This window comes from Cricetulus griseus, unplaced genomic scaffold (genome assembly GCF_003668045.3).
Source record: "Cricetulus griseus strain 17A/GY unplaced genomic scaffold, alternate assembly CriGri-PICRH-1.0 unplaced_scaffold_5, whole genome shotgun sequence".
NCBI lineage: Eukaryota > Metazoa > Chordata > Mammalia > Rodentia > Cricetidae > Cricetulus > Cricetulus griseus.
The window spans coordinates 413602-557780 of record NW_023277252.1 but is presented as its reverse complement, the minus strand read 5'-3'; the positions used below and the strand labels follow the sequence as shown (position 1 = coordinate 557780).

Sequence of the window (144179 nt, the reverse complement as noted above, 5' to 3'; positions counted from 1 at the left end):
TATGCATAAACTCAAGGATTGTGAGGAAAAACTTGAACTTTGGAAAGATTAAAAATTTGCACCAAATACAGTTTTTTGCTCTATTGCCATAGAGGATATTAACAATATTGGGCAATTGAAATAAAAGACAGTATTCAAAGCATCATCCCTGATCTATTCAGAGAAACCTTAACTAAGGAAATTCAAGGACATAAAGGAAAAAAATGATCAACACCAACAATTACACCTTAAAACGAACAAACATCACACAAACAGAGCATAGTTCTCTAAGGTACATAATATGTTATAATCCTTATTTTGGAGTGTGGAGTTTGCAGGGCATGAGAATTATGTAATCAATCCCAACTGCACTGAGGAGAAAAATCATCTAGTTATAAAACTAAAAATAAACCTGGAACAGGGTCAAACCATTTTTTGTTGTATATCCATGCATACAGCCATTATTCTGTGTGGGAGGGGAGAACTCTAGGAAGGCAAGTTTATTTATGGCCTAGTATCTTTCCAGCAATATTCCTTGAAATATTGGGAACATGTTTATTGCTAAGATTTTTGGCAAAATAGTGCAATTTGATTGCAGTAAAATGGATATTAGAAGAGGGAATAAGGTATTGCTGAATTAGAGAACAATATTGTGACACTAGAGTATGAGTACACACTGCCTAGTGGAGACACACATGGCAAGACTGAAGATTGTTCCTGGACTACTTAGAGAGCAGATGTCACACTTGGTAGAAATCAGAAAGTGATGAAGAGACCTGTGTTTCCTCACCTACACATGATGGTTCACAACTGTCTATAGCTACATTACCAGGGTATCTGATGCACTCTTCTGCCTTTGTGGGCATTGCGCCTTGGCACTCATATGGTGAACATATATACATTCTGGCAAAATATACACACAGCACCTACATATAAATAACTTACAAAAAAACCTGTGCATAGGTTCAAAATTCATTAATCTCAGTATTTTGGAGGTGAAGGCAGAGGAAATAATGTGAGTTTGAGACCTATCTGGTCTATATAATGTGTTTCAGGAATGCCAGGCCTACTCACAAAACTAAAATCATATAATTAAAATAATGATAATGCAATAATGATGATAATGATAACAATGCAAATAATGCATAACAATTGATGAGCACTGTATTGTCAGTAGATTAAAATCCCATCTCTGAGAAATGGGCAAAGCAAGAGAGTTTGATGTAGGAGTCTTTGAATCAAACTTGGATTATTATAGATCAATTGTAACAAACTACATGTGATAACTAAGTTTGCAGATTGAGGCCACAGGAATGTCAACCAAGGACTCATTACTGGAGAACAAAGGATACAAATTATGGAAAAATTGAATGCTACACTTTATTTATAGGGACTTTGTTACAATTGTTGACGGGAGTTGGAGAAGGGAAAGAGACTGACATCTGTGGCATAATGCAAGGATGGAAAGCATGTTGTTAGTGAAAGTTTACTAAGAAACTTTCTCAAAAAACCAGGGATTTGATATGTCTATCAGAAATGAGAGTTGGTTGTCTGCTGAGCAGCATGGTCATTGGTGATAACTGGCCTGGAAGGTTAGGCTGTATATTTACCTTGTCTTGGATAATAAAAAATGAGGAGGAGGGAAGAAAAGGAGAAGATGAAGGGTTGAGTGAACTAGGAGGAGGGAGAAAGAAGGAAAGAAAGAAAGAATGAGGAAGAATGGGGGAGGGATCTATTTGAGGTTGAGATTTGTTGCAAATGGCTGCATCCTCTATTCTCTTTCCACTGTAGAAGTTAGTGAGAAGATGTGAGGTTCCAGGCATATTTGCCATCAGAGGGAGAAGAAGTATCAATAAAACAAATTACCCGATGTATTATCAAATATTACCTTCAATATAACATGTAATTTCATCAAATGACCTTATTATGAAAAAATTTTTCAATCTTTACAAAGTAATTCAAGAAGTACTTGTTAAGTACCAAAATAAGTCACAGCATGTTAACCGACATTTAACAGGTGTTGCAAACCTCATTGAAAAAGTCCCAAATCTATTTGCCAAATTTCTTGCAGTTTGAGAGGATCAAATATAATTATCAATACTCCATATTAAGGACATTGTAGATACATCTAATAGTGTTAAATAAACCATGGTCAAACTATAAAATGATTACAATTATTAATCTTCTTTTCCTGAGAAACAGTATACATTTTGATTTTATAAATAATTCCCCAGTTACTCAATGACTAGAAAAGTTTCACAAAAATTCTATCTTCTGGGTTTTTAATTTTCAATAGTGATCTTTGTATATTGGCAATGTAATATAGAAAAGAATCCCTGTTTTCTGTTGTAGTTTAGACTGTAAACTACAGGAGTCAGTTCAACTTGCTTATTATATTGCTACTTATAATTATCATTTGTAGTTATAATTTGTCTTCTAGTGATATAGGAGAAGTAAAATCCTGTATTTACTGACTTTCAGATTTTGTCTCTGTATTTGCACTGTAGTTTATAATTCATCCAAATATTTGTATTTTTATAAACCTACTTGCGTTTTTGTGCACTTGTGGGTAGGTACAGGTTTATTTGTATGTGTACACATATATAGGCCTGAAGTCAACCTCAGGTGTAGTTCCTGAAGAGCTGTCCACTTTGTGTTTTGTGACTTTCAAAAAGAACTGGGACACATGGAGCAATCTAGGCCGTCTATAACTCAAGAAATAGAAACTTTCCTGTTTCTGTCTCCCCAGGGCTGGGATAAAACTTGTTTTCCACCATCCCAATGATGTTATATGTATTTTGGGGAATGAACTTTATGCACAGAGCTGTCTATGCAGTCTATTAAAAATTTCTGAATTATACAATAATTCTTTATTTGTTATTTAACAGTAAAATTGTTCTTTCCTCTTTGTGTGTATTTGAGCTTTGATTTCTTTATTGGCATCTGAGCATATCAAGCTGCGTTTTTTATCTTTAAATTTCTGTTCTCCTTCATTTTTTTAATTATTTATAAATTCCAGACTTCTTTGTACTTGCCAAATTTGGGTGATCCAGTGGGAAGAATTACTGTTTGTGATGTTTTCCCTGACAAAGAGATGTGTATTTTACCTTTAGCGATATTTGTAAGTGTTTTAAATAATAAGATGAAACCTATGTCCTTTAAATTGTATGAGGTGTATGTTCTCAATGTGGTCTTTTTCTTTTATTGCTATATAATATGTTTATTTTATCTCTATTTTGTTTTGTCTCCATTATTCCCAACATACACACACACACACACACACACACACACACACACACACACACACACAATTGACTTTGCAAGTTTAGCATGTAGCTTTTTATTTGTGTCATTGTACATAGAAAATATTCTGTTTTCAATAATATCATTTACATTTTACATTGTTGCCCTTAAATGCATGACAAGAAGCCAAAGAAAGATATGGAGATTTGGGAAATTCTCAGATATATGGAGTACTGTGTCAGAGAAAGCATGATAGCAGGAGCAGATACCATGTATATAGTCATATCACATTTGCAATCAGGATGCAGAGAGACATAAATGATATTTTCACCTGACATTATTTTCTCTTACTACTTTCATGTGTATATCTGCTTTTTTTAATTTCAGTTCCGGTGTTAGATGCTCAATAATGATACACTTAGTGTGTAGATGCATGAACACACTAATTACCAAAATTAATTCATTTTTTATATAGGCTCATTACTTGATGAGTAAGGCTGGAATTGGGAATTAAAGAAAATTCCACAGAGAAAATTATAACTTTCCAGGTGTCCACAGTAAGCTGTTTGTTCTGTTTCTTGTTGCATGGAAGCACTGCAATTATGGTTGTTTGTTAGTGTGGCTGCCATTTTTGTGTCCAATGTGGTTTTTTGTGTGTGCATTTTTATGTCTCTTGTATGTCTTTGTTCATTGAAACAATTATTCACCCACAGAATTTCTCCCCATCTTCACACCTGTGTTCCAGTGGCTCTAGCAATAAGAGGATGAAGGAAAGATTATTTTATTTTCAGCAAAATTAAATTATTAAGACAGAGGCACAAGAATGATATTGTCTCCATTCTGGAAATATGAATGTTGGAGAATAGGATACGTTTAAATACTCATCCATCACTGGATACCTTACTATCCCAAGAAAATTGCCCTATACAACCTTTTATGACAGTGTACTTGGAAATTGATTTTCCTAACCAGGACTTGGCTAAATACCTGAAAGTTGGATTGCTGCTCTTAGAATTAACCAATTGAAGATTACCTATTATCAGGGAAGATAATCTGTGGAAAACCTGTTCAAAGACCTTTGTTGATGAATGTCCATCTTTCCTAAGAAGTAAATCTGTGGTTAAGAAATTAAAAGGACTCAGAATTATACAACAGATGGTGAGGTTTCCAGTGTTAGCTTCTTTCAGCAAGGTTTTAATCCATTTATTAGTCTAGAATGAGGGATAATTGGACAAGATTCTATTTCCAATGCTGGCGATGTGATAGTAGTTGGGGTGGCAGGGGAAGAGGGGAAGGAGAGGGAACTGGGATTGACATGTAAAAGAAAGCTTGTTTCTAATTTAAATAAAAATATCACACCGAAGAAACCAGGCGTCTACTAGGCTCATCCTTTTAGAGAGAAAAGCATTATTTATGGTGGGTTATTTTTTTCAGAATAAATGTGTTAGGATAGTTTTTGAAATTTTGAAAAATCATCATATATGTTTTTAAAGCTGCTGGAACAGTCTGTTGTAGAACATCCTAAAGCTATTAACCTGCCAGTGAATCTTGTTCTTTTATTTAAATGAGGAGCAGCAGGAGCTCCAAGGCATTTTGAGAAGTATAAGGCAGAATTTAACTCTTTTTTTCTCCGTTGTTTTATTTAAATCACATATGAGATTGTTTTACATGTCAATCCCAGTTCCCTCTACCTCCCCTCCTTCCCTGTCCCCCACTAATACCCTATGTATCCCATAGCATATCTGCTCCTCAGGGAGAGTGAGAACTTTCATGGGCATTCTTCAGTGTCGGTCATATCCTTAGGGATAGGACTTAAGCCCTCCCCTGTGTGTCTAGACTGAGGGAGTATTACTCTATAGGAAATGGGATCCCAATTTCCATTCCTATGCTAGGGATAAGTACAAGAGGACCAATAGATTTCTTAGGCCTCCTCACTGTCACCCACATTCATTGGGTCTGCATCAGTTCCATGCCGGTGTCCCAGTGATCAGTCTGGGGCTCAAGAGCTCCAACTTATTTAGGTCAGCTGTTTCTGTGGGTTTCCCCAGCCTGGTCTTGTTCACTTTGTTCATCACTCCTCCTTCTCTGCAACTGGATTCCAGTTCATTTTAGTGTTTAGGTGTTGGTGTCTGCTATTACTTCCATCAGCTGCTGGATGAAGGCTCAAGGATGGCATATATCTTAGTCATCAATCTTGTTATCAGGGGAGGGCATTTAAAGTAGCCTCTCCACTGTTGCTTGGATGGTTACTTGGTGAAATCTTTGTAGATATATGGACATTTCCCAAGTGACTGATTTCACTTTAAACCTATAGTATCTCCTCTCTGATGGTATCTTTTATTTTTCTCTCCTCTATTCTTCCCCGTAAATAAAATTCCTGCTCATTTATGTCTTCCTCACTCCTTGTCTTCTCTCCAGAATTTAACTCTTTAGCTCCTGTTAGCAACAAAATCCATTCTGACCAGACAGGGATCCAAAATTTGAGAGCATGGCAAATATTTTTGACACTATTTTATGTTTTAGGCAGTCTCATTGATTGATTAGTTAGATGCAACAAGCATCACCAATTAGGATTATGGTGTGCATTGATGTTTCTTAGACCATGAATGAAATAGCACCTTTGTTCCTTTAAGGGATAAAAGTGTGACTTCAGCTTCTGATTTTCATCCATGTTGTCTCTTGAGCTATTAATTGGAGCAATAGGCTGTTGTAATGGAGATTTAATTTGACTTTTAATAAGAAGGAGAATTAGATACACAAAGAACTTAAAGAGTTTTGAGGCAGGAAAAATTTTTTCATCCTTAACAAAGCATGTGTATCCTTGTAATTCTGGTTTGTTGATACATAGAATTTTAATTGTTACTTCTGTAATAAATGACAAAGTCTACCAGCACATACGAAGAATGCACTCACTCTCCTCCAGCCTCCTCCCTACTCTTAGTAAACCACATTTGTCAAGAGTTTACACTGCAAGATTCAGAGTCTGTGGCTTCCAAGGAACTTCAGACTTGATTGTGGGATATCAGGTCAACCCTAACCTGTGGAGTTTCTCATGTCTCTTTAACTGTGTCCAAGAATGTTTAATCATATAGCATATGTTATAGTTTCCATTCTTAAGTACTGAGAAAAACTTGAAACAGATATAAGTTTCACAGGGAATAAGAGTGGGGGTACAGACACAAGAATTTATAAACATGTTGGTTATGTCCGGTTTGCAGAGCCCACAGACTAACACAAGGAGTCCACACTCTGAAGCAGAAGCAAAAAGTTTCTTTTTATATTAAGCTGGCCAGCTAGGATCTCACTGCATGGCAGGCAAATGAGATGCCAACCAGCCCAACAGAGAAGCTTGTAAAGGGGCAGACCGTTATCGTTGAAGGCCACAAATTTCAGAGTTTCCATGTTTACTAAAGGTCATACAAACTACAGTGTAAAACTATATATATATATATATATATATATATATATATATATATATATGATACTTTAGTAAGATAAGACAATGTCACAGGGACTGTCAGTTATACCCTGGGCTGGGGATTCTTTGTTCTTTATGACCAGAAATCAGCAAAGGAATGTGAAAGGAATGGTAGAGAGTTACCGCCCTTTCTCTAAGAGCAGGGGATCAGGCACCAACAATGGCATTATTGATTTAATGAGTTAAATTTAACTTTACCTTTAGAAGTCCCACTTTCAGGGCCTAATTCATAACTTTGTATTAATTTTAATTTTCATTATTTCCCCTTTTCTTATAGGTAACCCTATCTTAGGTTATCAATGGACAATTTAAAAAAAAAACTCAGGAAGATTGGGGTACAGGTTACTACATGGTATCTATGCTCATAGTTTACATTATGTATGGGGATTTCCTTTTGATTTAGCAACTCAATCAGGGAAAAGTTTGTATTAAATACTGTCAATTTGTTATATTTTAATATATTTCTTATCAATCTCATTCTGTTGTGTGATTACTGTTACTTTTGTGAGAAATATGTTTTTGACTTTCAAATTTTTTTCTCTCTTTCATTATAATGTTTTATTTTTTTCAAGATAGGTCTTACTTGATGTTTTTAGTCTAAAAATGTATCCCCATTATCAGGTACCTAAAGATGAGGCTTCTCAACCTTTTTTTTTGTCTATTTTTTGGTAAATCTTACATTTAACCTACTGGAATTTTATGATTCTGTATGATACATTGGGGATTGGAGCCTTAGATAGCTATTTGTCTGTATCTAAGTTAAAGGGATCTAACGACAAACACAATCTCAATGTATGGATTAGTTCTTACAATAACTCTTTTAAAAATTGGACTTTTTATCATAGCACTATTTAATTCCACAGGAGGATATAGGGACATTCCATAGACAATAATATGTGTGCCATCTTGATTTCAATGAACTTCAGGTGGTGGCCACACCCTATGTGTATGGCTTCAGGTATCAAGTTGTGATGGCTTATAAGTTAGAGGTTTTCACTTACTAATTCTGTTTGAGGTTAGAGCATCTGAAGTGCAGAGTCAGCATCTTCTAGAATAGAAAGTGCTCAGATTTTATTTATGTAAGTGCTTCCCTAATAAAAAACTAATTATCATTTACCTTTTTTCTGATAGACTCATTGAAACACCACCTTCAATCAGAACCCCGGTGTGTTAATTCCCACAATCAATTTGTGTGGCTAGCCTTTCCTGGCATTCCACTACACAGATCCTAACTTGCCAGTCTCCTTCTGTTCATTGTGTCAGAAGGGCCAATCCCTTTCTGAAATCCTGTCTTCTACTTCTGTAGTTTTATGCTGGTGTCTGCTAATTACCTGCATATATTTAGGGAAAGATAGGTCAAGGTTCACTTTGTGAAAAGTTCCAATATTCCATAAGAGACTGTTGAATAGACAATACTAAATAGAAGCACCACATTGCCAGCTTGAATAATTTCTTGCAAATTGCAACTTTGGAAATGTATTCGTGTGGGTATATTGGCGCTAACAAAACCTATTTCTACTTTTCCTCCTTAAGAGCTCTTTTGGTATTCATTTAAAAAGGCAAGCATGGTTCTAAAGTAAAAAAGTAAACAAAGAAATCTTATTAAGTATGGCTCTCATAAAATAAGAAAATTGTGTGTGTGTGTGTGTGTGTGTGTGTGTGTGTGTGTGTGTATCCATTTTAGTATTTACACTCTGATTTTATCAGGCAAGTTGATAGAGGCCTGTGATGCTTGCTAGCATTGAAGCGATGGGGCACTGAATTGTGATCAGGAGTCAAGGGACATCCTGAATCGCAGGAGAACATCTCTCAGTAAAATTGAACAATGATTATCAAATAAATAATGATGTTATGACTATTGTATTTAACTTTATGATATTATGGCTATATATTTTGAATCATGATCTCAGATACAACTGGGTGACCCAGAATTAAGTTTATACCTAAGTATATCCTTCACATATTTGTACATTTTATTCTACTGTTTCCATAAAGATCTCAACATCCAAATACAGCTATGGCAGTGCTGAAGATTCAGCCTAAGACAGCTGGTATTGTAGTCTATTTGTCAATTAGTTGATCATAATTCTGTTACTAGGTATGATTAAGAGCTTGTCCTGCTTCACACAGATATAATTCTACAATAATAAGTTCCTAAAACAACCAGAAATATCATAATTCAGATTGTCCATAAGAATTATGGTATGTGGCTGGGCATTGGTGGTGCTTGCCTTTAATCCCAGCACTAGGAAGGCAGAGGCAGGCAGATCTATCTGAGATAGAGGCAAGCTTGATATCCAGAGCAAGTGCCAGGATAGGCTACACAGAGAAAACCTGTCTCAAAAAACAAACAAAATCAAACAATTGTGGAATGTGTCCTACAGTTGCTTTTACTAAGAGCAAAGATTGGATTCATTTGAAATTCTAAATACACACTACAAAGCATTTGGAAATTCTTTCAATCAATTGAAAATCAAATTGTAAACTTTTGAAAAAATTCCTCGTATACTTCTATCATCATCCTTAATTGACACACATCATTTTTGACCTGTTTTTGAGAAGTGGGTGTTTACATATGAATTGCCTGTTTCACTCTGGAAATGCTTTTTCTAAATAAATTGATCCGCTCTCCACAAGCAAATCTGAAGACCTAGCCTAAAGGTACTATCTCCTATCACCTGAGATAATTGTTGATGTATAATATTTTTTCTCTGTAACTTGGAGGACAAGATAGCTACTGGCATATAGGGTCAGAAAGATATTGTACATTAGGGGATTATAGTTCACAATGTATGAGAAGTACATAGGTAGAAAGAGAGGTAGGAAAAAGAATGATGAAGATGGAGGCTTATGTCCCATATGATTCCAATGACAATTTGTCAAAAAACAAACACACAGATGTTATATTAATTATTAATCTATGGCCCAATGGTTAGAGCTTCTTATTGGTTACCTCTGTTTGAATTATTAATCCTTTTCCATTAATCTATATATTGTTTCAAGACTATGGCTTACACATTTTCTGTCAAGTTTCTTCTTCAGCAGTAGAGCATCTCTTCTCATCCTCTATCTCCTGTCTCCCTGGCCTTCTCCTGTTCTGGTAGCATTGCCTTTATTACTATGTAGCTACTTGATCATCAGAGTTATGTTCATCAACCACAAAGAGAAACATATATACTGAAGGACATACCTCCACCATCTCTTCTTAACTGTATAAAAAAGTTTTTTTCATTTCTTTTAATTATTAATAGTTTTATTTAAATTGAATATCATAATTTTTGCATACCAATGCCATTCCTTCTCCCTTCCTTATTTACATGACCCCACAAAACTGCCCATCCCATCCCCAGCCCACTCTACAGAGAAGGTGATGCCTTTCATGAGGAATTTTCAGTGTTTCACATCATTTGGGGCAAGGACTAGGCACTTCCCAGACTGTCTTGAATGACAGAGTAGCCCTCCATAGGGAATAGACTCCCAAAGTCCATTCAAGTGCAAGGAATAAATACTGATTACACTGCCAAGGGACATAGAGTTCCCAAGTTTCACAACTGGCACCTACATTAAGAAGGGCTTAATTGGTACTATGATGGTTCCCCATTTGTTGGAATAGAGTGGGTGAGATCCCACTTTGTGAGGTCAGCTGTTTCTCTGGGTTTGTCCAGCCTGGTATTGCCCCATTTTCTCATCATTCTGTCCTTCATGACACTTATTTTCAGGATTTCAGGTCATTCTTTATCTTTATCTCTAAGTCTAATATCCTTATGTGAGTGAGTACATAACACATTTGTCTTTTGGTATGTGTGTTGCTTCATTCAGTATGGTTTCTTCTAGTTCCATTTGTTTTTTTCATTGTTTTCTTTTCCAATTAGTAGTATTCCATTGATTAATGGTATCACATTTTCTTTATCCACTCTTTAGTCGAGGGTCATATTGGCTGTTTCCAGGTTTTTGCTATTACAAATACTGCTCTTATGAACTTCTTTGTAGAGATGTCCATGTTGTATGAAGGTACACCATTTGGGTATGTGCAAAGAGTGGATTTGCTAGAAGGTGAAGTAGAGTGACACCAAATATTCAGAGAACCTTCCATACTGAGTGGCAAAAAGTTTGTACAATTTTTCATTTCCAGAAACAACAGAGAAGCATTCACCATACTCCACATCCTCTGGAGCATAAAATATCCATGGTATTTTTTTCTGTAGCCATTTTTGCAGGTGTAAGTTGAATATTTATAGTTATTAGGAGTTTCATTTCCCTGATGAATATGGATGTTTAGTGTCTTTTTGGTATTTTAGATTACTGTATTAACCAAACTAAAGTTTGAATGGAACAAAGAGTTCAATATAAATCCAGCAACACTGAACCACTTAGAAAAGTATTTGGGAGGTAGTATTGAATTTTCACAGCAAACCACTTCCTGAACATAACAGTAATACAGACAATTAGATTGATATTTCAGTATTGGGGCCTCCTGAATCTGAGAGGATTCCGTAAGGCAAATGTTAGTCCACAAGATAAGACAGCAGCCCATAGAATGGAAAAAGTTCTTCACCAACCCCACATCAAGCAAAGGGCAGATTTCTAAAATATACAAAGCACTGAAATATGAATCACCACAACAAATAATCCAATTAAAAATTGGTATACAGAAATAAATAGGGAATACACAATAGGGTTTCACATCACATGGATTTGAATATCCAGTAATAAAAGAATTGCAACAAGTCCTTCACAGATTATATTTAGTGATATTAGGTGTGCTCATGTTGATTAACATTTCCACTTGCTTGGAAATTCCCAAACTTGTTGTCATAGACTTATTTATAGAAACAACTCCATTGTATGGTGACATTAAATTTTTTACAATTGTACATACCTCAGGAAATTAAAATCTCCAACGCCTCCTCAGTGACACCCTGTAGGGGAAGTCTACTTTGGGGCTGGCTATAGGTGTTCCTGACCATGCTTGCGAGGACGTGGACAGGGTGATGAAGAGTGACTGTGTTTTCTTTTTCAGTTTCACTTTGGTACTTGCTGGACAGACTGCGGCCACACCGGCTGGCTAGGTCGCTCTGTATTTAAGGATTTTCCCTATTAAATACCATTATATTTCGACTTGGCTCCATGTTGGTAATTTCCCAAAATATCTGGTGTCAGAAGTGGGATATTGGAAATCTACACCCCATTTGGGACAGGCTGTGGTTTCCACCGGGCCTGTGGCCTAGGCCTGGAAAGTGCCCTCTCTCCAAAGGTGCTCCCTGCTAGCAGCCGACCCCCTGCATCTGAGCTGCTCAGAAGCATCCACCCAGCTCGGAGACAGTTTCTAGCCTAGACTGAAAGGGCAGAAAGGGATACTGAAATCATATGTGGCAGATACAGCTAGAAATCTCTGGGGTCGTGATCTCTTACAACAATGGAATACTCAGATTAATATTCCTCCAATGTCATATACAAATTATGTAAAATCTTTAGATAGTAGAAAAGATCTGGTAAGATGCTATGGAAAATGGTTACCAACCATCCATGCTGTACAGAAAGTAGGTATAAATGATGGACCTACAGAGGAGCCAAAGGCTCTGCCATTGAAGTGGCTTACAGATGAACCAGTTAGGGTAGGACAATGGCCTATGACCTCTGAGAATCTAGAGGCTTTAGAAAAGTACGTACAGGAACAGCTAGATGCAGGACATATAGATGAATCTCCAGTCATTGGAATTCTCCTGTATTTGCTATCAAAATGAAGTCAGGAAATTGGAGAATGCTGACAGACCTGAGAGCCATAAACAAGGTAATTCAAGCAATGGGATCTCTGCAACCTGGAATGCCATTAACTTCCTTAATACCTAAAGGATGTCCTATCATAGTGATTGATCTAAAAGACTGTTTCTTCACAATACCGTTACAGGAAAATAATAGAGAAAAATTTGCATTTACTGTACTAACACTTAGTAATTCACACCCAGTTTGGAGATATCAGTGGAGGATTTTGCCACAAAGAATGCTAAATAGCCCTACTTTGTGTCAACACTTTGTACAGCAACCTTTGGAAATAATTCATAAGAAATTTTCACAATCGCTTGTTTATAATTACATGGATGACATTCTTTTATCAGATTCTAATAAGGAAACTTTGGAACATATGTTTGAAATGGTGAAGGAAGTTCTGCCTCGTTGGGGATTACATATTGCCCAAGAAAAGATACAAAGAGGATATTCTATTCACTATTTAATTTACAAGATAGACTTACAAAGAATCAGACCTCAAAAGGTACAAATTAGGAGAGATCGTTATCAAACTCTTAATTGTCTTCAGAAATTATTAGGGGAAATTTCTCAATTACATACGATTACTGGTGTACAAGGACATGACTTAAAGCTTTTAAAAATAGCCCTTAAATGTGATAAGGACCTAAACAGTCTGAGAATATTACCTGCTGAGGCAGAAAAGGAGTTACAATGGGTAGAAAACAGAATATTGGATGCACACATAGATCAGGTAAAACTTGATTTAGACTGTATTCTGGTTATCTTGCCATCCAGAGAATACGCTTCTGGAATTCTGATGCAAAGGGAAGACACTATATTTGAATGGATATTTCTGCCACGGAAACAGAATAAAAAGTTAAAGACATATACAGAAATATTTCTGATTTGATTTTAAAGGGAAAATTAAGACTTTGTCATCTGTCTGGAAAAGATCCAACAGAAATTATAGTACCTTTAACTAATGAAGAAATTTCCTCCTTGTGGAAAGATAATGAATATTGGCAAAGAGCTCTTACTGACATTTTGGGAACAATTATCCCAAAACTGACAGAATTAAATTCATAAAAAGATAGTCTGGATTCTTCCACGTATTGTAAGACAAACACCCATTTCTGGAGTTCTTACCTTCTACAGTGATGCCAACAAATCAAGTAAGGCTGGTCATAAAGCAGGTGAGGTAAGTAAAGTAGTTCAAAGTCCATACACTTCTGTATAGAAGGCAGAATTATATTCAATTCTCATGGTACTTATGGATTTTACAGAACCTCTTAATATAGTTACTGATTCACAATATGCAGAGTCGTGTTACATATTGAGGCTGCAGAATTCGTTCCTGATAATACGGAATTAACTTCTATGTTTTTACAATTACAGGAAACTGTCAGAAACAAAAGTAATCTTATATACATTATACATATCAGATACCATATGTATCTGCCAGACCCACTAGCACAAGGCAATGATGAGATTGATCGTTTATTAATTGGAAGTGTGCTAGAAGCCTCAGAATTTCATAAGAAACATCATGTAAATAGCAAAGGTTTGATAAAGGATTTCTCCATCACTTGGCAACAAGCCAAGGAGATAGTGAAAACCTTTCCTACTTGTTCCTTTTATAATCAAACTTCATTGCAAGCAGGTTGTAATCCTAAGGGCATTCAGAGAAATGGGGTTTGGCAGACGGATGTCTTTCACTTTGTAAAGTTTAAAAGTTAAAATATGTGGATCATAGTATACACACATTCTCAGGTTTCCAATGGGCTACTGCTCTTAATTCTGAAAAAGCTGATTCTGTTATTACACACCTGCTTGAGGTGTTGGCAGTTATGGTTATACCTGCACAAATAAAAACTGAAAATGCTCCAGCATATGTCTCTACAAAATTGGAACAATTTTTCAAATATTATAACATAAAGCAAGTTACCGGTATACCACACAATCCTACAGGACAAGCAGTGGTTGAGAGATCTAATAGAACATTTAAGGAGATGCTCAACAAACAAGCTTGGAAGACTAAACCCCCCATACATAGGTTGCATAATGTTTTATTAACATTAAACTTTCTTAGAGCCAATGTAAAAGGACAAAAAGCTGCAGTAAAGCACTGAACTACAGAAAAAACTTTTTAACTGAATCAGCCGGTATACTTCAAAGATGTACTAACTTCTGAGTGGAAACCAGGACATGTGTTACGTTGGGGTCGGGGTTTTGCATTGGTTTCCACAGGAGAAGAAATACTTTGGATACCATCAAAGTTGATCAAGATTCGAGTTGAAAAGGAAAAACATTTCAACGAGGACAAATGACAAGTATTCTACTAAGGTATATCTCATAAACTAAATAGAAACCTCCTAAAGGAAAGGGAAGTGTTTTGCTTTTATCTTCACAGAAAAACTCATCTTCAGAAGGCAAAGGACACTACATGTGTAGATACTTAAGAAGAAAAGGTAGCTATAACCATCAAACAAAAGGAAAGTGCCATATGGTAAACTTTACAGCTGTCTCTCTAAAAACTCTACTTCTCTTTATTTCCTAGTCCCTATTCAATTAAATCAATGCTGGATTTAGAGGTGGATTTGGCTTTCCCCCTCTAAAATCCAAGCACGTTATTTAACTAAACTTTAGTGTTTCTATGTTTTACCAAGAAGCCAATTGATGTAATACAGAATAAAAGAAGAATTTAGGGACTGTCTTTGTCTTTTCTGGGATCTTTCTCTCAAGGTGTACACCCTCTCATAATTGTTATGCTTTCATGGTTACATTCCCCAGCATGTGCACATATAAGCAAACATTTCTCTGCTAACTGTTTATGTTTGAGTCCCACACAGCCAATGAAGACCTGCCTGTCAACAATCCCTGGAAACCCTGGAAGGAAAATGGGCCACACCTCCTCGTCTGCACTGGATCCAACTTGTTCCATTTCAACTGACACTCCGGCCAGAGGTTCGGGTACTGACTTCAATCAAGTTGAGGATTTCAAGCTAGATCTTTAATCAAGTGAATCCCATCTAACATGGACTAGATACTAACATTTTCTTCCTACAGGACCCCACATGACTATCATCATCCTATTTCAGCAGGAAGTAACTCGGAGGACGCTAGTCCGCTTTCCCCATTGTTGTTACTTAGGATATACCTTAGTGTATATACCTAGCTAGGGAGAGCTTCCTATTGTTTTTGTTTAGGATTGGAACGAGGTGTTTAGACTTGGATACCTCTGTCAGATGACTTTAGGGCTTAATTAAAATAGATACTTAGGATATGACATAAGCAGGTTGTTGTAACTTCTTATATTTTACTTCTTATGATTGTTAATTTTGTATAGTTTAAACTATTAAGTTTTAATCCTCTTTTATACTAAAAGGGGAATTGTAGGGGAAGCTGTAGCCATGCCTACTTAGGCACTGGCTACAGGTATGCCAGACCACGCTTGTGAGGGCGTGGTCAGAGTGACGTAGTGTGACTGCGTTTGCGCTTTTGGTTTCACTTTGGTGCTTGCTGTACAGACTGCTGCCACGCCAGCTGGCTAGGTCGCTCTGTAAGTAAGGCTTTTCCCTATTAAATACCCTTATATTTCTACCTGACTCCGTATTGGTAATTTCCCACTATAACCCAGGAACTAGGTGAGTGTCTCTCTGCCCTTACCCAACTCCCGCCCAAAACAACACTCACCCCAAACACCTGTGCCCCCCACTTCCTGCACCTGCCGGCTTGGCGTAGACACACCCATGCAGGGAGGAACTCCCTGCTCCCTGAATCTGGTAGTACCCCACGCTTCCATCCCTTTCAGCCGACAGACCCAGGAACTAGGTGAGTGAGTCACTGCCCATACCCAACTCCCACCCAAAACATCACTCACCCCTACTACCTGCACCCCCGACCTGCACCTGCAGGCTTCGGGTAGACACACACAGGCAGGGAGGAGCTCCCTGCTCCAGAATCTGGTAGCATTCCACTCTCCCATGCCTTTCCACCAAATGCCCCAGGAACGAGGTGAGTGAGCCTCTGTCCTAACCCAACCCCCACTCAAAATATCACTCACCCCAACCACCCCAGGCCTGCTCCCGCCTGCTTTGGGTAGACAGGCACCGACAAGGAGGAGCTCCCTGAATCTGGAAACACCCCACTCTTCCATCTCTTTCTGCCAACCCATCCACAATGAGTGAGGAGACTACCAGGAGTGGCAAGACAATCCAGAGATTTTGACATTGAATTCTTGTCCCCCTCACACCACTGGGTCACAAGAGGAGATAGAGAGACCCCACCTGCACCCACTAAAAGAAGATAAGGGAAGAAGACAGAATAAGATTTCACTCAACAACAGAAAGACCAATATGACACCACCAGAATCTAGGGACTCCACTCCAGCAAGACCTGAAAAGCCCAACACAGAGCATGAAGATGAGATGGACCTCAAAAATTATCTCAGCAAGATGATAGAAACATTTAAAGAGGAAGCAAGAAAATCCCTTAAAGAAATAGAAAAAAAGCAATAAAAATTACACAAAATAGAGGAAAAGACAAACAAAAAATCCAAGAAATAAACAAATCTCTTAAAGAATCTAAAGAAACCGAAGAAAAAACATCCAAACAAGTGAAGGAAGTTCTTCAAACAGTTCAAAGCATGAAAGCTGAAATAGACACAATAAAGAAAACACTGAATGAGGCGATGCTGGAAATGGAAAGGCTGGATAAACGATCAGGAAGTAAAGATATGAGTATAACCAATAGAATTCAAGAGATAGAAGAGAGAATCTCAGGAATTGAAGACTCGTTAGAGGATATATGTTCATCATCCAAAGAAAACCTCAAGTCCAAAAAATCCCTAACACAAAATATACAGGAAATATGGGACACTGTATAAAGACCAAACTTAAGAATAATAGGTGTAGTAGAAGATGAAGAAACACTGCTCAAAGGTACAGAAAACATATTCAACAAAATAATAGAAGAAATCTTCTCCAACCTACGTAAGGATATGCCTATGAAAGTACAAGAAGCTTACAGGACACCAAACAGACTGGACCGCAAAAAGAAGTCTCCCCGACAAATAATAATCAAAACACCAAATCTACAGAATAAAGAAAAAATATTAAGAGCAGCAAAGGAAAAGGCCAAGTAACATATAAAGGCAAACCAATCAGAATCACAACCGAATTTCATTGGAAACTCTGAAAGCCGGAAGGTCTTGGATAGATACTCTAAAAGCACTAAGGGAGCATGGATGGCAACCCAGACTACTATACCCAGCAAAACTTTCAATCACTGTAAATGGAGAAAACAAGATATTCCATGACAAAAACAGATTTAAACAATACATATCCACAAATCCAGCATTACAGAAGGTTCTGGAAGGAAAACTCCAACCCAACGAATATAATTACACTTACAAAAACACTGGCAATAGATAATCTAATTTTACCAAACACAAAAAGAAACACGAGGGCGAAATCCACACATAATGACACCACCAACAATAAATCCAAAACAAAGAAGAACAAATTAAGAATAGACATTAACATCCCTAAATGTCAATGGTCTTAATTTACCCATAAAATGATATAGGCTAACAGAATGTATATGAAGATAGAATCCATCCCTCTGCTGTTTACCAGAAACACACCTCAATTTGAAACACATGCAATAGCTTTGAGTAAAAGGATGGGAAAAAGTTTTCCAATCAAATGGGCTCAAGAAATAAGCTGGTGTAGCAATCCTAATATCTAACAAATTAGACTTTAAACTAAAATTAATCAAAAGAGATGAAGAAGTGCATTTCATACTCATCACAGGAAAAGTCCATCAAGATGAAGTTTCAATCCTGAACATCTATGCCCCAAATACAAAAGAACCCACACTTGTAAAAGAAACATTACTAAAGCTCAAAGGACACATAAAACTGCACACATTTATTGTAGGAGACTTCAACACCACTTAGACCACTAGTCGGGGCCACCAGACAGAAACTTAACAAATAAACAAAGGATCTGACAGAAGTTATGACCCAACTGGTATTAACATATATCTATAGAACATTTCATCCAAACACAAAAGAATATACCTTCTTCTTAGTGCCACATGGCACCTTCTCAAAAATTGACCACATAGTTGGCAGCAAAGCAAATCTCCACAGTTACAAAAGAATTGAAATAACCCCATGTATCTTATCAGTCCACCATGCATTAAAGCTAGAATTCAACAGCAATACGAACTGCAGAAAACCTACATTTTCATGGAAAATGAATAGCACGCAATTGCATCATTCCTGGATCGAGGAAGAAATAAAACAGAAATTAAAGACTTCCTAGAATTTAATGAGAATTTAGACACATCATTCACAAACTTTTGGGATACTCTGAAAGCAATGCTAACCGGGAAGTTCATAGCACTAAGTGGCCAAATCAAGAAACTGGAGGAAAGTCACATTAGAGAATTGACAGAACAACTGCAAGATTTAGAGCAAAAAGAAGCAAAAACACCAAGGAGGAGTAGATGCCAGGAATCAATCAACTGGAGAGCCGAAATCAAAAAAGTAGAAACTAGGAAAACATTACAAAGAATCAATGAAACAAAGAGTTGGCTAGACAAACCTCTAGCCAAACCAACCAAAAGGCAGAGAGAGCGTGATAATTAAGAAAATCAGAAATGAAAAGGGGGGTATAACAATGGACACTGAGGAAATCCAGAGAATCTTCAGGTCATACTTTGAAAACCTGTACTCCACAAAATGGAAAATCTAAAGGAAATGGACAACTTTTGGGATAAATATCACTTACCAAAATTATATCAAGATCAGATAAACAGTTTAAATCGACCTATAACCCCTAATGAAATAGAAGCAGACATCAAAACCTCCCAACCAAAAAAAGCCCATGGCCAGATTGCTTCCCTGCAGAATTCTACAAGAAATTCAAACAAGAGGTAATTCCAGTACTCCTCAAACTGTTCTGCACAATAGAAGCAGATGGGATATTGCCAAACTCTTCCTACCAGGCTAGAACCTCTTTGATACCCAAGCCACACAAAGATAGGACTAAGAAAGAGAACTACAGACTGATATCCCTCATGAACATTGATACTAAATACTCAATAAAATATAAAATATAAAATATTGGTGAACCGAATCCAAGAACATATCAGAAAATCATCCAACATAATCAAGTAGGCTTCATGCCAGGGATGCAAGGCTGGTTCAACATACGAAAATCCATCAATGTAATCCACCATATAAACAAACTGAAAAAGAAAAACCAAATGTTCATCTCACTATACTCTGACAAAGCATTTGACAAAATCCATCATCCCTTCATGATAAAGATCTTGGAGAGAACAGGAATAACTGGAACGTATCTAAACATGATAAATGCAATATACACCAAACCAATAGCCAACATCAAACTATATGGAGAGAAACTCAAATCCTGTCCTCTAAAATCAGGAACAAGACAAGGCTGTCTACTCTCTCCTTATCTCTTCAATATTGTACTTGAAGTTCTGGCTAGAGCAATAAGAGAAGAAAAGAAGAGCAAAATGATACAAATTGGAAAGGATGAAGTCAAACTTTCACTATTTGCAGACAACATGATAGTCTACATTAGTGACCCAAAAAGCTCTACCAGGGAACTCCTACGGCTGATAAACACCTTCATCAAAGTGGCAGGATAGAAGATTAGCTCTACTATAGAGCCGTAGTTCTGAAAACAGCTTGGTATTGGCACAAAAATAGACTGATAGACCAATGGAATCAAATTGAAAACCCTGATGGATACCTTATTTTTGACAAAGGTGCTAAATCTATACAATGGAAAAAAGATAGCATCTTCAACAAATGTTGCAGGTACAGTTGGATTTGGACATGCAGAAAATTGCAGGTAGGTCCATACGTGTCACCATGCACAAAACTTTAGTGCAAATAAATCAAAGATCTCAGCATCAATTTAGCCACACTGAACCTTCTAGAAGAGAAAGTGGGAATTACCCTTGAAGAAATTGTCACAGCAGACTGCTTCCTGAACATTACGCCAGTAGCACAGACATGAGGTCTTTAATTAATAAATAGAACCTCCTGAAACTGAGAAGCTTCTGCAAGGCAAAGGAAAGTAGGACAAAACAACCACCCAGAGAATGGGAAAAGATCTTCACCAATCCTACATCTGACAGAGGACTGATTTCCAAAATATATAAGGAGCTCAAGAAGCTAGCCACCAAAACACCAAACAATGAAATTAAAAATGGGGTGCAGAACTACATAGAGAATTCTCAACAGAGGAATCTGAAATGGCTGAAACGCACTTAAGAATGTGCTCAAAATCTTTGGCCATCAAAGAAATGCAACTCAAAACGATTCCAAGATACTACCTCAAACTTGTCAAAATGGCTAAAATCAAAAATACCAATGACAATCTATGCTGGAGAGCATGTGGAGAAAAAGGAACACTCCTCTATTTCTGGTTGGAGTGCAAACTTGTAAGACCACTCTGGAAATCAGTATGGAAGTTGCTCAGAAAAATGGGAATCAGTCTAGCTCAAGATCTAGACTTTACTTTCTTGGGTATATACCCAAATAATGCATGTTCATACAGCAAAGACATATGTTCAACCATGTTCATAGCAGCATTGTTTGTAATAGCCATAAACTGGAAGCAACCTAGATGCCCCTCAACTGAAGAATGGATTGAGAAAATGGGGTATATTTATACAATGAGTACTACTCACTAGAAAAAAATCAATGGAATCTTGAAATTCACAGGCAAATGTACGGAACTAGAAGAAACCATCCTGAGGGAGGTAACCCAGTTACAAAAACACAAACATGGTATGTACTCACCGACATATGAATTTTAGACATAGAGCAAAGTATTACCAGCCTATAATCCTCTTCAACAAAGAAAGTAGGAAACATGAAGGACTCTAAGGGATAAATTGTCCCCAGGAATGGAAGTGGCATGAACTCCTGAACTAATTGGGAGCATGAGGGTAGGTGGGAGGGAGCTGCTACAATAAGAGCAAGAGAAGAGGAATACAGGAGAGGAAATGGGGAGGCAGAAATACTGAATTGGGTGAAGAATAGAGGAGAGAGTGCAGGATGAGAGACACCATATCAGAGGGAGCCACTATAGGTCCGAGAAGAGATCTGGAACCAGGGAGATCTCCAGAGACCTACAAGGATGACACGATCTGACAATCCAGGCAATGGTGGAGAGGATAACCTAAAAGCCCTTCCCCTAAAATGAGATTGATGACTTCTCTTTATGCCATCATAGAGCCCTCATCCACTGGCTGATGGAAGCAGAGACAGACATCTACAGATATACACTGAGCTGAAATTGGGAATTTAGTTGAAGAGAGGGAGGAATGAAGAGCGAATGTGTCTGTGCCAGGTTTGAGAAACCCACAGGAACAGTTGGCCTGACCAAGGGCGAGCATATTGACCCCAGATGCTGTCAGGGAGGCCAGTACAAGACTGATCCAGACCCCTGAACATGGATGTCAATAAGGAGGCCTCTGCACTCCAGGGAGCCTCTGCTGGTGGATTAATATTTTTCCCTGGTGCAAGAAGGGACTTTTAGAGCCCATCCCATGTGAAAGGTTACACTCTGGCCCTGGACACATGGGGAAGGGCCCAGGACCAGCACAGGAAGATTTGGTGGACTTTGCAGAGCCCCCGTTCAGGGCCCTACCCTGCCTGGGGAGTGGTGGGTGGATGGGGTGAGGGGTGGGCTGGGTGGAGGAGGGATTGTGGTGAGGGGAGGGAAAGAGAGAAGGGACTTACATGTGAAACAAGCTTGTTCCCTAACTGGAACTAATTAATAAATTAAAAAAAGACATGAATCATGAAAAAAATCTGTCAGTGTAATCCACCATATAAACAAGCTGAAAGAGCAAAACCCAATGATCATCTAATTCAAGGTTGGAATAGCCTTTCATGCATAAAACTTAAAAAAAGCAATATACAACAAACCAACAGCCTACTTCAAATTAAATGGAGAGAAAAATCAATCTGATTTCTCTAGAATCAGGAACAAGACAAGACTGTTCACTCTATACATATCTATCCAATATCCTAATTGAACTTCTAGCTACAGGAAACGTATAAAAAAGCAGATCAAGTGGATATAAAAATGAATGGAACAAAATAAAACTTTTGGTATTTGCAGACAATTGATAGTATATATAAGGGAGAGAAAATTTTACCAGACATTTCATATGATCCTAAACACTTTCAATAATCAGGAAGGAATGATGATTAACACAAAAAGAGTAGCACTCCTAAATATAGATAAATAAAAGTTAGAGAAACATCACACATCACAATAGCCACAAACAATATAAAATATCCTGAGATAATCCTAAAAAACAAATGAAAGTCATGTAAGACAAGGAAGTAAATCTTGAAATAAGAAATTAAATATATCAGAAAATGGAAACATCCACTATGCTCTTGTAAAGGTAGGATCAATTAAATTATATGATAATCCTACTAAAATAAATCTACACATTCAATGCAATCGCCATGAAAATACTACCAAAACAATTCACAGACTTTACAAGGCTATTGCTCAACATTATATATAAAAAAGCATAATGACCAGGCATCCAATAAAACACTGTACAATAAATGAGCTTCAACAATCATCACTATCAGATATTTTACCTTTAATGAAGAGTCAGCATACTAAAACATTCTTGGTATTTGCACAAAAATGAAGCATGGAACCTTGAATTCAAATTGAAGTTGCTGATGTTGATCTACAAAACTAGGACCACCTGATTTTGATAATGAAACGAAGGTTATGAAATATAAACAGAAAGCATTTTCAAAAATTGGTGCTCTCACAACACCAGTAGCACATTCACTGAAAACAACATGCAATAAATGTGAACTCCCAAAACGAAGAAGCTTCTGAAAGGCAATGGACATGGTCAATCCAACAAAAAGTTAGGCTACAGAATTGGGAAAGTCATTGACACCCCCAATGGGATGCAGTGTCTTAGTCCTGCAAGTGCAGGGTCTTCTGCCCAAATTCCCTGTAAGAATCCCCTGAAAAGTGGACCCCTGACTTGTCTTGCCACCAAAAACACCAGAGCGAAAAGGAGACAGAAAAAAACATCAGGAATCTGCTGCCATTGCAGTTTCAATTCAGCACCCACCAGGAATACTGAGTGCCTGTCCTTCTCCTGCCAACCTCCCTCTCCTGTTGTAGTACTCTGTCCTGCACTCCCCATTACCGTCACAACACCGAATGCCCCAGACAGACATGAAGGCAGATCAAATCATACAGCGTATGCTGCAATTTGAGTCTTGGATAGATCTTTCTAAACCTGGAGAAATCCTTAGTCTGTAACCATCAAGAAAGTGAGAGACCTCACTTGCACCCAGTGGAAGAAGGGATGAAATGACGACAGCATAAGATCACTTTCAAATATAAAAGTCTACCATGCAACCACCAGAATATAGTGATTGTACAACAGCAATACCTGAATATCCCAACCTAGATGAAACAGAAGAGAAAAACTACTTAATTAAGAAGATAGAAGTACTGAAATAGAAAATAAGAAAATCGCTTAGAGAAAGTGAAGAAAAATATTTTAAAAAATGAAGAAATCAAGGAAAATACGAACAAAAATATGCAAGTAATCTCTTAAAGAAAGCAAGTAAACAACTAAGAAAGAGAACTACAGACCAATATCTCTCATGAACATTGATGCAAAAATTCTCAATAAAATCCTAGTAAATCAAATACAAGATCATATCAGAGAAATCATCCACAATGATCAAGTAGGCTTCATCCCACGGATGTAAGGATGGTTCAACATGAAAAAATCTATCAATGTAATCCTCCATATAAACAGACTGAGAAAAAAAACATGATCATCTCACTAGATATCTAAAAAGGCTTGACAAATTCCAACACCCCTTCATGATAAAGGTCTTGGAGAAATCAGGGATAACAGGAACATACATCAACATAATAAAAGCAATATACAGTAAGGCAACAGCCAACATCAAATTAAATGGAGAGAAACTCGATCCAATTCCTCTGAAATCGGGGACAAAACAAGGCTTTCCACTCTCTCCATACCTCTTCAATATTGTCCTTGAAGTCCTAGCTAGAGCAATAAGACAACAAAAGGAGATCAAGGAATACAAATTGGAAAGGAAGGAGTCAAACTCTCACTATTTGCAGATGATATGATAGTCTACATTAATGACCCAAAAAAACTCTACCAGGGAACTCCTACAACTGAAAAACACCTTCAGCAAAGTGGCAGGATACAAGATTAACTCAAAAAAATCTGTAGCCCTACTATACACAAATGACACATTGGCAGAGAAAGAAATCAGAGAAACATCACCCTTTACAATTGCCACAAACAACAAAAAGTACCTTGGGGTACCACTAACCAAAAATGTGTAAGACCTGTAGAGTAAGAACTTTGAGTCTCTAAGGAAAGAAATTAAAGAAGATATCAGAAAATGGAAAGGTCTACCATGCTCTGGATAGGTAGGATCAAAACAGTAAAAATGGCAATCTTGCCAAAAGCAAACTACATATTCAATGCAATCCCCATCAAAATCCCAAGGCAATTCTTCACAGACCTTGAAAGAACAATTCCCAACTTTATATGGAGAAACAAAAGACCCAGGATAGCCAAAACATTCCTATAAAATAAAGGAACTTCTGGAGGCATAACCATCCCTGACTTGGAGCTCTATTACAGAGCTATAGTCCTGAAAACAGCTTGGTATTGGCACAAAAATAGACAGGTAAACCAATGGAATAGAATTGAAAACCCTGATGATATTACCCCACACAACTATGAACACCTGATATTTGACAAACAATAAAATTTATATGATGGAACAAAGAGAACATCTTCAACAAATGGTGCTGGAATAACCGGTTGCAGACATGTAGAAAACTGCACTTATCACCAAGCCTATTGCTTTGCACAAAACTTAAGTCAAAATGGATCAAAGATCTCAACATAAATCCAGCTACACTAAACCTATTTGAAAACAAAGTGGGAAATACCCTTGAATTAATCGGTACAGGAGACTGCTTCCTGAACATTACACCAGTAGCACAGACATTGTGGTCAACAATTGATAAATGGGACCTCCTGAAACTGAGAAGCTTCTGTAAAGCAAAGGAGACAATCAGCAAGACAAAACGGCAGCCCACAGACTGGGAAAACATAATCACCAACCCAACATCTGACAGAGGGATGATCTCCAAAATATACAAAGAACTCAAGAAGCTAGTCACCCCAAAACCAAACAATCCAATTAAAATTTGGGGCACAGAACTAAATAGACAATTCTCAACAGAGTAATATAAAATGGCTGAAAGACACATGAGAAAGTGTTCAACATCCTTAGTCATCACAGAAATGCAAATCAAAACAATTCTGAGATACCATCTTACTCCTGTCAGAATGGCTAAAATCAAAAATACCAATGACAGTTCATGTTGGAGAGGATGCAGAGAAAGAACACTCGTCCACTGCTGGTGTGTGTGCCAACTTGTGCAGCCACTTTGGAAATCAGTATGGAGACTCCTCAAGAAAACAGGAATGTGTCTACCACAATATCCAGCAATTCAACTCCTAGGCATATACCCAAAAGAAGCACATTCATATAACAAGGACATATGTTCAACTATGTTCATAGCAGCATTATTTATGATAGCCAAAAACTGGAAGCAGCCTAGATGCCCCTCAACTGAAGAATGATTAGAGAAATTTTGGTACATTTACACAATGAAGTACTACTCAGGAGAAAAAAAAATGGAATCTTGAAATTGGCAGGAAAATGGATGGAACTCGAAGAAACCATTCTGAGCGAGGTAACCCAAAGACAAAAAGACAAACATTATATGTCCTCACTCATACGTGGACCTGTTTATGATACATAATAGTGACCATGCTTTATTAGAAATGTTTTTAATGATATTGCTTAGAATGGATTCCTCCCAGATGATGACTGAGAAGCTAATTAATTTTTTTTTTTAAAAAATGGTGCCAAGTACAACAAGAATAACAGAACTGGGCTGTTTTTTGGGATTTTGTTTTTTACATTTTTGTTGTTGTGGTAATTTTTTGTTTATTTTGTTTTTTTGTTTTTTGCTTTTTAAATGGAGTGTGTTGGATGTCTCTACAATTTTGTTAAAATGACTGCAGAACCTGTAAAAGCTGTTGCTGTTATTGATGCATAACATATTGCCATTATTGCTCTCTCTCTCTCTCTCTCTCTCTATCTATCTATCTATCTCTCTCTCTCTCTCTCTATATATATATATATATATATATATATATATGCTAATTGAAAACAAAATCGATGTATCCAAGGTGTTTCAGAGAGTGCTCACCTATGCATGCAAATTTGATTTCATCTTTAGTAAATAGTAAAATTATATGCTTGCCAAAAAAAAATAAGTGACTCACTGGAAGACGAATGTCACACAATTTCAATTTTATGTGTAACCTAGAAATCATGAAATTACGGGAAATAAAGCAGAATTGTGGTTATTAGGCTTCAATGTGGGTTTTTAACAATGAGGAAACGATTGGTTTAAGGATATAAAACTGAAGTTGGACAAGAGGCATGGATTCTGTGAAGTCTTGAGGTTTACTGAGAGCATGATAAATATAGTTGATAACAATATGCTATATTTTAAAAGTTGTGAGATAGTATACTTTAAGTGTTCTCAAAACAAAAATGGTGAATATGTGTGATATAACATGTTAATTGGTTTAATTTAGTGAACATACTGTATTGTGTATCATAATTGTGCATTACTTTATTTATGAGCTATATAAATGAATGAAAAAAAGAAGGGACTTTGAGCGACCATCCCACATGAAGGGATGCTCTCATCCGGGCCACATGGGGGAGGTCGTAAGCCTGGCCCAGGATGATGTCGTGGAATTTGGGGTGCCCCCGTGGAGGGCCCTACCCTCTATGGGGAGTTTAGGGGGCAAGGGGATGGTGGGGGATTGCGGGGAGGGGGGAGAGGGAGAAGGGATTGACATGTGAAATTATAATTTGTAAAAATTAAAAAAAACATAAAAAAGAAAGCAAGTAAGCTTTTGTTGAAGATGCTAACATTTTTCCATTATATAGATTTAGCGCCTTTGTCAAAAATAATGTGTTCATAGGTGCGTGGGTTACTATCAGGGTTATCAATTTCATTCCATTCGTCTGTCTATTTTTGTGCCAATACCAAGCTGTTTTGAGAACTATGGCTATATAGTAGAGCTTGAAGTCAGTGATGGTGATGCCTCCTTTATTGTAAAGAGTTTTTTTGTCTATCCTGGGCTTTTTATTTTTCCATATAAAGTTGTATATTGTTCTTTCAATGTCTGTGAAAAACTTGTTGGGATTTTGATGGGGATTGCATTGAATCTGTAGATTGCATTTGGCAGGATCGCCATTTTTACTATATTAATTCTACCTATCCAAGAGCATGGGAGATCTTTCCACTTCCTGGTATCTTCTTTAATTTCTTTCTTTAAAGTCTCAAAGTTCTTATTTTACAGGTCTTTCCCTTTTTTGTTAATGGTACCCCAAGATATTTTATGTTGTTGAGGATATTGTGAAAGGTGATGTTTCCCTGATTTCTTTCTCATTGGATTTATCATCTGTATATAGTAAGGCTACTGATTTTTTGAGTTAATTTTTTATCCTGCTACCTTGCTGAAGGTGTTTATCAGCTGTAGGAGTTCCCTGGTAGTTTTTCGGGTCAATAATGTAGACTTATCATTTAATCTGCAAATATTGATTGGATTCTTCTTTTCCAATTTATATCCCTTTGATCCCATTTTCTTGTCTTATTGCTCTAGCTAGAACTAACTTCAAGTACAATATTGAAGAGATATGGAGAGAGTGGACAGCCTTGTCTTGTTCCTGATTTTAGAGAAAAGCTTTGAACTTCTCTCCATTTCGTTTGATGTTGGCTATTGGTTTGGTGTATATTGTGTTTACCATGTTTACATATGTTCCTTTTATTCCTGTTCTCTCCAAGAAATTTATCATGAAGGGATGTTACATGTTGTTAAAGGCCTTTTCAGCGTCTTGTGAGATGATCATGTGGCTTTTCTTTTTCAATTTGTTTATATGGTGGATTAAATTGATGAATTTCCGTATGTTGAACCATCCTTGCATCCCTGGGAGGAAGCCTACTTGATCATGGTAGATGATTTTTATGATGTGTTCTTGGATTCAATTCACCAATATTTTATTGAGTGTTTTAGTATCTATGTTCATGAGAGATATTGGTCTGTAGTTCTCTTTTTTAGTCATATGTTTATGTGGCTTGGATATCAAAGTGGTTCTAGCCTCATAGAAAGAGTTTGGCAATATCCCATCTGCTTCTATTTTGTGGAACAGTTTGAGGAGTACTGGAATTAGCTCTTGTTTGAATTTTTGATAGAATTCTGCAGTGTAGCCATCTGCCCCTGCGCTTTTTTGATTTGGAGGTCAATATAATTGACATCCCTGAAGATGGATATCAATTGGGAGGCCTCTGAACTCTAAGGAGCATCTGGAATTGGATTAGAATTTTTCCTGGTGTAAGAAGGGACTTTGAGATCCCATACCACCTGAAGGGATACACTCTGCCCCTGGACACATGGGGAAGTGCCAAGGCCCAGCCCAGGAAGATTTGGTGGACTTTTCAGAGACCCCTTTGAGGGCCCTACCCTGCCTGGGTAGTGGTGGGTGGATGGGGTTGGAGGTAGTTTAGGGGTGGGAGAGGAGGGATGGGGTGTGGGGAGGGAAAGGAAGAAGGGACTTACATGTGAAACAAGCTTGTTCCCTAACTTGAACTAATAAAAAATAAATAAATAAATAAATAAATAAATAAATAAATAAATAAGCAAGTAAAGTCACGAAAAACAGAAACAAGGAGAAAATTCAAAGACTTCAATACCAGAAAATAGAAATAGAGTCAATAAAGAAAACACAAACTAAGGGAATGCCAGAAATAAAAAATCTGGTTAAATGAACAGGAAATACAGATACCAGCATAACATAGAAAATATAAGAGATAAAAGAGAGAATCTCCGTTTCAGTAGATAAACAAGAGTAAATATAATCTTTGACCAATGAAAATCTTATACCCAATATACCCTTAACACAACATATATAGAAAACACCATGAAGACACCAAACCTAATAATAGTGGGTACAGAAGAATTTGCAGAAGCTAATCTCAATAGCGAAGAAAACATATTCAATAAAATCAAAGAAGAAAATTTCCCAAGCTAAATAAGGACATGCCTTTGAATGTGCAAGAAGCCTACAAAACACCAAATATTCTGTACCAAAAAGCCTATGATCCATGTAATAATAAAAAACAGCCAGAATAAAGAATATTAAGAGCAGCAATGTAAAAAGGCCAAGACACATAGAAAGTCAGACTGATCAGAATTACACCTGACTACTCAGTGAATTATCTGAATGACAGATGGTCCTGGATATATATTTTACAAATATTAAGAGACCATTGATGCCACCTGAGACTACTTTTCCCAATAAAGCTTTGAATTACTATAGATGGAAAACAAGATATTCCATAAACAAAACTAGATTTAAACAAAATACATCAACAAATCCAGCCATGCAGAAAGTACTGGAAGGAAAACTCCAACCCAAGGAAGTTAACTACACTCACAAAACGAAAGGCAATATATAATAGCACATTAATAAAAGCCAGAAAATGGGAATACACACACAATTCCACCAACAAACACAAATCAAAATAAACAAAAATGAGCAATCAATGACCACTAATATCTGTCAATGTCAATGGTCTTAACTGGACTATAAAAAGTCACAGGCTAACAGAATTCATACAAGGAAAGAATCCATCCTTCCTCTTCATACAAGAAACACATCTCAATTCCAAAGACAAACATTACCTCAGATTAAAGGGTTGGGAAAATTGTCCAATAAATTGGACCTAAGAAACAAGATGGTGTAGCTATATCAATATCTAAAAGATTGGTCTGTTAATTAAAATTAGTCAAAATAGATGAAGAAAATCATTTCATATTCATCATAGGAAAAATCAATCAAGGTGAAGTCTCAATTCTGGACACCTATGTACCAAATACAGAGGCATCCACATTTATAAAAGAAGCATTATTAAAATTCAAACCGCACATAAAACCTCAAACACTTATAGTGGTAGACTTCAACGCTACGTTCTCACCATTGGAAAGGACTGCAAGACAGAAACTTGCTGGTGTAGAATCCCTAGACTCTGGTGGTTTCATATTAGTCTTCTTATGGTTTTATATGTTCTTATACTGTCATCTTCTCATCACTTTTTCCAGTCAGTACAGGTGTGTTCTCTCCCTGTCTTGCGGGTCATGGGTTCAAGGTCTATCTGGTATGTGTAGGTGGCTTCAATCTTCCAATGATATTAGATGGCTCTCTGGGTGATTACTTGGTTAGATATGACTGGGAGTTGCAGTTAAGTGACTTAAACAGGGAAAGGTGGGCAGAAAAAAGACAGGCATTCACCTCTTCCTGTTGCTACCAGTCCAAGATAAGAATGGTGGCAGATGTTGGATGGCTCAGTCTGCATCCAACCAAGCTTTTGCTTTTGGGAAACCAACAAGTGTGCTAAGCATGACATGGGGGTCTGTTATTAGATATGAATGCTTGTCCTCACATTTTGTTTATTTCTGCCTAGCATTGTTTCTTTAGACAAATTTATACATTTCTCTTTACCTATGGTTTGCCTCTGGGATTTTTATCTTTTCTTTCTGTAAGGTCTACACTGTTTCTTTTCCTGTTTATGCCTGGATAGCACCAGGTGTCCCCCTCTTTTTCGCCCCCATTCTATTGTTTGGATAAATCTTTCTGCCAAAACTCACCAAAACCTACCAACATGTGTGCGCTTTACGCCAGCCGCCTGAGTTCTTCCCGCTGTGTGGATGGACAAAAAAAATACACAGAATTATATTACATACAATGCTGCTCCACCAAAGACTAGGATTCTCATCTGATAGCTCAGTCTTAAGTATCATAAATCTATATATTTTATAAGACTTATCTTATAGAGGATGCCTTCCCCTGGTCACCTCTCTTGCTGGTGACTCTCACGGAACCGCTGGAGGAAGAGCAGAGGGGAAAAAGGATGGACTTCCTGTTTTGCCTTGCTTAAATATGAGTTTTCTTTGATAAGTCACTTCCTGCCTGGAGCCCCACTTCTCTACTACATTTCCCAGAATGCTCTTTGACTCTTAGTCCTGCCTAACTTGCTGCCTCTTTGGCCAAACAGTAATTTATTTATAATCCAGTAAGACAAACACATAAACAGAAGGACTTCCCCCTGTGCTTTTTCTGATAATAATGGAAGCTTTAGACATCCAGATGTCAAATTCCCATTTCCTATTTGTATTGGATGTTAGGCCTCCCTCAGCTGTTAAGGCATTGGTGATTGGTGAGAAGTGGTAGGTAACTGGATTTCTGGCCTGAGCAATAGTCCTCACAATGTGTTCTATTTAGGCTTCCCTGTGCAGTGGCTACCTGTTGAGTTCTGGATTTCATAAGGAGGATGATCTATGATCCTTTTTTAGTGAAACAGAAGATGTCAGGTCTTACACCTGAGAATGTCCAATATACATGTATCAAAAGTGTTTTCTGTCCTTGTTTGAACTGCAATAGGTAAAACGAGTCAGGGGACACAGCAGTATAGGTCCACATCTCCCTCAGAAAATTAGGCTTCTGTCAGAAACCCTCCCTCATATGTGGATGGTGCTAAGACCCCTGCAGTAGAGCTTAAATTAAACTGGGCCTCTTATGAAAATTCAGGAATATCTGTAGTCATATATGTCCCCATTGTTATATCAGTGTCCTATTCATCACAAGTGTTTGGTGTTAGGACTCCCTTAGCTCTTATGATAGGACAGGGAGTTTGTGCGTTGCATTTTTGCAACTCTAGGGCATTGTGTTCTGGTTTGAACTATTGATGCTTCTCTGTACTGTGGTTTCCAGTTTCAATCTGCTTCTCCTAGATGGGGAAAGCCAGATGTAGATGTTAATAAAGCCCCTGAAACAGATTTTGAAGCTTTCAAAATCTGTTGAGTATATGGGGAAATTTTCAGGGACTTTTGATTACATGGGGAATTTACCAGTCCATGTTGATCAGAGGAAGAGTATCTACTTGATTCTGCATAAGTTCCTGTGGGCTTGGCTTTGGCATACCTAGCCCCATGTAAAGAAGTCCTTTCAGGGTGCACGAAGACATATTTAAAGGACCCCTTTAAAAGACATACCAAAACCCACTCATGCTCTCTCCCTCTTTCTCTCATTTCTCTCTCTCTCTCTCTCTCTCTCTCTCTCTCTCTCTCTCTCTCTCTCTCTCTCAATTACCATCACCTTCCTATCAGCTTTTTGACCTCTGCTCTTCCACTTACCCTCTTCTTCTCTTTCCCTGTCATCCCCACTCTCCCTCTCCCACCCTGTCAGAAACTCTACTGTTAAAGGAGTCTCTATGGTTAGTGTTCCATTACTAAGGGTTCCATCTCCATAGTGAGATTTCCCCTTCCACATAAACAAAAGACCAACCCTGGAGCCATGAAAATCAAGGAGGATTTCTCTGTGGACTCTATCCCCTCCAATGCTTGGGTGAGCAGGAAAACTCAGAGAACTTTTTAACAGACCAAAAGCCATTGAAACACACCTGCACATTGGTATGTATCCCAAGGATGAGGTCCACCACAACTTTCACTGAGTCAATCGTGTGTTTCAGGTTTAAGCCTTCGTAACTTTCTTACCACTGCTTTTAGGATGCCTGTGTCACCTTGACTGGACATTTTTTGTTCCTGACCTTAGCCATGAGTGCAGGCTGACTCCGAGTTATGAGATTTTGGGTACTGACATCCTTCTGCTGAGTCAATGGGAAATACATCTCATGTTTAAGGGATACTTCTGAAACTGTTCCCATGGAAAAATTGTCTTAAAGTCTTTTGTAGATGAATGTCAGATTCCATAAGAAGTACAACAATGGACTAAGGAATGAAAAGACTCACATTTCCAAACAACAGGTGAGTTTTACATTGTTAGCTTCCTCCAGGAAAATTTAAATTCCATTTATTTGAGGGGTCATTGGACTGCAGATACTTGGTTGCACCACTTGATCTAAGTAGCATGAGAGAGTTCATTAAGCAGAGAGGGCAATCTCCATGAGTATGGTGGGAGCCAACTGCTGTAGGGGGTCTGAACGGTGTCAGCCTACAAAGCCTTGATCTGTTTGTGTGGCTATCTGTTTGTCTTTTTGGTTTCTCACTGTTTCTCTATCACTCACTATCTCTGTCTCTGTGTATCTCTGTCTCTCACTGTCTCTATCTCTGTGACTATGTCTCTGCAGCCTGGATGGGAGTCTACAACTCTACCTGAATTGCACTGGGCCTGGCTGGTATACTGAGCCTTAGTCTCTCTCACACTCTCTCTGTCTCTCTTTCTATCTCTCTCACTCTGTCTGTCTCTCTGTCTCTATCTCTCTGTATCTAAATGTCTCTGTGTCTCTCTGCATGTGATGCTCCAGTACTACTATGGGACTCCATTAAGCTATAGTCTGCCTGTCTCTGGCTCTGTCTATGTCTATATCTCATTGTCATTCACTGTCTCTCAATCTCTCGGTCCCTCTGTCTTTGCCTCAGGAGCCTGGATGAAAAGCTGCAGCTGTACCTGCTCTGGACTTCTCCCCACCTAAACTGAGACTTTTTCTGTCTGCTTGTATGTCTCTCTCTCTGTGTGTCTGTATCTCTGTCAGAATAATGTACAACATGCTAAACCACTCCACCATGGCAAAATTTAGGTGCTTTTTTTTGTCCTAAAGATATGCTTTGTTTTCCAAAATGAATGCTTTCAGCCAAGTAGCTTCTATCACAAAGAGGCCACTAATGTGTATCAAATTTATATTTTTCACAAACGCTAAGGATTTGGTAATTCCAGGGAGCTGAATTGGACCCATGCAAACAGATACTAAGATTCACACCAGATAAGTAATCCTCAGCATTTCCATGGTCCCATATTCCCTTACTCCTTATTTGTGACCTCTCTCTAAGGAATACCTCCCTCATCTGACTATCCTCCCCTCTGATACCAGGACTTCAGAAACATTTTTTTTCTATACTTGACCTCATCTCCTATACGCCTGATAGTTGGCAAGGTTTATGAGGACACCCAAGCCTAGCCTGGGTCAGAGCAACCAGATACTGGCACCCAAACATTTTTGTGTCAACCAAAAATGTTCAATGCCCCCATACATCAGCAGGAAGCAATCATGAGAAATTGACTTCCTTATTAACTAACCTGCCGAGTTTAACAACCCAATTTTTAATAATCAGTGAAAGTGGCAATGAAAGTTCCTGGCATCAGGCTGGCCTTCCCTGATGACCTGGAAGGATATACTCAGGCCGTACTATACGTCAGCCCAGGGTTCTGTGAGTACTGAGTCTGCCGGCAGATTTCAAGGACTCCTTTAAAAGATACACCCTGCCCAACTCGTGCTCTCTCTCTCCTTCTCTCTCTGTTACCATCACCTTCCTCTTTGCTTTCTTATCTCTGCTATTCATCTTACCCTCTTTGTCTCTTCTCCTGTCTTCCCCACTCTCCCTCTCCCACACTGTCAGAAACTCTACTGTTAATGTACTCTCTATGGTTAGGGTTCCATTGCTGAGGGTTCCATCTCAATAGCGAGGTTTCCCCTTCCACATAAATGAAAGACCAACCCTGGAGCCATGAAAGACAAACAGAACATGTACTCCATTAGATTCAAAAGCCAAATACGTGGATGTTATAGTAGTAGAAAAAAAAGAATAGGGGCCACCAGAAGCCAAGAAATTCAACAGGAAGTATTGCTACTGAGAGTGGATAATAGGTACCAAAATATAGCTCAATGGGAAGAATAAATTCTAACAATCTATAGCAATATAGGGTCACTAAAATAATCACATTTTACAATATAGTAGCAAAGATTTAGAACAAAGGATTTTGAATGTTACAAAGAAATATATATTTTTGATATGAAGGAGATGCTAATTACCTTGATTTGATCATTGTACATTATTCATAGTCATCAGAATATCTTTTTGTACCCCCAAAATATGTGCACCTGTGTCAAAATATCTGAAGTAACTAGTTTCTTGTTGTCTATCCATATAAATAAAACAAACAATCTGGAAGATCAGATGACAAAAATTCTGCCACTGGGCTGGGCTATAGCTTACTATTATAGCCCATACCTCTCCTGCATGTTACTTTCAATTAAATTCCCAGTACTGCTTTCCGAGATGCAATTACATATGAAAAGGAGTGCAACTTACATTTCTCCCTTACCTCTCTAGCTTCTCGTGCTCCAGCTTGGACTGCTCCTTCCATGTAGCCACTCCACTGTGTTTCTGTCTCTGTACCTGCAAATTAAATCCTGCCTACTGGCTGGTGAAATATCCTTAAAAGAAATAAAAATGACACAGGAGTTAAATGGGAAGTTGCTGAGGAGAAATGAACCAATCACTTACTGCCTTCATCTTGTCCAGCGAAAATTGGGAAATCAATGAAGGAGAAAACACATATGAGTCTCAGCCCAAAGTCTCTGTTGTTTCATTTATCTGTGCACACGGATCTAAACTATTAAGCCTGGGAGAAGCAGACTCTAAGTTTATTCATCAATAAAGTTGATCATGACTATTTTCAGCCAGCCAATCAGCCTGGGGTACAGTTCTCCTATGTAGTATCTCTTGAAACTGAGCCAGTGACCCTGAACCCTATGCCTACAGGGCAAAGAAGCAGTGTACATGAAACAAGGTAGTTCTAAGGAAAGGTAGACTCCCAGGACCTGCAGATCTCATACACTGAGGCCTTTTCCCTTGGAAGAATATCTGATGCTCCTCTGTTGACAAGACAGAAGTGTTGGATAAATACATACATTGTCCTGTGAGTGGGTAGCCCTGTGAAAATAAATGTTGAAGAGAGCTCAAAAGACTTCCCAAAAGATAATGTAGATGTCTTCATCTCACAAGTGCTGCTGACATGTTTAATTCTTCCTACCACAGCTCTGTGTTAACATCCACTTCTCTGGGGGCATCCACTAAGTTATATGCTGGCAATTTATCTGGGGTTTACGAATAAGAATACAGCCTATTTCTAAAATTCTTAGTGAATACAGCTTGTATGAATATGTGCAAGCCCTGTATAAGTTAGTGCAGTGATTAGGTAGTACCTTTCATATTGGATCATGATGCAGGAGAGAAGTAGACTGTGTAGCAGCCCCCAGAGTACTGCGCTTAACACCAATTCTTCTTTTCATAATGGACTGGTTGACGTTCATTGGGGAGAAAATTACAAAAGAGAAAAATAGTGGAACTATTACTGGTCAACAGTGAAGGCTCTTATGTAGCTTACATTAATAAATGTTTATATTTAAAGCATAAATAGGGGATGGAACACAGTGGTATGAATGTGCCAGACCCTGAGTTTGAGTCTGAGCACAAGAAAATTAAGAAAATTAGGAAGAAAGGAAAAAGGGAGAAGCAGGAGAGGAGGGAGAGAAAAAAATCAGTCTGAAGCTGAGTGGTAGAACACTTTCCTAGCATGCACAAGACACCAAGTTTAATTCCCTGAATTGCCAGAAAAAAGAGTACATTGTAAAAGGGACACTAATTTTCTTAACCTCTTGCCTAAGGGAGTCAAGATATAGCATAAAACTTGGTAGAGAAGACACTCTCATTCATGCAGGTTCTAAAGATCAGCGCTGAGTCTTCAGGAAATCCTACCAACAATCAGTTTTTGGAAAGGTCTCCATGTTCAAGTGTCTAACACAATGGATTTTCCTTTACACTCTAGCCAGGTATCGCTGAGAATGGCAGGTTGTGAGGGAGCAAATAGAAGACAGAGCACAATGCGTTTTCCCTTCCCTAAGTTTTAAAATTTCATGACAAAAATACTGCTCAAAGGAGACAATCAAGATGAAAATTCTCCTTGGGGAATATGAGAGAGCCTTCCCTGACTTCTCTATCATATTCCAAGTTTTTATTATTTACACATGTTAAACAATAATCCACAGAAAAAGTCCTCAGCTATTGTTGCACTCCTCAGAAACCATTTCCTTCTCACTGCTTTCAAAAGCAATATATAAAACCCTGTGAGTGCCAAATGAAGTATGAAGTAAGTCTCCCTGTGGAGAAATGAATTAGCATGTCTTTGATCTGGGAAAATATTAAGTCTGCTGTGATAAATATATATCACAGTGCCTTTAGGCAACATATGATGACATACCTGGGGTTTTGTTTTACAGCAAGTTACTTGACAATGATAGAAGCACAGGATCTCTGTTCTTCACTAATTATCAATGTCACTAATCTGTGAGATAATAATTAGGGCTCCAAGTCTCTTACTACAATTGAATGCCTACTATGCAGTGAACACTTAAAAAGCCCAAAGTGATTCCAATATGACAAATTCAATGTACCTGACATTAGTTTTTAATGCCTTTGGATTTATGAAATTAATTCTCTAAATTAAACATATCCACCTCAATTCTCTGTTAAGATGTACAAGAAACCAGAACTTGCTTTAATTTACAACCTTGAACCAACAGAGCAAAGTCTGTTAGAGACTGGGGTTTCTTACATATAAAGCTTCTTGAGATCCCAGAACTTTGACATACAGTTCATAGATATTCTTCTTCCTATAGAGAAGAGCAAAGGTATGATAAATAAGTCATAACTGATGGGTATAGAATAAACACATTAAGTTCTAGGGTACTCTATAGTGACTTCCTTGAAAAAAAATTAAGCTTAATAGTCTTCTGTAGCTACAAAACCAATCATCAATTAATCCCTGAACTCAGTTTATATGCCTCAGAGGATTTTATTTATTAGCAAGAAAATTATTCTACATGTCAATCCCAGGTCCCTCTCCCACCCCTCCTGCACTGCCCCCCCAAATAACGCCCTACCCATCCCATACCCTTTCTGCTCCCCAGGAAGGGTGAAGCCTTCCATATGGGGTCTTCAAAGTCTGTCATATTCTTTGGGCTAGGGCCTAGGCCAACCCCCTTGTGTCTAAGATCAGGGAGTATCCCTCCATGTGGGATGGGATCCTAAAGTCCATTCCTATGGTAGCCTTAAGAATTGATCCACTACAAGAGGCCCCATAGATTTCCAAGGTCTCCACACTGACACCTACATTCAGGGGGTCTGGACGCCTTTGCTCTTCAGTCCTCCTTCTCTGCATCTGGATTTCAGTTCAGTACAAAGTTTATCTGTGGGTGTCTCCTCAGAGGGTTTCTGTGTGCTGATTAACATCATATGCCTCAACAAAATAAGTTTCCTTTTTTTTAAAGACAAGGACTCACTATGTGGAGGCTGTAACTTACTATGCAGACGAGGGTGGTTTCAAACTTGCTATGATCCCTTGTCTCAGCCTCCTGAGCATTGACATTATGGGTGTATTCTACCATGCCTTGGTAAACATTCCTTGAAAGAAGATACAATTTAAACTCACAACTATTCGTAGTCAGTTTTTTTTTAAAAAAAAAAACAACCTAATTTCCTAAATTTACTCATCTTCTAAATTAATAGCTCTGTCTCAAATATTAACTATATACTATTTACATTTACTCTTTTCAGATTTTACATAGTTGAAACATGGAGAAATGCCTCAAAAATATTTGTTAAAGGCTAATAAACAATCAGAAAATATTTTTTTATGAAAATGAGTAAAAAGATGCAATTCAAATCCATAAAACAAGTACTAACACCAGATGAGAGAAATGATTAAAAATGTATACGTTTGAGTGCACACAAATACAAAGAGTCAATCTTACTAGTAATAAAGAAAACAAATATAAAAATATACAAGTGTATATTGCCAATACCATTAGAAAATATTTTTAAAACATAAAATCAATTTCTTTAAATAGTGTGGAACAAAATGTAAGCTTATTACTCCTGATATCATTATTTTTACACCATTGATATAACTCTTAGAACGCCTATCATATAAATATAGAAAGTTAAATTGGAAAAAGGAGGTTGAATTATAAATGTACTTATTACTATACTGTTTCCATGCAAGGTTTTAAAGGAGACAATGTCACTCATGAATGATGTCACATAATGTAAAATGGATATGTTAATTCTAGGACAGTTAGAAAATGCTTGATTAAAAGCCCTAACACACAGGAAGAAGTCTTAAGACTACTGCTTACTTGATTTCTCTGTCTAGTCTATAGTCTCCATTCAAGGGGTGAAGCTGAAGTTCAGTGAGCTGCAGATTACTTCCCTACCATTCAGTTAAGTAATGGGATGGTAAACCTTTACTATTCCAAGCATTCTGCCAATAGTAGGTGCTCAGTATGTGTTGAGCCAAATTCTATTCTCAGTCAAGTATGGCATTCTCTTTTCTATGCCACAAAGAGATAGCAGGCTCTCACTTTATGAGAGATCATAAGCAGTAATTCAGACATTCAGAGTCAATTAAGAATAATGCCAAGTCAAGTAGGAATATTGCCAGTCAGTACTACAAAAGGCTTGATGTTTTTAACTTATTTTCTTGACATATAATAAAATCTTTAGTAGAATAGAGCTAAACTTAAAAATACACCTTCATTGTAATTAACTTTTAATCAAATAAAAACATGATAAAATATCATGTACTAATTTCATATTATCAAATGAGTCAAAGACAAGTTTGTACAAACACACCAAAGAATTACTTTTCCCATTCCTTTCCCTCATTAAAATGAAAACTTTTAAGAAGACATATGAAAGACAATGATGTTATACCAAAATTTTTATGCAAATGTGACAAGGATGGAACCCTGAGATTCACACACATAAAACATGCTTTATCACTGAGCTACATTCTCCACTGAGACTAATGCACTCAGATAAGTTTGCCTTAAAAATTAGTAGAATATATTTTTAATTGTACCCAAACAAGGTCACCATGAAAATCATTTTATAGTTGTATCTATCTACCAGCTTATAAATCTGTCTCCTTATCATAATCACTTGTGCAAGTGGTCAGAAATACAAATTCTCAGCCTCTATTTCAAACCTACTGGATCCTATTCTACAAGCCTCAAGAAATTAAACTTTCTAAATACCTTTTGGGAGAGTTAGACAAAGTAGGTTTGGAAAACCTCTGCTCTCATCACTGACATTTTTAGTAAAGGTTTTTGTTTTTCAAGAACTTCAGAGTTCAGCCAGAATGTGGAATCATAACCAAATGTCTACCTCCAGCCTTGTATTTATTTTATTATTAAAAGAAAGGAAATGAAGGAAATCCAAAAGAAATATTTAACCTTTGTGTGGTGCAATGAAAAAAATTTTGATATATTATCTGCTAATCTTGGCTTTCTCACATGTCTGGGGATATCATTTGAATTTATGTGACCCCCTCCCCAAGAATTCCATTTTTAGGGCTGGTAGGAAAGTTCAGTGGGTATAAATGCTTAATATATCATCCTCATGACTTATGCTAAATCCCTGGAACCCATTTCAAGATAGAAGAAGACAGATGCCAAAAAAGTGTTCTCTGTTTGCCACTCATGCATTATGGCATGTATGAGGCTACACACACACACACACACACACACACACACACACACACACACACACGTACATTAGTGTGGACACACACACACACACATACACATAATATGTCAAGATATTTTGTCCTTGTTACAACTTTATCACCAAGTGACAGTATTCAGAGGTGGGGGGACGTACTCTTAAGAAAAATATTTAAGCCATGAGTGCTCTATATATCTTAGGTATTCTGGTTACCTGCAATTATCTCACAGGAAAACCCTAACTCTTAACTACATAAAATGAATGCAAATGTGTAAAATTAAGTTAATATATGTACATAGACATTGGCTTGATCAAGGAAAACATAATGAAGTATTTAAACAGTTGGTTTGTTGAGGTTGAGAATATTTATAAAATATTGTACTTCTCTTGCTGCTGTTCTACTATTGTTGTTTCAACAAACAGAATGTAAAGGCAACCCTTACTAATTTTGCAGATATAAGTTTACCTTATTTCTTTATGTAGCTTAGCAAGTCAGTCAGCTTTCTGGGCAAGTATTATGGTGGAGAGGAAGCCACATTTGAATGGTCAGTTATAGTCCTGATAAATACCTACTCAGCATTAATAAACTCTCCCAATCCTCCTCTTCTCCTAGAGTAAATGCCATGCTGTCTTCAGGCTCCCACTGCACCTAAAAGTCTGCTAGTCTATAAGCTCCTAAGTAACAGATAACCTCTTATTCAATATTTTACTTCTAAAATTTAGCACCATATTTTGTATTATAGGAAATTAGACATTGGGCACATTAAGATCACAATTGCATTATTTCATTATTCTGGCAATGATACTCAGTAAAGCTTTACAAATATTAATACATACCTACCATGAATGCCATAGTACACCCCTCACTTCCTGCCCTATAGCTCTTCAGAACCAGTAATTGGAGCCCTTAGCTCACAGATAAACCCTTTCTCAGCAATTATACTCACCAGCAGATAACAACCTGGTTCAATATCCTGCCCCTACTTAAAGGCAATTGATTTCCAATTATCAAGATGGCCCATTCCCTTGTCTAAGTTTGGGACATCTGTGAAAGATCATTCCTCATTCCAACTTCCAGATTTCCATGAGCTGACTGAGATCTTGGTTTGAAAAACGGTGACATTCAACTCTCTCTAACTGGCCCTGCCTCCTTCCCTACCACATAGCAATAACCAGGCAATTGAGATGGTTCTGGCAGTACAGTCCTGCAATTGCAGCTGCCTGAAAGTCTGAATCAGGAAAGTTTAAAACCAGTCTTGCTACAGAGTAATTTAGTGAGATCCTATATTAAAATAAATCACACAAGAAAATACTAGACATTTATCTAGCATATACAAGGCCCTAGGTTCAGTACCCAGAGCTGTACACACAAAAAAAGGGGAGAGTCGAGGCTATTGCCCTGTTATAACAAGAGTAGCTGGTCAACAATGATAATGAAATATAAAATATTTCTTCTTAAACCTCATATTGTTGTAATAATAACAACAACAGAGATTGCAAAAGAAACTTGAACAACTTTATTATCCTTTGCACTGTTTGTCCTTTGGGAGACACGCAGGTGAAAATTATCCCAGAGGAGGTAAGCCTGGCTTATACTACATATATAGCAAAAAACATCACATTTCAGAAACACAAAGGAAAGCAGTTTTAAGTTTATGAAAGATGGGAAATCATGAGAAGGCCAATACATCAGAAGCTACAATGTCAGCTTGCAGATTCCTCTGGCTCTGGCTCTAAGCTAATAAAGTGCTGTTTCCAGTAAAAGAGAACTTATCTCTTAACATAAGTTAAATGCAGGGGAGTATAGAAAACTTCCTTCTACCTTTTTAAATCTCAGACATTAATTTAGGTAAACAGAAGGCAGGCAGAGAACTCTCTTATATCACAATTGTTTTCAATGGTGGTTCATATTTGGAAAAATGAAGTCTGACCTTCCATAAACATAAAGTACCATTTAAACTTGAGGAATAAATTCTGGTGATCTATTGCACTGTAGGATGATCATAATTAATATTAATTTATTGTATATTTTAAATTACCTAACAAGATTTTTAATGTTCTTACCATAAAGAAACAAGGACATGAGGTAGAGGATATGCTAACAAACCTGATTTTATCATTGCAGAAAGCAAATATATAATGGAACATTTTTCATCCAGATATATATCTTTTAGCAATAAAATAAAACCAATAAATACATCCTTACTAGGAATTTCCTAAATCATCGCAGTAATACTTAGAAGGAAGCGAACACATATGTCCCTCTTATAAAGCCAAAGCAACTCCAGAACAGGGACATCTGTAGTTCTTCCAATTGTAACTGAACCATCACTGACATTCTGAAACTTTCATGCTTATCTGCTTTTTGTTGGCCTATAGAAATGCCAAACTGACTGAACTACCTGGTTATTTTCTTGCTCAGTGGGACTAAAAATGAAGAAAATATGTTTCTTTTCTAAAGTCATTATATTGTATTCTCCTGACTGCCGCAGGGATTTAGTGCTATTTCTTACATTACAGACAGAGAAGTGGCTATAAACCATTTCATCAGTAACCAAAGCAGAGCCTACTACTTAAGGTTCTTGGAACATGGGTCTGCACATTTTCTCTTTGTAATTTTCCTAAAATAGCATGATGTGTTGTTTATTGAGCTCAATTATCTTTTCAGGAAGGAAGCCTGAATTTCCCCCAAAGTAGAAACCATTGGTTTCTAAAAGCCATTTGACTGTTATTAACATGTGTTCTTTTGTTACAGCTCAGCACAATAAAAGGCTTTTGATGTATATGCTGTTTTAGAAAGACAAAGGTATACACTTATGAATGTGTTTTGCTTCTTAGCATTTCCCTTGTGAGGACCCACTTCCTTCCCTAGAGCACTAGTTTTCTTTAGGCTAGTGAACTATCAGTGTACTTCTGAAGATAATCATTGGTGGGAAAAGATAACTATAGGCCATTCATTTGTTGCCTGTCTAATCCCATATTCATACTGATACTTTGTATACAAGTGTTTGGAAAGATCAAATCCAGCGACAATGTATTTGAAAGATTGTACAGGGTAAAGTTGTTATCTTCCTAGAATAACTGTGGACATTCTACCTCTAGGAAACATTGATTATCCTACTGTCTGTCAAGCTGCCTTTTCTACTCTAACCTAGAATATAAGTTTTTGTAGGAGAGTAGGTAGGCAGGTACAAGTTAAAAAGTGGTGCCAAGTTAGTACTTTTCCATTATTCTTTGCCACACCTTTGCCAGGGTTAGCTGGCTTCATAGCAGAACTGTTTCCACAAGGCCCCTTGGTCTCACTCTGCTGAAGAAGAGTAAGCAGCTACAAAATGCCAGGAGCTTCACAGTGGTGTACCCATAATTGATATTCCCATTGCATGCCCATCTTTTTCTCCCTTTGTCAACAATCACAGTTGAAGCCATTCTGTGAAATTTAGAGACAGATTTACAATTTCTCTACAAATTTAAAAACATTTGTCTTTTTCTATTCCACATATTCTGCTCAATATCACTAAAATGTGGTTTCTTTACTTACAGTGTAAACACAAAAAAGAGCAGCCTATACTTTATCTTCCAGAAGGCTTCCTTGACGCACTTGATGACAGCCCCCATTGGAAGACACTGAATTAACTGGATTCTCTCAGATGGAAGTTCTGGTTTGAAGTGGATCTTGACCATCAAAATTGGTGGGATGGAACTAATTACATATTTACACTGAAATGCTATAAGCAAAATATCACCTGAAACATAACCTATAGCCTTTGCAAGGGGTATGGAGCATAATTTTAAAAAATCAAGCCACTGTAAATCAACAAAAGAGAACAAGGAAGGTGGGCTGGCAAGTTTTGTCAACTTGACAAAAACTAGAGTTAGCTTGGAAAAGGGAGCCACAACTGAGGAATTTCCTCCATCAGAAAGGCTTGTGGTCTTGTCTCTGGGGCATTTTCTTGAGTAATTATTGATATGGGACAGTGCAGTCTGCTGAGAATGGTATCACCCCTGGACAGATGACCCTGAGTAGTATAAGAAAGCAAACTGAACAAGCCATGGGAGCAAGCCGTTTAGCAGCACTCCTGCAGGAATGATGGGCTGTGATCAAATCCTGAAAGCCAAATAAACCCTTTCTTTACAAAGGTATTTTTGGCCATGGTGTTTATCACAGCTGCAGAGAAGCAAACTAGGACAGTAAGTAAACCAAATCTGTCAATCTGGAAGACTTGAGGTAGATATATACAAGAGTTAATTGTATCAATGATTAGATTATATTATGATTAGAAGTTACAAATGGCACAAAATCTATTTACTACAAACTCTTTGACTACAATGGGTTACCTCATAGTGTTCATGATTCAGTGTCTCTACAATGATGTTGTCATCTGTTTGGTCAATATAAGTAATAGAAGAGCTCAACTTCCCTTTATCTGCAAGAAGGTCTGCCATCTGTTCACTTACTTGGCCAGCTCCACCTACAAATTTCTGTTCCTATTGGAGAAGGTAAGCAGAAAAGTAAAGTTATAAAGAGAAAACGGTGGAACACTTGACACTAATTGGTAAATCTCCAAGAAGGTAATTGCTAGCCTTCTACTTTGGCATAGCCAATTGTGGGAAGAATCATTAAGATAGAGAGTAAGCCAAAGTATCTCTATTATCATTCTCAACACAGTTTCTGGCAAGGCAAATCTATCGCTAGCATATAAAATCAGACACACAAATGTTCTCCTACACCATTGTTGTCCTGATCAAATGCAAATAGAAAGCCTGTCAACTTCAAATCTGTATAAGTATGGTGTATATGAGGAGCCCTGGGAAGGGAAGGTAGATACGCTGATCCTAGGAAATGTGGTTTCTAGCTCCCCACAGAGTTACTTGTCTGAACAGGTAATGACGTAGAAAATATTATATTACAGATGACATGACTCTTAAAAAAATAAACTCAGTGTGCAATTAGGATTAGCATTGCCCTATCAGTAATTGCCTTAGGAACCTGAATTTCAGGTTTTGAATATCTCTTCTTAAAACTAACCATAAGTTTCATAGTCAAGACAGAATATTGGTGGCTAAGCAATCTGTTTCTTCCTTTAAACATTGCTAAGTATTTCTGTTGAGCAGCACTAAATTCTCAGAAGTTCTTTGCTCACTGTAACCTGCTATTCTAAGCATGGATATTGTTCAAGCATAATCCCAAAGGATAAATCATTAATACAGAATATTTGGTTACAACATAGGAAATATTTTTAGCTTTTGTAGGAGATTCTTTGAACAATTACAAATGCATGTCAGGAAGATGAGAGACAGGCCACAGTGACAATTATGATACTTCACTTATGAGGAGTCATGCAGTAACTTTTGCAACTTGTGTTTAGTGAGGACACCAAAGTTCTTTATAAAACTGAAGACAGAGCGGTTAGCACTTAAATTTATAGAATCTGTTCACTATCTTATCTGTCTAGAATTTGTTAAGTTGAATATAAAGGAGTAAATGTTAAGGTGTTTTGTAAAGATTTGTGGTAATGGATTGAGACTCAAAATGTAAACTCTACTTTCTAAATGATCACATAGGGCTTGTCTAGAAGTATTCTGTCCCTTAAAAATAAACGATAAAGATATCCCATGAGTTAAGATACTTCAGAAAGTTATAATGAGTTGAAAAGAGTAATATTAAGTTTCTGTCCATAAGTACATATTTTAAAAATGCAAATGTCCAATATCACTTTGGAGACTTCTGATGATCACCTGAGGAGAACAATAGTTTAATTTGAAGACAAGTCTAAATTCACTAAAATGCACTCAAAATTCTAGGACTCTTGTAAAAGCATAAACTAGAATTTGTCTGCAACAAATTAACTAACCTTATCCTACTCAGGCATAACATTCCCAGATAAGAATCATTCTCTTTGGATAAGGGAGAGCTTTGCAATGAATGTTGGAGTGTAAGGAATAGGGATTTAGGATTTTCGCTTTGTTGTTAGTTTATTAAATATTTAGTCAATGGATTAAATGGCTTCACACATTAGTAATGGAAATACATGGGAGCCACCAAAATTGCAAGAGGACAGCTAAATTTTAAAATCCAAACTACAGAACTTACTATAAAATTGAGTGGACACAAATTATTTGTGTGAATTAGAAGAGTTATTTCCATTCAACAGAATGTAATAAGAAAGAACACCTGTGAGAAAAAGGTGGCATAAAGAAGCCTATGTAAAGAAGAGAGATGATTTTAAGTATACTAATTTTATAAGCACTACAATGTTCTTGGAAATTAACTTGTTTTTAGTAATTTTTCAGCTTCTTCATTTTCCTACATTTTAAAGGAAAGAAGTTAATTGTCAAGATATAATTCAAATGAAACATTCAAAATAAAACATTAATTCAAAATGGAATATTCTTCAGCAAAGAACTTTTCAGGAATAAAAAAATGAAATGAGAAATTTTTCAGACATGTTTTTAAATCAGTATATACTACCATACATGATTATAAGCAATGGAGGAATTATCAAGGCATTGTTTTGGGCAATTTAGTTTCAGAATTGACAAGGTATACCTGACCTCCATTGGTGACTGAGAATATATGAGGGGTGCCACCACACTGCCTCACATACCATAAGAACCACAGTGCAGATACCTCATGTGGCTCAGAAGTCACATTGATATTAACGAAAATAGAAGCAAATTCCCAAGCAGTTCTGTTCACAGAATAAGAATGGGAATCATATGTCAATGCATACAGGAAGAAGAGAACCGAGAGTTAAAAGTTATTCTCTAACCTCCACATATGTGACACATATATCCTGTGAAATGTATATATACACAAGTTGCAGATAAATCAATAATAGCATAATTAAAAATACATACAGATCTCCGAGGAATGCACCTTAACAAAATGTATTAGAACATGAATAGAAAGTGTTTCTACTATTTTGAGGAAAACCAAAACAAAACCAAAAACCTCATTATCTTGATTTTCATAGGAAAGCATTTGTTAACTTTTGAGAAAAAAATGTTTTCTCCTTCTATTAAGAAATATGTTTAGCCCCCAAAATGGTTTATTTAAAGATCCAATATCCTTTATCATTAGTAACACTTCTCATCTATTTTAAATTTTTTCCTCCCTTTTCCATCTCTTCTGACTCCACTCTGGTCCATACTACTGTAAAATCTCTAACATGGACAAAGAAAGTGTTGAGCTCCATATTATCAACCTACATCACCTCTAATACCTTCTACCATGCTAAACACAATGAGGACTTTAAATACATATTGGTGGCAAGCTGAGCACGGTAATGGAGTTTAATCTTATCATGCAATGGGCAGAGGAAAGAGGACAGCAAGTTAGAGGTCATGCAGGCATACATAATGAAACATTATTTCACAAAAGCAAAAACAAGCAAAAGAAAACTAAACTAAAAATAAGGTTTAAAACACAATACAAAATTAAAATATTCTTCACTGGCCTAAAAAAGAGAAATCTTGCATGCATACAATATGATAGATGCATTATATGCTATTCAACCTATTACTACAATTACCCATCACACTACTTGCTCTATGTTCCAGGCATACTGACCATTCACTTGTTAAAATGTGTCTATTTCCTTCATTTCACAAGCCATTTCCAAAAGCTACTCTTTATTTTCTCCCTAGAAAATTCTATTCCCTTATATCACTCACAGGTCTGAACCTCTCCTCTTCCTCTTGGTTATTTCTGGGGGGCATAATTCCTCAACACTATCTTCCTCATTATCCTTTCTTTAAGAAATTCCTAACATCGCAACTACATCTACTATTTTCTCTCTCCTATTCTAACAATATGCCATTCCTGAAAGATGCTGCTCCAGAAAAATCTATACAACCAAATTCCCCATGCTTTTGTGATCATTCCTATAAGAAACAGTGTTTCTTGGGTCATTTTATAGTAAATACCATGTGCCCACATTATATACATTTTTGTATCTCCCACCCTTGGCCCTATGAATTATAGTGGAAGTTAGCATCTAACCTTATCTTTCTTTTCCTGACTCTCAAATGCTGCCATGGCTTATTTCTGGAAGATGTTATGATTGCTACATTATCTAACATCAAGCTTACCACTAACCTTGGCCTATACTTATAAGATAACACTTCACCCCTTTGGGCCACCTAGAATATGTTATCCAACCACATTTATACTCCTTTACTTCATCTTCATTATTGTAGTGCATTTTGTTTGTCATTGTCTTAGCATATACATGTTTAGTGTATATGCATGCATACATGTGTGCACGCGCGAGTGCTTGTGTGTGTGTGTGTGTGTGTGTGTGTGTGTGTGTGTGTGTGTATGTGTGATCTCCATACATGTGGCAGTTGCCAGAGGTTGAAGCCAAGTGTCTTCCTGGATCTCTCTCCACTTTATTTATTGAGGCACTATCACTCAAATGAACCTGGAGATTGCCAATTTGGCTAGTCTAGCTGCACAGTTTGCCCATGGATCCCTTATTTTTGCCTCAGGAGCACCAAGATTACAGGCAAGTTGCCATGCCTACTCATCTTTTTTGTGGCTCAAAACTCTGGTTCTTACATTTGCAGAACAAGCACTTTATCAACTGAGCCATTACCCAGCTTTGGGTCCACTACCTACACTTCTGATTTCCTCCAACTCCTGTGTCACATTCATGGATTACCATCCTTCCACACTATGGCAATACTCCCTTATCTTCTCTAACCCTGATTCTTCCCTGGAAATTTTCATATTTTTCCATGAGGATCATCTTTCCTAGTACTCCATGACCCTGACTGGTATCTTTTGAAAGATTCCATCCCTTCCCACAACTTTCAATCTTCCTGCCTTCCTTCTTACAATTCAGTCTGTCCCTGTAGAAAGATACCAACATTCAAACACCATTTACCCATCCTTTCACCCCTAGTGTCTATCTGTCACTCCTACAACATACCATTCCATTCCAGCATCTGCTGTTACTGAATTTTTCATAAGTCAGTGGATAATGTCCTAGAAAATACCATCTACTAAAATTATGCTACTTTTCTGTATTCCTATCATCCTTACCAGCCTTCCTAGAAAATATTCACACATAAATGTTCAGATTATCTACCATAAGCAGTCTTACTCTGTTTCAACAGTATATGCCTAAAATACACTATGCCATCCACAATCTGCTCTTCAATTGTCATTTGTCCCTCTGAATTATTCCTAGAATTAGACCATCGTGATATACAATTTTTGCATCCATTCTCATTCCTACATCTATATGGGAATTCTTTTTTAAAAACAGTTTTATTTTGATTTTTGAATATTGGGAAGGGGCAAGCACACCTCCCAAATGTGTTAAGTGTCATTGGAGACCAAATCAAAGGTTCGGATCCCCTGGTACTGGAGTTATTGGCAATTGTAAGTTGCCCAAGAAGGGTGCTGGGATCTGCACTCAGGATCCATTGATAAGTAACACCAGATGCTCTTTGCCATTGATCCATCTTTCTAGCCCCTGGGGTTAGTTTTTTTTTTTAAATATATTTACAAACTGCTTTTGTAGGTAAACTCTATGTAATATAAAAACATGGTTACTATTTTCTATTCAAAATATGATGCTTTTGTACAAAAATGTTCTACTTTATGCAACTCCTTTCTTAAGTTTTTGAATCATTTTCTGTTCAAATCTGCTGACTAGTAACATTACTGTATTTCTTAACTTTTCACTCTAAGTTGGTAAGAATATCACTGCTATTCAAAACAGGATACAAAGCATCAGAGGGAAATATTTTTGAAATAAGATTTTAAGCAATTAAATATAATTTTTCTAGCAGATTTTATCAAAGAGATCTTTCATGGTCATCCTGTCCAATTCCTCAGCATGCAGTGCTTGCCATGTGCATCAACGGGGATTTGCAATGAAAGGACATATGCTCATGAGTGAAGGAAACTGTCACCAATGCTCTACTCTTTTCTTCAGAGAAGCCTTCATGCAAATCTTCAAAAACTTGTTTCAGCTGGGTGGTGTTGGCACACGCCTTTATTCCCAGCACTCAAGAGGCAGAGGCAGGTAGATGTCTGTGAGTTTGAGACCAGCCTTGTCTATAAGAGCTAGTTCCAGGACAGCCTCCAAAGCCACAGAGAAACCCTGTCTCAAAAAACCCCACTTGTTTCTTGGTGTCTACAATTGGCTGGGAAGTGCATAGAGAGTTAAGATAAATCTGGAATTCATGCCTTAATGCTACTCTCCAATAATAATAATAATAATAATAATAATAATAATAATGATCATTAACTACAGCATATATAAAGTTATTTGTAATTGGGATAATGATGGTCATTATTAATATCAACATTATTATTGGAAGATCACAAGTATTTTAACACCCCTCCACCAATGAACTTTGATGCAGAAATTCCTGTAGATACATAACTCTAAGTAGATGTCATATATATGCTCAGAGGAAAAAAGGGAAGCCACAAAGGCAGTATAAGCAAGAGTGTTTTTGAATTCTGGTTCCCTTGCTTCTTTGTTTTGAGGAAATTATAAGAACACTTGATATTCATTTTCTCCATTTGTGAAGTGGAAACCCTTGCAACTTTGCAGAATTGGAAGGACATACATCAAGGAAAATCAGCAATGTCCCTTGCAACTTACAAGGATATTAATCAGTTTCATTCATCACCAATAATATATTACCTTTTTCCCATTTCATCCATTGTCCTCCACAGGTTGTTATAATCCAAATAGGCCAAGGGATTCCACAAAGTTGGAAATGCACCACAAAAATGGTAAGTTTTCCCCTGGAACATAAAATAAAGGGAATCAATTTGAAATGGATAATTCATGAGTTACATGGCATCCTAAAACCACAGGAACCAGATTGACTTGGTGAAGGTCTGTAATCCCACAAGCTCAGGAAGTTGAAGCAGGAAGATTCCAAGTTGCTAGTCTGTGGAATTTAGTGAGATCCTTTGTTAAAATTAAGATGGAAAAGGGGGCTGGGTATATTATTCAATGGGAGAGTGATATATGCATATATCCTGTGTTCTATCTCCAAAACTGCACATAATAAGTATATAAATTAAAAAATTATAAGCAATTAATATACATCATTTTCTTTGTGTTTATGTGTGCATGTGTGTATAAGAAAGACAGAGGAGGAAAGGACAAAACTGATGGAGAGAGGAGACATAAAGTATATGTGTCCACAAGTGTGTGCCAGCAGACTTGACTGTGTGGATACACATGAAGATCTGGTCAACTCTGGGTTTCTTCTGTGATTGCTCTCCACCTTATTCTCATGATACAGAGTCTGTTATTGACCTAGGAAATCACTACTTTGAACAGAATGGTTTATTTTCACCATCCTCTTGGATTTGTCTACTTCTGTACCCCTAGCCTGGAATCATACTGATATACCATTCTGTCTGGTACTTTTTAACAAGGGTGGTCAGGGTCTGATCATAGGTCCTCATGATTGTACAGAAAACACTGAGTCATCCTCCAACCCCAACCTAAAACATTTTCAAAGCAACAAGACACTCTATCACATTGATGTAAGTGTATTTTCCGTAAACAAGCCTAATTTTAATAAGATTTCTAAAATTAATCCCAATGGTGTGTTAGCTGCTTTAAGTTTACAGGAAATTATAGCTTGGATTCATTTTTACTTATTATGACAATATAAAGACATAAAGATAAAACTCATTTTAGTATAAATGTTGAAACCATAATATTCTTATCAAATCTCTGTGGAAAGTTAATCTTATGTAAGTGATACCATGAATACACACATACAAGTCACGTCTCAGCAAGTTTTAAATATTTTCACAGGATAAGAGAAAAATGGCTAGACTATATGTCTGATGTAAAGAATCAGACTATTAGCCATGTTGAAAAAAGAGGCATTTACCAGTTTGAGTTGTTACACATCTATTTTTCTTTTCTAGAAATACCTTGGTTTCCTTTTGGGAAACTGCCACCCTTCTTTTTAGTTCTTATGTAAGGAGTATGGTGCCAGATGCCTTTAAAATAAATATAGGCTAGATTCCCCCAACTCATGATCTAGCCCAGCTATGAGCTTATGATCTAACCTTTGCTAATCATACACTGTTGGAACATTTGGCCCTGGAGTTAAGTCACCATAACTCAAGTACAGAAGAAAGTGGATTTTAGTCCTTAAGACAGCATGCCAAACAGATTCTTCATGTTATAAAGACCATGATTCTTGTCCCTAGCATGTCAGAGTTCTCCTGCTTTCTGTAGATTCTGAAGTGTGAATTTCCAGACTCATAAATTACCTTTGCTAGCTCGAATAGGTTTGTGTGACTTAGTAGTATGATTTCCAATGGCAAGACACCTTGATATTTAGAAACAATTTACTTCACTTTATTGTGTGACACATAGTATGCTAATTAAAAACAAGGGCACATAGAGGGTGGACTCTTAGGAAAAAGAAGGGAGAAAGACCGGGTCACTTATAAGATAATATCTGAAAATTTAACTCAGTTTAGTGGTTTCTCAGATTCTCAGGTGGTTTGCATACTATCAAAAGTTATGCCAAACTTTCAAAAAGATTCAACAAAAATCCTGAATATCAAGGCAGAGGCACAAGTCATGGCAGTATATACATACTCTCCCTACCCCCACAACTGAATAAGAAAACACGGCATCCATTAAATGACAAAGAAGCAAATTTCCATTCCAATAGCAAATTCAAATAACCTTGGTTATTTGATCTGATTTCTTATCAGAAAATGCTATGTTGAAATGCTTCAGTACAACTTTTTTTGGGGACTACAAACCCATTATAACCGTCACAGCCATCATCAAACATTTATTGAACTTTCTTCATGCCTGGCAGTGGCTGAAACCCTTCATATGCTTTATCTTATGTAATACTCGAATCAGATCTATGGGGGGAAGGACTACTAATATTTTCATTTTATAAATAAGGAAATGAAAGCCTACTATGAGCATCTAGAAAATAGTATGAGTGTAATTTCCTCCCCTGAAGGCTTTCTTCATAAAATGTATTTTACTCACTTCTATATGTTTGATGGAACATAGAAATAGGTTCATTTTAGATGCATTTTAAACTTCCCCAATAAAATAAAGAGAAATCTCACATGTGAAAATTAACAAATCTTTTCCATGTACCTTTTCTGTTTCTAAAGAATAAAATACAAAGAAAGAAGCACAAGGAGTTTCATTGCCAAGGAAATGAGGCCATCTTTGGGAAAGGCTAATATATTTTCTGAAACAAATGGACTGAAACATTTACACCAAACAAAAATAACTCTGGAGACAAGAGAGGCTGGACATACTTGATAGTTTGAGAAGCCTTTAGAAAATTTGGTTCTTGTTACAATTCTTCCTGCTACAGTGGAAGCTTCAACCCAGCCCCTGGCATCCCTATATCCAAAGAACATGGGATGGCGGAAGATCCACCCAAGACCCCTCCCCATCTGCAAGCTCTGCTACATCTCAGAGAGCCAAAATTCAATGGATACATAGCTCAAGGATGGCCTTCCAACCCTGCCAGAGAGGAGATGGGAAAGAGAGACCAGAAAACAATGAGTCTGTTTTCTGGGGGACAGTTTCAATACCATGTGAGAGTGGTCTTGAGAATCTGTGGAAGAGGGGTCATCATTTGGCAGGCTTTCTGAGATGCAGCAGGCTTTGGAGGGAGATAGAGGAGGACTTGGGTGGGACTTCCACGGTAACATCCCAGACTTTTGGGGTATATAGATTCCAGAGCCTGAGGTAAAGCTTCGACCATAACATCCAAGACACTTTGAAACTTCCACCACAAGATTTCCTTAACTTGAAATCTCAAAAATATCTGTATTTCCTCTACAAAATGACTTTTTACTCAACAAATGTCATATAATAAAACAGATTTCTGCTTTGAAAAAAAGGTTTTGAGATAGGGTCTCACTATGTAGTCTTGGCCGGCCTGGAAATCAACATGCTAAAAAGGAAAAAGAAAGTGCTTTTAAAGTATTCTCATTAATCATTAAATAAAATATTATAAATGCCATATTACTAATGAAATTCTCTTCATAGAACAACACCAACTTGAGTATGCTTACAAAAAGTCATAAGGACCCCTCAATCCAAGCCTCATAAACACACAATGACCCAGAAAATGTCAAAGAAAAGGGTGAGGGGAGAATCTAGCCTGGTAATCTCCTTAATAATAGAAACTACAGATAGTTTAAAAGATGTAAACTTTCATCCTGCTGACAATGATGCCAAGTGGTTTCCTCTTTATCAGTTTCTGCCTTTTCTTTTCTCTTTTGCAGCACACAGATGGTGCATGGAATTGGCAACTTTAAGGTAACAGCTTCCTCCTTTTTCATGAACATCTAAAAGGGCTTATTTATCAATGACTGCTTCTAGATTACACAAATGGAGACTACTGTGACATGTGTGACACACTGGAAGAGGGACTGGGAATGTGTCTTGGCTGAGGGATATACGCAGAGGCTCTCTTGGTGTCCTAAAATGAGACTCCATAATTTCTCAGCAATGTGTTAGCAGTTGCACAATCCACAACAAATTTTCTTCAAGAAATGCCTTCATAACCTGAGAGTGAGGCAGGGGCTCTAAAATCCTACTTATATTACTTTCTAAAAATAAAAGGAAATAAAGAACTGTGAGTAGTTATTGTTCATGTTATTCCTATATTCTGAAACCATACTATATTTCCAAAATTGCCTTTAATCTCTGAAGGACTGACATGGCAGAAGTTATTTATGTTGAATAGAACACAATGTTCCTGGAATCATGTTCCCAAATATTTAAGTCCACTTGAGAATCACATCTTTACTCTATCACTGTTCATAATAATAAGAGGTTATTAGTAGGACATGATAGTTTATAGTTTTCATAAACCACAAGTTATGCTATTTATGCTAAGAAAGTAGCACTTACTGACTGACACATGGAAAAGTTTCTCTTCATTATACTTTCAAATTTTAGTTAAGCAAAAGGAAGTGAAAACAAACACAGCATTTTCAGAAACTGAGGTGGCTGGCAAATAGCTTTCTTTAATCATCTAGAAAATACATAGCTTCTAGATTGCTTGAGAACATGCCTTTTTAACCCACACTAATACCCTGGGACTTGCCTGTATCACTGTTTTCTAACAATGCCTAAAAGAGGAATCTTTCCTATAGTTCATAATGCAGGAAATAAAGGAATCATGTAAAAAGAAACCCATTAATTCAAGAAGTATCATTATATTGTTTTAAAGGGGGGTCAAGACAATGTTGGAGAAACCCACAGAAACAGCTGACCTGAGCAAGAGGGAGCTCATGGATTCCAAACTGACAGCTGTGGATCAACATGTAAGACTGAACTAGGCCTCCTGAACATGAGTCTCAGTTGGAGGCTGCTGGCAGAGGAATCAGCATGTATCCCTATTACTTGAACTGGCTTTTTGGAACCAATTCCCTATGGAGGGTTATCTTGCTCAGCCTAGATACAGCTGGAGAGAGCCTTGGTCCTGCCACAAATAAAGTGACAGACTTTGATGATTCCACAAGGGAGGCCACACCCTCTCTGAGGAGTGGATGGGCTTGGGGAGGGAATGTTGGGGGGAGTGGGAAGACAGGAGGGAGAGGGACATGGGATCAATATGTAAAATAAGATTGCTTGAAAATTAAAATAAACACAAGTTAACAAAATAATTTTCTTCCTGTTTCTTTATGGAAATAGCCAAGTTCTCAAACATAAATAACTTCCATTTTACCTACAAGAAGCTTTTGCATTTTACATGGAAATATATCTTTTTTAATTGCCATTCTCTCTTAATAATCACACTCAACTGATGCTTGATTCTTCATATTTCTTTATTTCTTAAAATGTCACTTGTAGCCCGGTGTTGGTGGTGCACAACTTTAACCCCGGCACTCTGGAGGCAGAAGCAGGTGGATCTGTGAGTTCGAGGCCAGCCTGGCCTACAGAGCAAGTTCCAGGACAGGATCCAAAACCATACAGACAAACCCTGTCTTGAAAGACCCCCTTAAAAAAGAATGAGACTTGTAGCCCTCTCACCAAGTCACATTCCTGAATACTGCATCTCTGTAGAACAATTTGCTATTTATTATTCTAAGCTTCACTCAAAACTCTTTTGTGCCATCCACTTATCTATCTATCTATCTATCTATCTATCTATCTATCTATCTATCTATCTATCTAAACTATGGATCTAATACGGAGTCATGCACATGCCAAGCAAGTTCTCTAACACTTAATTGTAACCCCAACCTCAAAATATGTTTCATTAATTAATGAATAAATGCATTGGAACAGCATGGTCTGGTGTAGTTATGTTACATATAAACTCCAAAGAAGACCTCCTTTATAAAACTAAAGGATAGGGTGGAGTAGAAAGGATGAAGAACAGATATAAAGAAATTGGCATTTAAAAGATGCTGTCATCTTACATGGCAGTAAAATGAAACCTAACACGTTACTTCATTTCACACAGAATCTACCTCTCTGCTGTTTAGTTTCTATTAACCTTCTTTTGTGGAATTATTATTTTTCAAACTTTATCTTAAAGATTTGTCCCCTAAACCAGTACTCAAAAGGCTTAATATGCACCAGCATGTTTCTATAGGACAGTCTTCAGGTTCTCCATACTAGGAACAATAAAGCATCACATTGTGATCACTTGCCTCTTTTGATGGCAAATACTCTCATAGAACATTTGAGGGAGAATCTATCTACCTTATATCAAATCCCACACAAGCTTATAATGGAGTTTCATGCATTTAAGTACTTGAGCAGAACAGCTGAGAGCATACTAGGGCAAGTCATTACAAGAACACCCAAGAATATTTTATTTGGATATCTAGAGTTTTAAGAAATGCGATGTTCATTAATCTAAGTTATCTAGATTAATCATTAATCTAGAATGATCCTTATTGTTAGAGTAAGTGAGGTTTCTTAGCAAGGGATATTTTGTTCCCTGGATATTTTTGTTAATGTTGGCAGACAGTCTTGATTATTAAAATTGGGCACAAGATGATGTTACACATCCTACAATGAAATGGGCAGCGCTCAACAATAAAGAATTATTTGATCTAAAACATCAAAACTGAGAAATCATGCTGAGCAGAGATATATAAACTATGACTATCATAAGCTGTTCTGGGTTCCAGCTGTTATTATTATTACTATCATTAAAATCATCACCATCATTTTTTTTGTGTGTGTGTGTGTGTGTGTGTGTGCGTGTGTGTTTCTGTGTGCAGGCTCACACATCCTACAACCTGTATATTGAGGTCAGAGGACAATATTTTAGAAGTCAGTTTCAGCAAACCCAATTTAGACATTATTATGCAGCAAGTGTTCTTAAACACTAAGCCACCTCTCCAGCCCCTGCTGGTTCCCTAAACTATATATACTTGCAGTATTTCTGGATTACATCAGAATATTTCAGGCTGCTTATTTAAATGTGTAGTATAAGGATCCTATCATTAGGCATACTATATCAGTGTGTAGAGCTGGGGAGTCTACATTCTTAATAAACAGCAGATCATCCTGAGCTCAATAATGTTTAGCCATTATTACATTTCAGTATTTATTAAAAACTAATCTCTTTCTTTATCTATGCCTATTGTTACAGGAAATGACATTCTTTGAATGATTAAAAAGTCAAAATGATAAATAATTTGCTAATATATTCTCTTTTATCTTTATGTCCACTGAAGTTAAAAATAATAAAGCTGGATACTATGCCATGTATCTGTAACACCAGCAGTTGGGAGAATTGAGGAGTAGGAGCATCACAAATCTGAAACCAGCAAGACCATCCCTGTCAAAACAAATAAGCCAAAACACTAAGAGAAATGATCCTGTCTGTTGGAGATGTTCATTGGCTATTCTCTATTTTAGGTGGTGGGAATATAAGGTGGGAATGTAAGGTGGTGGGAATGTAAGGGCCAACCAAAGAAACCCACCCTGGGAAGAACCCAGAGCCAGCAAAAGAAGAACACCCTAGACCTGACACCTGAGTCAGTGAAAGAAACATTTTATCTCTGAACCCAGAACTTAAGAAACACACCATGACTATGAAAATAGAGCCAAGGAAACACATTTTGGCCCGCAAACCGGAGCCAGAAATAGAAACATGCCCTGGCCTTAAAACTAGACCCAAAATAGCTTTTAAAAAGGCCAGTGAAAGAAACACAGTTTGGCCCTGAAACCAACCAATGCCTAAGCAGGAAAACCAAGCAATCCCAGAGCAGGAAAACAACCAATCCCTGAACATGAAATCTAGTACCCTGACTTTGAACCAAGAGCCAGTGAAAGAAACACACCCTGGATCTGAGACCTGAGCCAGTGAAGGAAACACTTTAGTCCTGAACCCAGAAGCAAAGAAACACACCCTGACTCTGAAACTAGAGCCAAAGAAACACACTTTGGCCCTGGAACCTGAGCTAGTGAAAGAAACATGCCCTGGTCCCAAAACTAGAGCCAAAAATCTAAAAAGGGATAATGAAAGAAACACTGTTTGGTCCTGAAACCAGAGGCCACTCTGTCCCCTGACCAACTAAACCAACCCATCTCTGAGGAGGAAAGCCAACCAATCCCTGAGAAACAATCTTCTCCCTGGGAAAACTCCAACCCTACGAATCACTATATAAGTCCTTTCCTGTTCAGTTGCTGGCTGTCCTTTCCCACCCTGGCAGAGGCAGCCACTCCTGGACTCCTTCCCAAATAAATATCTTTCTTTTTTTATTAGTTCAAATTAAGAACAAGCTTGTTTCACATGTGGATCCCTTATTCCTCTCCCTCCCCTCACCCCCATCTCTCCTACACCAGCCCAGACCTGCCCCCCAGCCCATCCCCCCTCTACTCCCCAGGAATGAAGAGGCCTCTGCACTCCTGGGGGCGCCTGGTAGTGGAGTAGTATATTTCCCTGGAGTAAATGTCTTTCTTAAAAGAGTTTTGGGTGAAGATCTTCTTTCACCAACGCTCAGCAGAAGAACCTTAAGGGTTAAGGGAGCTGAGCAGAAAAAAACAAAACAAAACAAAAGAAAAAAACGGAAGAAACAGGTCTGCTGGGAAGTCCCCTTGGGAGTTGAGCAGAAAATGTAACTTGCCACTGGAGCCAGAGGAAATTGCTACATTTCTACTGGAGTTTCAGCTTTAGTGGAGTGAAGCAGAAGAAGTAACATCTTGGGCATGAGCTGAGCAGAGAAGAAGAAACTGATAGCTCTGCTAGGAAGTTCCCTCAAAGGTACCAAGCAGAGCTCAGCTATAATGGTTCTCTCTAGGAGAGGAGCAGGATTGCTACATCCAGAGTGGAAAGCATCCCATATACAACATCCCAGCTTCAGGTAACCCCTGGCTTCCCAATCAGTCAGGATATCTTTTCCTCTAGAGCTGTCCCTCAATAGCTCCAGGTATCACCTGACTTGTGGATGAGTCAGGATACCAACCCCCACCCCCATACCCCACTGCCTAATTCCCACCCATAGAGCTGCATCCCTTGCTATGAAAGCACTGGATTTTATTGTATAACCCAGGTTAGCTTCAAACTCATGGACTTCCTACCTCAAGTTCCTATGCACTAGGATTATAGACCTGCATCATTATTCCTGGCTTCCTAATTTGTTTATAGAGAATAATTTTTTTTTACTCTTCTTAATTCTTGATATACCTCTCATACCATGTCTCATTTCTCTTACTTTCATTGCTCCTAAATAACACTGTATCCTCATAAGTATGGTGTGTCATAAGGTAATATAATTTGGGTAGCCTTGGGTGATTTTTGTTAGTTAAAAATGTCTGTGAATATATTCAGTTATTTATAATATATACTGCTTTTTTGCCATACTTGTAGAGATTTATGTATATATGTGTAGACAGATACATTGCGTTTAAACCTTGTTAGTGCCTAAATGATGTTCATGTCTCTGTGCTCTTAGTTCAGATTCCAGTCATGCTATCAATCTATATGTTAGCAAGATCAATCCTATAATGCCACTGAGCTTAGTTCTCATTTGCAAATTTATCAGGCATGCTCCTAGACCTGCAAATTATAAATATGAGCATACAGTGACCTGGAAAGAGTAGTATCAAGAACCCCATCTAGATACCTGGTCATAAACAACTTGTGCATCCTCTGTTGAATGACAATACCATGGCCCCTGGCCTTTGCCATGATCACTGCTATAATATACTGGTTTATATACATGGCTAACTTTCCAGATTATTCTCATTGTACCCATCGGTATACAATAGGGCTATGGATTTTTTTAGTTAATCTTGTATCCTGCCACTTTGCTGAAGGTGTTTTTCAGCTGTAGGAGTTACCTGGTAGAGTTATTCGGGTCACTAATGTAGACTATCATATCGTCTACAAATAGTGAGAGTTTGACCTCTTCCTTTCCAATTTATATTCCCTTGATCTCATTTTGTTGTTTTATTGCTCTAGCTAGGACTTCAAGGAGAATATTGAAGAGGTATGGAAGAGTGGAGAGCCTTGTTTTGTCCCCAATTTTAGATGAATTGGATGGAGTTTCTCTCTGTTTAATTTGATGTTGGCTGTTGGCTTGCTGTATATTGCATTGATTATTTTGTGGCATGTTCCTGTTATCCATGATATCTCCAAGACCTTTATCATGAAGGGGTGTTGGATTTTGTCAAAGGCTTTTTCGGCATTTAGTGAGATGATCATTTTTTTTTCTCAGTCTGTTTATATGGTGGATTACATTGATGGATTTTCATATGTTAAACCTTCCTTGCATTCTTGGGATGAAACCTACTTAATCATGGTGGATGATTTCTCTGATAGGAACTTGTATTCAATTTGCTAAGATTTCATTGAGAATTTTTGCATCAATGTTTGTAGGGAGACACCCTAGCCCCACCCAATAGTCCTGGGACAGGTACCAGGTGGACCCGGGACTCGTCCAAAAGGGCGAGGTGAAGGAAAGCTGGGGTGACGTAAGGGAGCTTCTTAAGGGGCTGCACGTGGGGACCCGGACCGTTTTGTTCTGGCCGCACTTGCTGGGTTCAATAACCTAGCTCTGGCCTGTGTTTTGCCTTGGTGTCTTCTTGAATAAAGAGACTTTAATCATAACAGGTGGCGCCCAACGAACTTTACGACCCTGAAGAGCCAACAGGCACCCAGGAGAATCCAGTGAGTTCTGCCTCGCACAGCGCATCACCTCCCCCGCCCTCTCCTCCCCTGGGCCCCGGTGTCGAGCGCCTAATTGCGCCGCCGAGACTTCTGACTCCCGCCGCTGTATTTCCACACCCCCGGCGTGAGGCCCGCCCGTCTACCCACCTGCTTGCGGGCCGGACTCCTCCGCTTCCTGCAGGCACCGGCACAGGCCTCGGCTCAGCCGCGAGCAGCAGAGCTTGCGCCTAATCACGCCACTGGGACTTCTGACTCCTGCCGCCGTAATTCCACACTGCCTGCATGAGGCCTGCCCGCCCGCATGCAGGAGACTGGCTTTGTCTGGCTCTTCAGCTGCCTGGAAGAATTCTCCCGGTCAATCACTTTAGCTAGTTACGTGTGTGCACTTAGGGCCTGAACGCAAGAGCTACCTGCACGCACAGCAGAGGGTTTTCAGCTTTCATCCACAGGGAAAGCACCCGCTTCATGCTGCTACTACTCCCCCTGTTCCCACCTGCCTGTCTACACCTGCTGCCGGCATCTGCAGCCAGACCATGGCAGGGTAAGCCTTTCAACTCTAGCCGCGGGCACAGCCACCTGCCTGATGCAAATACACGACAGGTAAGTTCTAAAGAATTCCTTAGGGCAAAAGCAGATTTCTGTGAGTCAGATCCTACTCTAGATAGACGCTGCGCCACCTGCTGGCCGGCAGTGGTTACTACAACCGGAAATGAAATTACCAATAAATATGGCTACATTTCCTTTGCAGTTAGACACGTATAACATATCTTATGCTTATATGCATTCACTGCTGGAGGAGCAGGCTGACTTTCAAAATATTGGCTTATATGTTTTGTTAGCTGTGACTTTCTTGATTCACATGTCGTTGTTCCTCAAGAATAGAAGGAAGTTTGATGTCTCTACCCACTTGCAGGACATACAAGCCTTACGTAGCCATGCTCTAAATGAATCAAAACTTACCTATTCATTGCTTCTTGAGCTGTTAGAACAAAAACTGGAAGATGGGCTCCGTTCAATGTTCTATATGATACAGGCAGATCTGTCTACTACTCAAGCTGAAGTGCAGCACATTTATAACAACATAAAAATAGACAGATGCTCCATCTTAGAGTCTTTACAAGCCCTGGTCTTTACAGACCAGGGTTGCCAAACTGGAAATGTCTACCGAGTTCATGGCAGAGATTAATCGCAACCTTGATTCTAAATTTCAATCTCTGGATGGCTATTTCCAGGCCACCTAAATGCTAGCTAGGGATGAACGTATTACTCATCTAGAAAATCTTACAGGAGAATTGTCGAAGCAAATGGTGGATTCCGCATCACGCCTTGAATCTTTTACGGTGGATGAGATTAAATCCTCTCGTGAGGAAATTCTGACCCGGCTGACATATCTTGAACAAGAAGACACTGACTTATTCTGATCCGAGATGCACAATTCGAGAAGGTATTTCAATCACCCTAAAGCGGTTACACACACACCTTTAGTATACCCGGTCATGGTGGTGGACAGGCAACCATCTAAATAACACTCCCAGGGGCAGAAAGCATATACATGGCAGCCAACCCAATTAAAGTATTTTAGGCATATTAAGGAATTGGTTGTCTCATATGGTCTTCATAGCCCATATGTAAAACAGCTGTTGCATTCATGGGCCACTTTTAACAGGGTGACGCCCACAGATTGGGTAGGATTGGCATCAAATGTCCTCGATAATTCCTGCTTAATTGAATGGAGAGCATTATTCAGGGAGGAAGGATCGCTCCTAGAACGGCAAGCCGCCAGGGATGGAGTTGATGCACCCCTCCAAAAATCCTAGGAGAAGGTATTTATGCTGACCCATAGATTCAGGCTGAATATGACAACCATATGCTGTCCCTATGCAGGACAGCAGCACTAAATGGATGGAACAAGGTTCGTGAATCAGGAGAACAACTAGAAGCTTTTACAAAAATAGAACAGGGACGAACAGAACGATTTAAAGACTTCTTAGACAGATTGACCAGAGCAGTAGACAAACAGGTAGCAGATCCAACGATAAGACATTCAATTGTGTATAGCTTAGCTTATAACAGTGCAAACGCAATGTACAAAAGAATACTTTTGCCTCTAAAGATAAGCTCAGCTCCACTAGAAGAATGGGTTTTGCATACTGCCCATGTTGACTATAACATAACTGCCCATGTTGACTATAACATACAAGATGCTGGAATCTGGGCAGAAGAAGCTGTCCCAAAAGGTTTCAACAAACAAGAGGAGATTAGAAAAGATAGCAACAGAAGGACTTGGGAAGGAAGAGCACCTTACAGGGGCTCACACAGGTACCTTGAGGCCAGTGCTCATTGCCACCTTGACCCAGAGCCTCGCATAGGAAGAGCACGATCCAAAAGTCCATGGAGGTGTCAGGAGAATAGATATTTCAGCTGTGGTAAAATAGGAAATACAAGGAAAAATTGTAGACAGAGAAATTCTAACGATTCCCCACGTGACAGGTCGTTGCCCTCTGGGCTATGTAGGAGATGTGGTAAGGGCAAACACTGGACTAACGAATGCAGATCAACTAGGGATGTTCAGGGGAACTTATTGGCGCCGGGAAACTCGGAAGGGGGCCTCAAGCAGTCCCCAGCCCCGAGAACAGTTCGATCATTCCCAGTAACAGTGGAAGACAATCTCTAACAGGACGATAGTGATGAAGAATCACATGTGACTGGTGAGAATGACAAACGCATATTTTCGCAAGCTTCTATTAATGATAAAAGGCCTCAATTGAAAATTACAATTAACAATAAAGTTATTTCAGGCTTAGTGGACACTGGAGCTGATGTGACTATTATCACTCAGAAATGTTGGCCTAAAAAATGGCCACTTAAAGAGGCCAATGTAAAATTTTTAGGAATTGGAACTCCATCTAGAGTTCGACGGAGTGTTAACTCACTGGTTTGTATTGGACCGGAAGGACAAAAAGGAATACTGAAACCTTACGTAGCAGATATTGCTATAAATTTATGGGGTCCTGATTTATTACAGCAATGGAATACTCAAATTAACATCCCTCCAGTGTCAGATATGAATTCTAGACAATTGCTGGATAGTAGAAAAGATCGTGTAAGATGCCATGGAAAATGGTTACCAACTATCCAGGCTGTACAGACACTAAATACAAATGACAGGCCGTCAGAGAAACCAAAGGCCCTGCCATTAAAATGGCTTACAGATGAACCAGTCTGGATAGGGCAATGGCATTTGACCTCTGAAAAGCTTGAGGCTCTAGAAAAGTTAGTACAGGAACAGCTAGAGGCTGGTCACATAGAGCAATCTACCAGCCCTTGGAATTCTCCTGTATTTGTCATCAAGAAGAAGTCAGGTAACTGGAGAATGCTGACAGACCTGAGAGCCATAAATAAGGTAATTCAGCCTATGGGCGCTCTACAGCCTGGAATGCCATTGCCTTCCTTAATACCTAAAGGATGGCCGATCATAGTAATTGACCTTAAAGACTGCTTTTTCACTATACCATTACAAGAAAGCGATAGAGAGAAGTTTGCATTTACAATGCCAACTCTTAATAACTCACAGCCAGTTCGGATATACCAATGGAAGGTTTTACCTCAGGGTATGCTAAATAGCCCTACTTTGTGTCAACAATTTGTACAATATCCTTTGGAAATAATTCGTAAACAATTTGCTCAGTCTCTTGTTTATCATTATATGGATGATATTCTTTTAGCAGATTCTAGTGAGGAAACTTTGGAACGTATGTTTAAAATGGTGAAGGAGGTTCTGCCTAGATGAGGTTTAAAAATTGCCTCAGAAAAAATACAAAGAGGAGATTCTATTAACTATTTAGGATATAAGACAGACTTACAAAGAATCAGACCTCAAAAGGTACAAATTAGAAGGGACCGTTATCAAACTCTTAAGAGTCTTCCGAAGCTACTGGGAGAAATCTCTCAATTACAGACGATTATTGGTGTGGAAGGACATGACTTAAAACATTTAAATATAGCACTAAAAGGTCATAAGGACTTAAACAGTCCACTAATATTATCTGCTGAGGCAGAAAAAGAGCTACAATGGGTAGAAAACAGAATATTAGATTTGCATGTAGATCTGATAAACTTTCATCTAGATTCTTGTCATCTTGCCATCCAGAGAATACCCTTCTGGAATTCTGATGCAGAGGGAAGACACTATATTGGAATGGATATTCCTGACACATAAGCAGAACAAAAAGTTAAAGACATATATAGAAAAGATTTCTGATTTGATTTTAAAGGGCAAATTAAGACTTTGTCAGTTGACTGGGAAAGACTCAGCAGAGATTATAGTACCCTTAACTAATGATGAAATTTCCTCCTTATGGAAGGATAATGAATATTGGCAAATAGCTCTCACCGACTTTTTGGGAACAATTAGTAAAAACTATCCCAAAACCGACAGAATTAAATTCATAAAAAAAACAGTTTGGATACTTCCACCCATTATAACACAAACTCCCATTTCTGGAGTTCTTACCTTCTTCACTAATGTTAACAAAACATGTAAGGCTGGTTATAAAGCAGGTGAGGTAAGTAAAGTAGTTAAAAAATCCATATACATCTGTACAGAAAGCAGAATTATATGCAATTCTTATGGTGCTTATGGATTTTACAGAACCTCTTAATATAGTTACTGATTCCCAATATGCAGAGAGAGTCGCCTTGCACATAGAGACTGCAGAATTCCTCCCTGATAATACTGAACTAACCTCGATGTTCTTGTAGTTACAGGAAACAATCAGAAACAGAAGTAACCCACTGTACATTACACATATCAGATCCCATAAGGGTCTGCCAGGCCCACTGGCACAAGGCAATGACGAGATCGATCGTTTATTGATTGGCACTGTGCTAGAAGCCTCAGAATTTCATAAAAAGCATCATGTAAATAGCAAGGTTTTAAAGAAGGGCTTCTCCATCACTTGGCAACAAGCCAAGGAGATAGTGAGAAGCTGTCCTACTTGTTCCTTTTATAACCAAACTCCACTGCCAGCAGGATGTAATCCTAAAGGCCTTCAGAAGAATGAGATCTGGCAAATGGATGTCTTTCACTTTACAGAATTTGGAAATTTGAAATATGTGCATCATACCATTGACACATTCTCAGGTTTCCAATGGGCTACTGTTCTCAACTCCGAAAAAGCTGATTCCGTTGTTACACACCTACTGGAGGTGATGGTAGTTATGGGCATACCGACTCAGATTAAAACTGACAATGTTCCAGCATATGTCTCCACAAAAATGGAACAGTTCTTCAAATATTATAACATTAAGCATGTCACAGGTATACCACACAACCCTACAGGACAAGCAGTCTTTGAAAGGTCTAACAGGACACTTAAGGAGATGCTCCATAGGCAAGCTGGTAAGTCGAAACCCCCCAAACATAGATTGCATAATGCTTTATTAACGTTAAACTTTCTTAATGCCAATGACAGTGGACAGACAGCTGCGGAAAGTCACTGGACTACGGAAAAAACTGCTGAACTGAACCAACCAGTGTATTTCAAAGATGTGCTGACCTCAGTATGGAAACCTGGACATGTGTTACATTGGGGTAGGGGTTTTGCATTTGTCTCCACAGGAGAAGAAAATCTTTGGATACCATCAAAATTTATCAAGATTCGAGTTGAGGGAGACCACCCTCTCGACAAGGATGACTGACAGGTATTTTCTGAGGAACCCCCCTCTAGAAGTCAAAGGACACTACATGTATGGATAATTAAGGAAAGAACGTAGCTATAACCATCCAACAAAAGGAAGATGCCATACGGTAAAATTTACAGCTGTCTCTCGAATAACTATATGTCTATTCATTTCCTAGTCCCTATTCAACTAAATCGATGCTGGATTTAGAGTTGGATTTGGCTTTCCTACTCTAAAATCCAAGCATGTTATTTAACAACATTTAAAAGTTTCTGTGTTATATCAAGGAGCCAATTGCTGTAATACAGAATAAATGAAGAATAAGAGGACTATCTTTGTCTGTTCTTGGCTTTTTCTTTCACACCCTCTCATAGTCGTTGTTCGTCAATGTTTGCCTTTCCCGGTACAGATACTTGTTGAATAAGCGAACATTTCTCTGATGACACTTATGTTTGAGTCCCATACAGCCAACAAGAACCAGCCTGACAGCAATCCCTGCATGCTCCGGAAAAAGAATTGGACTACACCTCCCCGACTGCACTGGATTCAACTCATTCCGTTTCGATTGACACTCCAACCAGAACCTCGAGTAATGACTTCAATCAAGTTGAGGATTTCAACGTAGATCTTCAATCAAACAAATCTCATCTAACATGGACTAGACATAACTCATTAGAGACTTTCCCTGTACTGGCTTTTTTTTTTCACAGGGCCCCCACATGACTATCATCGACCCATTTCACCAGGAAGTAACCTAGAAGATGCTACGCCCCCATTCCCCATTATTGTGTATTAGGGTAGTATAAGTCTAGTTAAGAATAACCTTATTGTTTAGAGTTGTGATTGGAAGAAGGTGTTCAATTTAGAAACTTTTTCCACATGACTTTAAGACCTAGCTAGAATAGACATAGGATGTACCATAGCAGATTATTGTATCTTCTTGTATTTCACCCTTATGATTGTTAGTTTTGGATATTTAAGTTTTAATCCTCTTTTAGACTAAAAGGGGAATTGTAGGGAGACACCCTAGCCCCGCCCAATAGTCCTGGGACAGGTACCAGGTGTACCCGGGACTCGCCCATAAGGGCGAGGTGAAGGAAAGCTGGGGTGATGTAAGGGAGCTTCTTAAGGGGCTGCACGTGAGGAACTGGACCCTTTTGTTCTGGCCGCGCTTGCTGGGTTCAATAACCTAGCTCTGGCCTGTGTTTTGCCTTGGTGTCTTCTTGAATAAAGAGACTTTAATCATAACAAATGTTCATGAGGCATATTGGTCTGTAGTTCTCTTTCTTAGTGGTGTCTTTGTGTGGCTTGGGTATCAAAGTTATTGTATCTTGTAAAAAGCAATGTCCCTTCTTCTTCTCTTTTGTGGAACAATTTGAGGAGTATTGGTATTAGCCCTTCTTTGAATTTCTGGTAGAATTCTGCAGTGAATCCATCTGGCCCCGGGTTTTTTTGGTTAGGAGACTTTTGATGAGTGCTTCTATTTCCTTAGAGGTTATAGGTCTGTTTAAGTTGCTTATCTGTTCTTGATTCAATTTTGGTAAGTGATAACTGTCCAAAAATTGTCCATTTCCTTTAAATTTTCATATTTTTTGGAGTACAAGTTTTCAAAGTATGTCCTGAATATTCTCTGGATTTCTTCATTGTCCGTTGTTATGTCCCCTTTTCATTTCTGATTTTTTTTAATTTGCATGATCTCTCTCTCTCTCTCTGCCTTTTGGTTAATTTGGATAAGGGTTTGTCTGTTTTGTTGATTTTCTCAAAGAACCAACTCTTTGTTATATTGATTCTTTGAATTGCTTTCTTTGTTTCGACGTTATTGATTTCTGCCCTCTGTTTGATTATTTTGTGGCGTCTGCTCCTCTGGGGTGAATTTGCTTCCATTTTTTCTAGAGCTTTCAGCTGTGATGTCAGATCTCTGGTGTGGCTATTCTCTAGTTTCTTCATGTGAGCACTTAGAGCTATAAAGTTTCCTCTTAGTACTGCTTTCAAAGTGTCCCATAGGTATGGGTATGTTGTTTCAACATTTTCAATGAATTCTAGGAAGTCTTTAATTTCTTTTTTTATTTCTTCCTTGACCCAGCGATGTTGCAAATGCATGTTGTTCAATTTACATGAGTTGGTAGGTTTTTTGCACTTTGATTGGTTTTTGATTTCTATCTTTAAAGCATGGTGGTCTGATAAGACACAGGAGATTATTCCAATTTTTTTGGACCTGTTGAGGTTTGCTATGTTGCCGAGAATGTATTCGATTTTTGAGAAGGTTCCATGTGATCCTCCAAAGAAGGTATATTATTTTGTGTTTGGATAGAAAGTTCTATAAATGTCTGTTAATCCCAATTGGGTCATAACTTCTATTAGTTCCTTTGTTTCTTTGTTAAGTTTCTGTCTGGTGGTCCTGTCCAGTGGTGATAGTGGGGTGTTGAAGTCTCCCACTATAACTGTGTGAGGCCTTATTTGTGATTTGAGTTTTAATTATGTTTCTTTTATGATTGCTGATGCCTTTGTATTTGGGGCATAGATGTTTAGATTTGAGAGTTCTTCCTGATGGATTTTTCCTGTAAAGAATATGAAATGACCTTCTTCATCTCTTTACATTGATTTTAGTTTGAAGTTTATCTTGTTAGATTCAAGGATAGGTACCTCAGCTTGTTTCTTGGGTCCATTTGATTGTAGTATCTTATCCCAACCCTTTACTCTGAGGTAATGTCTGTCTTTGAATTGGAGGTATGTTTCTTGTGTGCAGCAGAAGTTTGGATTCTGTCTTTGTATCCAATCTGTTAGCCTGTGTCTTTTTATAGGTGAGTTAAAACCATTAATATTGAGGGAAATTAAGTTCCATTCAGTGTTTATCCTTGTTTGTTTTTGGTTTGTTGTTGGTACTGGTATTGTATGTGGATTTACCTTGCCTTTTATTTTGTGTTTTTGTAGAGTGGGATTATCTTTTTCCTATGTTTATGCGAGTGTAGTTAATTTCCTTAGATTGGAGTTTTCCTTCCAGTATTTTCTGTAGGGCTGGATTAGTGGTTACATATTGTTTAAATCTGTTTTTTTGGAATATATTTTTTCTCCGTTTATAATGATTTAAAGCTTTGCTGGGTATAGTAGTCTGGGCTGGCAGTTATGTTCTCTCAGAGTTGGTAGAATATCTATCCAGGTCCTTCTAGCTTTCAGAGTTTCCATGGAGAAGTCTGGTGTAATTCAGATAGGTTTGCCTTTATATGTTACTTCTGCTTTTTCCCTTGCTACTCTTAATTTTTTTTCTTTATTCCATAGTTTGGTGTTTTAATTATTATGTGACAAAGGGACTTTATTTTGTGGTCCACTCTATTTGGCATTGTGTAGGCCTCTTGTACTTTCATTGGCATGTCTTTCTTTAGGTTGGGAAAGTTTTCTTCTATGATTCTGTTCAATATGTTTTCTGCAACTTTGCGTTGGGTTTCTTCACCTCTTCTATAACTATTATCCCTAGGTTTGGTCTTTTCACAGTGTCCCAAATTTCCTGAATATATTGTGTTATGGATTTGTAAGACTTCAGATTTTCTTTGATTGACGAGTTTATTTCCTCTAGTTTGTCTTCAGTGTCTGAGATTCTGTCTTCCATCTCTTGTATTCTTGGTTATGCTTGCATCTGTGGTTCCTGGTTGTTTACTAAGCTTTTCCACTTCCTGAATTCCCTCAGTATGTGTTTTCTTTAGTGTCTCTAATTCAGTTTTCAGGTCCTGAACTGTTTCCTTCAGCTGTTTAATAGTATTTTCTTTGCTTTTTTGGCTTTCCTTGATTTCTTGCAACTTTTGGGTTGTATTTTCTTCCACTTCCCTGAAGGATTTCTGATTTCCTGTCTTTGATTTTCTATCATTTCCATGAAGTTGTTTTTAAGGTTGCTCATATCTGCTTCTTCTGTTTTGGGATGTTCATGTCTTGCTGGTTTAGAGTCCCTAGGCTCTGGTGGTGTCATATTGGTTTTCCTGTTGTTGGATGTGTTCTTATATTGTCATCTTTGCATCTCTTGTTCCAGTGGGTACAGTTTCTGAGACACTCACTCTCCAGGTGGGTGAGAGCAGCACTGGTGCAGAGATGTCAGCAGACTCTGGGTTACTTGGTCCTCAGGGGTCGAGTCGTCCTGTTGAAGATCACTGGGCAGGATTTTCCAGGGTGGGCAGATGGAAGTTGGGCCCAAGTTAGGGGCCAAATTAGCTCACCTCTGCACTCTCCAAACTCTAGGTGCCCGAATGGACCAGTGATCTCAGCAGAGACAGGATCCCAGGGTTTCAGGGACCAATTCTGACTGCCTGCAGATCCGGAGGCAGGATTTGCCAGGGCAGGCAGGCAGAAGTCGCGCCCAAGATAGGGGCCAAATCAGCTCACCTCTGGACTCTCTGCACTCTGTGGGGGTCGGAATACCCCAGCGAACTCAGCAGAGTCAGGATCCCAGGACCCTCAGGGACAGATTCAGTCTGCCTGCTGATCCCGGGGCTGGATTTGCCAGCGTGCTTGTTTTTTTTATTGATGTTCTTTAGAAATTAAACACAGAGAAAATATTTCTCTAGATACTTTTTTTACATTCTGGCTGGCACTCACAGGAATACTGAGAGAGTTTGATAAAATTTCTGCAATCAATGATAAAACATTCTCATGTGTAACCCTTCTGAACCAGAGGATACATCATCCCATTTCACTGAGTAGAACGGGTGAAATAAACTGAAATGATTTGCACATATAGCTAAAAGTAAAAGGTCACCATGGTCTCTATGCAGAATCTCTGCCATGGGTACTTCCCTCTGTCATAAGATAATAAATTGAGAAAAAATGTCATAGAGGAACAAAAAGACCAAGGGCAGAATAAGCTTGTTTAGCTAGACTGTTAGCTGTATTTATCCATGTTGTGTGTTCCAATGATGGGACAGATACAGGTCTACCTCTGTACTAGAAGTTACTTCACTTCATTCTAGGCTCATGATGATGGGGACAATGTTGGTATGAAGTATGAAGAAGAATATGCCAGAAGCTTTCAGAGTAACTGCAATATTCCTAGTATTTGGACATGAGAGAAGTATTTTTTAATTGCCACAGGCATTGAAAATTATCCCATTATTAAATTCCCATACAATTAAATAGCAACTTCTCCCATTTCTGTGTTCCAGGTCTCCTTTTATCACAATAGCCAGCTATAGCCGGATATAGCTATGCAAACTAGGACACAGAGTACATAAAATTAAATCTTAGCTTGTGATTCACATGTGTATCATGTAAGTCTGACAAATCACAGTAATGTTATGGGAACCGAGTGGTTGTTAATACTTGAGAATATTTGTATGGTTCCATTAAGAAATCCAAATGCAAAGTAAAAAATGAATAAATAAAAGGAAGTTCTATAGAAATAGTACCGAGCTGGTCATTTATTAGTTATTGACATTATTATCATTACTTGCATACTTTAAACTTCAAATTCTTTTGGGGAAGGTAATTAGGATGAGGCTGTCACAAATGTCTTTTTCTGTTATTTCTATAAGACCTTGAACCAAAATCATTCTTACAAGTTTTTTCCTCATCTTAGTAGAGTAATCACTAAAATGCTAATTTTTGAAAGGTACAATGTTGTTGTTTTATTTGACCTAGCAGAGAGAAGGTTTTGAGTCTATATCTGAGACAGAGAATTACATTGTGTCATGAATCTTGTCTGATGGAAAAGTATTTGGTAATGACAGAAACACCCTCTGATTAGACCAACATGTATTAATTCAGGGAACAACTGAATTTCACTTCTTCAGGAAGTGCTCAGAATGGAATGAGAGTGGGATTTATAAGACTTTGTTTTTTTAGGTTTCAACTGTTACAATGAAACTCTGCAACAATTTGAAAATACAGGATCAAATACTGAGCCTTTTGATTGCAATTTGTATATGTTTTGAAGGGTTGAGGTAGGAAGGAAGCAGATAACAAGGAAAAGGAAAGATGATATTTTCTTTCATTTCATTTCATTTCATTTCTTTCTTTCTTTCCTTTCTTCCTTTTGCTTTTATTTTTAAAAAACTAATGAATTCTATGAGAATTCTGAGCATGTTTTGATCATATTTGGGCAACACTTTTCAGATTCACCTCCCTTCACTACTTATTCAACTTTTTTGAGGGGGGGTTGTGTAGTTTTGGAGCCTATCTTGGCACTCGCTCTGGAGACAAGGATGGCTTCAAAATCACAGATATCTGCTTGCCTCTGCCGCCTGAGTGCTGGGATTAAAGGTGTGTGCCACCAATGCCCGGCCAACTTTTGTCCAATAAAAATATACCCATAATCAAGACTAATACGTGTTGCTCAAATATTCTTGGATGTGTAACCTTCCACTGGAGTAAGGTTGGCTTATCCGGGGCTACCCAGGAAGTTGGAGAAGAAGTCACATACTTAGTTGAGGAACTATTGGCATTTGATAGCTTTTAAGGGAAGGAGAGTCTGTTTTCTCTAAGAAGGAGGATATCTTAATTTCAGATGGTATCATAGAGACTGAAGCAATTTCTCTGGAGAAAGCTGTTTAACATTTCATTCCACTCAGAAAGTTATTCTGACTGTTAACCCAATTACCAATACTTTGGAAGTTGAGGCAAGAGAATGAGAACTTGTATCAAAACAAACAAATCACAATGGAAGGGATAGAAAGAGAGAAGGAAGAAGAGGAGAAGGCAAAGATCAAAGGGTCTCTGTGTGGCAAGAGACAGGTCAGTGATAGCACCATGCCCTGTATTTTTTTTGCCAGTAACATGAGAAAGGGGGATTCTAGGCATAGCCCATGGTGATGGTTGTACAACAGTGTGAATACACTTAATATCACTGTATTATATATATAATATGGTGAGTAGTGATATAGAAAATTACTAAACTCTCTTCTCAATGTTTGGGCAGCCAATTTTACTGAGTAGAGAGTATTTCTGAGTGGTATCCCAAAATGTACAGAAAATAGAAAGGAACTTTCAGTGCTGTGAGAAAACTCAGTGTCACATACGCTGGGCACAAGATCTACCCTTGAAGCACCCCAAATCCTAGTCCTTGTGTAAAGCCTTAAACTTATATTTCTGTCATTTAGATCTCAGCTGATCAACAAGCAGCAAATTAAGTCTTCTGAAAATCTCTCTCTCTCTCTCTCTCTCTCTCTCTCTCTCTCTCTCTCTCTGTGTGTGTGACTCAGAACTGTTTATGTTTATAAGCTACCTGCATATATATATATATATATATATATATATATATATATATATATATATCAGTTGATATATCAAACTAAGGATATTTAAAAGTTTTTGCCTGTGTTTCAAAAAAAAATAACTACCCACCAGGCATAGTGGCACATAACTTGGGAGGCAGAGGCAAGCACATCTCTGAGTTCAAGGCCAGCCTGTTTTATAGAGTGAGTTCCAGGAGAGCCAGGGCTACACAGAGAAACCCTGTCTTGGAAAATCAAAACAAACAAACAAACATAACCCCTACTTACAAGTGGGAAATTCAAATGAGTAAAAAGCATCGCTAAGCATACTGCATATGTAAGAAAATGATACTACCATGGAGCGAGAAAGGATGCATTTAGCTAATTAAAAGGGATAAGCAACATCCCTTTAGTTCTTTGAGTTTCTGAAAACGGTTGAAAATGACAATACAACTTCTTGAGACAAAACAAACTTTATCTATAAATCAAGAGACAAAGTAACACAAAAGCAGACCTTTTGTCTTCTACAGGACACTTTGGCTGAAACCAATCTTGTCTCTTAGCAACAGCATGTGCTTAATATTCTAGGAAATACACATTCTGAAACATTTTTTGGGTTTAGAAACTGGAGTAAATAGCCATAGACAGAATAGAAAATCCAGCACTTAGAAAAATGCTTACCCTGCTACTAGTAAGCTTCTGAAGTATTAAATAAAGCTTTTTCACATCACTCTCTAAAAATAAATGTTTATTGCATATTTTTGACTCCAGTTCTATTTAAAGAGGATGTGAAATGTAGGGTGAAAATGAGAATGCATAAATATCTCAATTCCAATTTCCAAGCAGGTTCTGAAAATGCTTGTTCTGGCTCTGGCTGGGTTTTCCTGTCCATATCTTTCACCATACACTACAAAAATTAATGAAAGTTTTCCATAAACTCAATGGAGCTCATTCATAAAACAAATGTAATGATGGATCATCTTATTTAAGAATGTGAGAAATTAATCACTCCAATGACTACTCAGGATATAATGCTTCCCTTACCATCTAAAGAAAGGAAACAACCAGTGAAGTATATTAAACACATTGAGCTATTTTGCTGATGCTACTTAAAGTCTACCTATGGGTTAAAAATATCAGGATTAATTTGTATGTGTTTCATAGATCATATGCTCTCCCCAATAAAGACATATCAAATTTACAACCTTTAACCAGTCATTGTGACTAATGCTTATAATTCCAGCAGTCAGAAGTCCTAGGCATAAAAATTACTGTGAATTTGGGACTAGAATTGACAACCCAGCAAGATCTTTTCTCAAAACAAATATGAATAAGGAGAATGTAAAACAGAAGCAGAAGCCAAAAGGGATAGAGAACGAGAAGGAAGAAGAAGATATCAACCATTGTATACTGGCCAAACAATCTAAAGTCATAAGAGGAGGGAGCCTTTACTGAGAAAATAGAAATTGTCTCCATAAGATTGGGCTATAGCCAAACATGTAGGACATTTTCTTAACCAGTGATCAATGGGGGAGGGCCCAGGGTGCCGTCCATGGGCTGGTAGCCCTGGGTTCTATAAGAAATCAGGCAGAGCACCACATGGGGTGCAAGCCAATGAGCAACACCCTTCCATGACCTCTCCATCAGTTCCTGACTCCAGGTTCATATGCCATGTGAGTCCCTGCCCTCACTGCTTTTGACGATAAACTGTAATATCAGACTTTGAGCAAAATAAACCATTTCCTCCTCAAATTGCTTTCTGGTCACCACTTTTAATACAATATTGGAGGTATGGTCTTGTTGGAATAGATGTGGCCTTATAGGAGGAAGTCAGTCACTGGTGAGTGTGGGCTTTGAGATTTTAGAAGCTAAAGCCAGGCCTAGTGGCTTACTATCATATCACTTCCTGCTACCTGTGGATCCAGAAGTAGAACTCTCAGCTACCTCTCCAGCACCCACCATGTCTACATGCATGCCACAATGCTTTCTGCCATGATGATAACAGACTAAACTTCTGAAACTGCAAGCCATCCCCCATTAAATGCTTTCCTTCATAATAGTTGCTATGGTCATGATATCTCTTCACAGCAATACAATCCCTAAGACATTAACCCAATATTCGATCATGTTGGACAAACCCTTATTTTCCGCTAGAAGTAGAAAGAACAAGGAAAGCTGAGAGATTATTGAATAAACAGTTTTATTTTTCAATATAACATTGATTAACAATATTATTAAGATTATTGGATAAATATCACACTACTTTTTATTACTTTAAGAGTCTCCATTTATAGTTTATTCATCACACTGAGAACATCCAGTATACTTAGTATTGTAATAAGAAGTTACATTGCTATAGTAGACTTCTGGTCTAACTAACTGAGAGAAAGCACACCAGCCTTAAACATAGGGACATAGGAACAAACATGAGTTGATGCTTACAAAAGAAGCATCAAAAGAACTAGAACAAGTACAAACTGTAAATCATCTTCCTGGAGTCCCCTGACAATACAGAAAAATAGAAAGACCTTGATCTGCATTCCTTCTTAGTGACCCTTATTTACTTGGCAGATAACTTGTCCTCTGAAGTTCAGGCCCTTTCCATTATATGAAGCTACAATTCCTATGTAAAAGTCTTCAATAGTAAGAGTTAAGTGAAGTAACAGAAATGCAATCTTTGATATCAGGTCCTGAACACAGTTGGGAAACAGGAATAATGCTTACTTTGAAGAATCAAGTAACTTGGCAGAGGTTGATCTATTATTTTATTTTTTAGAGTGTTTTGTTAACATAAAGTCTCATATATTCTGAAGCTTGTCTTGGAATGCCTGATCAACCTGCTTCTACCTTCCAATTAATGGAATTACAGGCATGTACCACCCTTCATGGCTTTATGTGAAGGATTCAAATATGCTATTTGTTGTCCAAAATGTGAGTGATGCATGAGTTAATGACCAAATTGCCACAGACTACACATTTAATAATTATGAACCAATGCAGCTATTGCATTGATGTGCATGGCTATGAGACAGCAATGATTCAGAGATTGATAACTACTTTGTTGTTGTTTGAGACAAGGTATTATTATATTCACCTAGACTGGACTCGGACTTACCATACTTCTTTCTTAGTCTCACAAGTGTGTCCACATATTAAGCTAATAAACACATATTGAAAGCAACTGCAGAGTATCAATTTTAAGTTCACAAGATGTCTTTATCTTGTAGTTGATAGGTAACAGCTCAATGACATTTATGTTTTAGTAAAAGAAAATAATGTTAGAGAAGTACTCAACAACATCTAAAGGCAAACACAGTACCACTTTTTAAAATAATACTCTTTCGTTAACTTAGACACCTGATATATCATGAGCATTTCCTTAAGATTTATCATGAGCTCATCCTCTGTTAAAGGTTAAAGTAGGGTTCTCTGAAAGTATAAAATTCTTACACAAGCATTTCTAAAACTTATGGTTACCTGTGAAGTCCAGAAAATTTCATGTGTATTGGAAACCTCAGTACTTAGCTAAATATATTAAGTTCCAAAGGTCCTGTCAGGAAGTTTGGGCAGTATACCAGAATCTTACAATTTGCAAGCAACATCCAGATTCTTAAATGCCAGTTTTTCATTATAATCTTACTTTGTCTCATGTAAGAATTATGTGGTGCAACCAGGTGTTGGTGCCATGTGCCTTTAATCCCAACACTTGGGAGGCAGAGGGCAGAAGATCTCTGTGAGTTTGAGGCCAGCCTGTTATATGGAACAAATACCAGGACAGGCTCCAAAGATACCCAGAGGAAACCTGCCCCAAAAAACAAAAAAAAAAAAAGAAGAATGGGGTGCAACTAACAATCTAAGCAATAGGAGCGAGGCTACCTTAAATGTCCTTCCCTAATAATGAGATTGAAGACTACTATATATGCCATCCTAGAGCCTTCATCAAGTACCTGCTGGAAGCAGAAGTCACTCACAGCTAAACATTGAGTGGAACTCCTGGAATCCAGTTGCGGAGAGGGAGGAGTGATGATCAAAGAGGTAAAGACCAGGCTGAGGAAACCCACAGAAACACCTGACCTGAACAAGGGGGAGCTCATGGACCCCAGACTAATAGGTGGGATACCAGAATAGAACTGACCCGGACTCCCTAAATGTGCGTGTCATTTCGGAGACCTGGGAAATCTCTGGGGCCTCTGGAAGTGGATCAGTATTTATCCCTAGCATCGGATTGGATTTTGGAAGCCCATTCCACATAGATGAGTAGTCTCTCAGCCTAGACACATGGGGGAGGGCCCAAATGATATGACATACTTTGAGCACAAAGGATTTGGTTTCCCTCTTCACATTAAATGTGAAAATGTAAAATGTTTCTGTAAACGGGAGATGCTATTATATTTATTGTTCTTGTTACTCATTTGGCTAGGAAAATGCCATGCTTTGTAGAAATGAGAAAATAGGAAAGTGATTTGACTATGTCCTAAAGAAGCCAACTTTTCAAACTATTCTGTATAATTATTTTACGATGTTGCAGATCGAATCAAAGGTCTCATGCTTACTATGCAAATGCTCTGCCCCTGAGATATACCCTCAGCTGTCACTACTTTGTAAAACCTCTTAATAATTTTTTGATCTTCTCTTTACCTCTGAGCTATTATTTCTCTTTTGTTATGTAAATTAAAACAATCTTATTTTACATACCAATACAAGTCCCCTCTCTCTTCTGTCCTGCCATGCCCCACCAATCCCCAATCTCACCCCCAAGCTCTGATCTCTTTCTAAAGGCTATTTGTTTATATTCTCACTTGTTACTGTCACACACTCCTAGGCATCCCAAACCATGTGTTTACCAAATTTGCTAAAATTCCTGACCTCTTGGTTGTGCATAGATCACAAGTGTCCTTAATTCGTAGGAAACTCCCAATGGTTTAGCCTCCAGACCCAACATGATTGTATACAGTCAGGGGAAGATGTGTCCTTTGCAAAGAGGTGTGGTGGCTCTTATGGAAATCCTGTCAGTTGGTATGAGCAAATGACCCCATAATTTCAGGAAGTGGCCTACAATAATAGATTATAAAGTAATTTCTCAAGCATTTTTATCTAGGTTCCAGTCACTATATGCTTGGCTTCAGTGAGAAAAAATAACAGTGGAAAAGGTTGGTGTTTCTTAGATGGATCTGAGGAGCTGAGTTTAAACAATCTGTTCTTTAACACTGGGAAATGCACTGTGAGATTTACTTTCCAAGATAAAAGCCAGGTGCAAAGTAAATGAACAAAGTAGTCAAACACATGCTAGTTGAGAATGTAGAAGAACCAATTCAAAACCTAGAATAGCCTCATATTGTATTCTTTGATGCCTTTAGAACTAGCTCCTTGGTGACTCGGGAGTTGCTAGGAGCTATGGAAGAATGTGCAGGTGAGTGCATGCATTCTTGTGTTTTTCTATCTGTCTGTCTGTCCAAGCAACTTTATCTCCTGTGTCATGCAAATGCATTAGGAAGGGGAGAAGGGTACAGCCTGAGAGGGCTATAGTAGGTAACATAATTACTTTTCTATTGCTATAACAAAACACCCTGGCCAAGACAGCTCATAAAAAAAAAAAAACATTTAGTTGCTCTTAACATTTTAGAGGGTTAGAATCCATATGGTGGATCAATATCTGGTGGCAAGAAGAGGTGAGAGCTCACATCTTGATTGAAAGTAGGAGGCAGAGAGAGAGAGAACACACTAGGAATGGCACATGTATTTAGAGACCTCAAGGTCCATTCCTATTAATACACCTTCTTCAACAAGGTCTTACATCCTAAACCTTCTCAAACAATTTCACCAACTGTGGACCGAGTATTCAAACATATGAACCTATTGAGACTATACCTACATTGTAATTAAGGATTAATAGGCCATCCTGGTAGGATTTTAGAAAAAAACTGTTTAAAACTCTGTGGATTTAACGAAAAAAAGTGCAAGATCTTTACAATAAGAACTTTGAGACTTCAAAGAAAGAAATTAAAGAATATACCAGAAAATGGAAAGATCTCCCATGCTCTTGGATAGGTAGAATTAACATAGTAAAAATGGCAATCCTGCCAAAAGCAATCTACAGATTCAATCAATCCCCATCAAAATTCCAACACAGTTTTTCACAGACATTGAAAGAACAATACTCAACTTTATATGGAAAAATAAAAAGCCCAGGATAGACAAAACAACTCTTTACAATAAAGGATCTTCTGGAGGCATCACCATCCCTGACTTCAAGCTCTACTATAGCGCCATAGTTCTGAAAACAGCTTGGTATTGGCACAAAAATAGACTGATAGACAAATGGAATCAAATTGAAAGCCCTGATATTGACCCACGCACCTATGGATACCTTATTTTTGACAAAGGTGCTAAATCTATCAAATGGAAAAAAGATAGCATCTTCAACAAAAGGTTCTGGTACAATTGGATTCAGACATGCAGAAATTACAGATAGATCCATACCTGTCAAAATGCACAAAACTTAAGTGCAAATGGATCAAAGATCTCAGCATAAATCCAGCCACACTGAATCTTCTAAAAGAGAAAGTGGGAATTACCCTTGAACAAATTGGCACAGGAGACCACTTCCTGAACATTACGCCAGTAATGTTCAGACACTGAGGTTTGCAATTAATAAATGGGACCTCCTGAAACTGAGAAGCTTCTTCAAGGCAAAGGAAACAGTAGGACAAAACGACCACCCACAGAATGGGAAAAGATCTTCACCAATCCCACATCTGACAGAGGATTGATTTCCAAAATATATAAGGAGCTCAAGAAGGTAGCCACCAATACATCAAACAATGAAATCAAAAAGTGCAGTGCAGAACTAAATAGGGAATTCTCAACAGAGGACTCTGAAATGGCTGAAAGACACTTAAGAAAGTGCTCAAAATCATTTGACATCAGAGAAATGCAACTCAAAACAACTCTGAGATACCACTTCACGCCTGTCAGAATGGCTAAAATAAAAAATACCAATGACAATCTATGCTGGAGAGGATGTGGAGAGAAAGGAACACTCTTCCATTGCTGGTGTGAGTGCAAACTTGTAAGAACACTCTGGAAATCAGTATGGTGATTCCTCAGAAAAATGGGAATCAGTCTAACTCAAGATCCAGCCATTCCTTTCTTGGGTATATACCCAAATAGGGCATGTATATACAACAAGGACATATGTTCAACCATGTTCATAGCAGCATTGTTTGTAATAGCCAGAACCTGGAAGCAACTTAGATGCCCCTCAACTGAAGAATGAATTGCGAAAATGTGGTACATCTATACAATGGAGTACTAATCAGCAGAAAAAAAAAGCAATGGAATCTTGAAATTCGCAGGCAAATGGATGGAACTAGAGGAAACCATCCTGAGGGAGGTAACCCAGTCACAAAAAGACAAGCATGGTATGTACTCACTGATATATGAATTTTAGACATAGTGCAAAGGATTACCAGTGTATAATGCTCTTCACCAAAGAAACTAGGAAACATGAAGGACTCTAAGGGATAAATGGTCCCCTGGAATGGAAGTGGCATGAGCTCCTGAACTAATTGGGGTCATGAGGGTGGGGGGGGAGGAGCTGCTACAATAAGAGCAAGAGAAGAGGAGAAGAGGAGCGGAAATGGAGGGGCAGAAACATTGAGTTGGGGAAGAATAGAGGAAGGAGATCAGGATGAGAGATACCATATCAGAGGGAGCCACTAAAGGTCCAAGAAGGGATCTGGAACCAGGGAGATTACCAGAGACCTACAAGGATGACATGATCTGACAATACAGGCAATGGTGGAGAGGATAACCCAAAAGCCCTTCCCCTAAAATGAGATTGATGACTTCTCTTTATGCCATCCTAGAGCCCTCACCCAGTGGCTGAAGGAAACAGAGACAGACATCCACAGATATACACTGAGCAGAAATCGAGCATTTAGTTGAAGAGAGGGAGGAATGAAGAACGAAGGGGTCTGTACCAGGTTGGAGAAACCCACAGGAACAGTTGACCTGAACAAGGGAAAGCATATCGACCCCAGACACTATCTGGAAGGCCAGTACAAGTCTGATCCATACCCCTGAACATGGATGTCAATAAGGAGGCCTTTGCACTCCAGGGAGCCTCTGGTGGTGGATTAGTATTTTTCCCTGGTGCAAGAAGGGACTTTGAGAGCCCATCCCACATGAAGGGTTACACTCTGGCCCTGAACACATGGGGAAGGGCCCAGGACCAGCATAGGAAGACTTGATGGACTTAGCAGAGTCCCCATTGAGGGCCCTACCATGCCAGGGGAGTGGTGGGAGGATGGGGTGAGGGTGGGCTGGGGTTGGGGGAGGAGGGTTGCGTGTGAGGGGAGGGAGAGGGAGAAGGGACTTGAAATAAGCATGTTCCCTAACTAGAACAAAAAAAAAAGAAAAAAAAAACTATGGAATTTGGATGCCCAGCTCAAGAGGATTTAGAGGAAAAGAAAAATGTGAAGCAGGCTAGAAAATATTCTTGTGATATTTTGGTAAAGAATGTAACATGTTTCTGTGTTTATCCTAAGAATTTGCTCGCGGCTAAATTAAAACACCATGAATTAATTACTCTGGCAGATGTGATTTCAAAGTAGCATATTGACTCTGCTGTTTAATTATTAGTAATCACTCTAAGGCAAGTCAACCAAGAAATAGAATAAGTGGGGTAATAAAATACAGTTTGAAGAGAAAAAGAGGACCAGGAAATTTTTTTCCAACTTTTTTATTTGAATTAGAAACAAGATTGTTTTACATGACATCCCCAGTTCCCTTCTCCCACCCGTCCTCCCATACCCCCGCTCCAACTAAAACCCTACCTATCACTTATCCTTTCTGCTCCCCCTGGATGGTGAGGCCTTCCATAGGGTGTCATCAGAGCCTTTCATATCCTTTGGGATAGGGCCTAGAACCACCCCCATGTGTCTTGGCTCATGGAATATTCCTCTATATGGAATGGGCTCCCAAAGTCCACATCTATGCTAGGGATAAATACTAGGCTTCTACAGGAGGTTCCATAGATTTCTGAGGTTTCCTCACAGAAACCCATTTTCCTGGGGTCTGTTCTTACACCAGGGAAAAATACTAATCCACTACCATGGGCCCCCTAGAGTGCAGAGGCCTCCTCATTGACACCCATGTTTAGGGGTTTTATCCAGTCTAGTGCTGGCCTCACAGACAGCAGTCTGGGGTCCATGTGCTCCCCCTTGTTCAGGCCAGCTCATTCTGTGGGTTTCACCAGCTTGGTACCAACCCCTTTGATCTTCATTCTTCCCTCTCTGAAACTAGGTTTCAGAGTTCAGTCCAGTGTATATCTGTGGATGTTTGCCTCTGCTTCCATCAGCCAATGGATGAGGACTCTAGGGATGGCATAAAAACTAGTCATCAGTCTCATCATAGGGGAAGGGAATTTAGGTTATCCTCTCCACCATTGCCTAGATTGTCAGTTGATGTCGCCCTTGTAGATCTCTGGAAATCTCATTAGTGCTTGATCTCTCCTCGGACCTACAATGCCTCCCTCTGATATGGAATTTCTCATCCTGCTCTCCTCTATATAGTGGGAAATTACCAATATGGAGTCAGATAGAAATACAAGGGTATTTAATAGGGAAAAACCTTACTTACAGAGTGACTTAGACAGTCGGCGTGGCACCTGTCTCTATAGCAAGCCGGAAAGTAAAACATAAAGAGAAAAGCAGTCCCCTGAAAGTCTCACTCTACGTCACCCTGACCACGCCCTCGCAAGCGTGGTCAGGCACACCTGTAGCCAGCCCCTAAGTAGGCAAGGCTACAGCTTCACCTACAATTCCCCTTTCAGTCTAAAAGAGGATTAAAGCTTAACAGTGTAAATTATCCAAAATTAACAATCATAAAAGTAAAATATAAGAAGATACAATAATCTGCTTAAGTCACATCCTAACTATCTATTTTAACTAAACCCTAAAGTCATCTGAGAGAGGTGTCCAAGCCTGAACACCTCCTTCTAATCCCAACCATAAATAATAGGAAGCTATCCCTAACTAGGTATATACACTATCCTAAGTGACAACAATGGGGGAAGGGGGCATAGTATCCTCCAAGTTACTTCCTGCTGAAATTGGATGACGATAGCCTTGTGGGGTCCTGTAGGAAGAAATTGTTAGTATAGTGAAAGCCTTGAATAGATTATATCCAGTCCATGTTAGCTGGAATTCACTTGATTGAAGATCTCACTTGAAATCCTCAACTTTATTGAAGTCAGTACCCGAACCTCTGGCCAGAGAGTCAGTTGAAATGGAGCAAGTTGGATCCAGTGCAGTCGAGGAGGTGTGGCCCATTTTCTTTCCAGGGTTTCCAGGGATTGCTGACAGGCAGGTCTTCATTGGCTGTGTGGGACTCAAACATAAACAGTTAGTAGAGAAATTTTTGCTTGTGTATGTACACATGCTGGGGAATGCAACCATGAGAGCATAACAATTATGAGAGGGTGTACACCTTGAGAGAAAGATCCAAGAAAAGACAAGGACAGTCCCCAAATTCTTCTTTCATTCTGTATTACATCAATTGGCTTCTTGATACAATACAGAAACACTAAAGTTTAACGTGTTGGATTTTAGAGGAGAAAAGCCAAATCCACCTCTAAACCCAGCATTGGTTTAATTGAATAGGGACTAGGAAATGAAGAGAAATAGTTCTCTGGTAGACAGGTGTAAAGTTTATCATATGGCACATACCTTTTGTTTGACGGTTATAGCTAACTTTTCTTCTTAAGTATCTACCCATTCCGTGGAGGACCAGGAAATTTAATGTTGGGGCCAAGACCTTTGCTGAAAGAGATGAGATCAAGGCAAGGCCTGATCTGCATTGGGATAAAGGGAGAGATGAACTCAGAACAAGACGCCATCAAGCTAAGATTCCAACTTGTGAAAAGAAAAGGCCTAAGGAATTCTCTGCTCCTAAAAATTAACACTAAATCAAAGATCCTACAAATTTGATTCAAAATTCTGGGCCCACCCCAAGTTGGTAGTTAAACTTGGCAGTGTTGTCCACATGGTTCTGGCTTTTAGAATCAAGAAGGATACATAGAGTAAAAGGTTGAGGAATCTTCTTCCACGGTTAAGGAGAGCTTCTGAGGCCAAGAGTGGGGCAGGAGTGCCCCTCCAAGGAGGACCTGAGAATCCTTGTAAAGCTGTTGAAGTGAAACTTGGATTTGTTGGAACCTGCAAGACATTGCAAGTGCAAGAGACACAAGATATCTGCAAAAGAGAGCTGCACATGTGGATTATAACCAGCTTGAGAAAGAAAGCTGTATCTTTGCAGGTGGCAAGGCTGGCAAGATGGAGCTATGTAAGCTCTTTGACATCAGACATGGAACCAAATGATTTGCAGTTTGCCTTGCTGGGGTTAAACCTTTCTTTTGTTCAGGATTTCTTAAATGTGCCCTGATTCATCCCTTTTTGAAAAATAAAATATATTCTATGTCATGGTAATTTGGAATTATGTAATTTGCTCTTTTATTTTACAGATGGTGGCAATTAAAAGATTACCATTAGTTGCAGAATTTGCATTGGAGAATGGCCCTATAGGCTCATGTGTTTGAAAACTAGGTCCTCAGTTGATGGAACTGTTTGGGAAGGATTAAGAGGTATGGCTTTGTTGGAGAACATGTGTCACTAGCAATGGGTTTTGAAATTTCAAGACTTGTGCCATTCTCAGTTTGCTTTCTCCCCTTCTATTTCACTCTGCCTCCTGCTTGCAGTTTCAGATATAAGCCTTCAGCTATTCCTGCCACCATTTCTTTGTTCCACTATCAAAGCTGTAACTCTCTGAATCCATAAGCCCAATTAAATGCTTTCTTTCATAACTGACTTGGTCGGGATGTTTTTGTCACAACAGCATAAAAGTAACTAGGAGAGGACAAAGACCCGAGACTTTGAAAACTGTTATAACAAAGTAAAGAAACACTTCAAGGTTTATGTATATTTAGGGATTTTCTAAATAGGATTTCAGTTATTAAAGAAATAATGCCAACTCTCACAAATAGAATCCTCATGAAATTTTTAAAAAAGCTTCTTGCTGGGACTGCACAGATTCAAGCCAGATAGTGTAGTTCTGAGAGGGGGAAGTGGACAGGAGCCTTCTCCCTAAAAGCCTACTTTAATCAACCACATGCAAAGGAAAACTTAGTTTGTTCCAATGGCATCTCACTGGGTTTATAATTGAGGGTGGGCCTCATGTCTGGCAATGGTATTTGTTGATAGTTTTTGTCTCATGTGATGCTTGTTTGGGCATTTATCTTACTGGTTTTTGATTGTATATTAAAGTTCCTGATTTATATATTTTTGTGTCTATATGTTTCTTATACTTCTTCTTTTCTGTCCTAAATTCTGATTTATTTATTTTATTTATCTGTTTGTTTTCTAAAGAGAGAGAGAAAGTGTGGATGGGGTAGTGGGGAAATCCAGGAGGAAATAAAGGAGGAGAAACCATGATCAAAATATATTGAACATGAAAACGGAATTTTCAGTGAACAAAAAGCTTCTGCCTATCTAACAGAGAGTTAATATTTAGACTTTATAAAAAAATACAAAAACCTAAACAATAACAAAGAATTCAATCAATAAACTGACTAATGATATGAACAGATACATTTTCAAAAGACAAATAGACAATAACATGTAGAGATGAAAACTACTGAAAACTAAATTGGGATTCTATCTCTCTATAACAAGAATAGCCATCATTAAAAAACAAATAATAACAAATTACAGGAAATATGGGCAAAAGAAACACTTATGCACCACTCTGTTAAGAATGTAAACTACTCCAGTTACTATGGAAATCAGTATGGAAGTCTCGGGAAAAAACTAATATTAGATCTACCATAAGGCCTACATCTATTATTCATGGGTATTTAACCAAAGGACTTATTATCAATATATCACAAAAATACTTACAGACACAAATATTACAGCATTATTAATAATAGCCAAATTATGTAACCAACATAGGTATCACAGGAATTGATAAAGAAAATATGGTATATATAAATAATAGGATTTTTCAGCTATAGAGGATAATGATGGATTATGGTGGAAATTTTATATACCTGAAGACAATTATATTAAGCAAATTATTATGTTTTATCTTATTTGTAGTTCCTAAGTTTTATACAGATACTTAAAATTATGAAAGTAGAAGCAAAATTAAGGGAACAAAGAAGACTAAGGAGAGGGGGAAGAAAGGATGGTAGAAGACTATGAGAAGGAATATGCTCAACATATAACACATGCCTAGATGACAATAAATTTATGTAACATATGTCACACCATGTAAAGTGAAAATACACAATGAAAGAATTTAAAAGTAAACTTTAAAAGGAGAAATAATAATCACAAATAAACCAAATATTTTTCAAATAAAGTGTTCACACATTGGTCATACAAATAAAAAGTCAGGCTTACCTTAATATACTGAACTAGATGTTCATTGACATTCACTTTGTCTCTATGTCTAGCTCATTAGAAAAGCATTATATTGTGCTCTGGGTTGGTCCCACATAGGCTCCGCCAACATCTAACCATGAAACATGCTCATTCTGTAGAAAAAGAAATTTGAAGATATTACTTAAACTTTGCAATCAAGAAATCTTTTCATCATGAAAAACCCTGTTTATTTTGCTAACATAATTGTGTCATGTATGTCCTTTATAAATGTCCACCTGAAACTCAAACCCTTTTTCTCATCCAATCAAAAGATGGGGAACACTGTCTGATAATTCAGTAGGCATGTTCATTTGCAGAGCTATTGGTTAAGCTGATTCAGCAATACAACATATAAAAAAGCACTATATATAGTCCATCCTGCTGATCTAGATTCTTTGTAAATCACTTAGCATAGTATGTGTATTTTGTTCTTGGGTTATTGCTGTAGGAGTCACCCAGGGATTTATAAAACCTTATTTCTGCTGGATGAAATCTTAAATCAGCCCACATTTGTGTGCTTCTGCTGATATTCTAACTCATTTCCATGTAAAAATGAATCATTGCAAAAAATATTTAAAAGTATAAAAATACTCATATAACTAATTGTTTATAAATATGCAAACTCTCTTTTAATGTAAAACTGTTTTATTTTTCCTCTTATATGCAGCTCTCCACTTTTTCCAGCTTTTTTATTAATATATTTGTTTAATCAACAAATTGAATGTTGGTAACCTACAACTCCTTTATGTGTTTTAGTAAGCTATTTCAGAAGTACTTCTTTTTTAAATTTTTCCTCTTTTCAAATTTAAATTAGAAACAAGCTTGTTTTACATGTCAATCCCAATTCCCTCCTCCCCTGCCCCACTCCACCCTCTATCCCAACCCCTTTCTGCTCCCCAGGAAGGGTGAGTCCTTCCACTGGGGGAATGTTCAAGTCTGTCACATCATTTGGAGCAGGACCTAGACCCTCCCCAGCGTGTCTAGGCTGAGAGAGTATCCCTCTATGTGGAGAGGGCTCTCGAAGTCCATTCTTACAATAAGGATAAGTACTGATCCACTACTAGAGTCAGTAGTACTTCTATTTTATTGCTTGTATCAGTTATTGAGTGTGCTCACTCATTGCAGAGGTTCCCCATACGGGCCACCACTTGTTGCATCAATCTCAAACAGCAAGAAGGAAATGACCACGACTCTTCTTCAAGCAGTTTATTCAGGAACCTTGTACATCAGCTTCCGCTCAGCTTCTACTTCAGCTTCTCTCCCTTCTAGTCCCCCGGCAAGCCCTTAAAAGCAAGCTCATTTCCCAATTAACTCATGCCACCTGGCAATCCCAGATAGGTCACAGCTGGAGGAGGCACACCAGATCCACTAAGCACATCCAAATAAGGCTTGTTTACAGCTAAGCTCGGTCTCCCTGGCATCCACCCAGGCGCCATCTTGGGACTGTGGCTCCCCACACTCCCCAGTATGTCTAGGCTGAGATAGCATCCCTCTTGGTGGAGTGGGCTCCCCAAGTCCATTTGTATACTAGGAATATGTACTGATCCACTACTAGAGTCAGGAGTACTTCTATTTCATTGCTTGTATTAATTATTGAATGTGCTCTTTGCCTTTTATCATTATTTGCCTGATTATTTTTTATTGTGTAGTAATAACTGTATTTGAAAACCTTGCAGAAATAAGTAGACTTCTGGGAGTAGTTTTTCTCAGAAAAGATTTATGAGATACTAATGATACTAGAAAACTATTTCTTTTCACTAGCTGACATTTGTAGCTAGGAGGAAATGCACATATATCCTAGTCTGCTTGCAGTTCACCCTTAGTTCTAAGAAGCAGCCCAATCTAAAAAGAAGGGTTGAAAACCTTTCCTCATATACATATTTCCCTGGGCTGGAATAAAATGAACAAGGGAGAAAGTCAATTAGAGAATCTTCTCAGGACACTGGAGAGAAATTGAATTTTTACTCAAGTGAGGAAGTGAGCCTTTGAGTAGTGCCAAGATCTGACTTAGATTTGAATGACTCACTTTCGCTGCTGTAAAATTAATTATAGGGAACAAAGGTTAAAACAGGGAAATCAGCAGTCTAGAGCTGTAACCTGACCTAGAGGTGATAGTGGCTCCCACTATAATATAGCAGTAACAACAGTAGGTAACAATGAATTCCAAACATTTTTTCAATACAAAGGTAAAACAATTTCTGGACAGAAAGGACTTTGGTCTGGAAGTACTAGACAAGACTTCAAGTGTTTGCTGAGTTATTGTGTAATGTCATGCTGTGCTTGTTCTTTCTTTGTTTAGAACATATTACTCAGCCTAGGAGGCCACAAACATGAAAAGCTGTTAGGAAACAAATATGTTGACCTTGTGGTGGCCTTGCAGGAATTCCAACTTTATTAATTCGATCCTGTGGAATTATAGTTTAATTATGAAAAAATAAATTTCTTCATTTGTAGAAAAATCCATTAGAAGAAATCAGGTGACAATATCAAATTTGAAATTTTTTATAGATCCAAAGAGTAAAATAATTAAAAATAAGAAATTTAAAAAGATCCAAATAGTGTACATGACGTCTTTTTTCAAAGTTATACTCGTTAGTAATATTGTTTGAATCAATTCTCAAAATATTTGATTTTGCTTTCTATTACATACTATTTGACCCTTCCTAAGCCTTCTTTATCTCAAAGTATTTGGAATATAAACATTAAGTGTTTATTTCTAAGTAGTTCTAAGATTTCTTTCCCATATACCAAAGAGGACATTGCTGAATAGATGCTAATAATTCCTGTCTGCTACTGATATATATATATATATATATATATATATATATATATATAGAGAGAGAGAGAGAGAGAGTAATATGGCCAAGTCAAAATTTCATTTCTTTTATATGACTTTCTCTTAACTGAAAATCTGCAGCATGACTGATGTTCCTATTGAATAAGCAAAAGTTTTAAATTATAAGAAAAGTAGGACTAAGGGATAACTTAATAACTATCTCTAAAATGAAAGACAATTTTCAGAAATGCCAGAAGACTCACAACTACTGAGTTAATATAGGCAGAATATTCAACTTGTATTTTCACTACCATACAATGCTTTCAATTTCAATTTGAACATGTACTGATTGTTGGGGTACACACCTATGATTCCATCATTTCAAAGGCTAGGGCAGTAGGATCTCTAGTTGAAGGCCAGCCTGGTTACACAGCAAGACCCTATATCAAAAATTTTAAATAAAGAATCAGATATTGTTGTTCATACATTTATTCCTAGCACTTGGGAGGTAGACGTAGGTGGATCTCTGTGAGTTCATGTCAAGTTTGGTCTACATATGAATACGAGGACAGACAGGGCTACACAGTGAACCCTATCTCAAAAACAAACAAAAAAATTTAGAAGGTATACAAAAGCATCTTGGAAGACATACATGTAAAATGGTTGTAGGACTTATTATAGGTAGACTCAAGTAGGTATAGTGAAGAGATTCCAGTCCCCTTACTCCTTTTGTACATTTCTAATGTATACAAACGTTTTTCCTGAAAGTATGTGTGTGCATCATGGGTGTGCCTGGTACCCATAGAAGTCATGAGAGGTCTTCAGACCCTGGAACTGGATTTATAAATGGTGGTACACCACCACATGGACCTTTGCAAGAGCAACAAGTGCTCTTAACTAAAATTTAAACAGACTATATTTAAGGAAACACCCAGAAATACCCCAAATAAAGTTCATATCACTTTACATCAAAGTAAAGGTATCAAGCATGTTTTATACCATAGAGCAGTATATCTGCAGCCTCCTCTTAGAAGTGTTAAAAAGCAAATGGAGATTCAGCAGCCCTGAGAATTTACTCTCCTTTCCAGGCTATAGGTCTGTAGACAACACATGGGATAGCAAGGTTTTAGGACACACTGTTAGAACTGAGCAAAATAAAAAGAAGCCTCATGGGTCTAGTGAAGTGTATGCACATAATAGAATGCATGAAATGGTATGACTGGAAGAGCTACTGCAACATCCTATCTCAGACGACATCACATAGCTATTACAGTAGCCATTCCATTTACCAGTTTTATTTCTGTTTCTTCTCTGCTGCCTGAAAATGTTAAGTACTTCCTCTCCCACCTACCGTTGAGAGAGCCACCTCTCCCACCTACTGTTGAGATAGCTACCTCTCCCACCTACAGTTGAGATACCGTTGAGACAAATGTCTGCTGGGAGTTTACTGGTAAAGGAAATGCTCTTTTGGTCTCTCCAAGGGTAGTGCTGCTCTTTCATTCTATTTCCTTTTTTGTTTGTTTTGTTTTGAAACAAGACACCACTATGTAGCACATGCTGGGCTTAAACGCATTCACCCTTGCTAAGAGCTCTCAAGCACAGTGCTTGCTGCAGTGAGTTCCAAGGCTGAGTGATTCCTGTGTCCTTGAGAGAAGGCTTCCTTAGGGCCACAGTGTTCATTTTGTGACCAAAATGTAACAAGCCAACATGTACAGAATGGTAGAACAAAGGGTATCATCAGCTGATGACAAAGCTGAACTCCTGTGCTCTCCTGGAATATCTAACACTAAACTTTTGTTAAATAATTTAATGTTTGCAATACCTAAATCACTGTTACTATTATTGTGTAGGCTATTCTGTTATTAGCAGAAGCAGCTATCTAGGCAGACATTCTCTCCTTCTAGTCTTTTAAAAAATATACTATACATATTTTACACTACCAGTAGTTAGCCTTTACCACTCAATTTGTATGCTCTACCAAAAGGAGTAATTAATGAATTTCTGCCATAAGGAAAGGAATCTTTTCTGCCTTCATCCTATATCATTTGGCACTGTCAAGCATTCATTTCTCTTCCCTCCAGTAGCAGGCTGTAGTCTGCCCTCCTTCTTAGCTTCTATGGCTTTTCTCTAACCTGTGCCTCATGACATGCCCTATAATCTTGCACCTTTGGCCTTATTTCGTTGTATTTCCTCCATATGTACTTTCATGAGCTCCCATAGATTCAGTTACTTATAGACACAGTAACATTCCATAATAGCTAGCCTGCAGTTTTCAAGAATGCTACTGTAGGTCCATGAATAAAAGGCAGTTATGTAACAAGAACTGAACTGTGTTTTTTTAAATGTAGCCAGAGCCAACCTGAGCAAAGAGGCCAAGGGCAAAAGGTACACAATGATATGCTACATTTACTTCTGCATACTATAGCCTCCATACTTCTTTAAGCTGCATACTGTTGAATAAACAAGGATCCCACAGTGTGTGTGTGTGTGTGTGTGTGTGTGTGTGTGTGTGTGTGTGTTTGTGTGTGTGTGTGTATGTGTGTGTGTATTAGGAATATATAATTACTTTTAGTCCTGCCAAACTATTGCATTAACTCACATACTATATACTCAATTTGACTCTCTAAAATAGAGATTTTAAAACTGAAGTTAATTGTTCACATTTGTTCTGTTTACTAGGATTTGATTGAAGTCAGAGGCCATCACTATTGAGTCAGCAATTCTTGAAAAGAATGCCAAACTTCTGAGGTATACCAGATCTATCCAGAAAAAAAGTAAAGAGGAGTACACCTAATCTGTTGATTTTGTTATTATTCTAAGAAATTTTGAGCAATATTATTAGCTATCATAAATGATCACCAAATGACTAGATTATTCATCTTGTACTTAAGGTTAGCTATTAGAAAATACAGTAATCTTTTTGAAAGTGTATCTTGTTTCCTGGAGTAGTCAAATCACACTTAGAGAAACTTCTGAGCCTTCTTCCAGAATTTCCTGTGGCCCTAAATATGAATCTGAATAATGCCCTCCCCTGATAATAAGATTGATGACTAACTTATATGCTATCTTGTAGCCTTCATCCAGCAGCTTGTGGAAGTTGAAGCAGACACCTACAGCTAAACCTTGAACTGAACTGAAATCCAGTTGCAGAGAAGGAGGACTGATAAGCAAAGGGGTCCATAACAGGCTAGTGAAACCCACAGAATCAGCTGACCTGAACTAGAAGAGCTGTAGTTCCCAGACTGATAGCTGGGAAACCAGCATGGGACTGATCCAGACCCCCTGAATATGGATGTCAGAGAGGAGACCTCGGAAATCTATGGGGCCCCTTGCAGTGGATCAACACTTATCCCTAGCATAGGAATGGACTTTGCAAGCCCATCCTACATCGAGTGATACTCCCTGAGCCTAGACACAAGGGGGTGGGCCTAGGCAATATCCCGAAGAATATGACCAACTCCTAAGCCCCCCACCCCATGGAAGGCCTCACCCTTCCTGGGGAGCAGAAAGGGTATGAGATAGGTAGGGTGTTAGTTGGGGGGGCAGGAATCCTGCTGATCACAGGTATATAGCAGCATGCCAACCTTCAGAGAAGATTTTCTAATATAACAACTATACCTGTCTATTTAGAGGGGAAGCAAAAGATGATATCTACTATAAGAAACAAGTCTGAGATTACACTCCTTAACAATTTATGCATTCTACCCTCTTCCCAATCACTATAAAATTCAATTATAACTCATGAAAAAACAAATCTCAACTGGGCATGTTGAGACATCCCTGTAATTCCTCACTCAGAATGCTCTTTCAGAAGACTGAAATTTTGCGGCCATCTTGGCTGTACAGCAAGACTATGCATGTCAAAGAAAGAATGAAGTAATGGGAGGAAAGGAAAGATAAGAGAAGGAGAAAGAAAAGATTTAATTTTTTAAAGATAGTCAGGGGAAAAGGAATTGTGAGGAAATATTAAAGATACTATTTTCAAAGTATTAATGAAATGTCTTGGTGTGTGCTATAAACAATGGTGCTCGCAAGGCCAGACAGCAATGAATGAGGAGCAAATCAGAAAGGATAAAGATATAAGGCCCAAGCAGGTCTAAAACATGAGATTCTTTTTTCCTCAGCCTCCAGAGCACTAGGATTACAAGACCATGCAACTATGGCAGCTCCATTTAAACTTGTTTCTTCCCTAGAATAGAGACCCTGCTATGTTGCAGGTGTCTAAAAGCTTGCTGCAATCACTAGAAAGACTACATACTAAGAAAACAAAACCATGATGTCCCGCGCGATCGTCTCGCCAGCAAGAACAACACAGGACACTCGGATCCTTCTGCAGTAAAGCTTTAATGTGTCTTGAGAGAGAGAGCATAAGCTTACAGAGCGGAGACCCCGAGCCAAGAATCCCGTCCCCTAATAAAGGCTGGCAACCGCCGCCTCGGACGTGTCACCCCATGATTGGCTGCAGATCATCGGACCATATGACACCACGGAAGAGGCAGAGATCAAGGAATGGAAAGTTACCCAGTGCCTGCGTGCACTAACTTGTTTACATTCGGTGCCTGCTGGATGCAGGCGCCATCTTGTAATGGAGAATGCAGGGACAGCTCCCTACACATATTCATGTGTCTGAGGGTAACAGAGTTTGTTTGTTTGGTTTGGTTTGGTTTGGGGCTTGTTGTTTTGTTTTGCTTCAGATAAGGCCTTCCTATGCAGCCTTGGCTGACCTGAAATACACGGAGGTCTGCAAGCTAGATGTACACCACCATTTCCTGCAACAGGTCATGTTTTACTAGAGTTTAGAGTTGAACATGTTATACATACTAGCTATGTCTTATACATGTTAGCTAGGCCAGCAAAGGACCACTGGGCTGTCTCTAGCCCTTATATTGCCTTTATCTCAAATAACCAAGAAAGCTTATACAGGATAGTTATCAGGTACCTCTGTCTGTCTCTGTCTGTCTCTGTCTGTCTCTGTCTCTCTGTCTATCTGTCTCTGTCTCTCTCTCTCTCTCTCTCTCTGTGTGTGTGTGTGTGTGTGTGTGTGTGTGTGTGTGTGTTTGCCCAAGGGAGTCAGAATACTCTAAGTATTAATAGCCAATTTTTCAGATTTTAAACAAGTATTATGGTAGCTGACAGACAAGAACAAAGTATATCAGTATGCATACAATCGTGTTGCTGATACATACAACCATTCCTGTCTGTCTGTCAAATCAACACCTCTCTAGATTTTGTGCTGACTGTGAGATAAATCATTCCATGGATTTGTGTGTGTGTGTGTGTGTGTGTGTGTGTGTGTGTGTGTGTGTGTGTGTGAGAGAGAGAGAGAGAGAGAGAGAGAGAGAGAGATGATCAGTGAATAGGAGCAAACAGGATGTTGTCATAAAAAAGCCAAATTTTACAATCCTTTCAATATCAATAAAGTAAAAACATAGTGCAGTTTCAAGTGATAAATAGGATTAAGCTAACAATTAACTTCAATTTGCCCTTAATTCAACAGACTGGTTGTCTTGACAGGCTCAATTTATTTGAATTCTGCTAAGTTTTTTTTTATTTTAGAGAATACTTTATTAGTTTTTGTAATCAAACCCCTTAGATAAACATTTCCCTTCACTATAGCTAAATAAATTTCACCTAAGTTGGGGAATGCCATTGCTTCCTAATTTGTTATTTGTTTAAGTCCTTCATTGAAATTTCAAATACACTACAAATGTTCCACACAGACACTGCCAAATTCTGAAACACAGAGAAAGGCTAAATTTAAAGCCATGAGTCCCCAAAAGTTTTATGAACATGAATTCTCAGATAAGACACTCCAAGAAAGAATATCAATGTTCAAAAAAGTTGGGATCATTATACATCTTCTTTTGGGATAAATTTCCAGAGAATACTTTTATATTAAAGGCCTTGAGCAGTCCTGAAGGAAAATAAATATTTATTATTATTATTATTATTATTATTATTATTATTATTATTATAAAAGAATTATTAAATTCAGCATGTCTCCACATTCTATTGTCATGTTTTTAAGGACTGTGCGTCAAAATTCAGTTAGTAAAAACTGATTTAATCACTTTCAAGATTGTTCAAAAAGTTACAGTAATAAACTGCCGCAGGCAGGGCCCTAGGTTAAATAACAACATAACACCTATAAAGCAAGTTAAGTACTGGAACAAAGCTTTGATATAGTCATGGCTTATCCTATAACACAACACAAAATTATTACTAGAAGTGATATTTCTAACTGCTATTATTGATCATCACCCCAGAATGTGAATGAATAGTTAATTCTTTACTAATTTATGATGTGGTCCCTGACCAACAGAATTCCTATATAACCTCACACTTGGATTCCTGAACTTAATACACAAAGGACAATGAAAAATATAATCAAACATCAGCTAAAACTAAGTTTTCGAGCCAACATTCTCAAAGCTGGAAAACAGTGAATAGGCCTTACAAATTTTACTGAAGGTACATAGTGAAACTCCCTTGACAAATATTGAATGGATGGATGGATGGATGGATGCATGGGTGGAAGGATGGATGGATGAATGAGTGAATGAATGAATGAATGTGGACACACAATAAAAGGGGTTTTAACATAAGCCACAGCTCAGTTAACTCACTTAATTTGTAAATGATCAATTTAAATATCATCATCATTGTAGTTCATAACTTATCTAAAATCCAGAACACTTTTGTCAAGTATTACTTCCTCCATAAAATAATTCCCTCTCTGTGCCCCTATTAAGCATGTACTGAATATACTTGATCTTGTAATACTTAGGATCCTAAGTCATTTATATTTCAGATTATCTCATATTTACTTATTATTATTTATTATTATTTCTGACTGTAACCTGACACATGATGTTAGATGCAGAATTTTCCATGTGTGGCATCCAGTGAGCACTTAAAACTTTAAGATTGTTTTATCTTCAAGTTAGGAATGCTCAACAAGTACCAGCATCACTTCAGATCCATAGATATTGCTCTTGCTACATAGAGGGGTCTTATGTCTTAAAAAAGTTACTGTATAGAGAAATGACCGAACAGATAATGTACAGAACACCATCTGATCAAACTTTTTTCTTCCATGTGAGTCAGTATTTTATCTAATGCCTTCAAAGTCCAATGACCTTTATAATCGCTAGTAAATTCATAATAAACAATAAGTGCATATTTAGCATCAACATCTTTACTTCAAAATGTATTATATTTAAAATATTAACTTTTCAAAATGACTAAATGCAATCTTATTGTTTGCAGATATGGCTCAGTTGGTAGAGTGCTTATATTCTATGCATACTATGGATGCCAGAACCATAAAAACTGGCTTGGAACCTATAATCCCAGCACTTAGGATGTGGATACAGGGAAATCAAAAGTCCAAAGTCATCCTAAGCTACATACTGTGTTTGAAGCCTGTTTGAGTACATGAGACACTGTCTCAAAATAAGAGAAAAAATGGAATGAACAGAACAAAAGAAAATTTACATTCATAATAGTCTATTTACTACTAACTTTCTTAGGTTAATAAACTTATCTTTGTATTTGTTTACTTATTTGTTTGGCACAAATTTTCATGTAACTTGGCTGGCTTTGAACTTAGTATGTAACCAAAGAAGAGCTTTAACTACCTCCTGATCCTCCTGATCTCCTAAATGCTGAGAATCAGAGCATGCAACTCAACATCCAATAGGATTTTCTTATAAATCATGTTCTACCGCTTCTGTGAGAGCTCAGTATCAGTGCGAATTACACTGTAGGCATCAATGCAATAAAAAGGTTTCAAGAAGACACAATATTAACCCAGTACAAAAAGGAAAAAAGTCTTTGTATAAAAATATGACTCTCTTTAAAGTTAAAAATAGCTTTTACCAGATTTTCAAGGGGTTATTTGTGTGGTGGTTTCTTTATCCTCCACACTACCTGTCCCATTTATCTCCCTCTCCTCCACCATGTGTGTGTGGTAGAGACCTCTGGTACATTCACCTGTGTGACTGTGTGTGTGGAGGCCAGAATTTAACTTTAATCTTACCAGTTGATTTTTTGAAGCAGTGTCTGTCATTGAACCTGAAGCTTGTCTTTTTGTCAGACTATCTGAGCAGTAAGTCTCCAGGATCTGTCTGTTTACACAGTGCCAGCCCAAACCAGCTTACCCCACTGCCAGTGCTCGACTTACATACACTCGCCTTCATAACTGACTTTTTCTGTGGTTTCCTAGGTTCCAATCTCAGGTCCTCATGCCTGGAGAGAAAACATTTTACCCTCGAAACCATTTCTCTAGCATCTTCTTATAGTTTATGAACTGGTCTCACTATGTAGTTCAGGCTGATCTGGAATTCACTATTTAGTCCAGGCTGGCTTCCAACTTGAGATAATTATCGTGTCTCAGCTTTCTAAATACTAGAATTAAAAATGTAACCTACCATACCCATATTTCAGCGGTATATTTGCTCCAAAAAGTTAAGAATCACTTATTACAACTGTTTAATCTCTACACAGTATCCTTAATTTACTATTTTAAAAGTATATAGGGATGAGTGGGCTGGAGACATGGTTCAGAAGTTAAGAGAACAGATTGCTCCTCCATAAGAACTGAGCTCAGTTCCCAGCATCTATATGGTGATTCAAAACCATCTATAACTCCAGTTTCAGGGGAAACTAATGCTATCTTCTGGCCTCCTCAAGCATTAGGCACACACAGAAGGTACATAAATGCAGGCAAAAGTACTCAAACATAAAATAAATATATCTAAAATGCACAAAAAGAAATAAATAAAAGTATATATGGGTTGGCTAGAAGGGTCAGTTAGGAAAGGCATTTGCTGTACAGGCCTGTTAACCTATGCTCAATTCCCATGACACACATAACGGTGGAAGGAAAGAACAGCACTTGCACATCAATAATCACACCTGTGTGTGTGCATACACCACCACTCGTGCACACACACACACACACACATACACACACACACACACACACACACCACAAGGCGATAACAGTAAACATTTAAAAACTAATATGTTTGTCACATTAGAGTTTACAAACCTAACAGGATATCCCACACTTTTCATTGTAACTGCCCATGAAACAATATCAGTATAATACAGTCAGTCACATGTGTAAATTACTGTCAGGTAACAGCTACTAGGTTTTAGTGCACCAATCCTCAAAGTAACAACAGTTACTACAGATACATAGATAAGCCTACAAAGCAAACTAGTGAGATGATACAATAGGACTTTCTTGAAAATATTTTTAGGATAAAAGTCTAGTTAGGTCGCTGAGAATTCTGGGATATTTGGTAATTCATATGCCTTTTTGAGGTTCGATTTTGGTCCTTTTGAAATCTTGTGAGCAGTTATTAAAACACTCAGACATGGTTAATATGTAAATAACTCTCAAAGTTAGTCACCTTATTTAGCCTCTTATTGACACTTTTTCCCTGCTCAATCAAATACTGTTAATGAGTGGAGCCTTGTTTTCCTTGGCCTGCCAACTGGAAAAAGTGTTTTTAGACAAAGACTCAGAGAAGCCATGGGGAAATGTGAATACACATCTGTGAAGAGACCTGGGTGATAATTTAAGCTACTACAGGGTGTGAGTATAAAAGGTAAACCAATCAATTCCAGAATGAAGAATGGAAGGAATTAGTGCTAAGGAATGAATCAAGACTAAAACCAAAGATGAAAATATTTACGAAGCTGATTAATTACCAAGAAAAGAAAATACAGAAATATTACATGTAATGTAATCCAACCTCTTATTTTTTCTCGAGATAGGATTTCACGTATCCCACAATGGCCGCAAACACACTATGTGCTGAATACGACCCTGAACTTCTATCCTTTTTCCACCTCCTGAGTGGAATTAGATGTGTATAACAACATGTCAGGTCAATGCAATGCTGGAGACCAAACTCAGGCTTCATGCATATTGGTAAAACTTTATCTACCTGAGATACCCTTGGCCCCGCCTTTTTTTCAGTACTAGGAACTGAATTAATAGCTTTAACTATAACAGACATGTGTTATACCACTGAGCGGTACTCCCATCTAATCCTACCACTAAATAAGAAAACCACAATTAAAAGACTTTAAATTTCCCCAATTCACAATTCTAGGTGACAATATAAAAAGGACAATGTTGCCTAAAGGAAAATGCAAATTGCTGTTTAAAACTATATATTTGTCATAACAAAGATGTAGGGGAAGCTGTAGCCACGCCTATATTTCTACCTGACTCCGTAATGGTAATTCCCCACTATACAAAGAGGAAAAATAGCCTAAACACTCAACTTGTCTCAAATGCTCACATCATTTAGAAAAATTTTGTAAATTTCTAATCAATCAACCTTTAAAAATACCCTTATTATGAAAACCATTCATTTAAAACATGCATGCACATTTAGTAGGCAAATATTTATGAAGTATAACCAATTTAAATCACAGGGTTGAACACTTTTGCAAATTCCAGTATGTGAAAGAAAGATACAATATGTCCTCACTATTACTGGCTACTGCTGAATCCAAATACTGCAATATTTTTCATGTTAGAAGTTCTTTCTACCACAACTGCACAGATTATGGGGTACAATTTCAACAATAATGCATTATAACATTCCTTTTCTCCATACTTGGTCTCTGTGCTCCAGGTAATTATATTATACTTATGTTTATTCTTTAAAAAACATTCATCACTTTAGCTGAGAGTTATGTACAAATTCAAATCAATTAGCCCTGATTAAATATTAAAACTTCCCATTAACTGTCAGATCTATCCAAAAGTTCATTTGACGATTAAATAAGATACTTTAATCAGAATTCAAATACATTTAATTCTAGAATCACTGTTCAAAACAATAAAAAATAGTTTACACAGTTTCAAGAGTAAGCAGCACGCAGCCAATAGTGCTAAGGTTTTCTTTATTGAGGTACACCAATCAAGCGAGAAGGAGTGAGCTGGAACCAGCGCATGTAGCTGGGGGAGCAGAAGAGATAAGGGCGGAGGTCTCCACGTGCAGCCCTTAAGAACCTTCCCTTATGTCACTCCAGACTTCCCTTCACCCTGCCCTCACGGTTGTGTCCCAGTACACCTGGCACACCTGTCCTGGTTGCCTGGAGCAGTGTTAGGGTGTCTCCGTACAATTCCCCTTTTAGTCTAAAAGAGGATTAAAACTTAATAGTGTATAACGCCTAAAATTAGCAATCATAAAGGTGAAATATAAGAAGATACAATGACCTGCTATTGAACATCGGATGTCTATTGTAGATAAGCCTTAAAGTCATGGGGAAATGGTGTCTAACTTGAACACCTCCTTCCAATCCCAACTCTAAACAATAAGAAGGTCATTCTTAACTAGGCTTACACTACCCTTATAAACAATAATGGGTAACGGGGGCATAGCATCTTCAAAGTTACTTCCTGCTGAAATTGGATGGTGGTAGCCATGTGGGGTCCTATGGAAAAAAATGCTAGTACAGGGAAAGTCTCTAATGAGTTATGTCTAGACCATGTTAGATGACATTTGCTTGATTGAAGATCTAGGTTGAAATCCTCAACTTGATTGAAGTCATTACTCAAGGTTCTGGTGGGAGTGTCAGTCAAAACAGAGTGAGTTTTGTAGTCGGGGAGGTGTAGTCCAATTCATTTTCCAGAGCATGCAGGGCTTGTTGTCAGGCTGGATCTCATTGGCTCTATGGGACTCGAACATAAGTGTCATCAGAGAAATGTTCGCTTGTACAAGTATATGTACTGCAAAGGCAATCCTTGAAAAACAACAATTATGAGAGGGTGTAGGCCTTGAAAGAAAGAGCCAAGAAAAGACAGATAGTCTTCTTATTCTTCATTTATTCTTTATTATAGCAATTGGCTTCTTGATATAACACAGAAACTTGAAAATTTTGTGAAATAACATGATTGGATTTTAGGGAGGAAAGCCAAATCCAACTCTAAATCCAGCATCGATTGAATTGAATAGGGACTAGGAAATGAAGAGAAATAGAGTTACTTGAGAGACGGCTGTAAATTTTACTGTACGGCACGTTCCTATTGTTCGATGGTTATAGCTTTGTTCTTTCCTTAAGTATCTACACATGTAGTGTCCTTTGATTTCAGGAGGTGGGTTTTCCTGTAAGTATAAAAACAAAGCACTTCCCTTCCATTGGGAGGCTTTTTTAGTTCATGAGATATTCCTCTGTAAATACCTGTCAGTCATCCTTGTTGAGAGGGTTGTATTTTTCAACTCAAATCTTGATCAATTTTGATGGTATCCAAAGATTTTCTTCTCCTGTGGAAACAAAAGCAAAACCCCTACCCCAACGTAACACATGTCCAGGTTCCCTTACCAAGGTCAGTACATCTTTCAAATACACTGGTTGGTTCAGTTCAGCAGTTTTCTCCGTAGTCCAGTGTATTTCCTCAGCTGTTTGTCCATTTTCATTGGCATTAAGAAAGTTTAGCTTTAATAAAGCTATCTATGCAATCTATGTTTGGGGGTTTCGACTTACCAGCTTGCCTATGAAGCATCTTCTTAAGTGTCCTGTTAGACTTTTCAACAACTGCTTGTCCTGTAGGGTTTATGTGGTATACCTGTGACATGCTTAATGTTATAATATTTGAAGAACTGTTCCATTTTTGTGGAGACATATGCTGGAGCATTGTCAGTTTTTATATGTGCCGGTATGCCCATAACTGCCATCACCTCCAGTAGGTGTGAAATAATGGAATCAGCTTTTTCAGAGTTGAGAGCAGTAGCCCATTGGAAACCTGAGAATGTGTCAATGGTATGATGGACACATTTCAAATTTCCAAATTCTGTAAAGTGAAAGACATCCATTTGCCAGATCTCATTCCTCCGAAGGCCTTTAGGATTACAGCCTGCTGGCAGCAGAGTTTTGTTATAAAAGGAACAAGTAGGACAGTTTCTCACTATCTCCTTGGCTTGTTGCCAAGGGATGGAGAAGTCCTTCTTTAAACCCTTGCTATTTGCATGATGGTTTTTATGAAATTCTGAGGCTTCTAGCATAATGCCAATCAAGAAACGATTAATCTTGTCATTGCTTTGTGCCAGTGGGCCTGGCAGACCCGTATGGGATCTGATGTGTGTAATGCACAGTGGGTTACTTCTGTTTCTGATTGTTTCCTGTAACTGCAAAAACAACGAGGTTAGTTCAGTATTATCAGGGAGGAATTCTGCAGTCTCTATGTGCAAGACGACTCTCTCTGCAAATTGGAAATCAGTAACTATATTAAGAGGTTCTGTAAAACCCATGAGCACCATAAGAATTGCATATACTTCTGCTTTCTGTACAGATGTATATGGACTTTGAACTACTTTACTTACCTCATCTGCTTTATAACCAGCCTTACCTGTTTTGTTAACATCAGTGAAGAAGGTAAGAACTCCAGAAATGGGAGTTTGTCTTACGATGTGTGGAAGAATCCAAACTACCTTTTTTAGCAATTTAATTCTGTCGGTTTTGGGATAGATGTTACTAATTGTTCCCAAATGTCAGTTAGAGCTATCTGCCAATATTCATTATCCTTCCATAAGGAGGAAATTTCATCATTAGTTAAAGGTACTATAATCTCCGATGGATCTTTTCCAGTCAGCTGACAAATTCTTAATTTGCCCTTTAAAATAAAATCAGAAATCTTTTCTATATATGTCTTTAACTTTTTGTTCTGCTTATGTGGCAGAAATATCTATTCCAATATAGTGTCTTCCCTCTGCATCAGAATCCCAGAAGGGTATTCTCTGGATGGCAAGAAAATCAGAATGCAGTCTAGATCAAGTTTTATCCAATCTAAATGCGCATCCAATATTCTGTTTTCTACCGATTGTAACTCTTTCTGCCTTAGCAGATAATATTCGTGGACTGTTTAAGTCCTTATCACCTTTTAGTTCCATTTTTAAATGCTTTAAGTCATGCCCTTCCACACTAATAATTGTCTGTAATTGAGAAATTTCTCCTAGTAGCTTCTGAAGAATATTAAGAGTTTGATAAAGGTCCCTCCTAATTTGTACCTTTTGAGGTTTAATTCTTTGTAAGTCTATCTTATATCCTAAATAGTTAATAGAATCTCCTCTTTGTATCTTTTCTGGGACAATTTTTAAACCCCATCTAGGGAGACCCTCCTTCACCATTTCAAAATACGTTCCAAAGTTTCCTTATTAGAATCCGATAAAAGAATATCATCCATATAATGATAAAGAAGAGATTGTGTAGATTTTTTACAAATTATTTCCAAAGGTTGTTGTCCAAAGTATTGACAAAAGTGGGACTATTTAGCATCCCCTGAGGTAAAACCTTCCATTGGTATCTCCGAATTGCCTGTGAGTTATTAAGAGTTGGCACTATAAATGCAAATTTCTCTCTATTGCTTTCTTGTAACGGTATGGTGAAAAAGCAATCTTTAGGTTCAATTACTATGATCGGCCATCCTTTAGGTATTAAGGAAGGCAATGGCATTCCTGGCTTGTAGAGTACCCATAGGCTGAATTACCTTATTTAAGGCTCTCAGGTCTGTCAGCATTCTCGAGTTACCTGACTTCTTGATAACAAATACAGGAGAATTCCAAGGGATGGTAGATTGCTCTATGTGACCAGCCTCTACCTGTTCCTGTACTAACTTTTCTAGAGCCTCTAGCTTTTCAGAGGTCAAAGGCCATTGCCCTATCCAGACCGGTTCATCTGTAAGCCATTTCAATAGTAGGGCCTTTGGTTCTTCTGAAGGCCTATCATTTGTAATTAGTGTCTGCACAGCCTGGATAGTTTGTAACCATTTCCCATGGCATCTTACCTGATCCTTTCTACTATCCAGCGATTTATTAGAATTTGTATCTGACACTGGAGGGATGTTAATTTGAGTATTCTCTTGCTGTAATAAATCACGACCCCATAAATTTATAGCAATATCTGCTACGTAAGGTTTCAGTCTTCCTTTTTGTCCTTCCAGTCCAATTCAGACCACCGAGTTAACACTCCGTCGAACTCTAGATAGAGTTCCAACTCCTAAAAATTGTACATTTGCATCTTTAAGGGGCCATTTCTTTGGCCAGGATTTCTGAGTGATAATAGTTACATCAGCTCCAGTGTCTACATGACCTTTAATAGCTCTGACATTAGTTTTTATTTCTAACTGAGGCCTTTTATCATTAATAGAAGCTTGCCAAAATATGCGTTTCTCATTTTCACCAGTTACATGTGATTCTTCATCATTATTCAAACTACCTTCTAGTGCAGTGCCATTTTCCACAATAGGCAAGGAACTATCTATCTGTCCTGTGAGAGATTGTCTTCCAATGTCAGTGGGAATGATCTAACTGTTCTCAAGACAGGGGCCTGCTGCAGTCCTCCTTCTGAGTTTCCCGACGTTAGTTGGTTCCCTTGCACATCCGTAGTCGATCTGCATTCGTTAGCCCAGTATTTGCCCTTACCACATCTCCTACATAACCCAGAGGGCAATGACCTGTTACATGTTACATCGGGAATCATTAGAATTTCTCTGTCTGCAATTTCTCCTTATATGTCCCATTTTACCACAGCTAAAACATCTATTCTCCTGACGCTTCCATGGACTCCTGGAGCATGCTCTTCCTATTTGAGGCTCTGGGTCATGGTGGCAATGAGCACTGGCTTCTTGGTACCGGTGTGAGCCCCTGTAAGATGTTCTTCCTTCCCAAGTCCTTCTGTTGGTATCTTTTCTAATCTCCTGCTGTCTGTTGAAACCTCTTGGGACAGATTCTTCTGCCCAGATTCCAGCATCTTGTATGTTGCAGTCAAAGTGGGCAGTATGCAGAACCCATTCTTCTATTGGGGCTGATCTGATCTTTAGAGGCAAAAGTATTCTTTTGCACATTGCGTTTGCATTGTCATAAGCTAAGGTATACACAATTGAATGTCTGTATCATTGGATCTGCTACTTTGATGTCTACTGCTCTGGTCAATTGGTCTAAGAAGTCCTTAAATGGTTCTGTTTGTGCCTGTTCTATTTTCGCATAAGCTTCCAGTCATTCTCCTGGTTCACGAACCTTATCCCATGCATTTAGTGCTGCTGTCCTACATAGGGACAGCATATGGTTGTCATATTCAGCCTGAATCTGTGGGTCAGTATAAATCCCTTCTCCTAGGATTTTTCGGAGGGATGCATCAACTCTGTCCCTGGTGGCTTGTCATTCTAGGAGTCTGCCTTCTTCCCTAAATCACACTTTACACTCAATTTGGCAGGAATTCTCAAGGACAGCTGATACCAGTCCTACGCAATCTGCGGGCATCACCCTGTTAAAGGTGGCCCATGAATGCAACTGCTGTTTTATGTATGGGCTATGAAGACCATACGAGACAACCAATTCTTTAACATGCCTAAGATCATTTAATTGGGTTGGTTGCCATGTATATGCTGTCTGCCCCAGGGAGTGTTTTTAGATGGTTGCTTGTCCACCACCATGGCCCAGTAGACTAAAGGTGTGTGTGTGTGTAACTGCTTTAGGATGATTGAAATATATTTTCGGAGTGGGCATCTCAGATCGGAGTGAGTCTGTGTCCTCTTTGCCAAAGTGATCTGACAGCCTGATCAGGAAATGCTCATGAAGGGCTTTAATCTCATCCATCATGAAAGATTCAAGGTGTGATACAGAATCCACGATTTGCTTCAAAAATTATCCTGTAAGATTTTCTAGATGGGTAATACATTCATCCCTAGCTAGCATTTGGGTGGCATGGAGATACCCATCCAGAGATTGAAATTTAGAATCAAGGTTGTGATTTGCCTCAGAAATCCACTCGATAGACATTTCCAGTTTGGTAACCCTGGTCTGTAACTCCTCCTGTAAGCTTTGAAACTCAGTACTAAGTTCAGTATAGTCCCTCTCACTTTTCCCAGCCATTGATTTAATGGCATTATCTGATTGTTAAAGCCTATTCTGGGTATCTTTTACCTTAGTAACAAAGGAATAGGAGAAAGAGCCTAGCTGAGTTTCTAACTGGCTGTATATATCCTGCCATGCCTCATGGTCTGCTGCTTGCCAAGCCATTAAGGCACCATGGTCTGTAGCCTGTTTATTTTGTAGCTTCCCTAGACTAGATTTCAGTTCCTCATGGTCTGTAGCTTGCCTGATCTGTAAAGTCTGAATAAGTTCCTGAATCTCATCACGGTCCTTTGCCCAGACAGCCTGTAAAGACTCTAAGATGGAGCATCTGTCTAGTTTTATGTTGTTATAAATGTGCTGCACATCAGCTTGATTAGTAGACAGATCTGCCTGCATCGTATAGAACATAGAATGAAGCCTATCATCCAGTTTCTGTTCTATCATCTCAAGAAGTATTGTTTAGGTCAGTTTCGTTTCATCAAGAATCTGGGTACGTAAGGCTTGTATGTCCTGTAACTGGGTCGAGAAATCAGCCTTCCTTTTGTTCCTGAGGAACAACATGTGAATTAATATAGTCACAGCTAATAAGACGTATAAGCCAATATTTAGAAAGTCAGCCTGTTCCTCCAGAACTGAATGCACATAGGTATACGAGGGGTTATACAGATCTAAATGCAACGGAAATTCAGCCATATTTATTGAAATTCCATTTTCTGGTGCAGTAAGCACGTCTGGCCAGCAGGTGGCAGAGCCGCATCTATTTTGAGTAGAAAACTTTTTTGCCACTAAGTAAATCTTTAGAACATACCTGGCAGGCATTTGCATCAGGCAGGTGACAGTGCCCACAACTAGATTTGAAAATAGTCACTCAGCAGCAGGTGCATCCAGAATCTGGCCCAGCGGATGGCAGGCAGAGCTTGGGAAACAAAGGCGGCAATGAGAAACCAAGGTTGGGACAGGCACAGCAGCTCACGGCAAAGTGGGATCCGGAAAGCAGGGGCAGTGAGTGTCTTTGTGGAGATACCTCGGTGGGGTCCTCACTGCTGTTCCTGGGCCAGGCGGCCTTTCCTGGTTGAAGGCAGAGGCCTGGGAAAGGAAGTAACGGCGGCGGCCTCGGTGCTGGCAGCAAGCATGCAGGAAGCGGCAAGAAGCAGTTTGGCTGTGCTTGCTGAGCAGCTCTGGAACCCAGACAGAGTGGTTTTTCCATGGTCCAGCTCAGCACAGACCTTCGCGGGCGGTGAGTCTGGTTGGGCACCACATGAAGAGTGAGCAGCCTGCAGCCAATAGTGCTAAGGTTTTCTTTATTGAGATACACCAATCAAGCGAGAGGGAGGGAGCTGGAACCAGCGCCAGTAGCCGGGGGAGCAGAAGAGAGAAGGGCGGTGGTCTCCACGTGCAGCCCTTAAGAACCTTCCCTTATGTCACCCCGTACTTCCCTTCACCCCGCCCTCATGGGTGTGTCCCGGTACACCTGACACACCTGTCCGGGTTGCCTGGGGCAGGGCTAGGGTGTCTCCCTACAGCAGTTGAATGAAAGTTTACTGGTGTGCTTTGAATGAAAAAAATCAAATTAAGGAAAGAAGTATCCTACATGGCATACAATTCTCATGCTCATTGAACCTCAATGTATCCAATAACCAAGATATCAAAACCATTACCCTCTTTTAAACTGGAAGGTTTTTAAAAATCCCTGCAGAAGCACACTGTATGTTTTGCCAAGTACTGGGTTAAAATGTTTAAAATGATCCTCATAGAAATGAATCTTGCGGGTAATGTATATACTATTGTTTATAATATATAGAAGTCAGTACACTAGCCATTCTTCTTGTCAAGTGACTTTTCTGTTTTGGATCATGAGAAAATTCAATCTCTGCTAGTTTTAAAACAGTACTGGATTCTGGAAAGCTAGCATTCTCAATTGTAGTAGAACTTGAGTATAGAAAAAATGTGCATAGTGAGAGTTCTTACTACATGATACTTCGTATTCACTTTGAAATAAGCAAACAAAACATTTTATTTACCAAGAAATATCCAGCATTATGACTAAGGTATTTTCATTAAGTACAAGCTAATCCTACACAGTTAAGAAGCACAAAACTCACAGGTACAAATGGTACACTGAATCCTCCAAGTAGCTCCCAGAACAACATTCCTACGAGTACAATGAGAAACTATATCCGTCACCTGGTATTTTTGCCATGCATTTAAATTAAGTACTATTTGTGTCTGACATACACCCTCATGACCCTATCCAATGCATCTCTGTGTCTAATGTTTGGGATGTCTTTTATAAATTGTCTTATCACTATCTATTATAAGAAATCCCTTCTCAAGGACCCAGTACTTTGTTCATAATCATAACGTATCCATATTGTGGTATCCATATTGATTTTTGCATACTACTTCTTGTAGGATGACAAGGGCACATTTCTGGCAGGGGATGCTATTTATCTTTGTATCCCTCTATCCTTGTGATCTAGCTACTGCTCATCACATGGCAGAAGTTCTAAATTGTCTGAATAAGTTCAGGAGCCACAGCTCTTAAGTTGCTTCAAAGACTAAAGTGGTCCTCCTTCCCTAACTGCATTCACAGCAATAGTTAGATAATCAATCACTAAGGAGATGCTGCCTGGAGGATTACAAGTGTAGGTGATTGAGTTAGATTGTCTTTAAAACACCGATTGACCCAAAGCTCAGATTCCAAAAGCGCTATGAAGAATATATATATTGTCCTAAGAAGGTAGCTTTTTTCAGTTTCTTCACTCTCTAAAAAGAACTATTTCAGAAATTCTTGGATAGGGACAAATATAAATTTTTGTCATTTTTTCCAATTGTGACAGTTATGACTAAAAAGTAGCACCTAAAATCAGAGAATGATACATTGTCCTTAAAATAAAATCAAGAAATAAGAATCAGAAAATAAATGTACCTTGTTAAAAATAGATTCAAATCTCTTTCAGAAAGGAGAAAAATAGACAAGAGCCATGGCACCAGGTATTGCCGGAAAGATAGGATGAACTGTTACAAACACTTCTATGTTAACATGAAAACACGGAAGACATAAAGGGACAAAATAAACAGACTAGCACTATGACAAAAGGCACTGTGATTAACCTCATGTAAATATGAGGAAAGGGATTTAAAACTAGTTGTCCAACAAAGTGACTGCAGATAATTGACAATGTGGATTTGGTCTTGAGATACTGGTAATATGAGACCACTGAAGAACTTGAGTAGAAAGGTCAGAAAGAAGTGGCTAAAGTAAATCAATCAAGAATTGGAAGAAAACTGGAAAAATACTGCATGCAGTATAGATGTGCAGAAATTTATTATTGTAAAGCATGACCACTGGGAAGGTATTATAATCAGGTAAGCTTCAGGAGTCAAGTGTCTGTCCTGGAGATGGGGCCATGAACATAGAAATTGAGGGAAAAAAAGAGGAGTCAATCCAGCTCAAAGGATCTGAACAGGGAATACAGAAGGCGTGAGGATGTAACTTGATTGCAGAAGTATGTACTTAACATATAGGAAGCCTGGAGTCTATTCTCTAGCACATCAAAAATAGTAAGGATGTATAGAAGATAAAAGAAAATGACATGATTTGGAGATGTAGCTCATTTGTTAATGCTCACCGAGCATGCATGAAGCCCTGGGTTCCATCACTAGCAATGCATCAAAACAGAATTGGGTGTGGTGGCACAAACCTGTAATCTTAGCTCTCAGAAAGTAGAGGGAAGAGGATCAATAGGTCAAGATCATCCTTGGCTACAAGGTGAATTCAAATTCAGCCTGGCCAATGTAAGACTCTTACTCGGAAATAAAAAAAAAAAAACAAAATAGAGAGAAGGATGTATCAAAATGATGGAAAAGATGGTATCCAAGAAAAGAGTCAAGGAACTGAGGAATCTGCAGTTTATAAGAGCAAAATATCCATGAAAATAAAACGATGGCATAGGAGTTTAGAGAAAGAAAAAGACTCAAAGAGCCTTCTATAGATAAGGGAACACTGGAGTAATAGAATGAGAAAGAAATACAGCAGGAACTCAAGCTGATTTCAAAAGAAAATGGAAAAAGTATGATCAATAGATGGTAAAGCTGCAGGATTCAAATGTCGCGCAGAAAACATGGAAAGGGTTTTTAAAGAGATGGGTTCTTGATTATGGATTATAAGCAGGGCAGTTTCCCCTCATACAGGATAAAAAATTAATTAGATGGGTGGACAGAAAATAGGGCATTATGGTTGTTGGAAATGTTCTGTGTAGTTTATGACAAAACGGGAATATTATTCTTTGTAGAAATACAAAGCTTTCTAAATGCAAATCAATTCTCAGTGATGCCATTTAGAATATATACTCTTCTGAGTGCTACGTGGCAAATGCTAATTATTGGCTGCAGAGTATAGTTGAATAGGTAGCATGATAAGAATATGTAAATCCTAACATGAAAGCTTTAAGGAATATTCCAAAGCATTTAAAATTAACGAAAGAGCTTCTCTTTTTGGAGAAATGCAGATACATGCTTTGGAGTGTATTTTAACTTCCTCCCAGGTTACCACAGTCCCTTAACCCTTGTGCTTAAAAATCCATGTTAATAATATTACTGTAAAAACAATCTTCCCACTCTGCTTCAATAAATACATAAATTTGATTCAGGAGCTGGAAAGAGTGGTCTTTATATTTAATTCTAGTGCTTGAGAGATAGAAACGGGAGAATCAGGAGTTCATGGCAGCCTCAATTACAGACAAATGTGAAATGTGAGGCCATCCTGGACTATATCAACCTGTGTCAAAACAAAGAAACAAAGCGACTATATCATGGGATTCATACCATGGGACATGGCCATCCCTATATAAAGAGACGTGTTCTAGGGTGCACAGGAATACTCTCATTCATTGATGGAACATAAAGTCTGTATCCAATACATGAGTCAGTTAGGCATCCACATCTATGCTAGTTGAAATTCATTTTGGATGGCAATACACAGATAGGAATGTTTCTAGTCAGTTTGGCTCCTAAAATTTCTCAGATCTGACTGGTAGAAATAACACTAAGGGAAACCAAGACCTTTTTTTCTAATGTTTCTGGCAAACTGAAAGTTGGTGTCTAGAATAAGTAAGCATATAGAGCAAAAAATGGTCTCTATGCCTTCTCCTTGCTGTAAATAAATGAACTAATTAGTAATTCTCAAGAATAGGTACCAATATTGTGTGGGGTTTAGTATAATTTGGGTGCTCTCTCTAAAAAAAAAAAGAAACCAATACACAAGGTATGGTATCATACAAGTGTAAACCCAGCATGCAGAAGGGAAAGCAGGAGGATTAACAGCTCAAAGCCATTCTAGATACACAGGGATTTCAAGTACAGCCAATGCTACATGAGACCCTGTCTCAGTCCAGCACCACCACAAAACAAAAGAAGAAAGCAGAATTGTAACATTACTCAGTATGTAGCTGGTAATTTATTTAGAATGAAACCAGAAGACACCTCAGGTTTTTAAGATTCACCAGCTACATGCTAAATACACTTCTTTTGATGACTAAATATTAGCAGTCAAGTGTGAAAAGGAGAAAGACCAAACAATTAGACAAAAGAAAAACAAGAGACAGAACTGACAATGCATCTCACTTGATAGAGTTCTTGCCTACCAGGAATAAAGCCCTGGGGTTGACCCCCAGCACTACATAAAGCAGGCATGTTATCCCACATCTGTGATCTGAGCACTTGGTAGTTGGGTACTAGAAAATCAGAAGTCCGAGTTCATCCTTGGCTACAGATATTCTGTTGGATGCTATCCTGAGATACATGAGACATGGTCTCATAAAAATTTAAAAAGTCAGGCTGGAGAGATAGTTCAGCTGCTAATGCCTAGACTCACAAGCAAACATCAAAAAACTTTAAAAAGACAATGTTTTCTTTAAGGAATACTGGAGACAAAACAAGAAAAGGACAAGAATAAAGTCCCACCAAAAAAGTGAAATGTGATATGGTGTTAATCAATTTATACTACATGTTGTCATATTTATATTCCAGTGATCAACATTCACATTGCTTCTATGGTACTTGCCTAGAAGGACCAGGTTTTTGGAAACACCAATCCACTAACCTGTAGGCACTCAACAAGTGTTTGCTGAAGGAAGGAACAAAGGAAGGAAAGAATGAGAAATGCTCCTCTTTCTAACTCTTCACCAAAGTCTACTTACCTGCCTCTGATCCTTCAGTACAAATGCATACTATTGCTGTCACTGGCTAGGACTATCAAAGCAACAGTTCATACCAATCTGGTGATTAAGATTGATTTCCCTGAACAGGATGAGTACAAAGCTACCACTATCTAAAATTAATATATAAGCACATGTATGGTCTACACATAGAGGGCATACATTAAAGTGGATAATTTGGACCCACCCCACTTAATCCATTTTTTGTCTTTCTTCCTCTTTCTAAGGTAGGTCTTGCAGATGTGTCTTGAAATTATTAACAGCTGAGGGAAAAGGGACACTTCAGCTTGGGCTTCTACCTAGAGCCATACCATAATCCCTACAATTTTCCAATATGAGAATGTAAGTGGCAATTTAATACACAAATATTGAAGAGGTCTCCAGGAATATAGAGAAAAAGTTCATGTACCTCTTACTTGATGAAACATCGAAGCCAGGAACTCAGGACAAGGTGCAGGCAGTGTAGCTGTTAACAAGAGGATACAACAAGTTACTCCCTGACTTTCCCTCAGCTCCTGCTTTATGAAGAGATTCCCTTTGGGCAATAAATATACTATATTTTTATTGAAGTTTAAAAAACAAAACATCAGGAGTATGTTGAATCTTACAGCTCCTTTTAAAACATTACCGTTTCCTAAAGGATTCTGCCTCCTTATTTTTTACCTACTCAAATTTTCTAAGGAATGGTGCTTTGGAGGAGAGCAGAACTCCTACAAGTTCAACAGCACAGACATCCAACCATTCACGGATACTCTGTTCAGAGGAAGGGATGTGAAATCAGTGAGGCCAAGTACCCACCTCAGAAATTGCAAGTGAAGGTCTTAAATGGAAGAAAAGAGCTCTGCAGCTTCCCAGGGAGGCGATTAGACCTCAGGAGAGTTACTGAAACTCTCAAACCACAGATTCTTGGTTTTATAAAATAGCAGACATGCTGCCTGCCCACAAGACTGTTGAGAGGACAGAGGAAACTCACTTAATGTGTTAAAGTAACTGCATAGCAAGAGCTAATTAATCATTAGCATTTAGTAGTAGGAGTCAAATTATTTTGTCTCCCATCACCAGTGACAATTACTATGCAAAGGGACCAACCCCCTCTACCATCTGGCAGGATCTAGGGGCCTGCCATAGTAACATTCTCACATGCAGGAGAAAGACCCTGGCCAACAAAACAGGGATATTGGAAGTCCCCTTCCCTGGTCATCCAGGGCCCCTTAAGCTACTGTTAAAGTTCAAAACTGACCTGAGATTCTGCCTCCAATCAAGATTCCATCGAAAATGTGGCCTGAGATATTAAGCTTCTCCAGATTAATCATGAATTGGATGAGATTCTCCAGAGACTATGGTTTAAAAGGGGGGCGGCGTCCATGGTGAACCAGACCCTTGTAAGCCCCTTGCCTGGTTCCAGGGGCTGAGCCAATCTTTCTAACCATACCACTGGGGAGCCCGGCCCTAAGGGCAGAGTGGGCCTTTGTGCATTGAGAAGGAGAGCTCTCTAGGGCAGAGCTGATACTTGCTGAGATACAAACAGAAAGCCCTGCTCACAAGGCAGGAATGTCCCTGTTATAGGAACTGGAGGGGCTTGGCAAAAAGGTCCTTACATAAAACCTTGGGGGTTATACAATGAGGAAGTTTGTGACCCAGGTACTGAGATATTGAACTCCAGAGGTCTTTATACTGGCAGTCGGGAAGGGAAAATGTGTGCAGGTGATGATGTGGATAACCAAGCAGAGAGGGACAGAGAGTGCCTGGGGAAGTCTTCTGCCATTGGGGAATTTTCTGGAGTGTCAGGTAGTGGTAACAAAGGCAGGGAAAAGTTACTTTGTAAAGGATGTTCTAGTGGCAATCCCCAGGGGTAGCTAGACAATGAAGGTGGAATGGGATCCTCTACTGACCCTCAGGGAGTGCTGATCACTGAGGCAGGGATAGACCCTAGTTCTGACTGTATAGAAGTGCTAAGTATAGAAGCTCCCGAAGACATTTGCCCAGAAGTCACCAAGGACCTTTGCCCAAAATATTGGGCTGAATCTGGGAGTGGAATGGATCCTAGTATAGGTAAATACTGGGAGACAGAGCTAAGGATGGAGGAATCTAGGGCAGGTATGAGTACCTGAGAACACTGGCTGTGGACGTTTAAGTCCCAGGAACAAGACTTTGAGTTGGGGTCATTCCTCTGGCCAGAATCATCTTTGAGCTGAGGGAGGTTGTTGGTACTTAAGGAATCAACCAGCTCCTGAATGGACTGGTTCATCTGAGATAAGGGTTGGGAGGCGGTCTGCCACTGAGAATGGGAGTACTCGCTAGAGCTTCTGGAGGTTCTGCCTAGGCAGAACTTCCCCACAGAGGTCTGTACATGGCCAGTCCGGGTTTCGGGGGACCAATTCCACCTCACACGCCCTGTTGCTGAGGGCACTCCTGCTGTCGTCTACTGACAAGGGGGGATTATTTTCGGACATAACTCTCGCAGCAGCGGGAAGCTGCGAGTGACTACCCTGAACTTACCCCTCAATAGCACTAGGTGTTCAGGGCCCAGCCATTAGCAGCCCGAGGCCCAACCCAAGCGTCCAGCCCACTTGGAGGCCAGGGAGATGAAGCGTTGGCCTGACACGAGCAGCTCTGCCTTTAGCGCCAGAGGGTGTAACTTGTACCAGTCCCTCAGGGGCCAGACGATACCACTGCGAACAGGGGAAGGGGGGACAGCGTCCATGAGCCAGTCCACACGCACGGTGGTAGGGATTATTAACCTGCTGCTTTCATGGAATCCTTTGGTCTCAAGGTATCTGAGCCGAGGCAAGCTCAAGAAAGCTTATATGTAAAGGAGAAAAACCCTGAAGGACAAAGGAATGGAACTCCAGCCCAGTTTAGTCTAGCCCTCTGGTGACGTCAGGGGGCAGGGCTTGCTAAGCACCTTCCTTTTGCCAGGTGAAGGAGGGGAGGGGGCATAGGGTGGGGGAAAGGGGATTCTGGCCAGCTTCCTGTCCTATTGAGACGCTGGTAGTTTTCCAGGATGTGTTTTCTAGAGAATGTACTTTGCCAGAGTCCAAACAAGTATTCGAGAAAAATAACTCAGCTACCACAAATTAAGTGGAAGTGAAATTTAAAAACGAAAGCTAGAGGATGCCTAAGATGCAAAGAAAAAAAAGAAAAGGAAAAAAAATATGTGTGGCAGTGTAGAGCATAGTGGCCCATACTTGTGATAAAAGCATTCTGGACGCCAAGACAGAAATATTGCTGGCCTACTCTACCATGTGAGTTCCAGAACATAGGGGTTCAGGGTGGAGGAATGGCTAAGGAGTAAGTTCACTTGTGAAGACATCTTCATGGATTTTGTGAAACACTCCAATTCATAAATATACCTATATTGGTTGTAAGTTAGCTGACAGAGGTAAACAGCTAAAACTACCACCTGCCATCAAGCATTTAATGCTTCATTTCCACAACAATTCTGATTAGCAAATCACAGAACCTTGCAAACAGCTGGATTATACCTGTTACCTCTAGTCTTTCAAGTGATAGTTTAGGTATAAAGGAATAGGAGCACACAAGTGGGGGACCTAGCCTCTGTTTGCAACCTCATAGAAGCAAAGTATGTTTTTTTTTTAAAAAATAATAATCCCATAGCCTTAATTTCCAGGGCCTATCACATGAGAAACCTGATTAGTAGTCATCACACTAAATGAAAGCAGAAGTTATGGTTGCATCAGTAATTTATAGCTTTTTAGATTATCTCAGTCCAGATACTACTTAGCAATCAGTAGTCACTTTTGCTGTAATTAGTGTCACCAAATAAAATCAAAACAATTTGAGTATTAAAAGGAATTGTAATGGGGTCAGAGAGATAGTTCTCCATGGATAAAAGATCTTGGTGCCAAACTTGGCAACCTGAGTTCAAGCGCCAGGACACAAATGCTGGAGGAAAGAATGAATTCCTACAAACTGTCCTCTAACCTTCACATATGTACTGCGGTTTACGTGTGCCCCACCACACACAAAATAATTAACCAAACATAATTTTTGAAAAACAATTGTGAGGCTTGCTATGGTGCCATATACCTATAATCCTAGCACTCCGGAGGCCGAAGCAAGAGGAGTGTGTTTGAGATTAACCTAAACTATATAATGAGTACCAGTCTACCATGTGTTATACTGTGAGACCGTATCTCATAACAAAAACAAAAATGGCCAGGTGTTGGTCACGCCTTTAATCCCAGCACTCGGGAGGCAGAAACAGGCAGATCTCTGTGAGTATGAGACCAGCCTGGTCTACAAGAGCAAATTCCAAGATAGGCTCCAAAGCTACACAGAGAAACCCTAACTCAGAAAAACAAAAACAAACAATAAAAAAAGCAAAAAACAAAAATCATGATGAGTTTAGTAAGAAAAAAGAAAATCCCAAAGCCCATGGTGCTATACCTTGTGTTTCTGCTCTGTATCTCTTTTACAAACACAGAGAAAGAGTTTTAAAAATGGGAATCCCTGAGCCAGTGAGATGGCTTAGCAGGCAAGATTCTTGACACATAAACCTAAAAGCCTGATTCACTCCCTGGAGACCAAGGTGAAAGGAGAGAAACTGCCCCTGAAAGTTGTTCTCTGATCTCCATAAATGTGTCTTGTCATGTAGTCATCAGCACACACACACATACACACACACACACAAACACACACACACACACAAACACACACACATACACACACACACACACACACACACACACACACACACACACTGACTGAAAATGGGAAGTTCTTTACAAAATGTGTCAAATAGTCAATATACAAAGAAATGACTGGTTTTGTATTTTGATTTGTTTTATGAAGACATGGTGTCATTGTGTACCCCCCCACTGGAGTAGAACTTACTCTGTAGTTTAGGTTGACTTTCACACTTGAGGTGATCCTCCCAAGTGCTAGTGTAAGTAATAAATCTCCCTTTAGGTGGAGATACTTTCTCTTCTCCATGCCCATGTATCCTTCCCTAAGGGTCAATCCAGTGGGACAAGTCAGGGATCTGGCTGGAGGACCACCCCCAGAAAAGTGCATTCACTTTAAGATAATAAACTTTTCCTTGCCCAAATTCCTGCCTGCTAATGCAGTCCTTCTGAACCAACACCAATACTGGATTCCATATACATTAGGTTGACCTGCCTTTCTGAGTTCTGACTAATCAAAATATTCTTATTTTTATTTTATTAACTATGAGGGAGACAAGCATTGTTTTATAGCTAAAAGGTCTAGAAGTCCAGTCCCTATCTAGTGGAAATGGTTAAACTCTTAATCACTATTAATCATTAATCTAATGTAGTATGTCTCTTAGCATGATGCATTTAAATACATAGTCTTGCTTACATATTATTCTTTAAAAAATAAGCATCAGTTCAGTCACCAGAGTACAACAGACAAAAATCTCAACATTTTATACAACAACAAGCTTAGCTTGATATAATGGTACACTACAGTAATCCCAGGATCAGGGAGGCTATGATATGAGGATCTTGAGGCCAGCCTGGGCTGTATAGTAAGTCCCAGACCAGTCTAGAATATATAATAATAATCTGTTTCCAAAAACAAGAACTTGAATATAGCTCTCCATTAAAGCAATAGTAGACAGACAGACAGATAGATAAGCAGATAGATAGATAGGATAGGATAGGATAAGATTGGATTCTGGGCTGGAATTTGAAAGAAAAAACTATTGATATTGTGAGACTTGAGTAATTTAAACAGGAGCTGCATATTAGCTGACATTTTTGATTTATTAAGTTTTCTAACTGTGATAATGGTAGTACCGAATAAGGGAAGGCTGTCCTTATTCTCAGGAGATAAAGGTTGAAGTTCTTTGAGATGGACTATATATTGTTATTGATGTTGAACCAAATGCTCTTTTAAATCTTATATAGGCTTAAAATTTTTCAGCATCAAGTATTAGGGAAACAGTATAGAGGAAGAAGTATTTTGAATTAAAATTATTTACCAATATGTTACTAAGTATGACAAAAATAAATGATTCATGCAAGCAGAAAGAAAAAGTGATAGAGAGAGAAATAGAAAGAAAAGAAAAAGAAGAAAGAATACTTTACCTCTCTTTCTGAACAAAACCTGAGGATATACTCAGCTTTAAAAATGGATATGGAGAGGTCAGAGAGATGGCCATCAGTTAAGAGCACTGGCTATTCTTCCAGAGGATCTAGGGTCAATTCCTAGCACACACATGGCAGCTTACAACTGTTTGTAACTCCAATTCCAAAGGATCTGATACCCTCATGCAGGAAAAAATTGAAAATCGCCACCACTTAGCAATCTGGAAAGTTAACAGACCAAATACCATTGAGTATAATTTTAAAACACAGTGAATTTCAAATGAGAAATAGAATGAATAAATTAGAAGATATTAATAATATTATATAGAAAATTATCCGTATCTAAGACAGAAATGGTAGCAATACAATCACCAGAAGCTGAGGCAAGTAAATAAGGAGTTCAAGGCCAGCATGGGTTATAGAGCAAATATTTGAAAAAAAGAAAGAAAAATCCAAGTGGTGCCTTGTAGCACAGATCTGTAATCTCACTAATTGGGACTCAGGTACAAAACCATTGCCACTTCAGGCCTTCCTTGTCTACAAAATAATTTCTAGGCAAGTCTGGACAACGTAATGAGCCTCTGTCTCGAGATAAAAACAAAAGGCCTGAGAACACACCTCAGTAATAAAAAAATTACATAGCATTATAAAGTTCTAGGTTTAATACTCAGTACCTAACACAGACAGACATACACAGAGACATACACACTCACACACAGACAGACACAGACACAGACACAGACACACACACACACACACACACACACACACACACACACGCTGAAGAAAAGGAAGGAAGAGTACGAGGGAGGAAAGGAGAAAAGAAGGAAAGTGAAAGCATTCAAGATATACTATCTCAAAATACACACCTTCGGTGTTTCATTTGAGAAAGCAAGAAGGCCCCTGTTACCTTTCTTTTCTCAATCTTCCAAATGCTGCAACCTTGTAATAAAGTTCCTCATGTTGTGGTGACCCCAACCATAAAATACTTTCATTGCTAACTCATATCCGTTATGAGGATTTTTTCTACTGTTATGAATTATAATATAAATATCTGATGTGCAGGATTTCTGATATGGGATCCCTGTGAAAGGGTAATTCGACTCCAAGAGGTCACGACCCACAGGTGAAGAACTGTTACGATAAATCTGCCAAATGCTGCTTGAGTCCCACTGCCATGTGTGAGCTTTACGCCAGCTGCCCACCTGAGTTAGGGCCCCAATGAATACAAAGAAACTTGTATTAGGTTCAAAGCTGCTTGGCCAATGACTAGGATTCTCATCTGTTAGCTCAGTCTTAACTATCATAAACCTATATATTTTATAAGACTTATCTTATCGGATGCCTTATTGGCATGCCTCCTTGTGGGTGGATCATTGTACCACTTGAGGAGGCGAATGGGAAAGAGGGAAACTTCCTGTTTCTCCTTCACTTAGATATGAGACTCTTTGCTATGTCACTTCCTACCTGGATAAGCTCTTCTCTACTACATTTCCCAGAATCCTCTTTGACTCCTAGTTCCGTCCAACTTGCTGTCTCATTGGCCAAACAGTATTTTATTTAACAATCAATAAGATAAACATACACAGTACATTCCCCATCAAAGAACAACTATTTTATTCCTTCTTCTTAGACGTAGGTTTTCAGAACTGCATTTGATCACCACTAGGGAACTTGGAGAGATGACTGAGCAGTTAAGATCACTTTCCATTATCCAGAGGATATGGGTTATGTTCCCAGCACCCACATCAGTGGGATCACAAAAACTTGGTCTGTAACTTCAGTCCAAGGAGTTCTGATACCTTCTTCTGTCTTCTGTGGGCATCCACACATATGGTGTATACTCTTGCAGACACACAATATACATACACATAAACAAAATAAGCCTTTGTTTAAAAAAAGAGCATATTTTTAAAAGAGGTTTCCTCTTATCTTCATCCTAACACTTGAGAGGCTGAAATAGGAGGATCAAGAGTTGAAGGCCAGTCTGGACTACATAGTAAGATCTAACTGGGAAGAAATAGCCACTCCCCCACTTTGTAGCTGAAAATGACTAAATTCTGATCAATGAACATGATTAAAACTTAGATATGGGATTTCTAATCATATATAAGTCTCATGAAGTTTTCTTAAATGGAAGGGTTGTCCTGTCTTCTTCCCCTTCTCTGGTGACTGGAATGCAGACATGAAAGACAGAATTCAATTTGCTATCTGAGACCATGAGATTAAGGAAGCTAGAGTATGTGCATCTGTTGGTATCTTTTACATTGTTGTTACATTTTTTTCTTGAAGCCATTATTATTTGGGATTTTTAACTCACAATTAGTGAAAATAATCCTACTGGTATTCCAAAACCTCCCATATACTCCTCCTTCCTCTCTTTCAACTCATGGCCTCAGTTGTGTGATTGAAAATAGGTAAATAGATAGATAGATAGATATAGAAAAATATGTATATGTGTGTATGTATGTATGTATGTATTACAAAGAAAATAACCCTTCTAAGTTTGCATAATGTTACTCCTATGTATGTTCAGAGCTCACTATTTGGTATTAGATAACCAAATTGTATTCCATCCTTGACATTCCTTAGTTGCTTGTAGTTCTTTAGTAGATTGTAGGCCTTGTGAGTTTTCCCCTGCCTACATTCATATGTCTAACCATCATACTGCCTAACTAAATTCTAAATATTCATCCTTATATCCACAGAAAAATGTAGTCCTCACATCTCATCAAAGAAACTTCTCCTTGCAACAGACAGAGACAATTACAGAAAACCGAAACCAATCAAAACACAAAGTTGAGGGTCCCAGGCCCAACTGAGGCAACTCCTACACATCAGGCTCAGGGATTATTGCAGATGAACTGGCAGAAAGTTTATAAGAGCCAGAGAAACTGGGAACCTGCAGTAAGACTGTGTCTCCTAGGAATGTCAGAAGCTAATACACTTCTTTTGTGCTTTTCCTTCTTTTAGAAAGTTCAGATTTGGCCTCAAATCAAATATCCTCCAGCCTCAGCTTCCTGAGTGTTGGAATTACAAGCATATACCACCATAACTGTTTTATATACTTCTTTAGATTGATAAAGAAAAATGTGTGTCAGTTGTTTTTGTATTCAAGAGTACTTCCAACTACTCTTGTTCAGTTCCATCTCAGAAATGACTCATGTGTTCCACCTCATGTACACATTTTGGTTAAGGATCACAATGAGGAGGTTGGATAGACTTAAAACTGTTCAAAGGCAGTGTGATAACTCCCACATATACTCCCAGCATTCAGAAAGAAGTACCAAGAAGATCGCCATGAGTTTGAGGTCAACCTGAGTTGCACAGTGAGTTCTACAGCACCCTGGGATAAAGAGTCAGACTTGGAATAAAGAGAGAAAGAGATAAAGTAAAATAAAACAAAAAATGTTTAATATAATTTTTGATGTTAGAGATGGAATCCAGAACCTTCCACATGCTAAGAAAGGACACTACCAGTGAAGCACAACCCTAGCCCTGTTCTAATATGACTGAAAGATGAATAGTCCATAGGTTATAAGTTCACAGGAGAGGGAGAAAGGAAATTTGCACTCAAAAATATCTCTTCTTTCAATCCCTGTATTCAGCTATCTGGTTCTTATGATAAAAAAGTTCATTCCTTACATTATTGTATGTTCCCTTTGAATGTTCTTGGCCATCTCTTTCCATTTTGCCTATTTCATGAATTATTTTATTACCTAGGAGAGGAAAAATTAGCATATATGTTGTTGATAATCTTTATTTGACACATGAACTAGTTAGCCTTTTTATTTCAGTTTGAGATGAGTTAGCGTCATCTAGGAAAAAGGCCTTCATTTGAGAGAATATCTCTATCAGAAAGGCCTATGTGCAAATCTATGGGGGCATGTCTTTGATTTATAATTTATGTGGGAGGATCCAGTCTGTGTGGGTAGTGTCAACCCTGGGCAAGTCATCCTGGATGTTTAAGACAACAGCCTTAAGAAGCCATGGGGAGCAATCCAGTAAGCAACATTCCCCGCCTCCAATTTCTACTTTGGTTTCTTCCCTCAGATTCCTGCCTTGAGTTCCTTTCCTGACTTCCCAACGTGTCAGGCTTGACAATCTCTCTCTTCTCCAAGTTGCCCTTGGTTCTGGTTTTTTATCACAGAAAAAGAAAGCAAGCCAGGACAACACATAAGTTAGTCTCTAGTATTCATGTTTTTGTGTTTCCGTGCATGTGACTATACATGCATATGCAGGTACACTTGTACATACATGTAAATGATAGAGGACAACCTCTGGTGTTGTTCCTAAGGAATGTATCTTGTTTGTTGAATCAGAGTCTCTTAGTGCGACCTTGGACTTGATCAACTAGGCTTACTGGCCATTCACCCTCTCTCTGCCTCTTTAGGTCTGTATCACAAATATGCACACCATCATGTTTGGATTCTTACATGGGTCCTGGGACCAAAATCATATCTTCATACATGTATGACTAGTGTCTTACCAACTGAGGTATTATCTCTCAAACTCCAGAAGTTTTTTTGAATGTTTCATCATCATCATCATCATCATCATCATCATCATCATCATCATCATCATTTCTGAACCTTTATTTGATCTTCATGGTAGCCAGAAAAATGAAATTGGTCTTTAATCTATCTTGACAATGAAGTCTGGGTTGGGAAAAATAGAAAACAATAAGAAACTCACTTTGAAATATGCCCTGTGGTGTGTAGGAGTCCCACTGGGACATGTAGATCAAATTAAATAATTCAGAAACATCCACCAGGAACATGAAGCATAAATGTGGGTGAGTTCCTTAACAAAGAAAGAACTGAATGAGTAGTGATAAGATAGGCGATCCTTCATCCCAGTTTTTTTCATGGGTTCAAGAGCAAGATTTTAGCTTTAAACCCCAAGAACTGCTGCCCCTTTAAGAGAAATTTCTATGTACTGGGAAGAGGGTTGAGGAAGGGAAAGCTTTCTAAGCACATCGACATCAGTGGTTTTCCAGACTCCAGGACAGTGATGATATTGAATCAAACACTTTGGATAATTTTTTAAATGCTGACTCTGGCTTTCTACATCAATAGTCCCTAGAGGCACTAGAGAGGCTGTGTCTGATATTTATAAACCCTTTTGCTTTTGCTTCACCTCAACAGACAAGAGCCAGTATACCCTTTGAATCATGTGGCACTAGGCAATTTTAAGTCCAGTCTTCTTTAAATCATGCCCCTGAACTCGAAATATTTCAAGACACAATTTGAAAAACAAGAATTGCTTTTAAAGGAGGCAGTGCCCTCTTTGAGTAGATTAGCTACTAAGTTCAAATCAGCCTCAATTTACAGATTGTAGCTCCAGGCACCCTCATTGGCTGGGACAAGAAAGGAAAAGTAAAATGATATGATAAACAAACAGTTATCTACACCATTTGATCAATATGGAACTCAAGGCAAACAACACCATCCTTAAAAGCATACATTTAAAGAAGAACTTGAATTACAAACCAGATAACTAGCTTCAATTTCCTCCACCTGCTTTTTTATAAACACCATCCAAAATGGCTGAGGGTAAGTGCTGTCCTCCATGTCTCCCTCCTGCACACCCACTTTCCATCCTTCTCTGTCCTTCTGTGACCCCCTTATGATGAACCACTTTGTATTTGCCTTTGAAGTTCTTGTTGATGTGGACCACAGGAGTGAGGGCCAACAAGGGATGAAAGAACAGGAGAGAAAGTCCAGGTGTTTTTGCTATCATTGCTAACATCTTTTTGTCCCTGGCCCCACCTAATACTAAGCTGAGGTTATGGTCTTTGTCACTTCCACGGAACTACATCTGCTGTCTTCCATACTTTCAGCTTTCAGTTTATCCCTTAACTGTTTTTCTCCATACCCAGTGAGATCAAGCACTGAGATTAACCTATTCAGCCATCTTTCCAGCCCTTTTGTTTCTTTGTTTCTTTTTACATTTATTTTTTGTCACTAATTTCACTAGCTTCCATGTTTTGAATTCAAATTTGAAGCTAACTGCTCTTACCATATGTGCAGAGCATATGTACTTTTGGAAATCCTTCATGTATGACTCTCTATATGAAGATATTTATTTTTAATTGTGTGTATGTGTGTATGTGTGCAGGCGTGTGTGTGAGTGTGTGTGTGTGTGTGTGTGTGTGAGTGTTTGTGTGTGTGTGTGTGTGTGTGTGTGTGTGTGTACATTTGCATAACTGCAGTAGTCAAAGAATGGTACCAAAACTTCTGTACCTAGAGTTACAGAGGCTTGCCAGACACCTGATGTGGGTTCGGGGAATTCGGGTCCTCTGCAAGAGTAGCACTTGCTCTTAACCACTGAGCTGTCTATCTAGCCCCAGAAACTATATTCTTAAAAAGAAAAAAAAAACGTCAGCTGGTATTGGTGGTGCCACATGCTTATAGAACCAGCACTTGGGATGTTGAGGAAGAAAGAACTTCTTGAGTTTGAGAACAACTTTATCTACATAAGAACATCCTGTCTTTAAAGAAATTGGTAAATTAAAAAAAATACTTATTGATTCCATTCACTTAAGACTGAAATGGACATGTCTTTTGATTTTACACATAGAAAATAAAGTACCGTATAACACTTGTAAACTTCTCATCAACAAAAACCTCAGGCATTAACTATTTTGCAGCTGTGTTTTGAAATCCTTTTATGATCAAAGTGATTTTTCAAAATTAATGAAAATCCCCATTATTAGAACTTGATATTTAGGTTACTAATTATAATCACCTATATCATAAAATTCTAATACTTTCCTTTTTTTCAATGAAATTTGTTTCCTATTTAACCATAGATACTTTCTTCATTCAGAAGAATTGCTAATCCAGACTCTGGCACAGACATCAATAAGATCACCTGACTTAAGGAGCCAGGCAAGTCTCACCAGTTGTTTAATTTTTCAAAACTTACTGATTTCTCATGGTAATGACCACTTTAGTCATTACTCTTTGAATTATCAGAATAGTGGTTTGGCTTCTGTTGAGTTAGGGAGGAAATAATTTCCATGGAAAGTGTTCTTACAAACAGGAGTCCCTAGGCACAGACAAATCCATACTGTATTAATTTTCCTACTGTCATTTTTGAAATTTAATTTACCCACAATTAAGGAACAAAGGACAAAGCTGTCAAGTTGAGTATGTCACAGGAATGGTTTGATTATAAATACTTCTTGGTTTTACGAAAAGCAGCAAGCAACACTTTCAACATTTTGATCTAATTTTCTTTTATGTTGTATTATCTATGGGATATATAGTCACCACTGCAAGTAAGCTCGTTTCCGTGGGACCTGTAGAAACACTTTCACTTTGAATTTTTATGAACGATTTGGATTGTATATTTTCTCTTATTTGTATTTCAGTGAAGGAGGCCAGAATATTCCAAAAATGACTGTAAGAAAATAATATGGCATCCCCAATTATTCTTCTTTGGCATAATGATTTTTTGAGCTAAATTTTGGGGGATGGGATCTAGTTTCAGATAGTATTTCCCTCTAAGCTAAGACCAGTATGGGACTGACTGTGTAGCCAATGCTTCCTAGAACTTGATGTATTCCTGGCTCAAACTCTCAAATGTTGTGGATTATAGACCCCTGTGACACCATGCATAAATCTTTTTTTTTTTTTTTTTTTGGTTTTTGGAGACAGGGTTTCTTTGTGTAGCTTTGGAGCCTATCCTGGCACTAACTCTGGAGACCAGACTGGCCTCAAACTCGCATAAATCTTGAAATGATTAATTTAAGAAGAGACTATCACAGGAGAAGCTCAGAAAATGGGTTACCTTTTCTAGCAGAAATTACATCTACATAGAATGGCTCTATTCGCTCTCTTTCAGAAAGATGATAAACAAGATACTGTTATCAATAATGAAGACACCAGAAAATCTATATAACCAAACTTGTTCTTATTTACAATGCTTGTCCTGGGCATCTCTTCATCATTGGTCTCCCCAGACTCCTCATTCTGTTTCAGAGAATAATAGTATGTAAATGTGAATAAAATGACTTGCGATTTACTTATCTCATCTGGAAATGTATCTTCTCCATGTGAATTGAAGTTCCCAAGAAAAAAAGCCACACCTGTGTTAAAGATTCTACAAACTTGATTTATTGACTAGAACATACATGATTGTCATGAAATCAAAATATTGCAGGTCCAGAGCCAACATATCTTGGGTTTTTGAGCTTCATTAGTAGCCAACTTTTTTGTCACTAAGCCATACTTCCAGCTCCTGGTCTCATTTAAAAACCAGTATATGAGCTAGCAGCCTCAAGAACATGCTTATTGAGAGAAGAGGAAACTACTGCTCAAAGTAACCACCACACACATTCTGCCCCAAAATGGGCCAGGCAAACCAATCCCTCTGTCTCCACTTGCCTGCAACCCCCTCCCCACACATGCCTGCAGTCTACTCAAGTGGCATTTAGACAGGTATCATATGAAACCAACTCTCATTCTTTTTGCCAGTGGCTGTTGCTTAGTACAGACTCGTGACTGGTCAAAATACAGATTTCCTGTAGGTGGAGTGCTTATCCATAAGTGGGCCATCTACATGACTTAAGAACAAGGGCTTGGAAAAGAGTGCTGCCTAGCAATGTCTTTTGGATACTAAGACACTATTGCACTCACAAACTCAAAGCAACTACAGATGCCTGCACAGGATCAAGCCAGCCAACATTCCAGAATAGCTGTAGGAAGGATTTGTGAGGCCCCACACCTGGAGGAGAAACTATTGGTAGGTGATGGCTGCTGGAAAAGGGAGAATTGGTTTTCTTTCGGATGTAGTCCCTGGTGGATTGAGCATGTTCTAGTGGATGGCTTTCTCGCCATACACATTTAGGTATCGCAAATTCTGGAATCAGTGAGTTACTTGTTTTTAAATGACATGGCATGAGGGTGTGGGAAGGATCTCAGAAGCCTTAGAGAGGGGAAGTAGGAAATGGGTATGATCAAAATATGTTGTAAAACATGTATGAAATTTTCAAAGAGGGAATTTTAAAACTGAAAAAAAAAACTAAAGCACATAACTATTTTGATTCTTTTTAATGGAGAGTAAATAGAAGAGTTTTTATGAACAATCAGGCTATTTAAACCCTAAGTTAATATTGGCCTCCTGCTGTGAGCTATTAAAAACTTATTGTCCAGAATGAGTATCCTGAAATTACCACTGTTGGAAAGTAGCAATGTTAGTAAAGTAACATTTGCTGGAAAACTTATTTGCAGAGTTGTACTTGAATGAGAAAAATAAATTATAAAGGAAGGGTATAACTGCTCCTAGGTATGGTGGAAAAGGCTTATTATAGATAAAAGGGAGAGCATAGCCAAAGGCCGGGAAATCTGGGAGTCCAGAGTGGACGTGGCCAGACTGAGCTGGGCCACAGGATGATATCAGAAACGGGAAAGGAGCCGCTGACTAAAAAGGGTTGCCTGGCTCAAGAGACTGGCCAAAAGACAGCCATAGCAACAATGGCTGAGTTATGAATGGGCAAGAGAAGCTAGGGAGAGAAGTCCACCAAAATACCTGAGTTCTACAGGGGCCAGAGGAGTTGGGGAGAGGTGCCCACCACAATACCTGAGTTATACTGAGGCCAGAGGAGCTGAGGAGAAAAGCCCACCACAATACCTGAGTTATACAGGGTCTGAGGAGCTGGGGAGAGAAGCCCACCACAATACCTGGGATGGAGAGTTGAGGGTACAGGGCAGAGTTTGTCAGCTGGGAGTGCCCTGTAACCTGTAGAGACTGTGGGATGCTGGGAGAACCTAGAAGTCAGTGTCTACTTTGGTGCCTTAATAGACACCTCACTTATCCATTTGTCCTGGGTTAGAGACCTAACAGTACTTTGATTTAAATGTTAAATATCCCCCCATGGGTTCTAGGCTCTTGTATTTGAACACTTAGTTCTCAGGTGATGGCACCATTTTGGAAGGTTATGGAACATTTAGGAAGTAGATCCTTTCTGGAAGAAATAAGCCACTCAGGGCAAGTCTTCAGTGTTGGGATCCTGGCACCATCAGAGGATTCATCCAGCAACCGATAGAAACAGATGCAGAGACTCACAGCCAAACATTTGGTGGAGCTGGAGGAGTCCTGTAGAAGGAAGCCCCCGACTCAACTAACCTGGGCTTATAGGGGTTCACACAAACTGAACTGACAATAATGGAGCATGCATAGGTCTAAACTACCTGCCAGACTGGGAGGGGAGGAGGGAGGAGAATCTGCAGTTTGGATTAATATATGAAAGAAAAATAAATTAAATATAATTAAGATTGAAATAAAAGAGTCAGGTGGCAGTGGCAAAACCTTTAATCCCAGGACTTGGGATGTAGGTAGAGGCAAGTCGATCTCTGTGAGTTAGTGGCCAGTCTGGCCTACAGAGCAAGTTCCAGGTCAGCCATGGTTGTTACACAGAGTAACCCTGTCTCTAAAAACCAAATAAAAGATGGAATAAAAGAACCTATTTCTACCTTGACCTTTTTACCATGGAAAGAGGGATTATTTGACAAATCTAAACCACCCAACCTTGTGATTTTATTGTTATTGTGTATTTTCTGACATTGTAAAAAACGCAAGTGCATTCATCTGCATTTCAGTCATAGTATATTTGTGACTCTATTAGACAGTCTCCCCTGGAGCAAACCTTGTCTAACATATGCATACAACTGTGTTGTTATACCTATAATGTATAAAAAGGTGATATGTATGCCAGTGAGACCAGTAATGAAGATATCACATGGCCCTAGATTATGAGTTAGAATCTTTGGCATGAACGAAGAGAATTTGAAACAAAAAATAAGATGTGTCACAGAAGAAACACTATACATTTGTTCTAGCTACACAGTTAGTTTGCACTATGTCATCATCTATATACCAAATAGCCATGTTGATCAACATGTTGTTGCCATGGTAGCTGAAGCAGATGTGTGCCTTCTTGGTTCTGTGGCCATTCATGCCAGGCAAATCATAATGATGTATTCTGTGTCTCTGTACATGTCCATATAGGCCAGATTGGGGAAATAGCTTCATATAACTACTCCCAGCTTGTTTGAAGTCACTCTCATTGCCTTGATCTCTGTGGAACTTGCACAAACAAAGAATGAGCTAGATAAAAATAATATTTATGCTTAGATTCAAGTAAGTTTTAAGTCTACTGACTTATAGTTTCTGTTGCTGTGATGAAACAACATGACCACAAAGCAAGTTGGGGAGGAAAGGGTTATTTGGCTTACACTTTCATAATGCTGTTCACCATCATGGAAGCAGGACAGGAATTCAAACAGGTCAAGAAACAGGAGGCTGGAGCTGATGCAGTGGCCATGGAGGGGAGCAGCTTACTGGCTTGCTTCCCCTGGAATTCTCAGCATGCTTCTTATACAACCCAGGACCACCAGCCCAGCGATGGCATTACCCTTCATGGGCTGGGCCCTCCCTCATTTATCAGTAGTTGAGAAACTGCCTTGCAGCCACTCTCATGGAGGCTTTCCTCAACTGTACAGAGACTCAGAATACATCATTATAATTTGCCTGGCATGTATGGCCACAGAACCAAGAAGGCACACACAACAACATGTTGATCAACATGGCTATTTGGAATATAGATAATGACATAGTACAAAATAACTGTGTAGCTAGACAATACCTATGAAGTGAAAATTCTCACTGCCAAATGGTTTCAAGAATGATTAGGAAAGACTTCCTGAACAACCTTCCACAGAGAAAGCATTCAGAAGCTAACAACCAAAAGACTATGATTATTAATCCCACACACCTGAGGTTTGAATAAATCTTGAACACAGCTGTGACACAGATGCTAAAATGCTTGAGGACTGGGGTGGTAAATTGTATAAAGAGTGGGTATTATCTGGGATTCATAACTCTAACTATAAAAGCAAGTGGAAGTTACAACAGATGAATAATTCTGATGACAAGGACTTGTTGGATATAACTAGAAATGTACAGTCCAAATACTGCCTCAATGCCAATATTTAGAAGTAGGGTGTGGTACCATCTCTAACAACCTTGTCACCAAAAGTCAAAAAAGAGTTTGGTAACAACACACAGGTCATCACAAAGGCCACAGACAAAATCAGGGAGAAAAAGTAGCAGAGGATATAGAAGATTAGGCCCTGCCCCATGTGTCCATGTCAAGAGTGCATCCCTTCACATGGAATGGGCTCTCAAAGTCCCTTGTTAAACTAGAGTAAAATACTAATCCACAGCTAGGGGCCCCCTAGAGTGCAGAGGCCTCCTCATCGACATCCATATTCAGGAGTCTGAGTCATTCCTGTGCTGGCCTCCCTTAGCTGTCTGGGCTCCATGTGCTCCCCCTTGTTCAGCCCAGCTGATTCTGTGGGTCTCACCAGGCTGCAACTGACCCATTTGATCTTCATTCCTCCCTCTCCAACTAGGTTCCAGAGGTCAGTTCAGTGTATATCTGTGGATGTTTGCCTCTGCTTCCATAAGCCAGTGGATGAGGGCTCTAGGATAGCATAAAAAGTAGTCATTAGTCTCATTATAGGGGAAGGGAATTTAGGCTATCATCTCCAAATCTCCCTAGTAGCAGATCTCTCCTCGTACCTATAATGGCTCCCTCTAATATAGTATCTCTCATCCTTCTCTCCTCTATTCTTCCCCCACTCAACATTTCTGGTCCTCCATTTCCTCTTCTCCCCTACTCTTCTCCTACTCTCCTTCTGTCAGCTCCCTGTCCTCTAACCTTATGCTCCCAATTAGCTCATGAAATCCTGCCCCTTCCCATTCTCTGGGGTCCATGCATTTTTCTCATAGAGTATTTATTGTTTCCTAGCTTCTTTGGTGAAGAGGATTGTAGGCTGGTAATCCTTTGCTCTACGTATAAAATTCATATATGAGTGACTATATACCATGTTTGTCTTTTTGTGACTGGGTTACCTCAGTCAGGATGGTTTCTTCTAGTTCCATCCATTTGCCTGCGAACTTCAAGAATCCATTGCATTTTTTAGGCTGAGTTGTACTCAATTGTATAATTGTACCACATTTTCTCTATCCATTCTTCAGTTGAGGGGCATCTAGGTTGCTTTCAGGTTCTGGCTATTACAAGCAATGCTCCTATTAACATGGTTGAACATATGTCCTTGTTGTATGAATGTGCATTATTGGGGTATATGCCCACGAGAGGAATTGCTGGATCATGACGTAGACTGATTCCCATTTTTCTGAGCAACCGTCATACTGATTTCCAAAGTTGTCTTACATGTTTGCACTCCCACCAGCAATGGAGGAATGTGCCTTGTTCTTCACATCCTAAACAGCATAGATTTTCATTGGTGCTTTTGATTTTGCCATTCTGACAAATGTGAGGTGGTATCTAAGAGTTGTTTTGAGTTGCATTTCTCTGATGGCCAACGATTTTGAGCACTTTCTTAAGTATCTTTCAGCCATTTCAGATTTCTGTGTTAAAAATTCTCTATTTACTTCTGCATGCCACTTTTTAATTTAATTGTTTGGTGGTTTGGTCGCTAGCTTCTTGAGTTCATTGTGTATTTTGGAAATCAGCCCTCTGTCAGATATGAGGTTGGTGAAGATCTTTTCCCATTCTGTGAGCTCTCATTTTGTCTTACTGATTGTTTCCTTTGCCTTACAGAACCTTCTAAGTTTTAGGAGGTCCCATTTATTAGTTGCAGATCTCAGTGTCTGTGCTACTGGTGTAATACTCAGGAAGCAGTCTCCTGTGCCAATTCGTTCAAGGGTATCTCCCGATTTCTCTTCTAGAAGATTCAGTTTGGCTGCATTTACTTTGAGATCTTTGATCCATTTGCACTTAAGTTTTGGGCATGGTGACGGATATGCACTTATCTGAAATCTTCTGCATGTCCGAAACCAGTTGTGCCAGCACAATTTGTTGAAGATGCTGTATTTTTCCATTGTATAGATTTAGCATCTTTGTCAAAAATAAGGTGTTTGTAGGTGGGTGGGTTAATGTCAGGGTTTGCAATTCAACTCCATTGGTCTCTCTGTCTATTTTTGTGCCAATACCAAGCTGTTTTCAGAACTCTGGCTGTATAATAGAGCTTGAAGTTAGGGATGGTGATGCCTCCAGAAGATCCTTTATTGTAAAGAGTTGTTTTGACTATCCTGGGTTTTTTGTTTTTCCATTTAAAGTTAAGTATTATTCTTTCAAGGTCTGTGAAGAACTGTGTTGGGATTATGATGGGGATTCTGTTGAATCTATAAATTACTTTTGGCAGGATTGCCATTTTTACTAGGTTGATTCTACCTATCCAAGAGCATGGGAGATCTTTCTATTTTTTGGTATCTTCTTAATTTCTTTCTTTAATGACTCATAGTTCTTACTGTAAAGATCTTTCATGTTTTTGGTTAGTGTTACCCCAAAATATTTTATGTTGTTTGTGGATATTGTAAATGGTGATGTTTCCCTGATCTTTCTCATTGTATTTATCATCTGTATATAGTATGGATACTGATTTTTTGTGTTAATTTTGTATCCTGCTATTTTGTTGATGGTGTTTATCAGCTGTATGAGTTCCCTGGTAGAGTTTTTTTGGGTCATGTAGACGTTCATATCATCTGCAAATAGTGAAATTTTGACTTTTTACTTCCAGTTTGTATCCTTTTGATACCCTTTTCTTGTCTTATTGCTCTAGGTAAAACTTCAAGTACAATATTGAAGAGATGTGGAGAGAGTGTACAGCCTTGTCTTTTTCCTGATTTTAGAGAAATCACTTTGGGTTTTTCTCCATTTAGTTTGATGTTGGCTGTTGGTTTGGTGCATTTTGCTTTTATCATGTTTAGATATTTTCCTCTTATTCCTGTTCTTTCCAAGATGTTTATCATGAAGGGATGCTGGATTATGTCAAAGGCTTTTTCAGCATCTAGTGAGATGATCATGTGGTTTTTTTTTCATTTGTTTATATGGTGGATTACAATGATGGATATTTATATGTTGAACAATTCTTGCATCCCAGGGATGAAGTCTACTTGATCATAGTGGGTGATTTTCAGGATGTGTTCTTGGATTTGATTTGCCAATATTTTTGAGTGTTTTTACATCAATGTTTATGAGGAATATTAGTCTGTAGTTCTCTTGTTTAGTTGTATTTGCATGTGGCTTGGGTATCAAAGTGATTGTTGCCTCAAAAAAGAGTTAGGCAATGTCACTTCTGCTCCTATTGTGTGGCACAATTTGAGGAGTACTGTTTTTAACTCTTGTTTGTATTTCTGGCAGTGAAGCCATCTAGCCCTGGGCTTTATGCTTTATTTATTTATTTATTTATTTATTTATTTATTTATTTATTTGGTTGCGATACATTTGATGACTGCTTCTATTTCATTAGGGGTTATAGGACGATTCAAAGTGCTTATCTGTTCTTGGTTTAATTTTGGTAGGTGATATCTACCCAGAAAATTGTCCATTTCCATTAGATTTTCGAATTTTGTGTAGTGCAGGTTTTCAAAGTATGACCTGATGATTCTCTGAATTTCCTTTCTGTCCATTGTTATAACCCCCTTTTCGTTTCTGATTTTGTGAATTAGCAAGCTCACTCTCCACCTTTTGGTTAGTTTGGATAGAGGTTTGTCTATCTTGTTGTTCTTCTCAAAGAACCAACTCTTTGTTTCATTTATTCTTTGTAATTTTTACCTAGTTTCTACTTTATTAATTTCACCCCCGAGTTTAATTATTTCCTGGCATCTACTCCTCCATGTTGAGTTTGCTTCTTTTTGTTCTAAAGCCTTCAGTTGTTCTGTCAATTCTCTAATGTGACTATTCTCCAGGTTTTTCATGTGGGCACTTAGTGCTATGATTGTTCCTCTTAGCACTGCTTTCAGATTGTCTCTTAAGTTTGAATATATTGTGTCTACTTTCTCTTTAACTTCCAGGAAGTATTTAATTTCACTTTTTATTTCTTCCTCGACCCAGGAATGTTCCAAATGGGAATTATTCAATTTCTATGAATTTGTAGGTTTTCTGCAATTTGTATTGCTGTTGAATTCTAATCTTAAAGCGTGGTGGTCTGATAAGATGCAGGGGGTTATTTCATTTTTTTTGTATGTGTGGAGGCTTGCTATGTTGCCAAGTATGTGGTCAATTTTATAGAAAGTTCAATGTGGTGCTGAGAAGAAGGTATATTCTTTACGTTTGGATGGAATGTTCTATAGATATCTATTAAGCATAGTTGGGTCATAACTTCTCTTAGATCCTTTGTTTCTCTGTTAAGTTTCTGTCTGGTGGTCCTGTCTTGTGGTGAAAGTCTCCTACTATAAGTGTGCGTGGTTTTATATGTGGTTTTAGCTTTAGTAATGTCTCTTTTACAAATGTGAGCACCTTCGTATTTGGGGCATAGATGTTTAGGATTGAGACTTCATCTTGATGTACTTTTGACGTAATGGATATGAAATGCCCTTCTTCATCTCTTTTGATTGATTTTAGTTTGAAGTCTAATTTGTTAGATATTCAGATTGCTACACCAGCTTTTTTCTTGGGTCCATTAGATTTGAAAATCTTTTCCCAACCCTTTAATCTGAGGTAATGCCTGTCTTTGAAGTTGAGGTGTGTTTCTTTTATACAGCATAAGTTTGGATTCTGTCTTCCTATCCATTCTTTTAACCTGTATCTTTTTATATTCAGTTTAAGACCATTGACACTGGCAGATATTAATGTCCATTGATTGTTAGTTCTTGTTTGTTTTGGATTTGTTGCTGTTGGTGTTGTTGTGTGTGGATTTCGTCCTCCTGTTTCTTTTCCTGTTTGATATATTTAGATTATTTATTACCTAATGTTTTGTGAGTGTAGTTATTTTCGTTGGGTTGGAGTTTTCCCTCTAGGACTTTCTTTAGTGCTGGATTTGTGGATATGTATTGTTTACATCTGGTTTTGTCATGGATTATTTTGTTTTCTCCATCTATAGTGAGTGAAAGATTTGATGGGTACAGCAGTCTGGGTTGGCATTCATGTTCCCTTAGTGTTTGTATGACATCTGTCAGGGACCTTCTGGCTTTTTAATTTTCCATTGAGAAGTCAGGTGTGATTCTGATAGGTCTGCCTTTATATGTTACTTGACATTGTTCCTTTGCTGCTCTTATTTTCTCTTTATTCTGTAGGTTTGTTGTTTTGATTATTATGTGGCCAGGGCAGTTCTTTTTGTGGTCCAGTCTGTTTGGTGTTCTGTAAGCTTATTGTATTTTCATAGTAATATCCTTCTGTAGGTTGGGGAAGTTTTCTTCTATGATTCTGTTGAATATGTTTTCTGTACCTTTAAGATGTATTTCTTCACCTTCAACTATACCTATTATTTTTAGATTCGGCCTTTTCACGGTGTCCCATATTTCCTGGATATTGTGTGTTAGAGATATGTTGGACTTGAGATTTCCTTAGTCGATGACTGCATAGACTATAGTGAGTCTTTAACAACTGAGATTCTGTCTTCAATCTCTTTTATTCTATTGGTTATACTCACCCCCTTAGATCCTGATTGTTTACCCAGCATTTGTATTTCCAGCATCTCCTCATTCTGTGTTTTCTTTATTGTTTGTGTTTCAGGTTTCATTCCATGAACTGTTTCCAGTGCTTCCTTCACTTTTTTGGTTGTTTATTCTTTAAGAGAATTGCTTATTTCTTGAATTTGTATGTTTGTTTTTTCTTCTATTTCTTCAAGAGATTTTCTTTTTTCCTCTATAAGGGTCTCAAACATCTTCATGAAGTAGATTTTTAGGTCTGTCTCTTCTTCTTCCTCTGTGTTGTGCTTTTAAGATCTTGCTGGTGTGGAGTCCCTAGATTCTGGTGGTGTCATAATTGGTCTTTCTTTTGTTGAGTGTGTTTTTATTCTGCCTTCTTCTCATCTATTCTTCCACTGGGTACAGTTGGAGTCTCTTTATCTTCTCTTATCAACCGGTGGAATGTCTGGGCCAAGACTTCAGTGTCTGCAGATATGGATGTTCTTGCCTCTCCTGGTAGGCTCCTCACTCAGGAGATTTTTGGGCTGAAGATTTGGAAGGAAGAGTGAGTTATTTCAAGACTCATGGAGGTCTTTCCTGTCTGGGTGGGTCCACTCTATGCAGATGGGAACACTGTCTGCAGCAGCAGGCCCAGAGAGATCCTGGGGGCATGGGGACTTTGGGCAGGAGTAGGATTCTGGAGAGGTCAGGGAGGCAGAATGAGAAGGAAGAGTGGGGTATTTCCAGACTCATCGAGGTCCTTCCTGTCTGGGCAGGGCCAGTCTATGCAGCCACAGGCCCAGAAAGATCCTGGGGTGGTGGGGACCTTGGGATAAGAGTAGGGCTCTGGAGAGTTCAGGGAGGCAGAGAGTAAAGGAAGAGTGAGGTATTTCCAGACTCATGGAAGTCCTTCCTGTTTGGGCAGGTCCACTCTATGCAGGCGGGTTTGCTCTCTGCTGCTGCAGGCTCAGAGAGATCAAGGGCTTATGGGGACCTTGGGGAGGAGTAGGGATCAGAAGAGGTCAGGGAGACATGACAGTTTTTCTATGCACAGCATTCCAGTAAATCACATACAGATCCCACCAGCTAACTTCCCATTTGTTCCCTGACAAAAGGAGGGTATCTGGAGGTTGGAACCTAGTGATTAGGGCAAGGTCAGGGGCTCAGCACATGTTGCTGAGTCAGGGACTACATCTTGCTGGGTCTTTTCTGCAGCCCGTCATGGCTGCCAAAGCAGGGGGTTGGATGAGGGTCTGGGTCCTTCAATCTCTCAGTGGAACAGCTTTACTTTCACCCCCTGAGTCCAGTAGCCCGAGCAGCAGCTCCTTCCAGATACTGATCTGGTCCATTGTCTCTACAGATTGTTTCAGAGCCTATTTCTGAAACCCCTTGAATTTGCTTCACATTCTTTAACTCATATCTATTCTGTACTCTTATGCATGCAAATAGATACTGTTCTGTATGATGTGCTAATATTAGTAATTAAGTCTGAAACAATTTTCCTTTATTTGCCTCAGCCTAGTTACCAGGGCAGGATGATTATTTAGCAAATTGTTGTAATTGAAATGTCCCTATAGTGAATTTTGTGTTATTCAATAAATTGTGACAGTATAGAAAGACACAAACCTGTTTAACTAGGGTTCAGTTATTGCAGGCTCACAACATTCACCTTTAATTCTCTCTCTCTCTCTCTCTCTCTCTCTCTCTCTCTCTCTCTCTCTCTCTCTCTCTCTCTCTCACACAACACACAAGCACAAACACACTTTCTCCTCTCCTGCCCATCATTTCCCTTTTCACCTTTCCATCTCATCTTCCTCCCTCTTCCTTCCCCTCCTGGCTTCCTCCTCCTCTACTCATTCCCTTCCTATTTTTCCCCCTCCTTCACCTTCCCCTCTTCTTCTTCTCTTCCCTAGGCCCTTCCTTTCCTTCCTCTTCCTGTTCACTACTCCCATTCCTCCTGTCCTCTCTTCCTCCTCTCCCTAGTCATTTCTTTCTTTTTCCTTCATTCCTTTAACCTCCTCCTCTCCTTTCCCTTCTCTTCTCTTTTCTTTTCCTTTGCCTTCTTGTCCTTACTTCCTCATCACCCTCCCTCCTTATTGTCTTCCTTCATCTACCCCGTCTTTTATCATAATCTCCTACAGTGCTAAGGGATCGAGGCATGCCTAAATCCCTGCATATCCCCATGCTGACAACAGCAAGAATTTATTTGCCCTAATCTCTTGCCCAGATGCCAGCAGACCCTGAGCAGTTATGTTTCCTGTGTATATGCCCTAGTGCACATACCAAATGATAAGCTTGTGGGTCTCCAAGTTTACAGGGACTGGTTGCTGCTTATCTGACATGTGAAACAGCCCAAACTAGACTTCTTATCAATTTATAATTTTCCTTCCTCTGGCCCCTGTTGCCTCTGAGTGTACATATGAAGTACACTGGATGTTCTTACTCCAATCAACAACATATCACCCCATGGACCCAACAGGCCATTCTTCTTATGGTAGAAATGTCCCTTGGCACCTTCTAATGAATGAGTTGTCCACTGACACAGACTCCTGCCTGTTTTTCCCTTGATGTCCTCATGACCACTCAGGATCTGCCTTTGGCCCTACCCAGCCTATTTCCCTTGTTAACCAAGCATGGACAAAGTCATATTCTAAACTAGCACTCCCCCTCTTCTTCCTCACCCCTCTCCTTTCTTTTCTCCCCTTCTTCTCCCCCTCCTTCTTACAAACATTCTAATCCTCTTCTTCCTTTTCTTCTTGTCTTCCCTCACTTTGCTTTGCCTTGTCATGTTCTCCTAACCCTTTTCCACCTATTGTTTCCTCTCCTTCCTCTCTCCCCATTCCTTCTCCCTTCTTGTTCTCCTTTTACCATTCTCAACTTTCCTTCTCCACCCCTTTCTTTCTCTACTCCCCCCTTTTCCCTCCTCCTTCCCCTCCTTTGTCCTTTCCCCTCCTTTTTCCTATCCTCCTCCTCCCCCTCTTTCTTCTTCCCTCTTCCCCCTCTCTTCTCCTCCACTTCCTACTTCCAATCTTTCTGCTCCTCCTCCTTTTCTTCTCCTCCACCATTGCCACATCTCACCTTCTACCTTCTCTTCTTTTCCTCATCTACCACTCCTCCCTCTTTGCTCTTCCATCTTTCCTTTATCCTCCTTGCTGCACTTTCTCCTCCCCATTTCCATCTCCTCCACCCCTTTCTCTATCGTTTTCCTTTCTCTCCTTTCTTCACAACTCCTCCACCTCAAATTCTTTTCCTTCTCCTTTTCTTCTGCCACCCCCCATTCCTCACGTTCTCCTCCCTCTGCTATTCCTCCTCTTCCTTCTACATCATTCTCTTCACTCAACACTTTTACCTCTCTCCTTTTCCTCTCTCTTCTATTTGCTTATCCTCCTCTCCTCTCTTTACTGTTCCTCTTTTCCCCTTCCTTCTCCACCACTTCTTTCCCTATCCTTCTCCTTTACCTCCATCTCTCCCTTATCTCTTCCCCTCTTCTTTTCATCCTATTCCTCCTCTCCTTTCCTCATCCTACCTTTCCTCTTTCCCTCTGCCTTCTCTCCTTCCTATCTTTAGTTACCTCTTTCTTTCCCTTCATTCTGTCCTCTTCCTTCTCCCATCTGCCTTTTCTTCTTCCTCCCTTTTCTTCTCTCCCTCCTCTAATTTTCCTCCTCTTTCTGCTGCTCCCCTATCTTGTCTTCCTCCTCCCTGCTCTTCTCTTTCCCTTCCTCCATGTCCTCTCCTTTTTCTTCCTGCCATCCTCTTCTTCTTCACCTTTTTATCTCCTCCCCATCTATGCCTCTCATTCCTCCATATTCTCCTCCCCTCTCTAGCAATCCCTCTTCCCTTTCTCATTATACCCTTCCTTCCTTTTCCTTCTCCTCAATCCCTCCTCTTTTTCTGCTCCTTTCTCTGTTGAAATCAAGGAGTCAAACAGGGACTGCTTAGCTATATCTTCAATCATTTTACCATTTTGAAAAGACTATATATTTTTAATTATGTGCATGCATATGTTTGAGGCTTATCCATTATGCAGATCCTTTGGCCCTAGGACAAGGGCATTTTATCATGCAATATGAACACCTAGTGAAAACTCACGATGTGGAAGGGATAGAAGCACCAACATGTGAACAATATTGTCAAATAAGCAACACAAAATTTTTAGTGAACATTCATTTGTTTTAAACATTTAGTATTTTTATTTCTGATGAGAACAATAAGCAACATGAAATATTAATCCCTGTTGTACCTGGATAGTTTTCAAGAACATTAAATACACAATGAATGAATTCAGCAAAGATAGAAATGTTTACTGTTCTTGTTTATAAGAGAGTGGTCTGCAGACCCTCACAAGGCTTTGAAGCAATATGCGACAGAAGCCATTTTGTAATTGCTTGCACCAAACAGAGAAATGGGATTCTCTGCCAGGTAATTAAGGAAACTTTGCATATAGCTGGACACTGACATAAGACTGTGCGTATTAAGTGACAAATGGGCCAATGCAGTCCCAATGTTCACAAATAATCGCAGGAGGTGTGAAGCCCCATAAATCTGAGACATAGGAATATCTGGGTAAGCAAGGAAGATTTCGGCATAGTGGGGATTTCAAAATGGTAGAGCAGCTGGGTGGCCAGCATCTTGTGGAAATACTCTCTAATTCCATACACAAGTTCATCAATGGAATATTCCGTATAGTCACATAGTTTTCGAGAATGCGATCTACATTCTTCTCAGCAGGAAGTTGGAATAACTGCTTTTGCTTGTTTACCAAGTCCCAGTCCTCAACAAGACATGCTTTTAGTTCTTGAGGCCACTTCCATTCAACTCCCATTCTCAGATTCACTGCCTGCATATGCTGACCAGTGGTGACAGACCCCGCCACATTCTGCTGAGGGACCTGCGCTACTTGGCTGGTATAACTTCCAATTCTGCTTTCTGTAGCATTCTTCATGTGCTCTGGCACTGGCACTGTAGGCATGAATCCTGAAGAAGGTTTCTCTACATGAAAACCTTGCTCCATGGAGTGATGACTTTCCTCCAGAGAGTACCCATTCTCTCTTGTATTACTTTCCTCTTCTGGAGTATTCCTCATGTGCTCTGGCACTGGTGCTGTAGGCATGAATCCTGAAGAAGGTTTCTCTACATGAAAGCCTGGGCATCTGCTCGATTCCCAGTTAACCAAGTCAACTGAGCAAACCTCCTCTGCATGGCAGCTTTTGATGGAGCAACCTCGTCCTGCAGATCGAGTCTTGCTTGCTGAGTAACCCTTCTCTGCTAGGAGACTTTTTTTGTCAGGCCGACCTCTCCTTACAGGGTGATCTTTCTCTGTGGAGAGTTCTCTCTTCACAGAACTGTCTCCCTCTATCTATCGATCTCTCTGTGTATAGGTAAGTTTCTTGGCTGAGTGGTCTTTGTCTTGAGGGTGGTGGTTTTCCCTAGATGGTCCTCGCCCATCCAAGTAACTTTTCTGAGGAGATCGTCTCTTCTTAGTAGAAAGACATTTCTTTGCAGGTTGATGTCTCTCAACAGGGTGGCCTCTCTCATCATAGGAACCTTTCTCAGGCAAGCCACCTTCCTCTGTAGAACGACCATTTTCTGTAAGCTGTCTTTTCTTGTTAAGGCAACCTCGCATTGTAGGAATATCTTTCTCAGCCGAGAGATGCTTCTCGAATGAGCGACTTTTCTCAGAAACGTGATGCCTCATCCCAGAGTGTTGCTTCTTGGACTGATATTTTTTCTCAAACGCTCTTTTCCCTGTATCAGGGGTTTCCTCTTCATTGCAATTGCCATCATGTAGAAGAAGCATCTCACCCAAGGGGTTCTTAACCATAACATAATACTTAGTAGCAATGTGTCTTTTCTCTGCCATGCCATCCTTCTCAGTGGAGGGCTTTTTCTCTACTGTGCAGGTTGTCTCACCGAAGCGACCTCTCTCCACCAATGTACGTTTTGTGGCTGGAGGGCCCCATGGACTTCTTGGAAGGGGTGACTAAATACTTTATCTTCTCAGCTGACTTTAGTCCTGAGGAGCTATTTGTCCCCTTTCTACCAAGCCTGTTACTTGGTGTCAGCTTCACAAAGTCAACACTTTAAGCAACATGCTGCTCACAAACATGACTACTTTTCTTTCTGGAACTCATTGAAGCAATCTCCTGGCTTTATCTTCAAAGAACAAGTGAATTCTCAGTTTTTCTGGGATTCTCTGGAAAACTGGACTGGGTACCATCCCAGAA

The 144179-nt window shown here is 38.7% G+C and overlaps 2 pseudogenes; both read right to left on the bottom strand.

Annotated features, from left to right (window-relative positions):
- Positions 1 to 44335: 44335 nt before the first annotated feature.
- LOC100768311 lies at positions 44336 to 108614 on the bottom strand (annotated as a pseudogene).
- Positions 108615 to 142293: 33679 nt separating this feature from the next.
- On the bottom strand, positions 142294 to 143065 carry LOC113831605 (annotated as a pseudogene).
- Between the last annotated feature and the right edge of the window lie 1114 nt (positions 143066 to 144179).